This window comes from Pagrus pagrus, assembly GCF_965226575.1.
Source record: "Pagrus pagrus genome assembly, chromosome: 17".
NCBI classification, from domain to species: Eukaryota; Metazoa; Chordata; class Actinopteri; order Spariformes; family Sparidae; genus Pagrus; species Pagrus pagrus.
The window spans coordinates 8,192,413-8,303,198 of NC_140201.1; the positions used below are offsets into that span (position 1 = coordinate 8,192,413).

The 110,786-nt window shown below is 43.2% G+C and overlaps 4 protein-coding genes across 9 annotated transcripts in view; 3 read left to right on the top strand and 1 right to left on the bottom strand.

The window, feature by feature from the left end:
• The window catches only part of LOC311272833 (mediator of RNA polymerase II transcription subunit 30), a 4,741-nt gene extending 2,403 nt beyond the window's left edge, over positions 1–2,338 (top strand). The window contains exons 4-5 of the mRNA XM_084379533.1: positions 419–508; positions 1,341–2,338. Coding sequence (XP_084235659.1) covers positions 419–508; positions 1,341–1,436 — 186 coding nt within the window. The 3' untranslated portion in view covers positions 1,437–2,338. The remainder of the gene's footprint in view (positions 1–418; positions 509–1,340) is intronic.
• A 1,592-nt stretch (positions 2,339–3,930) lies between these two features.
• On the bottom strand, positions 3,931–94,735 carry ext1c (exostoses (multiple) 1c). Of its 2 annotated transcripts, none has more exons than XM_084380255.1 (12): positions 94,256–94,735; positions 81,079–82,490; positions 19,318–19,411; positions 15,791–15,898; positions 12,892–13,011; positions 9,938–10,070; positions 9,201–9,319; positions 8,875–8,970; positions 8,332–8,418; positions 8,058–8,218; positions 4,803–4,974; positions 3,931–4,718 (listed from the first exon to the last, which is right to left on the bottom strand). In XM_084380255.1, the coding sequence occupies exons 2-12, from the start codon at positions 82,023–82,025 to the stop codon at positions 4,533–4,535; spliced, it is 2,223 nt and encodes a 740-aa protein (XP_084236381.1). In that variant the 5' UTR covers positions 82,026–82,490; positions 94,256–94,735; the 3' UTR covers positions 3,931–4,532. The 2 variants fall into 2 exon arrangements, with proteins under 2 accessions (XP_084236381.1, XP_084236382.1); XM_084380256.1 differs by lacking the exon at positions 94,256–94,735 and adding an exon at positions 93,220–93,987.
• Positions 94,736–96,811: 2,076 nt separating this feature from the next.
• LOC311272497 (putative thiopurine S-methyltransferase) lies at positions 96,812–100,496 on the top strand. Of its 5 annotated transcripts, none has more exons than XM_084378947.1 (9): positions 96,812–96,914; positions 97,501–97,626; positions 97,732–97,824; positions 97,926–98,058; positions 99,113–99,165; positions 99,256–99,330; positions 99,853–99,938; positions 100,076–100,120; positions 100,217–100,496. In XM_084378947.1, the coding sequence occupies exons 2-9, from the start codon at positions 97,529–97,531 to the stop codon at positions 100,333–100,335; spliced, it is 702 nt and encodes a 233-aa protein (XP_084235073.1). In that variant the 5' UTR covers positions 96,812–96,914; positions 97,501–97,528; the 3' UTR covers positions 100,336–100,496. The 5 variants fall into 5 exon arrangements, with proteins under 5 accessions (XP_084235073.1, XP_084235074.1, XP_084235070.1 ...); XM_084378948.1 differs by having other exon boundaries at positions 97,504–97,626; XM_084378944.1 differs by having other exon boundaries at positions 96,906–97,003.
• An 810-nt stretch (positions 100,497–101,306) lies between these two features.
• ppp1r36 (protein phosphatase 1 regulatory subunit 36) lies at positions 101,307–108,547 on the top strand. The gene is made up of 11 exons (XM_084380411.1): positions 101,307–101,404; positions 101,631–101,695; positions 102,760–102,843; positions 103,015–103,151; positions 103,336–103,405; positions 103,488–103,586; positions 103,746–103,886; positions 104,070–104,112; positions 104,774–105,003; positions 106,561–106,761; positions 108,013–108,547. Exons 1-11 carry the CDS (start codon positions 101,375–101,377, stop codon positions 108,278–108,280), a joined length of 1,368 nt encoding a protein of 455 aa, XP_084236537.1. The 5' UTR covers positions 101,307–101,374; the 3' UTR covers positions 108,281–108,547.
• Positions 108,548–110,786: the final 2,239 nt, after the last annotated feature.

Here is a 110,786-nt window from a genome sequence, read left to right on the forward strand (position 1 = left end):
GTATTTTACTGTTAGGCTGTAGTTTGAGAAAGTTTTGTGTGACCAGGCCACAGTTTTTGTTCCTGCTTAAAAACGTGACCAAGAGCCACCCCAACATGCACGTGCCAGTCGTCACAGATTTCTGATTGGTTCTAGGTCTTGTGTCATTGTTCTGATTGGTTAGGGCTAATCCAATTGCATCCAGAGGCATTTCATTGTGCACAGGTTGGAAATCAAAAATGAATTGATTGGGTCAATGCCAGGCTAGCTTGAAACACCTGTAATACAACACTAACAAGAAGTTTCACCCTTTCTGTATTTGCAAAACTGGAGTGCATACTTCTCTTACACTCTTCTTTCAGTGTTGAACACAAACGCATTCACAGACAGGACTGGGGGAAAAAAACAAATCTTTTTTGTATGTATTTTGCGTCCTCAGCTTCTGCCATATGTTGGGGAGGAGCTGGTGTCTGTCAGAGTGGAGCCCTGCAGTCCTGCTGTCAACCAGGAGAGAAAAGAGGTTCTAGAGGTATGTACCTGTTTTCTTTTAGTCACAATTAATAATTCACATTTAGTTATTTTCTGCATTAGAGCAGTGAGTGAAGATGGCTGCTTCTCCCTTTGCTGCTGTCAGATTATAATGCAGTTAGTAGTTTTCCTGTAGTAAGCCATGCAGTGATGCATAAGATATATGACGAAAGTAATTACAAATTGGTGGAATATGCCTCATTTTAAGCAACACTGTTGCTTCAATAAAGCCTACTTAGGCAACACAATATTACTACCAAGCTACTCAGGCTACTATTTATTTCTATTGTTTGCTTTTAAAAATTAAAGTAGGCTTCCCATTAGGCTTTGAAAGAACACAAAGCAAGACTAAATATTTAGCTTTAAGTAAGCAAGCCCCCTGCAAATGCCTCTAGGTGGCAGTGATGACACAGATCAAGGGTATGGATGACATGCAGAAACATAAAAAGCATCATGTGCAGCTTAAGTAAATGTTAAGAGACAGGGTGTTGTTTTATAAACATTAAAGCCAATATTCCAGCGAGATGAAGATTTCTGGTAGGTTTTATAAGGTGCCGCCAGGCAGCCGGTGGCAAAATTGTAGAAGATGTTGGCTCGAGGTTGTAAGCTTGTTTGATTACTCAACAATATTAGCAAACCAGTTAAAAATAATCTTTTCTACTCTCAAAATCCTCCAGCAGGTATAATCCTAATAAGCCTCAATTATTGATTCATGTCTACACAGAGTAAACTAGGTTCTTTCCTGGTTTGTTAAGATTGTAAGGATGGTAAATGCTAAAGCTGTGGTGCTTTTCAGATGTTTTACTAATGGATGTCCTGTGGTTAACCTGCAGAAGGTCCGTCAGAAGAACCAGGAGATGAAGGTTCTGATGGATCAGATGAGGAACCTGCTGTGGGATGTCAACGCCATGCTGACGCTCAGGAAATGATCGTTCCACTAGATCCTATCAGAGAGAGCGTTCCTGCATGATGGCAAAGACCAGGTGAAATAAGGGAATTTCTGTTGGATTTGAACACGGGACCTTCCACTTCCACACCACCTTTTCGCTGGCACTTCTTCACTGAAACTCACAATTCACTCGTGGTTCACCTAAGAACTTCTGCTGTTTACTATGTATTATATCGAAGTTGTTGAGGGGGGGAAAAAAAATGAGAAAGGATGAAAGAAGCTTGTGTCAGCCTGATACACTCCAGCTCCAGGAATCATTTTCTATTCGTACGAGGCAGCTGACAGCCCAATTTTTGTTTTCCAAGAGAAAGCTGTTATTTTGTCACTCTGTGTTTATTCAAATAAGTTACAGACTCCTGTTTTCATACTATTTAGATAATGAGTAGAAAACCTGTAATGCCTCAGGTGAAAACACAAGTTCTCTTAAAACACTGTATTCATGGTGTTTTGCCCCTGGGTGCTGACTTGACACCAAACAGACTTGAATTCATTGCAGGTAATTGCAGAAAGCACAGAAGCTGATCTTGCGACTGTGTTTACAATAGGAACAATTGCCCTTATTAAGCTCTGTCAGTTGTAAAAACACTATGGGTTCAGCATTCAAATTAGCCCCTTGGCAGCTCTGTATCTCAGGTGCTTTGTACAAAAGTGTGTGTGTGTGTGTGTGTGTGTGTGTGTGTGTGTCTGTGTGTCTGTGCGCGCATGTGCTTAACGAGATTAGCTTCCTGAGTGCTAGACAGCACACCTGTTTACCCCGAGGGTGCTGAGACGTGTTTGCCTGTGAATTTATTTTTGTAAACTGTTGGACGAAAGATAAACCCACTGGGTCATTTCTGTTTTGTATAAAATAAACTTTTTTAAATAAAACATTTTGAGCATATATTTTAAAGTCCTGCTTCTGAATTCGGGATTGGCTGGCTCAGACTGCGGTACGAGCTCCATTGTTTCAGTTCCAACCCTTAAGGGCCGACGTGGGACTGTATGATCTCCTTCACAATGGAGATGACGTATAAATACATCAAGGCGTATCCACCAACACATAATGATGCACATTCTGACCCCGACCCGTGTATTTATCCTTCCTTTACATACCAACGGCTCATCAGTGTAGTGCTCCCACACTACAACACGGCATCAAAGACAATCCCAGAGTTACAAAAGCACAGGGGACGTGTGAGTGAGCTTTGCTTTTGATTGGTGTAATTGTATCTGTAATCATTTAACAGCTAATTCAATCTGCCCAAAAGGGTTATTCCATTTAAGTCCGTGCTCAAAAAATAAAATCCCAGGATTTCTTCTGTGTAAGCAAGGACATGCTACTCACCACAAGTTATCAGTGTACCCATTGGATAGGAAAATGTGCTTGCCTCAGTGTATATGAGCTGCATATGTTTACACAATATGAAGTGGGCTCCTGGTAATTTTCTATGAATTGTGAAAATAGAAAGTAGGAGTATGCTTAGTCGGGAGTAAAATTGAAACGATTAGTCAATCAGCGGAAAATTAGATTTGCAAACATTTTGATAACTGATATGTTGTCTAAGTCATTATTACCCACTTTCCAGCACCTCCTGGGGGAACCCAAAGTGTTCCTTCGCCGGATGAGATATGTAATCCCTCTAGCGAGTTCTGGGTCTGTCTTAGGGTCTCTTGCCAATTGGTCATGCCTAGAAAACCCACAAGGAATAATGGCACTTGGGCAGTCCACTCCTGTTTGCCAGATCTGAAGGCCATAGCATGAACACATGTCAGCCAAGAGCAAACCGAATAAACCAGAACTCACCCAAATCTGGGCCACAGTTCATTCTATTCTGGTGGGCTAGATCTGGCCCAGACCCAAGTGCCATCATTCCACACGGTATGTTGACCCAATTTGGGTGTCTGGTACAATTTGCTACCTGGGAAAAGGAGGCGCCCAGAGCTCCACGTCGCTAGGAACAGTCTGCGATGGCAGGGGTCAGGACGCCCACGTCCCCGCCTTCGTCTGCCACCTGGCACACATTGCACCTGACACCATTTCCTGTCCTTGCTGGTGGTAGTGGGCCCACAGTGTGGCAGCTCCATGTTGTTTTGTTGGCCTGGGCCGGGCCAAGCCCCATGGAATAAGACTTGGCTAGCCACATATTAGCTGGCCCGCTCCCCTCCCGGCTCCAGAAAGGGGCCGCAGTTGGTTGGCCTAAAGCAATATGAAAAAGTCACCTTGGTGATGGGCATAGGTGCAGAACTAGTTCCAACTGATGGACCTGTTGAAGGATGTTCAATGCACAGGACATTCATTTATATACAGGACTAGTACGAAGTAAAGTAAAATGAGTGATAATCTCATTCTTGGCAAGCTAAAATTGGCCTCACTGATATGCCTCATGAGGCGGTGTGCTTCTTTAATCTCTGATGAAAATATATACATCCTGGACTTCTTTGAAAAGAGGGTATGTGCCAAGTAGGTGGAAGAAATGTAGCACCGTGAGTTTGCATTTATAAATCATTTTATTGGTTTTACAGTTAGAATTTTGATGTGAAATGATCTGTTTCCACGGCAACAGTCCCTGCGCAGTAACGCTGGGACACACATTGACAGCTGGTGGAGTGCATGGCACCGACGCAAGTCCCTTGGGTGCTTCTGGCGTGACATAGCCATTCCCTTCTCATTGTCACGCCAATAGCACCGTCATCTGCAGTGTTCACACGCGTTCCTTTTTTTTTTTGTTGCTGTCCAATATAGATTGTCCTTTCTCAATAAAAGGCCCAATCACAGAGACTCTTTCAAGGCCCCTAAATGTCGTCCTCTGTTGTCTCACCAGACTCATGGAGGAAGGAGAATCATGTGAAACCCCTGGAACTTTTATAGGCCTCTTTCTCTTCATATTAATATGTATAAGTCCAGAACAGTCCGCCAGGGTCTGTCTGATGATTGTATTTTGTCCTTTTCACAAATGGACCACACTGCCACTTTGTCCACATCCCAGACAGTCTTGACTGTTCCATCTTGACTGTCTACCATTGATTGGTCCATTTGACTGTCCAAAAGGCCACTAGACCAGACCTCCATGCTTCCCAGCCTTTCTATCCGTCACTTTCACGCCCTCTCCAGGTCTTTGTACTTCTTGCGCAGGACAGACACTTGATCTTTGAAGAGCACGGGGTCCAGGCGAAACTGAGAGTGGACCAGAGGCATGTAGCCAAACCAGTTGGCGAAGGTGTTGACACACTCCTGCCGCTGGTTGAAGTGCTCCGGGTTGGCCCAGGGGACAGTCTTTGTACCCTAGGAGGTAGAACAAGATACAGTCAGTCACCATCCAGTGGTAGTGACCTAGACACAAATAAAAAAAGACTAATGGCTGCTTACCTGTGGACTGGGCAACTCTTTGTACTGCTTCCTTTGGGCCACTTTGATTGGCGGCAGGTGGGTTACAGCAGAGACCAGGAAGTTCATGAGGATGTCCTCACAGTTGGAGGTGCGATCCACCAGAGTCCGCAGAGACTGGGGTAGGTAGTGGGAGAACAGGTAGTGGTAGTACCTGTAGGTAAGTCAAAGTGTGTTACACAGGAATGTGTTATATGTTATTAGAATATTAAAAAAAGATGATACCTTGGGACATAAGCATTCAGGTTATTCTTGGTATCAGTGAAAATACAGCCAAAACCAGTGTTGTAGTCATGACCACATAAACCCGAGTGTATCGAGACCCAGACAAAACCAAGACCTTGAGAAGTTGAGACAAAGTCAAGACCGATGCACGTCCCACACCGCATGACACACTTACAACAAAATGTGGAACATGCAAACCATAGGCACTCCTAGAATTGATCTGAAAGATCCACATTTGCATAAGACCACCCACAAAAGACAAAATTTCCCTTCATTCACCTCTTTTATATATATGTATGTGAATGTCTAAGCATACCATAAAAAAATGTCCCAATAAAGTAATCAAAAAGCATCGCAGAAAATACAAAAAAAAATTACAAACACTAAGGTCCTGAAATCAACTTAAACTTCTACCTAATGCAATCCATTTTTTTGTGCAAGCATGAGGTTTTCTGGGTGACTCTTGTCCCATAGGACCACAATTATGTATAGTATGTATCAAACAATTACTCAATACAGTGCTATCACTGCAGTTGTCGTCTTGACTGGTTTCAGAGTCTTTTTTGTCTGAGACTAAAACAAGACCGCAAAACAATGCGGTCAATTCCAAGACAAAACCAAGACCTTCAAGTAGTGGTCTTGAGACCAAGACCAATCTCAGGTACTACAACACTTTAAGGAACGTAAGGTTTCGTACGTAAGTTACAAATGTGAAATTGTCTTCTTATTGCTATCTTATAGCAATCTTATTGCTATCGGCCATGAGAAGCAGGTAATTATCGGTGTTGGCTGAAAAAAATCAGTGTCGTGCATCCTTAAGTAAAAAAAATACAATTTATTCTCTGTTATGTATAAACAGTTGATAAAGAAAGCAATTTTCACTTGACATGAGTATGAGTGATTTTGCTGCAGACGTTTTTCACCCTTCATCTTTCTGTTTGACAACAAGAGAAAAACAACTGCTGAAAATGTATTATGTGTAAATGTATTTAGCTTTAAAAAGACTAAATACCGCTGAATTAAAAAAGTAATTCACTAAAGGATCATTATTTCACCTTTCAGTCATGTACCAGTCATCCACGGGTATCCTTATGTAAAGAAGAGGAGTAATTAAAGAGATGAGAAAAAGGTTATATTTCAAGAAAAAAAAAATCTTTGTTATTTTCACACCTCGCACCAAACACATTGCTTCATTATTCCTCTTGCAGGAATATTTTGTCACATCTGTCAACAGTGTGCAAAACCTGATGTTCTCTCTCACAATTATTCGTCTCTAATCAAAATTCCAGCCTCTTGTACAATAAATCTCTTTACATAACAAGACAAAAAATTTTAAAAAATATACAGCATAAACGCAATTTATCTGAGGTGGAGGCCAGGCGACCAGCAACTGTATGGTTAAGAGGTATGGGAACATCTACAGAAGAGTAGATGGTGTGCTGTATGTTGATGATATGTATCTGGGACGAGTTAACCATTTCACCGCCGGTGGGATTTGATATTTATAGTGCACAACAAACTGAATCCCTGTGGTTCAATGCATATGCTCTCCATTCTTTCCGTTTTGGAGATTTAAGTGCAGCGCTTTCTATTCAGCTCATTCTGTTTGTCAGACTCGGCACCTCTCACTGTCTTCTTTTAAATATGTTTTATGCTTGGTAAAGAAAAATTAACCACAATTAACTTTATGTCAGTTGTATTTTGTCATATTTAATGGGGATTTTTTTTTGCAAAGCAGCCCCATTGTGAAAAAGCCATTTGTCACATCAATTTACTAATACAATGTAGAGTAAGTAGTCAGATAATTTGCATTTAAAAGACTCAATTGAGGGTTCTCACAATGAGAAAGGCAGGTTTAAACTGACTGCTCATTGTCATTTTTCTGTGTAAGTGGTGAAACAAGCATTTGAGCTAATGCAGATGGGCCTAGCAAATATCAGTGGGTCGAACCAATGGGGCTGTAAAAGATTCAAATTAGCATGACAAGGAGGTGTTTTCATAGAAACCGCTGACAAAAAATGGCCACTTTGTCTGAAAATGTCACAAGGTTTCGGCAGCTTCTAAAGTACCCGGTATGTGAGGTAATTACATTCACACTGTGCAAAGACTCGCATGTCTTTGCCATTGCACATATCGAATTCAGGCATTATCAAATTAATCAAACTGCTTGAAGTAATCCCTGAATTTACACCTACACATATCCTTGATACTGCTTAATCTGTTTGATTGTCATTTATTGCTTTTCGTGTTCGGATCCGTGTCATTGTGCTGGCCACCGCTGCAATTCATGAACTCGTCCCTTGTTTTTAGCTGTTGATCTCAGTTGCATAACCAGTGTGCACAGTAAATGTACGCCTGTTTTAAGGTTATAATGCAAACATATCTGAGGGACTAATCCTTAAAAAAATAAGAGCATATGTAGCTCAAAATGGCCTTTGCTGTTCTTAGCTGAAGCGAGCAATATGGCTACAGCGATGGCAACATTGGTCAGACGGTCAGTTCACGACTTTGGTGGGTTGCTGTTGAATACTGTACAGACATTCATGGGTCTCAGAGGATGAACCCTACAACCCCAAAAGACAAGGGATGAGGTTGGGGTGGTCGGGAAGGTCATACACGGGATTGACACACATGAGACTGGGGATTGTTTCCTGTGTTCAACAAGTTATTTTAACCAAAACCAGCACATATTTCTCTTTTTCACCATTCTTAAATATCCAGTTATAGCCAGAAGAAATGGCATGTAATATAAATGTAATACAAATCCCCCAAGTGTAGAATTAATCAATATTTTGCTAATGAGGTACATTTAATATGTTGTGGCCCTGGAACACGTCTACAACCATAGCTCCATTCAGCTCAAAGCATCACTACATGGCAGTAGACATTTTTTATTTGTTTTAAGATAACAATTAAAACATAATAAGAGGTAAAATATATATTAAAAAAACAAAGAATAAGTAGCCCTGAATGCCATTTTTCCATGTAGCTCGCTACTGTCTGTCAGCGTACCTGTGGTAGAAGGCAGCTCCAGTCAGGACGATGGAGTAGTCGTTGGTCCATTTAGAGGTGTAGCCCCAGGCACGCTTCAGGGGATCCCAGAAGTGGCTCCTGGGAGGGTAGCCCACGATCCGCTCAGGGAAGCTCCTCCACACCAAGAAGGCAAAGTTCACCTGCAAGTGCAGAAATGGGGCACTCAGACGTTGCTGCAACTTTTTCAGGAGTATTGATTTCTATATGAGTGCAGTTCAGCTGTATGTTTATATAACACGTGTTACATACGCACCTCACTGGTCAGCAGGACTGTATCCTCGTCCAGACTCAGCACTGCTTCTGTCTCTATGGCAACATGAGGTAGGAACCGACTGGTGGTCTGAGAGAGAAATACAGTAGTAAAGCTTATTTCTGGTACTGTAGTCGGCTGTGTGTTGTCTGGCCCGTGCTTGGGAAGATTATGAGAATGAGTAAGAGATGATCGTGTTACAGTAAATCATGTTGAGTAACTGAGATGAATGAATCACTATAGATTTTGCCTCAGGAGTCCAAAAAAAAAGACAAGACAGTGAGAGAGAGGCAGAGGAGGAATGTGGGTGAGTGACATTTGTGAAAGCGAACGCCACACGGATCGGTGGACATGTCAGATATACATGGATAGCGAGCGAGACAGAAATATATATCAAGGAGAAGGACCAAAGAAATGGAGTAACAGAGATGGAGAGTAAGAGAGAGAGAGATGCATAAAGCGACTGAGCAACTGACAGTTTGTCATGCTGTCAGTCAGACGTCAGAGCTGGCACCAGCGTGAGGTGTGAGTTGCATCGTTCCTCACCTTCCTCCTGCCGTCTGTCACAGTGAGGGGGACGGGCATGGGAGGCCATTTGCTCCGACCAGGAGGCGGCTTCTCGCTGTTCCAGAGAATGATGATCTGGAGAAGCAGGGGAAGGGAATTTTACGTTCAACGCAGATAGACTGATAAGAAATGGCTGCCGACATGAATACCAGTAGGGCTAAATACACTTTCCCTATTAAAATATCATGGTAAGCTAATTGATAAAGCTTCACTTTAGGTGTGGAAGATTGTACGTGTGTTGACATGTTTTAAAAGTTACCATTTGCATTATTATATTGTCATCTCACAAAGTTTGTCTTGCTTACCTGTGAGCAGTATTTTGACTTTGAGACCACCTGAAGCAGCTTCATGATTGGCTGAGACTGGGAGACCAATGGGGACACAGCATGGATGACAGCAGTGAACTCTTGACCTGGACTGACCCCTGAACACGGTCACGACAAAAAAAATGATGAGATTGTGTAACCTGTTTGAATATACAGGTGGTATTCTATACAAGAAAGAAATTAGTGCAATTTAAAGGTGCAATATGAACACATTTTTGTTTAAAACATAAAAAAAAAGAGATTATAAACAGTATGTGAAGAAGTAACAGTTCTGACATTATGTCGAAGGCATCTATGTGTTGTGTTGTAGAGGTATCTGCTGAAGTTAGCATGCTAACCAGCTAGCCCCAGCCTGTCCTGTCTCGTAATACACTCCAAGCTCCCAGTCTGGACCGCTAGCTGCACGGCTGACTGAGCTAACTAGCTAACGGCAGCTTCAGTTCTGGCCAATTCTTACATATTGCACCTTTTTAAAATGTGGCTTTGAATAGTCTGAAATAACAACAAGCCTTATTTGTAACGTGACATTCAAGCATGATTGCAAAATTAAAACTAATACAGACAAGGACTTCACTAAATATTTGATTATGATTTCCTGGTCGAGTGTTGATTACTCGTCGCTACCTCCGCAGCCCTGACATAATAGTCCCGCCACCATCCTGCGCAATCAAGATTTACATGTTGTGCAGACTAATTTGAATGAAGTGTCTGTTTACCTAATCCCAGGTAGTAGAAAGGGAAATGTGCGAGGTGAGTGGAGTACTCCGGCAGGACCAGCAGACCTCCAGGCAGGGAGTTCCACATGTACTTGTTCCTCGATATGTGGGAGAACACGCGGTCCTTTATGATCTGAGGGCAAAGAAAAGGTACGACCGGCTGTCAGAGGCAGAGTGAACGGGTTCGCTTGCATTGTGAAGTGGCTGTATGCTCATCTTGCATAAGCCTGCACCACATTTAGTTGTTTTCCTTTAAGCCGCTGGATGAGTGTCTTGGAGCTTAAATGTAAACTCCACTGCAACTTGAGACCTGACACACTTGCATATTCCAGCAATCCCTCATGATATGCTCCCTGTACTTCCTATTATACACCAACAGGAGGTGTCCACGTAGCAGCAACACCGGCATCCGCTCCGAAGGCCTCTGCCTGACTGACCTCAGGCTGACTGCACAGCTGTCTCCCATGGGGAGAGGTTCCCCTCTGCATGCTGTATGTATATAAGCAGCTTATCACCAACCTCCAGAACCTCTCTTTTATTATCTCTAGCATAAATCCCCAGCACTACGGGGCTGCCAGACTTGCCTTTATAAACATCAGAGTCCAGAGCCTCGGCGCTCGCTGTGTGATTTCTTCAGGTTTCAGAGGGGTTAAATCTGTTGTTTCCCCACATTCTTTATGTGCTAAAATTGACACCGGCAGCGTGAGCAAAAAAAAAGGCTCATATATGGAGATTTCTCTTTCATGCATCGTCTCACCCTTGGGCTAACCTTCAAATGACTTTGTCTTAGCTGGAGCAACTACCTTTGAAGTACATTTCTTCTCAGCTTACTCAAAGACAAAAGACGGACAGAGAATGGATGCTAAAACAGTGGAAAAATAGGTAGAATAATCCAAGCGGCTCTTTGTTTCTTATGTATAATGCAATAACTCTTTCAAAGATGAAACTTTTTCTCAAGTGTTGGAAAAGAAATACTTTTTACAGTTTGATCACAGCAAGCAAGCGAGGCAGAAACTAGCAGGTTGAGACTGATATGTGCAACATGCTATGTAATTTCTATACATTAGGGGATTTCTCTGAGACTTCAGGGGGGGATCAGATGTGAACTGCTTTGAAATGTTCCCTGGGCCTCCAACACAACACAGAGCAGAGATAGTAAAAGGAGTAGAAATGTAAAGCATGGGCCAGGATCCAACCCCGTAATCATAATGATAGAAGGGTAGTTTGATTCAAATGTGAAAACCTCTGTTGGACAGGCTTTTCTGAGAGAGGGCTGATGATAGCACACGGGCAGTAAACCACAGAGAGGTAGCAACTAAGGCTGTGTGTTGAACAGAAAACCGGTGTTTACAGCAGTGGCTTCTTTTTGTAGATGTTTTCACTGGATGCTGCTGCACATTCCTGAACAGAATTGCATGGTAGGAGTTATCAAACATTTCAATTAGTTTTCGAGCCAATTGTCTGCAGCCAAGAGCAACATTATCCACAAGTGTTTGTGATAGAGAGACACAGGCATGGAGGTCGGAGCTAAGACTCAATGTGATACAGCCAAACGGAGCAGGATAATTTAAAAACCGCTACATTTTCCAGTTAAATTGATTCATTCCAGTGGAATTTCTTGCAATAAGTTCAGTTTTGGTTCACTTTGACAGGCCTGTGTTTGACCAGCAAACCATCTTAACAGTGCTGACCTTAATGGGGAACCGAGGAATGGAAAAATCTGAAACTGGAGGAAGCTATCACGGTTTATTGAACCTCCATTTAACCCTCCTCAACTGAAGTATACACTGCTGCACCAAAGAAAAACAGGAGTTAATGGGACATTTATGACTTTTGAATACCCGACCTGACCTTATTGTACCGTTAGCGACAGAGCTTACTAGCTTGCTAACTGTCAGTTTTAAACAATCAGGGCTTTTTTTCTTCCCTTCTCCAGTAAAACCTTAACAAATAAAATGATACAGGCTACAGTCCTAGGAGTTCGGTGAGCTTGTGTGACTAGCACTAGCATGCTCTTGGCTTGCTTGCATGTTGGCACTTAGCTACAGTAATTCACCAATTAGCCCAATGCTACATTCATGAAATGTTGGAACGGTGAGAACAACAGTATTGCAAGAAGTGTCTGCCATTTTTTAAACTTCACACATTATTGAAAGATGGTTAGCTTTACTGCTAGCCTCAATTTGCATGCACATTTAAACAGCTTAATGTAGCAATTTGCAGGGTGTGAGAGTGTGAAAATGAATACAGACAAACCTGACCAGCTCCTTTTAAATTAGCCTGTGTAAACTCATTGTCCTGTTAGCAACAAAGATAAGCATGCTAACTGGCAGCTTGTTTGTTTAGGGAGCGTACCTATGTTCCCCAGGTCCTATGTTCCCCGTTTTTCCCAAAAAAGGTCCTATGTTACCCGGTTTGTTCATCAACCGGGAACAGCAGGGAACATAGGACCCTTTAGGTGAACAGTGGGGAACATGGGACCCTTTTTTTAGAAAAAGGGTCCTATGTTCCCCGGTCACATACAAAGCGGGGAACATAGGACCCTTTAGGTGAACAGTGGGGAACATGGGACCCTTTTTTTAGAAAAAGGGTCCTATGTTCCCCGGTCACATACAAAGCGGGGAACATAGGACCCGGGGAACATAGGGATGATCCCGTTTTTTTGCTAACTAAAAGCAAATTTAAATGAAATAATGGAGAATAATCCTAAGAACAAAATGCTCGGAGGGAAACATGGCACATGCCATCTGAAGCTCAGGAGGCTATGTTGTGTCTGACTAGCGCTAGCATGTTCCCAGCTAGCTCGCGTTAGAAGTTAGCTCACCAGCCACGGTAGTTTGCAGCTAGCCCCATGAGTAGGTTAGCCACTCATCAAGCTTCTCAAACCATACCAGCAAGAAATGTGGGTTAATTTCATTATACTTTATGTCGAGTGTGTTAAGGCTGGGGCTGACCTCCAGTGTGGTGAGGACTATCTTGTCCACTGAAGAAAAATAGGCCTCCCACAACATCTGGGTCCTCTGTCTGAGGGCCAGCACTCTCTCATTTCCTACCGCTCTCACCGTCGATGGCACCTGAGGACAAAAGATGAGAGCAGTTATGGATCCAGACAGTGGAATTGAAAGAGAAGAAGTTAAAATGAACACAGAAAATAAAGCTTCAGAGAGCTCCACTTGTGTTTTAAGGCCAAGTCTCTTAAAATAGACTGGGTGAAAAAGAAGAAGGAGGAAATGGCATTTAAGAGATCAAAAACTGAGTAAACTGCATCGAACGGCTGCTTAATTTGGCCCCCCAAAAAACACATTTGACAGAGAGCTGATTTAGGATCTATTGTTCAGACAATTAGACCTTAATTAGTGAGGACTACATTGGGGGTTTCGAGTAAATCACCAAAATTGATTTAATCACTTAGAGAGTTAAGCTCGGCGGCTCAATCAAAGTGGAAGAAAGCCATGTTTAACTGAGAAAAGTGTGAGCAGTTGACTCCTTTAAACCCTTTTCTCTTTGCACAGCACTCACATCTTCTAATGAGCGCCAGTCAAGGAATCTGGGAGGCCGCTAAATCTCTTTCTCATCTATTTTTTTTCCATCATTCTTGTCCTTGATCTTTCACACTATGTTTTTTCTGTACATACCTCCCTTCCCCTTCACTTCTTAACCTTGCTCCCTCTTTTCTAAACTCCCTAACCTTTCTACTTTCGTCTTTTCTTTCCTCCGAGTACATCTGAAGGACAGTTTCACAATCCTCCGTTTGACTGAAGTGCCTTTCCTCACACAACCACCCGTGTAAAAGCTTCACACTCCTTAACCTCAGGTCGTGGACGGTGTGAATGTGTGTGTTATATGCGCGTTTCCACGTGAGAGCTGCGCAGGTGTGCAGAACCGCCACTGATGAGGTCGGCTCATTCAATCCAATCCTGCCGTAGTTTGAAAACGTCTCCGCTCTGAGCTCTCGAGGGGGGGCGGGCTTCTCCTCGTTCATTAGCTGAATGCCAATTTGTGTCCTCTATCAACCCGAGATCGAAGTGGATCAATGCAGAGGAGACATGATGCAATTTGCGTGATGGAGGCGGATAAAGGTTGTAGCTGAGAGTGAGCCGGACGCTTTGCTTTCTCTCTGTGATTATTCGTGTGGATGCGTGCGAGAAGAGACGCAGAGGATGAGCGAGTGAGCGCTTTTGAACTGAAGCTGGATTAAGGCCTCGGTGGGTGTCTAATCTCAGAGGGGCCCCGACCTGTAACCACACCGTTTGATACAGGTAGAGAACCGAAGTCATGCCACGTCTGGCCTCCGTAACTGCATTTCTTTCATCTATCTTTCTAAAAGATCTAGCAAAAAACAACTGCTTATATTTTAACAAAGTTTAAGCTCTGGTCTAAAGTCATTTTTCAACTTTATAGTTGTAATCTGTCTAAAAACTTTTGATTTCATGAGCTCAACTCATTTGGCCTGCAAACGTCTACGAGTTTATCGGAAATGATGTTTGTTAAAAGTAGCCACAACGAAGAACAAACTACCAAAAACCTACCTTTCTTATCTAAACACATTAAGTGAGCTGCAAATCATACTACCTTGATTTTATGTGAAATGACCCCAGTGATAGGATCATTATCATGCTTTTTGGTTTTTCTGATTATTTTGACTGTTGAGAAACATGAAAATGATGATTTGAAATAATTACAATGTTAAAGAGACTCGCAACTCCCCCGATGGCTTTAACAGTTTACACAGTGTAACAAAAACAGCACATTAGCAGCACAGCAGCTTCACTCCTCAGTCAGCGTCTACACAGGATGCATTCAGGCGCTGCGCTGAGTGTAGGTCACCTGTGTTTTGGCATAACTCGGAGCCAAATGAGGGCACGACTACCGCGGGACGAGCGTAGACGGACTCTGTGTTTACATAATTGATGCTCTGAATTCACACGTCGAAGGAGCGTGGATCGACAATGTTGACGTGAAGGTGGCGACCATATTATCACCATCTTGTTTGCTGCTGTTTACATTCAGCCAGACACAAACCGAAAAAATGCACTTGTTTATGTATATAAATAGCTGCATATATGATCTGTGTTTCTGCAGCATGAAGGAGTTTACACGCCTCCATTTGGTTATGCAACCCTGACAAATAAATTACTTTGAACCTTGTCATCACTGTAGTTGTGCACAGAGGGAAACAGACGGCTGTGTAGATAACCGCACACTGTTTTGATAGACGGGCGTCTAAAATACGCTTGAAACGCCTCCTTTGTTGACGAGCCTTTGAGTGTGACTCACTCCATCTCTGGTAGCTTCATTTTTAATTGATCCTTTCAATTTACTTTAATTAAACTGGTGCAACTCATTTGAATGTACTGTCCATTTCTTTTTCTGCCTGGAAGCATCTTCTGAGGTTTGCTCTACACGAGATGACCTCACTTTGTAACGCAGCTGAAGCACAACGACTTTTGTGCATCCGCCAAAATAAAACATAAACTGAAAATTGCTCGGTCTTCCTTTAATATATATTTCAATACGTATGATGCGGCACTGTAACAATAAAAACTGTAAAAAAAATAATAAACATTGAGCCTTACCAAGGGAAACCTGCTGTTATGAATGCCCAAAACAATCAATAAACCACTTATTTTTTTTAAATACACAATTAAATATGTGTTTCATTGTGGTCGCTCTGTGCTGTTGGATTGCTGTGCGTACCACCTGCTGGTGATGGCGCGTTCCCAATCGATTTTTTATTTTTGAAAGTACAGTAATGGCCCAGTGCCACGCTGAGGCCCTGGATACTATAATGGTACATTTCGTGTCTAATTTAGTGCCTTTGTGCAAGTGTGCGTAAATGCCTCTGTTTGTTACCTGTAGTAGTAATCTCTCATCCCCCTCGATGACCGCCTGGTTCCACTGTATGACATCGGAGAACGGCAGCTCCCAGCCGTTACTCAGCAGCACTGGGATGCAGGCGGCCTGGACACACGTACACATATCAAAGAATTAAGAGACTCTTCAGGGGACAGAGATTTCTGATAAACCAGCTGATATAATAGAGAGGACACTAAAAATTCCATATATATCATTTTAATTGTGACCAGCTGCAGTCTGACTGGGATCCTCCCTCGCTGCCGGCTCCTCTCTGCCAGTAAACAACATAACATGACATACTGCAGCTGCATGAATCTAATACAATCTGTAGGAGTTCAGTCCCAGCTGCTTGGGCGCTGTGATATCGCAGGCTGGGCAGATAATATGATCAATGCGTGTGTGTAAGACCCCTATATGGCTGGAATGAGTAAGTCGCATCTCGTCTTTTCCCAGGGACACCTAAAGGTTTGTTAGAGACTGTCACTCAGGCAGATGTGGCTGACGGTGCCGACTCTTTGTGTACTAATTAGGTACAGCCACTAAGGGGACGAATGCAGGGAAGGCGGTAAAACTGAGGGAAAGAAGCAAGGGATGAGAAGATGGGAGGAGAATGAGGAGGAAGCTGTTTCAACGTGGAGGCATCATGCTTTATTGAGGTGGATATTTGATGTTGCCGTATCCCCCCATTTACTGACAGGTTTTTGATGTTGTTCCACTTTTTGCTTTGGTCTCCCCCCTCTCTCGCTCTCTCGGTTTCTCCCTCTGTACTCCTTTTTTACCATTCCTCTTGGCTGCACTCTCATCCCATCATCCTCTCTTCCTCTCTCTACTCGCTGTGGTCTGGAGTGTTGATAGGTCTGGGTGTTATTCCCCCCCCCCCCCCCACTTTTTTTTTTTTTTCTAATTAAACCACCAGAGAACAGCAGCCGCCGAAAATGGTGGAGATCAAACGCTCTCTCCGGCCCACCGGGGGCTTCCGATGCTCCTGCATTTCATCTGAGAATAGACCTGCTGAAGGACACTCCGGCAAATAGGACGACTCGTCTGTGTGTGTACGTGTCAGAATCAGCCGCGGGTTACATCGAGGTCACATAAAGACTCCCAGAGTGATAATCCAAGGCCTCCAAATTTGAAATGCAGCCCGAGGCTCGCCTGAGTCCTCTCCCTGAGAGATGAGGCACTCTGAGGCTGAGTTTCAAACATGTCAAGCCCTCCCTGCCTGGAGGTAGGGCAATATGAAATCCTATATGTGCTGCGCAGTTGTTTTTGGTTTGTTTGCATTGGGAGATGAAAACAGGGGAGGCTTTGAGTAAATGTGTATGTGGGGAAGTGTGTAAATGTGAGCCTGTGTGTATACTGGAAAGCTGGCAGGAGGTTTTCTTACCACACTGGTAATTGCCAGGTCTTTTGTGGGCTTGGCTGGCACCAAATAAAAAAAAAAAAAAAATACACAACCTAAATTCTTGAAAAGTTCCTCGAATGGAAAAGAGAGAAGACGACAAGACCGAGTGGGGACAAAGAAAGAAGACAGGAGGAGAAGGGGACCATGACTGCTGCCAAGCCAAGTGGGTTGTGTGTGGATTTGTCCATTCAGCAGACATCAGCGGTGGGGCAGCCTGCCACTCCTATGGATGCTTCCGGACCATTCAAGCACACACACACACACATGCACACACACACAGCCCCAGAGAGCAGTGTGGCCAGGGAACATTGTAGCAGCCAGAGAGTTCAGTGTTTGGCGAATCTAAAAACAGCCACTACAGCTTCCTGCACTGGTGTGAGACGTCGACTTGGGTGGCAGAAGGAGAACTGCAGCAGGGCCGACTGGTTTAAATTGTTCTATCACTCCATCGCCTGCGGTTCATTGTTTGTGTACTCGCGCATTTCACTGATGGACTTAAATGAACGACAACAGTGTTTGCATAAGTGCGCTCGTGTGCGTCAGCGTGTGTTAATGGACCCATTTTGGTTTAAAAGGCAGAGCAAATAGCAAATAAAGCCTTTATGGCGAGATCTGCAGTCGACACAACACAACGGTCGAGGGAAAACACTTGCAGATGTGAACATTAAGGTGTCAATAACCAGAGGACTACATAAACCACGGGCTGTGGAACATAAACATTCTGCATCCTGTGCACTTCCTTGTTGACTGAGCTGTATATGAGCTGCAGCTCATTGAATCGGAGCTGTTTCCTGTGAGGGTGTAATTTGGTCACTCTCTGTTATGCAGAGCGAAAAGCTGCAGCTAATGATTTGATGATTGCTGTGTTGGCATGTTGTGTCTAGCAGGTTTTAGATGTTTGTTTATGTGGGCCTCAGAGAAATCGGAGAAAGATGCACGCAGGACGGACAGTTTTACAAAGGATATACATCAACATTACTTGTCAGTTTTATGTTGCTGTATTTGACACAGGGAGCATATTTGTACGTGAACGATTTATACTTGTCAACGCAAACAGCTTTTGTAGAATATCAATGATCTTGTGAAGTGGAGTTTTGCAGGATAACATTAAATAAAGACGAATCCCTGCACATTTATACTGACAGTGGAAGCAGAGATGTTTTGGTTAATTGCAGTTGGCAGCCGCCGCCTCGGACAGATGAGGGTAACGTGTCCAAGATTCTCATTCTCAAAGCACTAGTCTGAAATTAGTTATGGACACAAACTTTGGGGAAAAAATAACGTTCCACTTCTGTCCGAGGTTTACAGTTTGAATGTTAAAGCACTGTTCAAAGTTACGTTGGCTACAACACAGCCAAGTAGCAGATGCACTTGCGCTCAGCTGTGCATCCATGGGGCGTGTAGGTCTGAAAATGAGGCAGCAGAACGTGATTGTGACAGACCATCAAAGAAAAGCTGGTCCAAAGTCAATGGCACAGTACAGTATATTCAGGCTGCTTTCTGTCCTTTTAAATGTTTCCACTGCAGCAAATATTGTGGCACATTTAAACTTGTAAACTTGACAGGACAGAGGAAACTCTTCAGAGGAAACAGAATTACATTTTTAGCTTCTGAAGTTAATATTTTCAGACAGCTCTGATGGAGCTCGGGATTTACAAGAGGAGGGCTGTTTCGCTGTATGAACCTGCTGTGTGCGACCACAGAACATTAATTAACATTAGATCCAAACCGATCCTGTCAGTGTGTCGGGACATTTAAATAATAAATGAAGTTGGGCTGCTGTGCCTTGTGAGTAAATTTGTCTACTTAGTTACTAAGAGCTTAACCGTCATAAATGCAGGTGATCTGCTTCATCAGGACGGATTTGGTTTGATCAGATTTGATTGTCAGTGCTGAAACATAGCAAACAACCTCCCAACTGTTATCACACTATCACACAATGTGGCTAAAACCCTGATTGTTGCATTTTTCCAACTGGGCCAAGCCCACATGAAACTAGTGTAGCGAGAAGAGCACATACAGAAACACAAATAGAGCAATCTCTTGTGTACATGCTAGAGTTGAATAATGAATATTGTCCATGGTGTGTATTGCCTTGAATAATATGCACATTTTTTTATACCTGTAGCGACTCCAGGAAGCGAAAGGAGCCCAGACGACGACCTCGAGGCACCAAACAGAAGGTGGAGTTGTGGAGGAGCTCCTGGTAATCAAACCTAATGGAGAGGGGAACAATTGTAACACATAAATATTCATGTTTCATTTCATTTTAGCTTCAAAACAGAACAACAAGAGCACAAGTTAAAAGCGAATACTCAATAAAAAGAATACAGGACTTGTGTGTAAAGATGCCGGAGTATCCAGGGAAAAAGTTTAAGATGGATCTTTTGAACTCGACTAGACAGAATAAAAGTTTGTTCGATAAGTTCTAGGAGGAGAATCGGACTCTGTAACTTCATGAAAATATGTATTAGAAACAGCGTGTGAGATACAGTATGACCTGATCTGACTGTTAAGTTTTCTCTTCAGCTCTCTCTGAGTTAAGTCAAAAAGTTTTTTGCGAGTCTCTGCTCGGCCAAAACTATGGATAGAGACGCAGACTTAAGTTTTCTGGGAGAATGGAAATACATACTTTCTATACTCCTTTGATTTATTGTCTGAAAAGTGCTGACGGGACTTGACAAACATTTGATACGTCAACTATCAATATATTGATCTGTGGAAGACGGCGACAGAACAGCACGAAACACCAACTTGTGAAACATCTCAGCGATGGCAAACAAATCTAATAAGTCTCCTGCCAGTGCGGGGACACACACTTCGGTTTGATATATGATATTCAACATCTGTCACACATAAAGTAAACCAGGATTTTTGTGGCTTTTCAATTCTGATGTTTAGTCATAATGACTCCGTTTATGTGCAGTCATAAATCTTCACAGGTTTCTTTCCCCCCTTGCACAGACATCTTGGCACCACTACAGATAGCTACTGTACGTTGGAAAATATATATCCATCACCGAGCTCATGAGCAAATATGCCCTAATCGCTGCTCTCCATTGATTTGTGCTGTAGACAAGAGGGCCTGAACTCGAGCCAAAGTAAGAAATTTTGAGTGCGCTACTCCCACTGGCTGCTGCCACGCGTCGCCCTCGTGAGCTCCACCACTTCATGCTCATATTTCACGCCAGCGCTATGAAAAAGAAGCCGCATGGAAACCTCTGCATCAATGCTCGCCTTCATCTGCTAAGTGGAACGCCAACGGACGAGTGGTCTGACCCGGTCTCGCACTACAGAACTCAGTGGAGTAAACAGATTGAGAGACAAACAGGCTCTTATGAGAGAGTTTCCCCCTCAGTCGGCTCCTCCGCATCTCATCACTGATACTTTTGTGTTTCAGTAGTTGTTTTGTGTCTCTTATTGATACCTTTGTGTCTCTGTAACTGTTTTGGCTCTTAGTAGTCATTTTGTGTCTCTCTGTGGTACTTTTGTTTCTCCAAAGTACTTTTGTGTCTCCATAGTACTTTTGTGTCTCTTTGTGGTAATTTTGTGTCTCTTTGTGGTACTTTTGAGTCTCTGTAGTTGTTTTGTCTCTTTGTGGTTCTTTTGTGTCTCTTTGCGGTACTTCTGATTCTCTGTTGTCGTTTCCTGTCTCTTCGTGGTCCCTTTTTGTGTCTGTATTCTTTATTTTTTTGCCTACTTGTGGTCATTTTGTGTCTCATTGTGTTCTTTTGTGGTACTTTAATGTCCCTGTAGCTGTTTTGTTTCTCTCTGTGGTACCTTTGTGTCTCTTTGTTGTCCTTCTGTTGTTGTTTTTCTGTCTCTTTATAGACTTCCAAAGAAATCTCAATAGTCTCTTCAGATAGAAGGTCTGGCCCAGTAGGTCCATGCCCACCACTCCTCCTCCCTTCTCTTCTCATCCTGCCCTCTCCTCTCCCGCCTTCCCAACGTTTTTTGCATTCAGCTCTCTGCTTGTTTATTTGCAGAAGGAGCGTCAGCGCGAAATATGCCTGCCATTAATCTCCTCGCCCGCCGAGTCATTTATTTAACCCTCCATGAGCGACGAGACGCAGGCCTCTTGCTCCCTGGATGAGAAAATTGGGATTTCATTGCTGATGTTGGCATCATTTAACACTGCTACACTCAGCCCTGGACATCGAGATCTGAATGAGTGTTGGTGTGTGAGCGTGTGTGTTGAATACACTTACACAAACACCGGTGTCACTGAAAGGCGGCCTTGTTTGGCGTTAGCTACGGTTCCGTTGCGATATTCTCCCACCTGTTGATAGAGCTTTGCCATCGCCGCTGCTGTACATGTACACGTGTGCGTGGGTGTGTGATGGATCTGTGTGAATCTGCAGTGAAATAAATCTCCCGGTTGGACCGTCGATGTACATTTGAAATCAATCTCTTGAGCTAAAATATCCGTCACGACGGTTAAAGAGATTTACACGACGTATTACTGAGGGATTTTGTGTCCAAATCTTGTTCTGAGCTCGGGGTTTTTGAATGTAAACACCTTCATTTAGCTATGCTATGAGTTAATGAATTTGTAGACTGCATCTGTTATGATGCACAACTCCTCTGTGAATTCATGTGTTTGGGCGAGGGGAGTAAATAAATGGGTAAATGGGGGTGTGTGTGTTGCATTCAAAAATATGTGTATTTACTTCCCCTCGAGTAAATATTGTGTTTGGGGGTGTTGGCGCGGGAATACATTAATATTTTCCTGCTTATGTGTGTGTGTGTGAGTGCAAGTGCTGTATATGCATGTGTGTGTGCATGTGTAGTATCTGATATGAGACAGTGGGACCTCTTGTATGCTGCAAATTTAGTGAGACTGATCTGGTTAGTCTGACCCAGTTCTCTCCGTGTTCCTGCTGTTTGTGTGCGTTTCGTGCATCTGCGTGTGTCGGACAATGCATCGCTAGGTGCCAGCCTGTGCGTGCTGTCGTGTACGTCTGCGCATAAGTTGGCCCGTCTGTGATCCAGCAGTCTAGTCGGGCAGTCTGCCGGCTGCTGTTCTTTAATGAGGGACCGTACCGAAATGCAGGGAACAAGTAAATCATTTAAGAGCACTTTGTTTCCAACAACAAACGACCAGGCCTGCTGTGCCTCTCCTTCACTCTCCTCCTCCCCTCCCCTCCCTCCTCTCTCCTCTTTTTGTCTGCCCTTTGTCTCAGCATCTTTCCCTTAAGTGTGCATGTGTTTGTTGCCGTCCTCTGTCACTTAGATTCTGACTGGGAAAAATACAAACAGTTGCAGTGTAGGTTTGTGTCCTGCATTATCACACTATGTGCCAAACGACCCGTGTAAACACGTGGCTGCATTTATGTGCGTAATAGGAAGCATCTGGGAGATTTACCTGTTTAGAAAATACCATTAAAAATAAAAGTAGTAGTAGGTAGCAGTTTTATCCGCCTTCGGTTTGAAATATCCATCTGCGAAAATTCCTGCTGTCATGTCAAAACATTTAAGGCAGATAAAATGCTGGTGGTGCTTTGAAAAACTACATCAAAAAAGATTGACTCAACAGGAAAATCCCCTCAAGGAACAGTGTCTGTCTTCTTTGGATATTCTACAGGGCTAACTTCAAACAGGTTTTTTTTTTCAGGACTGTTTCCTCAGTAGAAGGCACTAATTATTTTTTTAAGACATGGATATCCATATATTTATTTTAGTTCGTCTGTGCCATTTATCCGCCAAAGCAGTGTACAATTCAAGCTACAAGTGATCAAGGAAAAACCTGCGCCGGCTCAGGGGTAGAGCCAGTGTCCTCAGGCAAGATACTGAACCCCCAAACTGCTCCTGATGTGCTGGTCGGCACCTTGCATGGCAGCCACCGCCACCAGTGTATGAATGTATGTAGGAATTACTGTAAGTAGCTTGGATAAAAGCTAAATGCCAAGCCATCTAGAAGCCGTGCCACAAGGTTGCATATCTCCGTGCAGATAAAGTGCATTTTCTGTAAAATTAATTGCCAGTCAACAGTTCACGGATGCCTGTTTTGAGCGACTCCAGTGTGAAAGTGAAAGTCAAGGATCGACATCGCATTCATGGAAATTCACACAACAATACTATATTTACAAAAAGCAGTCCTGCTTATTGATTTGCAACCTTGCCAACATTAGCCTCACACACCCACGGATGTTAAAGGTAACGCTAAATCCTCCTAACGGCTGAAACATTTCTACAATTTCGTGTACATGTTCGACCCAAAATGGGTTTTATAATTTGGGTTACCCGACCCCTTTTGAAATACCTCCTCTTCGTATCCTACAGACTCTAAAAACTGAGCATTTGCATGAGCGAGTAAGTGAGTCGCTGTGTCTGACTGGGGGCTGGTAGGTAACCCTGGCTAAATAACAATGACTCACTGTGTATTCATGTGAATGTGATTGCGTGCATGACATTTCATATTGTGCGTGGCACGGAATGTACAGCACTAGACCCCCTTCATGTTAATGTGGGAAAGCATGCATGCAGTATGTGTACTGTAACGTACACGTATAGACCTGCACTCGCAGTGTAATACGGAGGGTTCAGACGGATGCCGTGTGCGCTGGACGGCAGTTTGCATGATTGTTATCTGGAAGCCCACGCTGTGAATACGGTCTGATCTGCTGTGTGTCGACGTGGATTACATTAGATGACATTACAAAACAGGTTTACAATGAGATTATTGTCGTTGAGTCAAATGCATATTTGAATGAAGGGATTTATGGTGTATGTATAGCAATATACTGTTTACTGTGCAACTCACATCTGTGTGAAAATGCCCTTCACAACATCTTTAGGTTACACTTTATAATAACCATCATTGATAAATGGTACATTTATAGTAAATTAAACTTTAGTTCATAGTTTTTTTAAACTGTTATCAAACAATGAAATACTTTTAAAACCATCTATTAAGCAATCGGAACGGTTTAAGAACATGAAATGCAATGATGCTTATTATAACGTGTTAACTATCTTTAAAGTGGATTAGAGCTGGGCAACATGGCCTTAAATTAATATTGCAATATTTTCAGGCTATGCTGCAATACAAAATATGTATCTTGATATTTTAAATTCTCCTCAAAAGGCCTAGGACTGGGCGAAAAAATCAAATATCATAATATATTTTACCAAATACTTCAACATTGATATTGTAGGGATGACTCTTGGTACTTTGACAACACAGGATTTTTGGAAAATAGGGTAAAGGTAAGTATTAGGACAGTCTGGTAAGTTCAGAAAATGACATCACGTTACTGTAGTCTTTAAAACCAGGAAAAGAATCCATATCTGATGTGTGGATATCCAAAATGTATTATGATTAATAGTCTCATATAACGATATAATATCAATAAATAGCCCTAAATCAGATGATTTTGTTACATTTGCTCGTTTGTTTGTTGGCTGGTTGGTTGGATTTCCATGATACTTGGATGGAGGATGTGTCTCAGCCCAGAATAGACTGTAAACTTTTGGTACAGATCCGGATAAAGGGACGGATCCAGGATTGTTTCCTCACTTTCTTATACATTATGAGATTGGTCACTTTTCAACACTTTGGTTTAGTGTTGTTTCTCTGGGAATAGTGCATGGATCTTGTGGTGACTGAGGACTGTTGGGCCTCGGTGCTCCACTGAGTGCCATTCTAGTTTTGTTTGTGTGTTTTTTGTAATATTGCTCGACGTCTGCTGGTGATCAAATATGTCAATGTTTACATCTTGTATCTGCCGCCTCCAAACCCATAGAACTAACATATATTTAGCAATTTTGCTTCACAAAAGGCTTTAATGGAGAAGTGATTATCAATCAGCTGCTCAATTAGTTGACTAATTCCTGCGCTTGTGTACGATCTGCAGGAACACGGCGCGCTTCATGTTTTGACGGAGTGTTGTCTGAACACATTTTCATCTCATTTGTATGCTCTTGATTGCACATCGAGTGTGTTTGTTGATGAAAGATTCTGATGGCGCGTACACTTACACCAGGAGGAGTCAACACTGCTCAGTGTTTGTGTGTATATGTTGGTGTGTGTGTGTGTGTCTATGCACATGCTGCCACCTCCCACCTTTTTCCAATCCCCGGGCCTCCCGGGAGGACAGATATAGTTAAATATTAAACATCCAATATGGAGCCAATCTATGTAGAAGGATAAGAGGGGTTGATTTTGTAGTCAGGACACACACACAAACACAAACACAAACACACAGAGATTTAGGTCTGATGTCTTCATATTGCTATCCTTTTTAGTATTTTTGTCTCAGATAGCCGGTCTCACGCAGAGACATAAATAGAGACGCAGGCCACAGTTTCTAACACCCACCCATGTCTTACACACACACACACAATCTGCAGCACACACACACACACACACATACTGCAGCAAGCTCTCTCTCATGTCAAGGCACTGGGCTCACAGTGACAACACTATCATCAAAGCTGTGTTTACTAAGACGGCAGCATTCCGAGCCGTGTGTGTGTGCGTGTGTTTGTGTGTGTGCGCGCGTTTTGTGTTGTTTTGTGTGATAAGCAAATCTGCTCCTCCTCCACCCTATCATCTCCCGATCCCTTTCTCTCACTCACAGACCCATCAGCCATCAGCTTCGCCCTCCACAACTTGATTCTCCCCCACATTTCTTCTCACCGTCCTTTTTTTTTGTGTGTGTGTGTGTTGTTTTTATTTATCCCTCCTGTCTGCCTCAACCCATCCTCATGCACTCTCATTCCTCATGTGTGCTAAACACTGACTTTTTAATGAATATTGACTGAGCGAAAGTGGAGAGGCGAGGGATGGAGGGAAGCAGGAGAGGGAGGGTGGATGCTCCTTGATTGACAGCAGCTTCTGGTCAGTTGATCTCCGCTCCGCTTCCTGTAAAGGTCAGGTGTCAGCAGAGCGTGCATGCTTCAGTTTGTGTGTGTGTGCGCGCGCGGGTTTGTCCCCGTGCGCGAACACAAGCGTGCGGTAGACCAAGGTTATGGATTAGCCGCCAACGCGCTAACAGGCTACTGTCAATACTTTTCATTCTCATGTGCACCCCGTCGAGCACAACAAGAGCTGAGTGACAGAAGTGACTGTCTCGGTAATGTCAGCACTCGCACGTCGAAGCAATAAGCCTCACTAACAACATCGGCGCAAGTGTACAGTGAACTGGACCATAATGTTTATTTTTACAGCTTTTAAAGTGCAAAAATAGGAGTGTACACCCACATCCAAACTTAAAAAGGGCAGGTGCCGGGTCAAAAATGAGCAAAACGGAAAACAAAAAGACGCATCGTACACGGCAGAGCTCCGATATGCGTTAAATAAGTTGATGTCGGAGCCGTCTTTTCGTTTCAAGCCTTAAAAAATGCACAAGTTAAAGATTACAATGGGGAAAAAAGACGATAAAATTAAAAAGCAGGGCTCGTTGTAGCCTAGTAGTTAAGACGCATACCATATACAGTAGTGTGATCGCAACGTCCCCCAGTTGAATTCTGGGCCCATTTTCATGCATTGGTTTATGGACTACCATTTTGAAGCCTTGAGTTTGGCATTACGGCCGTTGCCAGCTCGTTTTTTTGGGAGCCAGAAGTGACCATATTTAGACTAGAGGGAAGATGTCTCGATTGGATCTGACTGAGAGCCTGAGGACGAGCCGTGGGTGGGTAGCATGTCCTAAATCTTACCCCGCTTTGTTGTCTTTTTTCTCTAAATACTGTAGGTCCGTAATTTACAAAATAAACATCACGCTGTGTTGAAGACGACTTCAAACTAGCATTTGAGACCATCAAGTCACCAGGGAACTGTTTACTGAGGTAATAAATCGGATGAGAAGTAGGTTCATTTTCTCGTAAGCTTACATACAGTCTCACTTTCTTTTCTCCACCTCTTAGACCCGCGAACATCCATTTTTTATGCAGTCAGTGTTCTCTGCCCTCATCTACTGTCACCTCTCGACATTTGTATACTAGAAAGCTTGTTGTTGAACCTTTTTAGTGCGTCCAGAAGCTTTTTTTTGGCTGAAACCACACCAGAATTCATGTTTGTTCTTTCTCAGTCCCAAGTGGAAAGAAATACACCTCTCATTCCAACACTATGCTAACCACACATCACAAAACCTGCCCTTTCCCTGCGAGAAAAATGTAGCCCGTCTCCACTCATCCCTGTCCTCCTCTGCTGCTGAAATTATGATCCATGCCCCAATTGCGTTCTGACTCGACTACTGCAATTGCACATATATTTTACAATGTCCTTAAAAATCTTGAGCGTATTCAGAGCTCTGCTGCTTTCCCTTTGTCACTGTCACAATCCCTCCTGCAGGCGCCGCTCCTCCTGTCCCTGCCACACAGGACCAAGGATGCTGCAAACTCGCCTCTTTAAAACTCAGTGTTTCATTTTCATATACTGCTCCACTGAACTATTCTACATTTTTGATGAATTGATGTACCTAATCTACAGGTAGACATCCGAAGTTAGTCTATGAAAGAAGTCTTAAAAACTTACATTTTTAGCCACAATAATTTTGGATGTCTAAATAGATTAACTCTCTTGGTATTGAAATTTGACGTTTTTCGATACTCGACAGTATCGAGGCAAATCGGTCAGAAGTATTGAGGTTTGACGCTGCAACAATCGTTCATTCTGGCTCCTCGGTGGACGACAGAGACGTTGAAATGGCGTCTCCTGGATGTGTTCTGCTCACTGGGTTGGGTACGGTTTCTTTCAAGTATGTCAAGTAGGTCAATGCATTTCGTCTAATTACCACACACGGGAGAAAACTAAAACGGGAAAGCGATCCTTATGCAAACTGACTCATATAGGCTGCTTGACTCACTTTCCCTTCTTCATTTGTACATTAATGATATTTGCCTGGAACTGCATCCAGAGAAACTTACGATGCGTCAGTAATACGATGCCGCATGTCTACTGTATGATATGAGCCACATACTTATGCACGTTCCTCCTCTGCAACCAAATGAAAGACCTGCACTGTGTATGAACCGACAATATGACTGCAGCTGCCAAGGTTTCACCGGACAAACGGTGGGAGGAGGGTGTCTGGATGTGTGACACAGACTGACACAAAGAGAGAGAAGGAGATGAGAGGGTGAACGATGGAGGGATGAGGAGGAGGAAATGTGTGTTTTTTAGCCAGCTGCTGCAGCCTCTGGGAGGAAGGAGGGGAGGGAGGAAGGAGGGGAGGGAGAGAGGGATGGGTGGGGGAGAGAAAAAGTCACCAAACTGCAGCTCTGTCTGCAGGCTGTGGGTCAGGCGCTGGGCTGCAACCCACACTAAACATGCCATCTGACAGAAGCAGAAGCAGGGGAGGTGAAAAGGAAACATGTTATTGCCGCTGTGAGAAAAGGCACAAGTGAAAAATGTGAAGGGAAATTGCGGAGATTAGAGAGAAAGGGGAAAGATGCAGAGGAAAAGGGAAAAGAGGCAGCGAGCTAAATAGACAGTTCAGGTTTCACTGTGCAGAGGAATGAGGTCTTCCAGTCTCCACTTACATTAAACATAGAGAGAAACCGAAAGAGGGAGGGAGAGGCGAGGAGCTCGTCTCTGTGCGGGGGATGTCTCGGTGATATCAGCGGCCGTAATCTTCGCTTTTCTTCATCCTTTCCGCTCATTTCTGTAATCTCCACGTCAGGAGAGAACCGGCGTTTGCATGCGTTCTCATAGGAGAAAGAGAAGGTGTATCCAGATGTTAAATCCCTTCCTGCAGCTGTTGCACGTACCAGTAAAGAACAAAGACAGTTATATATCCCAGCCTCCTTGACTGTTTGAATGGCAGATGGACAGATAAGCCATGTACTTCAATCACTCCTGATTCGTCTTCTCATCTTCCGCTCTCTTCTTCTCCTTGTTCTCGTCTTCACTAAGGTTGGGAGGGCAATTGATTCTTGGACGCCCTGTGATCCCCGCTCGAAAGACTCTGTCCAGATGCTGAAAATGTCAATATTCAGAAATTTAAAACGAACACGCGCGTCATGTTAACGGGTGAGCATGAGCACAGATACTGGAAATACATTCATCTGTTTATTATCATTAATACGCTTTGTTTTAAAAGTAGCAAGTTGTTGCATGTGGCGAATTTTGGTGCATCGGGACCGCATCAATAATCCGTTTATAATCGCATCACGGACCTCAGATGGGATTTGAATCTTGAGATGCGTACAGAGATTCCCTTCCCTAATCTTTCAGCACCTCGATGGCAATCTACTGTAACAACAACTAAAAATACTCAACAAAGCCGAGATGACATCTCACGAGGGTGCCGAGGAGCCACCGTGAAAATCTGAAAACCTTCAGAATCCTAATAACTGTATTTTCTAACAGGATCTTTTTTATATTTTCTATAGCTATTAAGAAACTCGACAGTGTGGTGGAAGGAGCTTGTTTGCTGAGAGGTTGAAGGCCCTTAAAACTCATTATCAGCACCTTGCTGAGTGATGGGATCCTACGGTACTTCAGAGGATTTCCACGTTTGAAGTGGGTGTAGTTTTTATCGTGTCAAGCTCTTTATAAAAACATACCTACAGATGTTTTCTTTACTTTTATCGTTGCTTTTTTTTGTCATAAATATTTAATGTTACGGGGAAATACTTCATTTTTTTTGCTTTGAGGTGCAGACAATCGAGTATAACGGTAACATCCCTGCACGTGCTCCCCAATCTGTCTCTTTCCTCTGATTTACTGTCAGCTCACTACTGTCTGCTCTAAAGCAGAGAAATAATTCATGGCGAAAAGTTTACAGCAACTATTCACATCAAAAGTTTCTTTGTTTTCAACCAGGCCGGGCCCAGCTCATGAAAAATAAAAGATGCAACACATTTATATTTGAAGCTAAAAGGACACTGGGGCTGCTCGCATTTGGTATTAACATCTGTCCGGAGTGATCCGATCACACGTGGATAGCTTCACGCCCGTCGGATCACACCTGGTGATTGGATCTCACTTCCCCGCTCTAGGTGGGAATAAACTCACACATCACTGGAACAAACGGCTACGAAAGAAATACCTTCATGTATAACATTTGCCGAATTAACAAGGAGGCCCGAACTGTTAAGAATTTGCTGTAGGCAGCATTTCAGAAAGTTTATAAAGTTGCTCCTCACGCAACAACTCGCAAAAATGAGTAATATCTTAAGGGAGTCTGGGAACTTTCTTCATGGACATCAAGAAGCTGCCGATATTTTGGCACCTATAGAACAGACGCAGCTCAAAATGCCATTTTCAGCCAAGGACTGAAATTTCCTGGTAGTCCTGTCAACATTCAGGTAAAGTAGTCCAATCCCAAAATCTCAACCATCTCCTTCCTTGCGTCCCTTACACTTAGAGACGTGCCCTGACCCAAACACGCACCTCGGCTCCACAGGAGTGTTTCAGACGTTAGTCACCCGCCCCGGTTCAGACACGGGGGATAACTCCTGCCAGCCTCCTCAGACTCTCGGAGGGAAAAAAGGACAGGGCGGTTATTTCTGACGCCTCCAGTGCAGTCGGCCTCGCCGTATCAAAAGCCACCATTCCTCTGTGTCTCTTTGCTATCTGGCAGCAGACTCGCTAATGGATTTTCTGCCACGCAGTTTTGTCTTCCTCAGTTACCAAGAGTCATTACTGTTGAGGGCTCGAGTGCAGGGCTAAAAAGGAGCACTTTTTTTTTTTTCTTCTCGCTGTGCATTTAGATACGACTGCTTTCCCTATGTGACAGCGCCTTGAGTGAGTCATTGTTTCCCGTGGCGGTGACAATTAAACTCTATAATAATGATGAATCTTTAAGTATTTCCTTTACTCATTTGCACATTTTCCGACCCCTGTGGCCTGAAGACGTGTTAAAAACTTAACTCTAACCTAAACAAGCAGAGAGAAGGGTTACGTTAATGCCTCCCCCCTCCCTCCACATGTGACTGCGTGCTTTAGTATCAGTCAGTTAACGGCGTTGTTTACACTGGCATCAGCTCACATTTTCACCTTTTAAATTTACACTCATTAACACATAACCCTCACAGCAGAAAACGGCGACACAATCACCTGATGCACTCCTGCTCGCACAGACTGGGGCTCAACTCCTGTCACAGTAACGCTCGTCAAACGTGTTTTCCCTCCATAACTCACCAACCAGATCGACATGTCGTCGAGTAGGCCCCGTGGGAGGTGGAGGACAAATCTCAGGGGTCACAGGACGATGACAAGTATAGAAAAGAAGAAGAAAGAACTATTTCTGCTGGACAAAAGAGAAATGTACTCTTTATTATGAAATAACCATCTTTTATATAAGTAAGTTTTCTCAGGTATTGAAATGGTTTTACCTCTTTGGTGAAACTTTGTTATTGAACATAAGTGTGTATAGAAAACTGTACAGTATTGTGAAATGTGACATTGAATGCTTTTGTCTGATTCTTATTCTGAATTCATATTATTACTTATTCCATTACTTTTTAAAATGTATTTTTGTTCCGGTAAGTTGCCTTGAGAAACTGTTTGGAAACTTTCAAAAAAGTACGACTTGGACAAACCATCTGTCACAGGCTCACAGCAGCCAATCAGATCGACGGTAGGACTAACAGAATAACATCTTTTCCGTTGAGAAAACCCTTCAGCGCCCTCTTCTTCTACGCTTTTGACAACCAGCGAAAGAAGTAACAACAATGGCGGCTTTCAAAAGGGTTAGCATAGACGCACCTAAAGCATTAGTTGTATATTTCACTGAAAGAAGAAGAGCAAAGAATAAACGTTAGCTAAGTTTATTTCTGCCATCTTTATGTTGAAACCTAACATTTGTTTAGGTTCAGTTTTCTCTCTCTAGTCTTCAATTTTCACGACACGCTTGGCCATGGTTACGAAAACATCGCTGCTTGGCTTGAAATACTACTTTGGGTTGTACCAAGGTCTCCTTCAAAAAACCTTATTATATTTTTTCATGTTTCTTTTATATCCGGTCTTGAAGCCTACTATGTTTTATATACAGCACTTTGAAGGCCTGTTCAAGGCCAAGATATTCTACTCTATCAATAAACTCTTCTTGTTATAACCACATATAATTTTTCTTTCTTCTTTCAGTTACATCGGCTTAGTAAAGGAACTTTACTCATCATAGTTTTTGTGTGTACTTGAAACTACGTTGTGCAACTGTTTGTGTTGAGCAGTGTTTAAAGTACCCAAAAGTCACACTGGAGTAAAAGTAAAGATGTCGTGTAAAAATGTAACTTTGCTTAAAGTGAAAGTCATCAGTACGAATAATACTTATAATACATTTTCTGGCAATAAATGTACTTAAGTATTAAAAGTACAAGCAAATAATACACGTTTTTACACGTATGTGCGCTGCTTTGGCTCCGATGCAGCATGCAATGTGCAGTAAATGTGGAGTTTTGGGACATAAAAATTGGAAACCAAATGTGTTTTTCTGCCTTAATGCAGATTTTTATGTCTGCTGCACCTCATGCGGCTGCATTCCTGCCGTCCTGCAGTCACTCTCCCTGTTGACATTATAGAGGTCCTGAACTCTGCTCGACAAACCACAAATCCCGTCCGACCCTTTTATATCCTATCTGTTGTTGGTTCTGGACTCGCTGCTCGGCTGCACACACGCTCATCGTGTACACAAATACACTGACCACCAGGCACCCTGTCATTACGCACAATCCCTCCTCTGCTGAGTGCGTTCCTGTGTGCGCGCCGGCTTCTTTTAATACCACTCTGCATGTGCACTTACTCCGCTCTTCGCCTCTTTGTCTTTATCTGCTTCTTGCCCCCCGTCTCGTTAATTACGCAGAGACGGAAGGACTTAAGCTCTCTAATCTGAGAGAATACGACCCCACCACCGGCTGATCCCTTAACACTGTTACTTATACCTCGATCCGCCACTCCAACACACACACACAAACTCACACACACTCATACACGGCATGTAAATATAAAAAATACATAATAATGTTCATTTCACTGCGCAAAAATGAGGGGAAGATAGAGCGATGGTGTCGTAACAGGGTTAGAAATTGTGTTTCTTAACTCTCAAGGTTTGTAAATGTCCCTGAATACAAGGACACTATAAGTGTTTCAGAGAAAAGAGACGTTGTTTTTCCTTTAAGGAGGACAGGCTGCTGCAATTTCAGACTGAAAGGGCTTTTTTGTGTGTGTGTTCTGCATCCATTTAATACAAAAATTGTGGTTTTATGCAGATTAAAGCGACATTAAATACCGTATTTTAAGTAGTCCTAGCGAGGCTTATCAGAGTGCTTTTCACTAAATCTATTTAATGTAGCTATATTTGTACATAAAGCCACATTTTTGATGTTTGGCTGGAAACGATTACATAAAAAGCGGCACAAAAAAGTGCAGGTTTTTAGCAAGAAAGCCTCTGAAAAATTAGCACAAAAAGGATTGAAGATTAAATTTTGTGTATTTCGGCGCTACAGCCCCACAGTATACGAGCGCACACACTCACACACACTCGTACAGCACTTCCTTGGGCATTAGCACATTGGTCAGTTACACGAAGTGCCCTGTGAGAGGGTGTGACAGACTTCATCATGTGGGGTTGTTAGTTATATATAGAAATGGGAGCACAGCTGTCTGTCCATTAGGCTAAAAGCACAGCAGCAGCAGCAGCAGCAGCACAGGAACATGAAGTCAACGTCCCGCTTGACGAGGAGGAGAAAGGAGGAGGAGATGGACAGAGATCTCAGTGTAGCTGCTAAGAGAGGTTAGAAAAGGGAGGGAGGACGGAGAAAAGGATAGCAGACAGAGCTGGGATCGTAGACATCTGTGTAACATGCCTAACATCAGACTGACTTTGCAGGATCAAACGAAAAGGGAAGTTAAAGATGGATATTCATCTTCTGTTCTGGCAAGTTGGTAAACGATCGTTTGATGTTTGCCAAGACGGGAGCCTCAACTAACGCGATGCGCCGCAGAAAAACAAGTCTGGATTAGCATTCAGGCAAAGTGGGCAACCGCCTCGGGGACCGGATTCCTTCAGGCCCCAAAAAAAGCCACACTTTCACTGCATGTCAACTGGTTTTCAGGTCATTTGATTAATTGCACAGCTTTTAAGAGAAGCTGCACCATTAAAGTCCGGTCACATTTATTTCTGTAGCACATGTAAAACAACACGAGCTGACCAGAGTGCATGACAAAAATAGGCAAAAGAAAACAAGGTCGACAGAGCAGGCAACTAAACTCATGCCTATGCCCAGGCAGAGATGAAGATGGTAATAATGAGTGATGTAAAAGCTGATAAAACATCCATTTATGTATCAATTAAGGCCACTTTATCTAGAAACCCTGTTACAAGTGTGGACCTGTGTCACCTGTGTTACTTATAAAGAGACAGTTTACCTATGTCCACATTTTATTTGCTTTCTTGATACCAGTAATCATGTCTATACAGTAAATATGCAGGTAATTAGCCCAGCTTAGCACTACCCTATTTTTCTAGAGACAGAGCCAGGCTTGCTGTTTCTAGTCTTTATGCTAAGCTAAGCTAACAGGCTACTGGCGGCAGATATTAAAAAAACAGAATTAATTTAGAATTCCTGTTTTCAGGACTAAACTTGTCAAAATATTTTATTTTAAAGGAAAATGCATTTGCTTTTTTTTTTTTTTTACCAAGAATCAGTTTGAATTGATACTCTTCATGTCTATACATTAAATATGAAGCTAAGCTAGTGGGTCGTTAGCTTAGTTCAACACTTTTTTATGCATTAATCATGCAAGATATATTATCTTAACTAATGAGCTCGAGAGACATTGTTGGGGGATTTTACAACCTACGGACAGGATTTCCAGTCTTTAAGCTAAGCTAAGCTAAAAGCCTAGCATGTCCTCAGTTTAGCTTAGCTCTTTTTAATGCATTAATCATAGAAGATATATTATGTTAATTAATGAACATGAGAGGCGTTCATTGGGGAGATTTTGCAACCTAATGACAAAGCCGGGTTAGCTTTAATTTCCAGTCTTTATGCTAAGCTAAGCTAAAAGCCTAGCAAGTCCTTAGTTTACCTTAGCTCTTTTGAAGGCATTCATCATACAGGATATATTATGTTAAGCTTGAGAGGCATTCGCTGGTGGATTTGCTACCTAAGGACAGAGTCAGGCTAGCTTTAATTCCCAGTCTTTATGCTAAGCTAAGCTAAGCAGGCTACTTGATGTAGGTATGAAAGTGGTATATAAAACAGAAATAGGTTGTAAGTTGCTCAGTTATTTTTGTCCCTAGCCGAAAAGGCATCTTTTGTGAATGCTGTGCAAGAAGCAATTTTATTTCACAGATATGAGCTTCACTGAGTATCAGACATCGCTGCGCTATGATCAAAAAATGCCTCTTGATTCAACAAACTTTCAGGTTGAAATGATCTCACCACGCTGGCAGATCTTTTTTTTTTTTTTTTTTCAAGAAAAGGAGACTTTTAAACAGCCGACAAAATAACTTGATAGGTTTCTGTGGTTTGAAGAAAGTGCACTTTCTCCGTGTTTGCTGGGGAATATCAATAGAGCTGGAGGTAAATAAGGATGGAAACAGAGAGCGAGACAGCAAAGGTATAGAGACAGAAAATAAAACACAGCATGCACTCTTTGCAAGAGCAGATAGAAAGAAAGAAGTAGAGAAAGCTCACTGTCTGCCTGCATGCCTGCGTCCCCCGGCGTGCAGTAGGTGTCTGCTGCAAGTCTAGCGTGACTGATCTGAAATCAGGTTTTCTGCCTATAAATATAGAGCCGAGCAAGACGGGGACTCTTCCACTTCTCCTGTTTTTCACGCAGCGCGGGTGCGTAGGCCACAACCCCGCTTTCATTTTCCATTACAGCTGCTGGATTCTTTATCCAGTACGCCCATCAAAGTGAGGACGGATGACGGAGGGTCTCAGAAAACACAGAAAATGAGAGTCTTTCATTACTCTAGCTTCATAAGTAATGATGTTAGGAGGGGATGGATACAGGAAGGGAGGGGAGAGAGGGAGATAGGCGTGAGCTGAAAAGCAGCGAGCAGCGTCGAGATGGTCTTTTGGGGTGAGACGAGAGAGGAATTATTTATGGTGAATTTACACATCAATGACAGTTTCCTCCCCCTTATGATTTCTCTGCCGCGCGCTGCAAGCATAATGTGACGGCAACTGGCACGGACGGTCGCGAACGCCGCGTCTGTGGGCCTGCGCGTGCAAACAGAGCGCGTGTTCACGTGTCATTGTGTGCATTTAATTGTTAAACCTCAGCCAAGAAATCTTGTGTTTTTTTCCTGCCTGACTGAGAATTTGCCAGATTTGGTCCTCGCGTTGATGACACAAGCCAACTGGCAGCTCGCTGGGTAATCTATTAACAACAAAACACACACATTCAGGATCACACACACACACACACAGACAGCAAGACAAATCCCATCGACTGCACCCCTAGCCATAGCTGGACCACCTATGGGCCTTTAAGCCCCAACACACAACAACAGACATTACATCAGTGACAATAGGAGCTGCTTTTGAGAAGACGGTGTCAAGCGCTCTGCCATTAAAGCTATTTTAGGTCTGAACAAATACCGCCACATATAGACGAGCAGCTGTACTAATAGCGGTGGTTGGAACGCCCATACACAGGTGGGGCCACAATAGGTACGGCTGTCATGTGGCGGCTCCTTTTGAAGTCAGACGAGAGAAGAGGTGAGAGGGAAAGTTTGCAGGATCATTAGTGTGTGTGTGTGTGTGTGGCCATCAGTCATACATATAAAAGCCTCCTTTCATGTCATCACAAAGCCCCGAATAGCTCCTATGTGAACATAAAGGCCACAGCACTGTATGTTCTCTGCCCTGGAGTTACATGCAGGATGTTAAAACAAACGCACAAGTTTCCAGGCTCAGGTTAAACAGTACTCCTGCGTGTTTTCTACCTTAATGAACATTATGTCACCGAGATTAACTGCACATCCTGCAGAAGTCGAGAATGAATCTCATTGTGGGACTTCAAACGGCGCTGACCTTAGGTTTTATGTCGAAACATAAAACAGTGGACGGCTGCTTGTTTTATGGAGCCGTCTCTAAATAGAGCCGCCATTCATAAAGTCGGAGCCGTTTATCATAAACCTTCACGGTCACATAAGTGGGATTGACTCTTCCAAGTGGGGCTGGCTAAACTTGCGATTGAATGACTATCAACTCGTCTAAGAAGGTTTTGTTTTCCACAGAAAGCTGCGTGTGTCGTTCTGGTACTTTCCTCCTATAAACCAAAAACGGGAGGTTTTTATTTCAATCCATTGCAGTTACATTGAAAAAAAAAAAAAACACGATTAAAGCTGCTCTAATTGAAAAAATGATGCATAAAGAATGGATTGTAATGTAAAATGGGTTGCTCCCATTGATGACTCTCTGGAGAGTTATCATCCAGCCACAGTTTGCCTCTGCTCCATGGAGCATTACAGCGTCTTTCAGCTTATTGCTTTGATTTTATCGACCAAAACTCACTGCTATCATCAGCAGGGCAGCTGTTGCCGGCACAATCCCTCTGGTAAACTCCAATATATGCTGCTTGTGTGGCACCGAATGGCACACAGGAAAAACTAGCTAAAAACTGCTGAACATAGTGTAGCATTTAGCTTCATGTAGATATTATTCCAAAGAGGTGGAAACCAAAACAGAGCTAAAAGGAGAGTTAAAACTGGACTTTAAACAAGATAAAATAATCAGCATACACATTTATAAAGTGATAATATGTTAGCATCAGGTTTATACCCTAACACCCAAAAACATTAACTAACGTAACATTTTGGGAAATACGCTTTTTGGTGTAAGTGCAAAGAAAAGATCAAGACCACTCTCTTGTCTGTAGGATAAGTGGTAGCCAGCAGCTGGTTAGCTTAGCTAGGCACAAAAAGTTTTGAGCAGGGTTATGTGTGAACTCCAAAAAATGGCACCACATGTAAACCTTCGTAAAACCACAAATTAGCTTTTACTAATAAACAAACAAGCTATAGTGTGTTAATTACTAAGCTTTAGAGGTGCAGCCAGCAGGTTTTCTTACATTTTGACGCAGCTAGGCTAACAGTTAGCCCCCCGTTTCCAGTCTTTGTTTGGTAACCTAAGCTAATTTACAGCTGACTGTAGTTTTATAGTAATCTTAAAGACATGCTAATGGTGTCTAAATGCTAAAATGTCTGAATACATTTAAAGGTGCAACATGTAAGACTTGGCCACCTGTTGCACTCATACTCCAAACAACTCCAAACGTAGCCGCTAGCTGCTGCTAACTGTAGCTGCCATTAGCTGGTAAGCTCGGGTAGCCATGCAGCTAGCGGTTGTATTAGCTGACTCTGCATGTTGGTGTCAATTACTATCGGACTATAGCATCTTCAGGTACAAAATGGCTAGGGGCTAGCTGGTTAGCATGCCAACTTCAATAGTTATCTCTGCAAAACAATACATAGATTTTGATTCATTTTATATTGCACAGCTATGAAGGAACTGTAAGATGTAAAAATATCCCTCAAGAATGGAAGTTATGTGTTTCTTTGAACGCATGTATATGGATGGAAACCTCTCCATGCATCTCTTTCATATTCATCCTCTGTGATCGGCTGCAAAAACACCAAAACGAAACATATGCACTGTAATTGCATGATATTAACCCAGATTGTTGTCGTGGCGTTGGGGGATGTACCGCATTGTTGAGGGGGGACTACTAAAGACCGTGGAGGAAAACTCTCCGCCGAGACTCCCTGCTGTGAACATAATCTGTCTCCGTGATATTTCGTCTTCTATTAATAGTCACACGGTTTAGAGGGTTTTGCATATTTCCGGGAGCCGCACCGAAAATCATTGAGAAAAAAAAAAAAGAAACTCTGAGTCATGATCAAGCCTGGCTTAACAGCGATCTGTCTGTGTGGACTGCATTCTGTCTGACTAATGCACAAGTCTGGACATAAAGGCAGAAAATAACAACACAATCTGTAACTATTCCACGTCTCCCCCAGCGAAAATAGACATTACAGCCACACAAAAACACATTTCTGTTGCACAAATTCGACAATTTTCTGCCTGACAGTTTGCACCTGTGGAAAATATACGCTAGACACACACAGCCCTTATTTTGGAGAAGGGTTTAGAGGATATTGGAGCTCGGGGTGACCCTTTCACCTGTGAAGGATATTGAATGGACAAAAGACAGTCTGAGGCGGCTTCACTGCAGACGTGTGCAGACAAGTGGAGCAGGGAGGAAGAAGGGAAGACCACAACGGGGGGAAGCAGACAGCATGGGGATGGGCAGAGAACAGATGTGTTCCTTCGTAAGGGTCGTAAACATGAGTCATTCAACTCTGAAGATGGCCGAAGGGCACAGAGACGCGTGGAGAAAAGTGTGAAGACGGGATGTATGGGGAAAAATCCAGGGAGGACAGCGAATGCAGAAGACAAATAAAGAGTTACGTGATGGAGGAAGAGAGGGAGCAAGGTAGAAGTGGAAGAATTAAGAGAGCGGGGAGGGAAAAAGAAAAAGCGGTCGGGAGACTAAATGGTCTGTTTTCAGCAGCAAATGTGCTCTCGGTGAAATCCATCACCGGCGGAACGGCTGGCAGCTCATCTACACTGCAGCCTTTGTTTTATGGCGTTGACACCGCCACCGCCGCTGTGTTTTCATCAGTCAGGGCCCTGACACCACCCTGGGGAGTCGCACATGAACAGGCACACGTGTGGGCGAGGACATCTGCATATCTGTGTGTGTGTGAGGTCACGCTTGTTTGTTTCTACCTGTATGTCCCATCGTAGTGACTCATCTTACAGATTAGTGAGCCAGACGCGACTGTGGAGGGGTGGGGGGAAATGAGACGCTGCAGCGTTGTCGGCCCCTGATTAAATCCTTAAAATACTGAAGTAATCTACATAGGAGCCTCGGTGCGAGGCAGCCCTGGATATTCTTTTTTCTCTTCTCCTAGTGTGGCGGATTATATTTTTCTTTGTGGCGCAGGGCTTGCAGCTCCCAGCAGTTTGTATTTCAAACACTAATTCTTCATGCTCTGAGGACAGCAGCAATATTTCCCAAAGAAACTCCCAGGGGTGTTTATTTAGGCCACAAACACAAGTGGTGGGACCGTGTTCAGCAGTTACAAAACCGCAGAGTTAGAGTCGAGAAGAAATTGCCTTTCTAGTGAGCGTTTGTGAAGACAAAATGTGGCAACTTTTAATTCTCTGCGTGACCGTGAACTCCTTTGTCCTGAAAATAGTCTCTTTCGTATACTTTATGTAGTTGATGCATGTGTGTCTTAAGCCCCGCGCTCTCCAGAAACTCTTCAACAGGCAGACACATCATGAAATATAGATCTAAAAACGCCCGACTCCTGTAAGCTGCTGGATGTGCTCTGAATCAATAGAAAACAAACCTAACATTAAATTTGTATGAAGGCCACCGATCAAAGTGCCAGTGTCATGACAGAACTTTCACCCTCTTCAGCCTCAGTCTCCAGTCTCCCTGTATGTATAATGGATCATTGTTGTGTCCCAAATCCATACTAAGTACTTGTTAGAGACAGTATATAATCCAAACTCCAGTTTGTACTAGCAGGACACATCAAACATAAAGACAGACGTAAGTCAGTCTGAGACACTGGAACTGGACTGGCTTTAAGATTTAATGATTATCTTACTTTTTTGGCTGTTGCAGTTGGAAGTAACCCCTTCATTTTCTTTGTGCATTGCATTATGGGAGAACAGTGCACATGAACCAAGGAAACCAACTGTCTTTTACTATGCATACCGTATGGGTACACCCACAGTTAAAACACTATGAAATGAGAATCAATTCATCGGTTTGAGTCAATTTTTAAGGGAAAAAAAGTCAACTGTCTCTCCCAGCTTGTTAAATGATGATGACATGATTGATCGACAAAGTAATATTTGATCACAATATCTTTAATTTTACTCAAGTATGACTTTCGGATTCTTTTTACAACACTCTTCAGTGTGGCTACTAAAGCCTTGAATGAGTTAGGCTGAATTGTGTAATTCAAAAATCTTTGTGAACGCGATTAACAAGCCAGAAAATGGTAATAAGTTACTTCTCAATGTCTGCCAGCCATCTTTAAACTCTTCCTGCCTCATCTCATCGCCCGCTGTCCCTCATTTCCTCTTTCAGGTCCGATGTAGACTGCATACAATCCACTTCTGCTTCTACCAGCCACATAGTTAATGCACAGTCTCTGCATCGATCACCTTGGGATCAGAGGGTTACAGTAGCCACCAAAAATGTCATCGATGCAGCTGAGAAAGTTGCTCTGGATCAAGAGGGGCGATCCATGGTGTAGCGCGCTAATTGGACACGAGTTGGGGACAGATCCCCCCCCTGGCTAGGTCGCCCAAGTGACGATGTCTGATGATCAAAGACCCGTAACACCCTATGACCCTGGGTTCATCACTGAAGATGGGTCCACGTTGCACCGCATTGTGTTTGAGAAAATAGCCCAATCACCAGAATAAATGTCGGCACTGTATCTTTCTGCAAAACACTGATACGTTTCTTTGATCTGGTTAGGTTTAGGCACATAAACCGCTTGGACGAGATCATGTTTTTGCTTAAAATACATGTCTTGGTCGCTATAAACGTGGTTGTAGATGTCCCATGGTCTCCTTAAAAATATCTGGTGGTGTCACATTTGCAAATTACAATTTTGAAACGCAGTCTTGAACTGTGATCATTGGCTCGGCTGCCTCCTCACCTGTACCTCCACCATCTCCTTCACCTCCAGATATGACAGTCAACTCCCAACCTGCTATCCTTGCCGCTAGGCTGCACCACAGTCCTGAACCCTGACTTATAAATCCTAAAACCTGTCTTCTCGTCTCCTACCGTCTCACAGCCTGTACATAAAGCCTTTTATTCAACGAGCTCTGCCTGAGTTTTTGCATTAAAAGGTCTTCTTGCCTTTTGCAATGTTCCTCAACTGTGACAGCCCTTCACATTTGCCTCCGACTGTGTTCGCTCAATCTGACACTCCAGCAATGTTAAGCAGCAAAATGAGCGAAAATAAATAATTCAAGAGCCTATGTGCGCATGAACACGGGTCCATGCGTGCGTCTTTCAGATCCAGACAGCAGGTTAGGAGGTGATTACCTGTGGTCCTCGGGGGATGAAGAGGCCACGGCCTTTAAGAAGCGGCTCAGCGTGAGGTGAGGGGAGCTCGCTGACCAGCAAGCTTTTTAATTACGCTGACTGCTACCCGTGGATGTGTGAGGTGTGTGGTAGACCTCCAGTGATGAATACTGTTCTATCTTTGCATGCATTTGTCAAGCAAAGAGCTATTTTTCTGTGTGAAAAGATAAGTATTTTTGTAGGATAACATTTTTTCTACTTTCCTGTCCTGGTATGTGACCCTCCTGAATTATCTTGTGGCCTGCTGTAGGGGTCACGATCCTGCGTTTATCTTAATGCGTGTTTGTCTCAGTGACTTTAGGGCATTTTGGGGGAATGAGTGGGCGTGTGTGTGTTAGTGTGTGAGTGTGTGTGTGTGTGTTTATAAGCATGTGTCTACGTATACATGTGAAAATGGCCATATGGAGTCCTTGCGACTGTGTACGTGACACCTGCGTAAACACAGGTCAGCTCAGATAAATAGCAGACACACGAGGTCGTGCTCATGGAGCCAGTTGCATTTTATGAGTGTGTGTGTGTGTGTGTGTGTGTGTGTGTGTGTGTGTGTGTGTGCTGGAGGGCAACAGTGACAGGTATGTGCACGTGTCCAATGGCATTCCCGCTCACTCAGACAGTTTTACGGCTTCCAGACACAAACACTATCGACTACCGAGTCTTCCGGAGTCGCCATCTTATCTGGATCGCAGCAAAACACGCACAAGCTCAAAACAGCGTGACCAAACAACACGCACGCACACACACACACACATGCACGCACACACGTTATGAAGTAAACTAGGAAGCATATGACCTCAATTGAGCTGGACACAGTCCGACTCTGTGACCTCACTTGTTTCGAAATGACCCAAGCATATATCACTAGCTTCTCCACACACATACACACACACGCACACACACACACATTTCCATGTGAGGCATTTAAGGAATGTGGGGCATTTGCCTGCACTTGGCATTTCTGTTGGATCTCACCTCTGCGAGTGTGTGCGTGAGTTTGGTGCATTGTCTTCCCTGTGTATGGGCTTGTGTAATTTATGTGTGTGTGTGTGTGTGTGTGTGTGTGTAAAGGCTTAGTCATGTCTCGTCTTTACTCTGTTGTGATTTACGGCTCTGTTAATAAAGATCTTATGTAACGGTTTGTCGAGTGTTTCTTCCACGGAGAGAGATCCTAGTAAAGACTGCAGACGTTTTTAGAGGGATAGTGTGGCATATCGGGAAGTATCTCTTTGCTTTCCGAGAACTAGATGAGAAGATTGATGCCATTCTTGTGTCTGTGTGGTAAAATTGAAGCTGGAGCCAGGAGATGGTGATGATTAGCTTAGCTTAGCATAAAGAGTGGAAGTAGGGGAAACAGCTAGCCTTGCTCTGTCCAAGGGGGTTGAAAAATAAGTGAAATTACTTTTACAGTTTGGTTTTTGTACAAATTTAACAAGCGTGATATGAAGTGTTAATCAGTGAGCTTTAGAGGTGATGCTAGGTGGATTTAGCTACTTTACCACAGAGCCAGGCCGGTGGTGTACCCCCAATCTTCTAGTCTTCAAGCTAAGCTAAGGTCCTGAGCCAACGCAAGCCCCCAGAAAGAGCGCCAGGCTTTGAAGCCAACTTTCATAATGGCCAAACAGTGTAATTACAACTGGGGCCCCAAAAATACTTTTTCCCATTAGCTGACATTGGTAAGGAGCAGCTTTAAAATGGTGGATGTGTTTTTTTTAACATCACAACCCCCCTCGAAAATGACTCATTTTCACTATTACAATTTTGATAGTCTAGAATAGATGCAAAATTGAATATTGAATTATTCCCATTTAAGCTGGTCGGTCGCTAAACTGGAAGTTCACCCGCTTGGTCCGTAGAAGTTTCCTGTGCACATGCTTTTTACGTCCCCACAACGGATGAAGAAGTTAACCAGGAGTTTGCTAAGCTAAGCTAACGCCTGGTGCCAGTTTCATAATAAATGCACAGAGATGAGTCTGGTAGCAATTTTCACATCTAACTCTCAGAGAGAGAACAAATGAGTGTGCAGCATTTTCCAAAATGTTGGATATTGTTTTCTTGTCCAAAGCGGTGTTGTGTTTCCTTCTGTTTTAAAAAAAGCAGCGTACGTATCAGCCAAATAATGGTGATTTACAAAACTGAAAAGAAGTTTTAAAAAATTACAATACTTCAGAAGGGAAGTTTTACCTCGAATTTGACCTACTTAGGTCACTTAAAATACCCAGATAATCAATTTTTAAACAATGACTCTCAAGAAGACATTTTATTTATTAACATAGGTCAAATGCCATAAAGGTTGGCAACCACCACCTGAAGCATTACCCTTCCTGCTTCCACCTATCCCAAATAATCTTCATCCAGTCCTTAATGGGTCCGCTCAGATAACGCACTGAAGCGTTTTGATATGCGTGCTATTTCCAGTAAAATCAACTTAGGGTCGCCCTCTGCCACCTGACACGACCTTTGCTCCGGGGTCGAGCGTCAAACTGCCATGTGTGTGTCTGTCCCTCGACAAAGAGCAGAATCCCTCCCAAATGAACCCTCCGTGATCAAACGTATCTTAATGTCGGACTTTCTCCTTAAGAGACACCGTCAGCGTCACCGGTCCACGAGAAGAGGCAAAGGTTAGCAAATGTTAACCAGCTCCCCGGTGCGACATTATCAGTCCGCCTTTGAAGTTTTGTCCGAGCATGTTGTCTCCTGGAGGACGGCGAAAGGTCAGCTCCCCGGACATACGCTGAGCCTGGTGCTAACACAACCATATGCTCCCATTTCCACCTCTGAGAGCAGCAAAGTACACAGGTTCCTTTTGCTGCACTTATGCTATTGGTTTACTTTTTCATTACAGTTGCGTTCAGTTGGATACATTTCAAGTTTAATTTCAAAATGATCGACAGTTAATGTTTTAAAGACGAGATTGAGGGACACATCCGGAGCCAAGACTCACCAGGCAGTTGTTTTTGGATCCAAATCAAATCAACTCTTTTCTACCTTTGCAGGGTTTGTGTATATTTGTTGTCATCCCTGACATGGATAACCTCAAGAAAAGCTCTGTTGTTGTAAAACAAATGGTAATTTTCACTCAACAGATGTAATTTTAGGGGGGGAAAAAAAGTATTTTCTCATATCACAGCCGTTGTTTTCACCTTCCCTCGAAGCCTCTCTTCATGCAAAACATCAGCGCTCTGTCACTGCAGGCTCAGACAGGGTCAGCCAGTCCCTGCTAAATATTCAGGAATCCACATTTTGCCAAAAACAACTCCCTACTCATCTGGTTACCTCTAACAAACAATTCCTCTTCCAAAAATATTTTAACCCTTAAGTTCAACTACTCTTGAAGGCAGCGGCGTCTGTGAAAACAATGCGGTGTCGAGGGGCCTCTTGTCGCAGATTATGGCTGCAGCGTGGTTATATATACACTTACATACATACAGCAGTTTTACCTAAAAGTTGTTTCATCTGTATGACTTTAAGAGGTCTGGAGCAGCAAAAGTATGAACTATTTCATAAAATATGAAACAAAACAGGGGCACCCTAGTGGCACAGAGGTTTAAAGATATAATATAGAAGAATTCTGCATTAAAATGTCTTAAAAAGACTTGACATTTGTTACATATTTTGTTGAGATGTTACAGTATCCCCAGGTAATGGTGCGTGTCAGTCGGGTGCCTGTCGCTATAACTTCCAGGATATGAGGAAGTGAATAAAGCCAAAACATTTGCATATCCATGAACATTTGAGCCTGAGTCACGTCAGATGGATTTTTATGAGCGACGGTGGCTGTTTAATGTTGTTCACCACAAGCGAAGTGAGTTTGAACGCGGGGCCGCTTGTGTTTATTTGTGTTATTGTCGACTGTCTGTGTGTTTGCATTCGGGTCAATTACTGAGCTCAGCACTCACTGGAGACCAGTTCTCTCTCTTTGTTCCCCTCTCCTGTCCTTGACCTTACATTCATTAAGTAAAGGTCATTACCCTTCTAGCTCCAGTCATCCAGGGGTCAACATTACAGAGCGGGACGTCGGCGGTCACCTGCTGCAGTCAGGTTGTTAAACAGGAATGAGGATGAATCCACTTTTAGCCTCCAAACGATCCAAAGTAATCTCTGAGCTCTCCTCCCGTCTGTAAACAGAATCCGACGCCACTCTGGGTGTTTATTCCTCCAGAAGGTCCGGCTCTGTCCCCCACTCTGTCCGGCCCTCCCCACACACACACACACACACACACACACACACACACACACACACAAACACCTGGCAAACGTCTCACCCCTGGTAGAAATTACATCTTGTGCTTTTAGCTAATTCACAAGAAAAAACAAAACAGGGGCACCCTAGTGGTCGAGAGGATTAGAGGTCCAGTGTGTAGGATTTAGGGGATCTATTGGCGGAAATAGAATATAATATTCATAATTCTGTTTTCATTAGTGTTTAATCAAATTAAACTATGAAAGATTACGTCCACAGAGGGGGTGAGTCCTCTTCCAGAGTCTGCCATGTTGCTACAGTAGCCCGGAAAGGACAAACACTGACTCTAAAGAGGGCCATCAGTGTTTTTAGTGGCCACTTCAGCAGAGGCTGAGATGAGGGGTTTGCTGCACACTGCCACTACATCCAACACACCGCACCGTCAAAGCAAAACCGGAGCATCTGAAGACATGTTCCTCGGCGAACAAGCAAAGCGAGCACAACCTTGTGACCAGCGGTTTCCCAAGCGGTTACACACATCCGTGCACACACTCTCAGGCTTCCTCCTTGGCCGTGCCATCTTCGCCTTGTGCAGCTCTCAGCGCAGTGAGACGAGGAGACAGTGGGTGTAGTGTGGAGAGACTGGCCTCGCTCCAGAGACTCTCCAGAACATTCCATTGAGAGACCGCTGGCTGGCAGGCTGGACGGTTGCTGGTAAACACGCCAAACAACAAACAACAACACCGGCTCGACATAATTCCTACAGAGAGGGAGGGAAAAAAAAAACATCCATTCTGAATGGGGATTAACCCCTGTCATATTATTCCTGTGCTCTCTGACAATCTGGGAATACAAAAAAAAAAGAAAGGCTCGATTATGCTATCAGTGGAGAGCTGCTCGGCTCCTTCTATTACAGTATTTGGGATCATTTTACAGGGATAAGCGCTCGTTTTACAGCTACTGACCTTAATGAACGTTATGCTCGTTTTAATTTTAAAACTCCTCGATCTTACGGGTGGATTTTTTAACGTTTGCGGCGAGATGCTCTGAGATGCAGGACTCGTTGCACAGCTGAATTCCTGTCAGAAGAAGGCCGCTCAATGCAGCAACTAACAGAATAAATTAGCAGTGTGTTCCACCAACGCCAGCTGTCGACTAGACGGCATCTGACTCTTTTCCGGTCCGCCTCGTCTTTAATAGTAATTTTTTTGTTTTTAAAGACGAGCGATTCCTGTGAGTCTGTCTGATAACTCGGTGACATGGCAGCATGGGTTTACGTTCCTGTTGCGAGGTGCTCGGGGTGCACAGTCGTGACAGCTTTGAGCATTAAGAGGACATAATGAACGCCACGGTATGCACAGATGATATATTTGCTTTACAGAATAACTAAAGTAATGGCTTGTTATCGCTGTGCAGTCAGCAGACTTTTCTCAGAATCTCAATAAATTAAACTAATCGGGAAACCAGACGACCCCGAGAGACCGAGACTCCACCATTCATTTTCTAGTTCAGCTGACGTGCGCGCGATTGACAGCATCTGACTGACTGGAGCTCCGAACCACCCGCTGCAAGTCCACACACATCAATCATGTCATTATGTGCTGAAACAGCACTGAGTGGGTGGAGAGTGCCGACAGTCATTTCAACCTGGAAAAATAATGCGGCTTAATAGCCTGTGCACTTAAGTAACAAGCATGTGGGCAGCAATTTGGTTTCTGCGACGGACAGATCCATTTTATGTTGACTGCGGGGTCACACGGGGTCACTTTATAGGCGGTATCTCAGACATCTGTATTTGAGGAATATTTCAAAATCTTAGGTGATAAACTAAAGACAGGAAAGGGTGGAGGAAAAGAGAGGGGATGCCCACCAGCACCTCTAAAGCATGTTTTATCTAGATGGTTCAAGGGATTATGGGAAATGGAGTTCGTTAAAGTCTCGTTTGTTAAAAAATTTCAATGGGATTTTGAATTTAGATGCTGTTACGTCCGAGCCAGGCTAGCTGTTTCCAGTGTTCATGCTAAGCTATCCCATCAGGGTGCCAACAAGCGTTAGCGATCGCCACATCACAGTCAATTCTCAGCTTATTTCTCATGTTTGTAACTAATTTTGTTATTTTAAAGCCTACAAATCAAACAATATTTAAAGATCTCCTCCACTCATGTATTAAGACACATAAAAATACTCCAATGTGTGTCTGACATGGTTTTTGCAGGAAATAAGTATAATTAAATCATAAAAAACCTTGGCACCTACTCCTTCTCCCTCATTAAAACATTCCAGCATTTATGATTTATGTGCAAATATTTTTTCATTTCACAAGATTAGCTGCCGGACACAAGATGTCTCCTGCTTCACTGTAAAGTCCACCCTCAGTTTATGTGCAGTGGGAGCTATTTGTCACAAATCACGCTCGTAGGCTCGCCTCTTACAATCCGATTTTCAGCGAGCAAAGAGAAAGAGTACGCTTTCGCAGATGAATGTGAAAACAGCCTTCTGCACATACATCATTCGACACTGTGAAGCTCAGACACTAAACTGTAGGAACAAGAAGACGAACATATTTTTGACTGGAGGGGGACCTAAATAATGACAATACACAGAAAGCGTCGGTAAACACTTAACTGTGCAGCGTGGGCGGAGAAGAATGCATGCAGCTATGACAGACTGCTTCTTAATGTGTTATTTTTTTTATTGACTTGAGCGTACAGCTGGGATGTCGGGCTGTAACGCTGCTGCACAGCTGCGGCAGACACATCCTGTACAGGCTGCAGAAAACCTGCAGAAAAGAGTCGACACCGACTTAAAGTAAGGAGCGATTGAATCTTACCTTTATTGATTCACCGGCTAACGAGCAAGAGGAGCGCGGGAGGCGGCCGCGTATGCATACACATTGAAACCATGCTGATTTATTTAACTGTGGTGTTTATAGAGTGAGTTTCTTTTTTCGTGACTTCTGCGTGTTTTTCCATATGTGTCTAATTGTGTGAGTGCGCGTGTAAAAGTGCGTGTGTGTCTTATCAATACGAGCACGCTGCGGTGGTGTCGGTGTGTGGCAGACTCGGGGTTTGTAGGTGCGCTGTGAATTCAAAGTGGACGTGTGATTAATGAGTAAATACAACAGTGACAACAGGAGGCCCTCCAGAATGATCGAACCCCACCGAGTTTGCTGTTGTTAATATAAAGTGTGTGTGTGTGTGTGTGTGTGTGTGTGTGTCTCAGTATTACTCGGGACATAATCCCACTCAGCGTGATCCCTCTATCGACAGACCTCCCGCTCACACTGTGCGGCCCACAACCTGCGCACACACACACGCACTCACAAATCCACACACTCAATGCAATTAACACGTAAACACTTCCTCCTCGTTACAGTCGCCTCTCATCCAACATCTTCGCTGTGTGATGCCTGACGGTTGAGCTGTGACCCTTGAGTACGCACACAGTCGGATAATGCTGGTCTCATAAGACTTTGCTTCTGCGGTCTTTGTGCTCACCGAGTTAATTGCGGAGGTTCTGACATGTTTGATGGAGTAAGAAACAAGACCACAGGCCCCGAACAGCCATCACAGTTTACAAACTGATGCTCTGGTACAACTTTGTTATCCCATATTGTGCTGTGTACTCTGTAATCTGCCTGATTAACATAAAATGAGTTCAGATCCTACCTACTGACCAGTCCTACCCAGTTCAGATTTCGACATGTAAAGAGCGACAGATACAAACCCCTCATTTTGTTTGTTTACATATTGTTGAGTTGATCATGGATACCAGACCTGAACCCGTCGAGACCTGTTGGCCGACTGACCGGGCTTCGTTCGCTACAGTCAAACAAATCTACAGTCCAGCAGCATTAAAAAACTCAAACACATCGTTCACAGCGTTGTACAGACAACCGAGAGAGATGGGGAAGTCTCATTTTTCATGTCACGTTAGAATCTGCTCACATGACCAATCAGAAAGGATGAATATTGGATCCTATAATCAGCCAATAATCGGTCAATCTTTACTATAAATTAAAATATCTAACCTAATAAATAAAGTAGTTCAAAACAGAAATATTCAAAGAAGTACTTTTACTTTAAGCACATTTGCTGTTAACACTTGAGTTGCAGAACTTTAACTCGCGTCAGAGTGTTTTTACAAAATGTACTGCAATTTCTTGGAAAATATAAAAAGATCCGAGCACTTCTTCCACCACTGTAGGGGGTTGTAATAAACCTGAATTGCCCTTTTCAAAAGCAAGGCACGCACATCTGACGCACACTCACACACACACACACACACACACACAGAGCGATGATAACAGCTTTCAGCGGTGCTCCTCTGTAACTTCACTTTGAGATCCACGTCAACAAAAATAACAACCCCCCCCCTCCCAATTCTCTCTGAACCCAGACGATCACACACTCGTCACAGCTCTCCCGCTCCATTTTCTGCTGAATCCTCCGCCTCCCACCTTCTGCGGCAATACCAGGCCAATATTACAGTCTCCTTTTAAATATTTCACGTTCATTTTAAATAATTCGCTCTCATTTTTAGCACCGGCAAAAGCCACAATGCGCAGCCGAGCCCACACACGCGCGCTACACAAACACACACGAAATGAGCCGTAAAGTTAATTAGACATGGAGCTGAGAGAGAGCCTCTTCCTGCTGTGACACAATCATCTGCACAGCACCTCTGGGGGGGAAAAGAGGGGCTGCGAGTATGTTTGTGTGTTTGCGCCTTTATATACACACAAATACACCCACACGCGAGCTTATATACGTCTAAACACACATCTAGATGCATGCAGAATAAGCAAATAAAAATTAGTATACACTCAGATAGAGAAAACAAACAGTGATTCAGAGTCTCAGTCTCTGTTCACCGCTGTGAAAGTGCCTAAATTACACCAACACACCGAGCCAAATCATTATCAGACTCCATAAACTGCTCTCAGATGATGCATAAACATTGCAGCAAATATATTCCACCAGGTGCTTTTCTCTGCCTCTTCATCTCCAACCTGTTATGATTTCCTTTTGGATCAAGGTGGAAGTGAAACCACAGCAAGTTTGTCCGACAACTTCCTGGTTAGTTCTCAAGCATTAACACGCCGCCCCAAGTGTGATCCGGCGATCCCCCCGTGTCTGCCCCGCTCTCTCCCAGCTGAGTGCAGCCCGCGCTCGATCGCACTTTGGATGCAGAGCAGCTTCTTTTTCGTCCACATGCCCCACAACCCCTTTGTGTGTCTGTCTATGTCCTCATTGTGAAAGAGTAAGATAGGGAAAAAGGGTGGTTTGAAGTTCGTCTCAGAGATTTCTGCCTCCAACCCAATACGTTGGCGGTGATGATTTGTGCCGCACAAAGGTTTGGAAAATTACATTTAAAATATTGAAAGGCGACATATCTTTCCCTAACATGTTCCGGTTTGCTCAGGAAGTCCTTGTAATCAATTTCTAATGGAAATCGTGCGACAACTTTAAATTAAAAAAGTTAACAGTGGGCTCGGTGAACTTACTCCAAAGTAACATTGTTGCTGTTAACTTTTTTAAAGTGATTTTTCAGTGTAATGTAATGCACGGTTAGGTACAGCTAATAATTACCTCTTTTAATTACTTAAGTATTTTTTAGCCTAAACCTAACCAAGTATTTTTTTAACCTAAACCTAACCAAGTATTTTGTGCCTAAACCTAACCAAGTATTTTTTAGCCTAAACCTAACCAAGTATTTTTTAGCCTAAATCTAACCAAGTATTTTTGTGCCTAAACCTAACCAAGTATTTTTTAGCCTAAACCTAACCAAGTATTTTTTAGCCTAAACCTAACCAAGTATTTTTGTGCCTAAACCTAACCAAGTATTTTTTAGCCTAAACCTAACCAAGTATTTTTTTGCCTGAACCTAACCAAGTATTTTTTAGCCTAAACCTAACCAAGTATTTTTTAGCCTAAACCTAACCAAGTATTTTTTTTGCCTAAACCTAACCTAGTATTTTTTAGCCTAAACCTAACCAAGTATTTTTTTGCCTAAACCTAACCAAGTATTTTTTTAGCCTTAACCTAACCAAGTATTTTGGGCCTAAACCTAACCAAGTATTTTTTTGCCTAAACCTAACCAATTATTTTTGGGCCTAAACCTAACCAAGTATTTTTTAGCCTAAACCTAACCAAAGCACAGCTGTTTGACAAAAGCAATCACAGTCCAAAAGTCATAATATGTCACACTATGTGAACTGTTTGTCAGCAGTTTTTTTTACTTTGAAAGTATAACTTAATGTTGCATATTAAGCATTATTACTAACTTGACCGCGGAGACCTTCACTTGCAAAAACTAATGCTAGAGGGGTTGGCAGAGTGTCAGTTTGAAGCTTAAGCCATTGAACAAGCTGCTGTATTTGATAAGTTGGGAGTGAGAACATTTCGAGTTATTGCTTTGTTATCTCGAAACTTTATCATCCGTTTCTTCTTTAAAATCCCTCTTTTCCTTTTAATCCCATACATACTGTCCTGCTGCCATAAATACTCAGGAGGGAACCAGATGTGTGTTAATCCACAGCTGAAAATAGTCTCCAGCAACTGTACTTGCTCCAGTTTGAGTAATGTTTGCTTAAAAAAAAACTATGATGCCCTGCAGTGTAAGTAAACTACTTTGGATTTTTTGAAGAAATGGTGTTTTTTTTTAAAGATATTCCCTTCGGTTCGACTGAATAGGCTTATAGGGCCACAGACAGGCTGATGAAGTTGGAAAGTATTGAGAGATGGGCTATAAAGTTGCTGGTTTCGGTCTTTTCATGGGATTTGCTGACAGTAAGAAAAATAAAGAATAACACCGGCCTTATCGTTTAAATTTCACAGGCATCTGACAAACTGTCTCACTGAAGACAAAAGGAGGGCTTTATGTAGTTTTAAAACACCCCAGATCAGTGAAAAAAAAGACAAAAACACCTTACGAGGCATCAGATGCCATCTGCTCCTGAGACACAGTTTCTGCTGATAAATCTCTCCTTTAATCCCTCTGTCTCCTGCTTTACTCCCTCTCTCTCTCAAAACTCTCCTCCTATGCTAAACTGCCTTTTTTTTTTTCTGCTTCATTTTTGTCTCTTTCAACTGTCCAAGCTTATTTCTACGCAGCTCTTTTTGTCTCACGCTCAGATGCTCAGGGTCACCGGGAACACAGATTATAATGGAGAAAGAAACGCTCGTGTTGTCCTTGTGTGAGGAGAAAAAAGATGGAAGGGAAAAAAGAATAGAGAAACAGGGGAGGGGCTCAGGAGGGAGATGTCCAAATGTTTGTTTATGCCTAATTGGGCCACGGATGAGCCAGCGGCCATCTCAGATAACAGTCTGTCCAGGAGGAAGGAGAAGACGGAGGACGAAGAAAGGGAAGGAGACGGGGAATATTCTGCAGAGGTGAAATGAGGAGCAGCGGTGGGGTTTTCAAAGAAGAACAGATAGAGGAAGTAAAGACAGAGGAAGCTGGTGAGGGCGTCTGGCTGTGAGGAGAGAATATCGAGGATAGCGGCGAGGACGAGGGGATGAAAGGAGCGAGCAGGAGTGAGAAATTAAAGGAGTGGCGGTGGGACCTCGGGGGAAGTGCTATCCAGTAATTAAACAACAAGAATCGTGCAGCATGTGTGGCCGCACTACAAAAGTCCTTACTGCTCCCCACTGAGCACATTCAAAACGGCACTTTGCATCTAATTAGAGAAACATATTGGAGCTAACGTTCTCACTGAACTTGCCTAGTGGGCTCATAGAGGTGCAAGTAATGTAAAAGCATACATAAAAGGGCATATCCAACAAATATGCAAATATGTCCCACTGCATTGGAGCAGCGAATACCCCCCAAAGCTAGAGGACTGATGCGAACGCCGAGATCAAAGTTGGTGACGACGAAAAAAGAAGGGATTTTTTAAAAAAAGGGAGCTCACAAGCGAAATGAACTCGAACACATAACGATTGTAGTGGAAACAAACTGAAGGCTACACTCATCGCTGTGTACAGTAAACAGAGGCTGTGGGAATGTTTCACTCTCAATGTGACCTCCTCAAATCAGTGCAAGTGCTGATGACCGTCAGCCTGTGGCCTGATCTGAGAGGCGCCCCGCTGTCCCGGTGACGTCAGCGTGACAAAGACCATGTGAGCGTATAATTAGTTTGCAACTGAAACAGACAAAGCAGCACATGCACCATATTCCTGATTTGGTCTGGATTGTGACCATTTGGACCCTAAACGAGGAAAAGATGTGACGTGTGATGTGGAAAACACCTTAAAGCTGCAGTCATCACTGTTTTTTATACTGACAATGGATGAAATAGCTGCGTGTCACGTGAACGGGGTCGCTCAGAGTGACAAATCTTAAAAGAAGTATCAATTAACTGCCGTTTTTCTCAGGTCTATGGAGCATTTTACTGTCTCTCAGCTCATTGTTTTTGTTTTCAGTTAATGTTTAGGTGTTGCTATTCTGAGACACAAAGGTGGTAAACAAAATGTAGCCAGCCAAAAGAGCCACATATTTTCCTTAGGAGTTGGTGGAGACCAAAAACAGAGCTAAACAAAGAGAGGCCCTGTCTGCTGAATATGTCAATAGGAAAAACTGTTGGCTAACACACTTTCGTTAGGGTTGGGCCAATTTCAACATTTTCAAACCGGTTTGTTATGAGGTTTAATACTGGCAGGACCGGTAATGCAGAACGTCAACTCCAGGTCACACGCGACTCAGCTGCTCCCATGAGGAACATAATTAGAGCCCATGAATGACAGCAGCAAAACAGTCCATCATGTCAACTGTGACACAAACCTACCCAACCTGACTACCTGTGACACATTTAATAAAAGGTTAGAATATGTGCACATTGTGCTGGGAGCTTGTTCCACTGCCCACAGGCAGCAATAAAACAAACAATATATTAATACTTTAATTATCATTATGAGGGAAGTGTCCTTGTCCTTGAAACTAACCTTATACATCAGTGTTTGAGTCATTTAGCTGATAAACCCTCTGATACAGCCAAGGACTTGGAAAAATCAAGCCCAACCAAAGTTTGAAAGGTTTGTACAACTTGGAGCAATTTCCTTTGATGACCTAAGACATAAATTGTAATGTGGAGCTATTCTTCAGCTTTTTCTTAAAATGACAGGACAGCATGCAGGGACACGAGGTTCAACCCCTGTCTGACTGATTCTTTTAAAATCCACAGCCGACAGAAGGTAAAAAAAGACATCGAGTGTCCTCTCCATCATCCGTATGGATCCCTCTGGACGGAGATTCAAAGGCCCATTCTGTCACTGTGAGAAAGTCTTTTATCTCTCACACCATCAAACTGTTAAATGCTCATCATTTGTCTTTCATATATAATAAGTGGGTTGTGATGGCAAAGTCATTTTCACCACTTTATGAGAAGTTAAATGATGATGGCTGACTCCACTCCATTAAACCTTAAGATACACCTTTTTATCCTGGCTTTTACTTAATGTGGCCCATCATTTTCATCGAGTCTTTGTACTTTTCTATACCTGTCTTTATTTCTTAATGACTTGTCCTTTTTCTTTTGTTTACATTTTTTCGTTTTTGTTGCTGTTTTTTTAAGTCTTGCACACTGTTGTCTGCTATAGTTTTTACCTTTTTGTCTGCGCTGTTTAAGTCTTGCTTTGTATGAAGGGTGTTGTACAAAATAAAGTTTATGAGTACTAGGTTTTAAGACTGATGAAGACAAATTTCCCCACAGGGATTGCGCTGAATCTCAGCCAACATCGTCCTTAGTCTGAGAGCAACACAGAAATACTGCTGCAACGGCATTTAGTCAGCAAAAATATTGTCTTTTAGTTGGTGGAAAATCAGAAAAAGAAAAAAAAACCCTCAAAGGAGAAAAATACATATCAGTTACACTTATCTGTGCCAAATTTGCCAATAGAAACTTGAAGTGGAGAAAGAGGAAAATCAAGGTTTCAGATTGCAGATGATGTGTTGACTACCTCTCCTGCCTCTGTAACAAACGCTGACACAAATATCCCTCCTCCCCCCCGACCATCATTCCTACTGAGAAGAATTCATTACATTCCTCTCCAGCTGTCCATCAACCACTCCCTCCTGGAAAGGGTGACTTGTTTTGCATTTTTTTTTTTTCTTCCCGTTACTGAGAAATTACAGTGTCATTTCACTCCCTCCAAACCAGCTTTCAATTTCCTGTGGGTGGCTGACGTCTGCTGGCTGTCGAAGCGGGGTGACACCAGGTATTTGATGTCGGCTGGTTTTAGAGGGGTGGGCTGGGGTTTTTTTCTTGTGTGTGTGTGTGTGTGGGGGGGTGCGCTCTCTACAGGGACCCTAAAGCTCTTGGGAAAAAGTACAGAGAAGAGCGGGAGATTGAAGTCACTCCAGCTCCCGCCTCAGAAGCTGACAGCTGAGAGATTAGTGGTTAATTAAGTCAGGCGAGTTGACTGGCGTGCGGGGAGCAGCCCTCGAGCCAATCAGAGTTTTTCGTTCAGTTGGAAAACAAGAGCAGAACTACCGCAGCCTCTGGGGAGAGCTCACTGGAAGACACTAGATTGTAGCCAAAAGCAGCACAAATACTTCCCGACTCCCTGGTTCCTCATCCCTCTCGCACATCTGGGGAGGCTAGATAAGGAACATGTAATGAAAAACAAAACGGTGATTGACACCGAGCTCGCTGTGTGCACATTTAAAGCCACGTAAATTTACATTTTTCAGGTGCGGAAGGATGCAAAGAGGAGAGGAGGAGGAAATGAAGATACAGTGTGTGTCACTTGAGGAAAACTGAATGAAAAAGAGGGAGAGGAAAGACACACTGAGAGGGAAAAGAGATTTGCATGGAGCATTTTTTAAATGTCACGCCCCAGTAGGACCATAAACACCATTCTCTGACCTCGCCACGCGGCCAGCACACACGCACCTCAGAGAAAGACGAGGTCCAGCCGCTTCACAGAAAAACACTACAGCTTTTCCCTTTGATAGCTCCATCAAAGAGAACTGTTTTGCTTATGAAGGACATGTAAATAGCCCTCCAATAACATCAAACAGGTCATGGAAATCGCATAAAAAGCACGGGCGAGCTGAAGGAGCGAGGTCACAGCGCACTCAAGCTGTTTTCCAGTTGTTGTGTTCGGTCCAATTATGTTGCACTCCAAAAAACAATTAGAGATATTCCAACTTTTTATGTTCAGTCAAAGGTTTTGTTTTAGGAATATTTGGATATTTTGGTGAATATGCAAATGTCTTTTCTTGAGTTGTGTTCAAATGTTAAAATGTCATGTTTACCGTGTTCCTATTGTGGTATTCACGACCTCCGTGAGCCTACATGTTTGTGACGTCTTCGCTGACATTTTTCAGGGATGGTGGAGGCCATATAAGGTAATTTTTTGGTCGATGGTAAGTTCATATATTGTAATTTTAGCTAATTTTATGTATGTTTTGTTGCTCCGCGCTGCGTTAAAGTAAAAAGTCAAGATCTGTCGGAAAGGAGCACAGAATGACAAGAGAACGACAAGAAGTTTTTTCAGTGTTTTAGTGTTCATGTTGCCTTCGCCTAGCCAGGGTGCGCACAACTTACTACGTTGCAACCACAAGCTCATGAGGTCCATTTGAAGTTGCAAAGATACTTCTACATCGTTTAGCATGACGTAGCATGAAACAGGTTAATAGCTAGCCTGGCTCTGTTCAAACATATCGGCGTCTGCCCTTACACTTCAGATTTTGTGTGGTATAAACAAAATAATAAACCTTCTGACAGGGCAAGGCTATGGTCTATGTGCTAAGCTAAGCTAAGCTAAGCTAGCTGTCTCCTGGCTATAGCTTCACATCCTGTGCACACATGTAAGAGTGGTATCAATCTTCTCATCTCTCTCTCGATAATGAAGCAAATAATTTCCCAAAACGTGGAACTGTTTCATAAATGTGTCTCTCAGTTAAACTGCCAAAGTAGTTTTTATTTCTCTCTGAAGTTTATGAAATATGATTTACGACAGAGTATCAGTGCAGCTGGAGAAAATATTATGAATTTTCAGGCTATTATTTACGACATTGATGCACACAAGATAGACCTTGTGCTTTATACTGAATAATTCCAGCAGAAATGGTTATTGATTCGACCCGTACTCCCTGTACTTTGTGCGCACAACTGAATTTCTCTCAAAAGCAAATAGCAACGCGTCCTCAAGGTTTTCGGATCGACAGAATCACTTCCTTCAACTTGTGATTCCCAAAAAAGCTGTGCGTTTCAATAAAAGCCTGAAAACCGGCATTTCAAGTGTGAGCTCCTTTTTTTTTTTGAAGCCTCTGCCCTTGGCCAAGTTACCACAGGCACTATTCTAATGGGTTTTGTTTAATTGTAGCCACTGTGCTTCAGAGGTTCCCCCACCTGGCATTCAGATGATGGATGAGGGGAGGGAATGAGCATCCTTTTGTTGTATAGTGAGGGAGAAAAGCAACAGGAGACATCTGAGAGGGTGAGGAAGCATTGAGGAGTACGGCTTTTATGTATTAAAGAGAACTCATTGCAGAAAACTACACATACAAACCAGAAAACTAATACACACATTTTGTCCCTCTCTATATCATTATATCCTTTCTTTTATCTATGCAGTGTATTATTTTCCATTGTTACTAATCCTTCACACATCTAGTTGTTGTCTAGTTGGTTTCCATTTTCCTCCGACTTTCTGGCGTCAAATTAACTTTGCAATAATAACATCCATTCTCTATTCCCGTACATTTTTATGATTTGCTGCATCAATCAGAGCTTTGTTGCAGCTGACGGAATCTAATCAAGAGCTACCTATGACTTAATGAGCAGCTTCAGGATTGAACCCAAACCTCATTTGAGATTCACACACTTATATGATTCCCTGGATGAAAGCGCCAAAGAATGAGGAGGAGAATAAAAAAAAGTTCGGAGTCATCGTTAAATTTAATTTGTCTGTGCTGTATCATTTCTGAGAGTTTAACTGCTGCAGAAGTTTTCCCCACAACTTTCACACAGCTAGGAGCGCTGCTCATCAAATCATCGCTTCTACCAACTCAGTTCACTTGGCACTTGTACTCTGGCGCTGTCATCATTAGCGCCACTCGCTGCAGAGACGAGTCTGCCTCGCCATTAGCCGACAGCCACCCTGCAGCGCGGGAAGGCTGAAGGGTTAAACTTGTCCGGTTGGGACGCTGGTTAAAGCTGAGGGAAGCCGAGAGAAAGGGAACATTAGGGATGAACTAGTGCAATCAGCCCGAGGCAGAGCAGAGGCCGAGCAGGGTTCAGTGAATTAGCGATATCTTTTCCCAGCATAGATCAATGGAGCATTACCGTAAGAAAGAAGGGGGAGATGGAAAGAGGGAGGGATGGTGGAACAGGAGGAGGAAAAAAGACAAAGAAAGAGAGAGAGACAGTAACAAACTAATAATTTGTCTCAGCCTCCAGCTTACTTTCCGTCTCTCTGTGGATCCCTCGCTCTCAAATCCAACCAGTGGAGAATATCTCCAATCAAATAGGGGTGATCACGGACCCAGGATGGCAGGTTTCCAACCGATAATCACTGAGTAAGATCGTTTCAATACGAATGACGGCCTGATTATAGGCTTAATGAATTAAGAGCCCACCAGTGGCTAATAGCACTTTTGTACGCCCAAGGTTGAGCGGCCCACGCACACACACACACAAAATCAAATGTGATCTTACACAATTGCAGCCTAATTTCCAATGAAATCCGCACATTTTGTGTCGTAACTGTGACCAAACTCCTCTCAGGATGATACTGCTGTTCTTCGGCTAGGTTGTCGTACCGGCCGGGGCTAGAAATGATCAAGAGTGTGAGCACAGTGGTTCGGACAGCACCTCCTTTCTACTGTCCAGCTTTTCTTCAACAAGCATTAAAGTTGAACACCTCATTATTTCCGAACAAGAGGCCTTTGATTTCCACAAACATTAAAATTGCCCACGCTTGATATTTGACTACACAGGATTTAGTCTTGTTATAGTTTCTATTTTGATAGTAATTCCACTGCACCTGGGTCGGGAGTTTTCATATCAGCGAGCAAATGACATTACACTCATTGTTCACAGTTATGGTCAGGACAGCTATGGGAAACTACCGAACCACCATCATCGAGACACTAACACATCTACTGCAGACATCTGACTAAAAATGTCATCTCTGGTGTGCTGATGCTGAACTTGTGAACTTGGCAATGCATGTATTTTTTTTAGCCATTAAAATAATTTGATTTCTTTGTGAACAATCACTGAACTAGCTAAATTATGCTTTGTCTAGTTTCACCCATCTCGTGTTTCAGTCATAATATACACAATAATACGCACATGTCTCGTTTCTATTTGATTTATTAAACCTGATACATTGAGACAGACACTAGGTGGTCACAAGAACCAGATGCCAACAACACATTATGGTACTGTAAATCCCCAGTTCCAGTATAGACAGGACATTCTAGACGAAATATTTTACAGGGTTTTTCCCTGTTGCTGGGGATCTTAACTCCAGAATAAGAAAATTCAAAAACATCTACACCCCCTGGCTGTCGAAGCTGTCTTTGATAAAGTGCTTTGCTTGCAGAGTATCCCATACTAAAAAAGAGCAAAAATCACATTACAATATCGACAATATTATTATTGTTGAGCAGTTTTTTAAATCAGGGCAGCACAGCGGTGCAGTGGTTAGCGCTGTTGCCCCACAGAGTTTGCATGTTCACCCAGTGTCTGCGTGGGTTTTCTCCAGGTACTCCAGCTTCCTCCCACAGTCCAAAGACATGCAAAAAAGTTAAATTAATCGGTTTCTCTAAATTGTCTGCAGGTGTGAATGTGAGCGTGAATGGTTGTTTGTCCCAATATGTCAGCCCTGTGATACCCCGCCGTCAGCCAATGTCACCTAATGTTTCAGATAATGAAACCACAATCAGTAATGCATCCCTGCCAGCCTGGACCCTCACCAGTATGCTTTCAGAACCAACGGATCCACAGAGGCTGCCATATCCACTGCCCTCCACTCAGTCTTCATACACCTCGAAAATAACAACATCTACACCAGAAAGCTGTTTGTTAACTTCAGCTCAGCATTCAACACAATCTCACCCATGAAGCTGATTGGAAAACTTCACACTCCGGGCTCGAGCACCACGCCTCCTCTATGACAAACCCACGACTGCACTTCCAGACATCAAGCGGATGTTCATATCAGGAGGAAATCAAGGATCTTGCAGAGAACAATCTATTGCTCAACGTCAGCAAAACCAAGGATCTGATTGTTCACTTTAGAGAAAAAGCGCCAAGGACAAACCCCTTTCTACATCAGTTATCTGTAAAACAAACAGAAGTCCAGGGTGGTGGAGTGATCACTGCTGGGACCGCGTTGAAGTGACACTGACTAACCAGCTGGGACACCTGTCCTGTGGCTCTTCCTGACCTCTGAGTGAAGAGAATTTTTCTACAGGGATCGATAAAACCCCCACGTTTAATCATCATTGCATTAACCTAAGAGGCGACGTGGCAGCGAGGGGCGCTCTCATGGGAAGTTGCGTTTTATGGGACACTAACATTGTTACTCCCTCCGTCTCACCTGCTGCAGTCGCCCCGTGGAAACCTGATAGCCGCAACGCTGAGAAAACAGAGGCTCATTACCTAATCCATTCTCTCTTTTTCTCTCTCTGACTGTGTTGCTTTCACTTAGCGGCTCCCTGTTACGCACAGGGCTGCTAATGCATGCGCACACACGCACCAAATCTCCACCAAACCACTGGACCCCGACACACAAAGACACGCAAATAAAAAATGACCACATTCAGACACTCAGCCTACACAGAAACCAGTCCGTGCCCCGTGGAGTATGGATTGCATTTAAGGCAGGGTGCCTCAATAGATCACAGTACATTTATTGGCTCCATGGATTCCCTTGAGTTCATCAGGCTCCAGAGGAGGAGGAGGAAGTGCAGAGACTGAATATAGATTCACTCTACCACTGTCTGCTGAGCAGGCCCGGCTGGTCCATCAGCCCATAGCCTATTAGAGGCCATGATGGAGTGTGACAGAGTGTGTTTAAGTGCTCGCATGTGCATAGTAAGTGAGCAGAGGCTGAGCGGGGAAAGGAAGCCTAATGCACATACAAAATATTAGAGGCAACTTCACGCAGCAACCACTTTTGATCTGAATTGTCTAAAACGCCTCTTCATATCATCCACACTTTCTCTACTCCTCTTATTGCGATGAGGAAATCAATACAGCAGCTTTTATACCGTAAATCACCCTCGGTATCACGAAAAGATAAGAGTGGATGATTTTTGAACTTGTGATTGTGAGGCACATTTTTTGCAAAAAAACAACAATATACAATTTATGAGGGCTGTTGTCATCTCCCTATGGTTGATATTATCATCAACAACCATAACCAACAGAAGCTAAGTTATAACTGGGTGTCAGAACAGCTCACTCTATGTTCAAACTTAGGCTACCTAGCAATTTGCTTACCCAACTGGACTCCACTGTAGTGATGGGCTGTAAATCTTTCGCAATAAAGTTGCCTGTGACTTTCTGCTGAGTCATTTTCTCAGCGATAAAGACTGATTTGAAGTTGGATGTCCGACCGCTCTCCACAAATGAGGCAGAAGCTGCTGACTGATTGACGTTGTCTATGGTTATGTTTAGGAACATAAATTATAAATGCTTAAAACCGATGATCACCGTGTCCCGAGTTAAGAATTACTGACTTTACTGACTCCCATTAGCATCGGAGCCAGGAGGGTGCACTGAGGAGGCGACGTTAGCTGCAGCAGCCGCTTTGCTAACGCATTCAAAAAAGCACAAAGTTGCACTTTGTGTTTCATGAGGTTGCTTGTGTCATCGTCTTTACATGCAGCTGCCGTTTTACAAGCGAGCCCACACTTCTGAATGCTTTGTCCTGTCAGCCATGACTGCAAAGACTGTGAACACGCAGGTAGGTAGCTCCGTCGTCATTACGAGACAGTTAGGATAAATAAACAACGCCAGGTACGGTATGTTAGAATGAATTAATGTTAAATAACGGCAATAGCAGCAGCAATAATCCCGGATCCTATCAATATTTTGCTGCTGACCAATTAGGAACCCACACATCCCCACTTGTGACCCCTACTTAAAAAATCAGTTTGTAAATTTGGTCATGTTTCAGATGTTGTTTTTATCTCAACCAAAAAAAAATCAATGAAAATCAAAGATTAAAAGAAATCTCGCCTATCAATCATCTCACAACTCTGCAGATTTTATCTTATGAGCCCCTGGGGGGCCACTAACCCCTAGATCAGGAACCACCAAACTAAAGTATCTTACTGTCTGCTCCACCTCGACCGGCTAAGACAGTGAAATGCAACTTTATACGTATGCAAATATCAAATATCAACAGACATTTTATCTGCAGAATGAGTACCTCTAATGTTGACATTCTGCTGATACCAGTAGGATTTCGAATGCAATACTTTTATTTGTAATTACGCTTTTATTTAGTAGTGCTTGCACTTTACTGCTTCCACCACTTAACCCCTTTCCTCCAGCAATGGAGAGATTAAGGAGAGGGGAGATAATTACATGAGGAAAAGAGGGAAAAAAGGAAGAAGAAAGAGACATAATCTACTTTTTGAAGTGAATGTAAGCAGAATCGTTCACACACACTGCACCTGATCACATTACATCCTTATAGGCGGAAAGGCAAAGGGGGGGATGGGGGTGAGCAACCGAATGAAAGACAACAGTGGAGCGAAAGAATGGATTCTGGAAATAAAAGCAAAGCAGGCAGAAACCGTAAATGTCTTTTCCTGGAGGATGTTAAACAGAAATAGAGAAGACGAGACAACAAGGAGAGGGTAGAGTATGTGAAGACCTGTCTTACAGTGAGAGAGGGAAGGTCACCACATGGAGGAACAGACAGAGACAGAGACAGAGACAGAGTGCTCTGGTTTCTGGCAGCCAGTGGACAGAGAGACAGAGAGAGTGATAACCAGGGGACAGCTGGAAACACAGGAGCGCGGCCGAGCGGGCAGGGCACCGCCGGCTGGGCACACAGCGAGAAACATGAGCAGGGGCGTGTGTGCCTACATGCATCTTGTGTTGAGAGGGCGATCAAGGGAAAGAACGAAAGAGCAGCGGCAAAGACAGGAAGGAGAGGAAGAGCATGTGAGGCCATAGAGGCGTATGTATGTGTGTTATCTGGTGCTTGGCACTGGGTGAAAGGTTGGGAGTGACACTGAATGCCACCGCCGGACTGTTAGAGGTCATTATAGTAGATGCCAACAGCAAGCTAATAGTAGTATTGGTATAAGGATATCACAGCAGGCAATAAATACACCGGGCTAAAGATGAACGGCTCCAGGAAAAGTGGTGGAGTGTGAGTTACAGCCCGGAGGAACACATATCATTTTGATTCAGTTTCGTTTTTAGTGGCTTGACTCTAGGAAGGGAAATATGGGTCTGTTGGTCAGTCGGTCTATAACTTTGGTCCGGACTGAAATATCTCAAAAGTTATATGGATCGCATGAAATTTTAAACAGACATTCATGGTCCCCAAAGGATGAATCCATGTGACTTGAGGGACCCCCCTGACTTTATATCTTGCACCACCAATAAGTACGATTTTGCTAAGCCAGTGAAATGTTTCGAGGTCTTTTGAATAGATTTGGACAAACTTTGGTATCAACATTCGTGGTTCCCAGAAGATGCATCTTATCAACTCTGGTGATACCCCAATCACAGAACCCACAACACGACAGTTTAGCCTCTGGAGGCAACGGTCAATGTTTTGGGGCTTTTGCTGTTGCCTGCAAAAAAAAAGCTAAATCCTCATCAGACAATAGCTGATTGGTTCCAAGATTGCATTTCGGCCAATGCGCTCTGCAACTTTTGCTCTCCACACCGATTGTTAACCTTTTTGCAATCTGAGCCAACTTAAACATGATTGGTCGATACTACTCAGACAACAAATGAACTACAAACAGAAACCCAAATGCTTGTACCACGATGCTAGTGTCGTCATTTGAGCATGTTAGCACGCTGGTGTTAGCATTCAGCTCAAGGCACCGGTATGCCTCACAGAGCCGCAGCACGGCTTTGTTTATTTGCTAAATTCAATTTATCAAATCACATAAAAATCCTCGCATTAGTCAATGCCGTCTTTTCCCTAACCTGCCCTGACGCACCTGCCTGCTGAGGAATGGAGACGCACACAGATGTCTTTATCACTAAATGCATGGGACGGCGCAATGGCAGGCATTGAACTTAATATGCTTAATGGTGTGTATAATGTAAAGGAAATGAGGACTGAAATGAGCGGCAGGATAGGAGTGAGTCCGGGCCTGCTGTAGTGTGAAGGAGCTTGGCGTGCCGAGGTTTTAATCTAGAGTGGAGACTTTTAGGTTGTGAAGGCGGCGGCGGCAACACAAAGCCCATTTTTCACGAGACACGCAGACCTGACAAAGTGTGTGTATACTGGGTGCCATTTGGAGGGTGGCTGTTTTGTAGCGTGCTGTAGGTGAGTGTTCAGTGTAGTAGGCCATCTGACAAGGAAGTGCAGCAGGCCATACATCACACGCTCTGAGGTGCGACTGCGGCTCGTAGGGTTTGTGTCTATGGTGCACTTTCTGCGAGATTACAGCGCAAACGACATTTTGAGAGCAGCTGAGGGGAAGTTTTGACTCCCTCTCTTGCTCTCTCCACTTGTTTCACATTCATCAAAGGTGATGAGGGGGGAGACAGGCGAGCGGTACAGAGCGGTCCCAGCACGGCTATCATTAAATAAGAGTTCAACACCAGAGCTCATGAGTAATTCATGATCTTCTATACTTTCTTTATTTGCTAGGTAGGACTATAAAAGCCCTTATCTGGGGCGCTTGTACTGTATTGTCTGCTCTAAGGCTTGGCAACGCATGCAAACACACACTGATGCACGCTCTTTCCAACTCGTGATGAAGGGATTACATTGCAAAAGAAGCAAGAAAGCAGGTGATGCTCCTGGAAAGCTTCAATATCGTTCTTATTCTCTTGTGCACGGTGGTGAAACGACAAGAGGGAATAAATATAAAAGGGATTTTATCAGGTGTTGTGTCCAGTTCGTGCTGTTTGGGCAGTGGTTACCACCCTTGACAAAGAGGTGTTGGCTAAAGAGCACAACGTGGGAGTACAGTAGGTCAGATTTCAAAACCTTTCTCACGCTGAACGAGTCAAGAGGTTAAGAGGAACTAATGCACAAGCTGCTACAAAAACTGCCCTTTCTCAGCTGCTTACTTATTAATTCATAAAGTATCCAGTGTACTCCTTTAATAAAGCACAAGAAGCACGGTAAGTACTCCGGAGATAACGGAGTGAAACGCAGGTCAGGTCAACCTCCGAATAAACTATTATCCTCTCTGAATGCCATTTCAGACATCTAAAGTGATGATGAATTGAAACTATTTGCTGTGAGGAAGCGGATGACAGCCTGTACGTGAGCTGTCAATCCCTGACAGATTCAGAAGGAGGACACTATGAACTGAGAAGAGACGTCAAGCTTTGAAAAAGGCTCGCACATTAGGAAAAAAACCACACATTTAAAGGCCTATAATGCTGTCTCATTTCTTTCCTTTCCTTCAACGTTTTGTATATTCAGTACTCTTGCATGTGCATGTAAAAGACCCTGAAAGTTAAAAGAAGCTCCTCTCTCCCACAGAAAACGCTGCTCCTGAAACGCCTCGTCAGTAGTCTCGCCTTTAAAGGGGCACGGTGTAGGTTTGGAGAAGAAATTCAAACTCAGAATTCTAATATTTACGATACTAATGAGGTCATAATACAAACTCAGAAATATTTTTTTTTCCCATAACTGAAATAAGGTCCCCAGAACAGTGTTTGGAGCTAGAAAGGTGGCAGGGTCCGCCAAATATAAACAAAGTAAAACAGTCTGAAAAGTGTTCTTTAAAGTCAGTTTGTCTATTTAGTTTATTCAGTAGAGAAAACAAAGACAGTTTGTTTATTTAGTTTGTTTAGGTAGAAAAAAAATCACTCAATGTCAATCTTTCTCTTTCATCCCAAAACTACATAGTGCACCTTTAATTCTGTGACTTTGTGACATCACAGTAGGTCACATAGTCACACATTTGCATAATTTATGTCTGCTGGCATATTTGGCACCTAAGATTGATTGATTCAACACAGCTACTCTGTTGTTGTTGTTAGCGGTGCTGGCTCAGGCGTGTGTGAGCTGACCAATCAGAGGAGTGGGTGTCCAGGAGGGGGAGCCTTAAAGAGACAGGAGCAAAAACAGAGAGTTTCAGACAGTTTTCTCACAGTATGAGAAAACCAATGTGTTTTTTGAGCACTGAAGCGTGTAAACCTATTCTAGCAGTAACCCAAAAAGAAAATTAGGAACCTGAAAAATGAACATGTCTCCTTTAATAAACAAGCACTGCTACTAACACTCCAATAAAGGATGATGCATGGATGAAATAATTAAGCAATGTACACAGAGGGCTATGAAAGAGTTTGCATTAAAAATACTGGAGGTTGCACTGACACGCTCTCACCCAAATCCCAGTTTAACCCTAATACCCCACTGCGTTATTAAAAAAAAAACTGGGGTACATAGATCATTTTAATGCTGATAGTGCAGCATACATTAGAGAGTCCTTTGAACCCTCCAGTGGTCGGGATTATCACTATGTATCAGTCATTCATCTCAAGCCCCGGCCAATCGGAGCACTTCGTACGACATCAAAGTGAGTAAGAAAAAAAAAAAAAGACGTTATTAAAAAGCCTTTTCATCTTATTGCAAACTTACACTACACAATATTTTTCTGACCTAATTTTACACCATATATCTCAGGCAATTTGGGGGTCCTTGGAGAGAGCGCTTGGAATAAAAAAAAGTCTTGGGAGTGTGTTTGGGACGGCCTAATTGAGGCAAAATCTGGTCTACATGCCGTGTGTCTGTAAGTAATGATTTGGCTGCTGGCTTCTTCTGCACATGAATGGCTCGAACTTCTAAAGCGTGACACTTCCCGCATATCTTTCTGCAGTAACTTTCTTTTTAACAAATTTCTATAGCTTATTAACACAAGCAAACGTGTCTGTGTCTAACTTGATATTACAGAATTCCCCCGATCATCAGAGGACACAGAGGTACCACTAATCTGGCATCTTCCTCACCTCTTAGTGCAAGACCGCATGTGGTGGTGAGGTCAGAGGTCAAATAGATGCGATCAAAAACCAGTAAACAAGTAAAATTCAGGCCAAACAGCGGAGCCTCGGCTCCTTAACTGCACAAGGAGTGAAAAATGGTCTCCCTCCACGTCTCTCGCTCTTTCTCTCCCCCAACTGCATTGTCATTGTCAAAGCTTTTACGCTCCAGTTGGCCTGGACAAAAGCGAGCAAGGTCGCCAGAGGCTTTTCCTGCTATGATCGCTGTAGTGTTAGCCGGGGTTGATAAAGGGCCCATTAGGGCACTGAATGGGCACCCATTAAGAGGACACCCATACTAGTGAGGGAGCCCCGGGGCCAAACGGCTTTCCTTAAGAAACCTGATAGGCACCTGACAGACTGTAGCCGCCCACTCGATGCACGGCGGAGTTAAAAACAAAGCCCGAGTTGAGGTGATTGAGAAATGAGGAGGTGATGGTGAAAAACGCCTTGCTCTGCCAGCGTGAAACTTGTGTGTTACTCACAGGCAGTGGCAGCATTTATCTCAGGCTCGGTTATTCACTTGCAGTTCGAAAATAGAAAAGAGGGCTTGGGAGAGAAGTTGACATCCTCCACACTCTTGGCCAATCGCTGCGTGAGGTGGGTGTCGGGTTGTCGGTTTTGGATAAGCAACAAAGCAGCCCCCCCCCCCCCCCCCCCCGCCACACCGATTCCGTTACCAGAAGGTTGGGCCTTGAGTCTGGTCCAGCCTGATTCATTACAGACCAAGCCCAGCCTGGGCCTGACAGAAAACAAAATGTCCAAGCCTAAAACCGGCTGGAAGGCTATTTTTCCACTTCGAAAACAACCATAACAATCAAACCATCAGAACTGACTCATCACTTTGCACCGATGTGACAAGAACACACTGACACGAAGCAATATCGCAAAATGTTCCCTTAAATCATCACAAAGCAGATAAAGAGCAGAACGTCCAGACCCGGATAAACTTTATTATAAGTTCTCCTTAGTCTGCTTTCTTTTTATTCTCTGTAAACCTGCACCTGGGAATGTGCCCAAATCCTACCCAAAGATGCCAAGCCTGTCAGACTGGGTCAGGTGGCAGTAGTCACTTTGGAGGGTGCTGTAGGAATCAGTCCTAGAACCCAGAAGAAGTTAGCATTTTTACTCTTGCAGTTCCCTCGTCTCAACAGGTATTTTGAATGTTGTTAACACAAACTTAAGAAACTTTCGTGTTTCGTTCTACGACATAAAATGCATCTGTAAATACCCCACTCATGAAATTATATATCGCATTACAAGTGGTTGCAGGTAAGTGGCTGAATGAGACAACAAAGGTTGTCGACTCATCCAGTCATTATTCCACCACGGGTGATCTTTACTTCCAGGCTAATCCAACGAAAAACAATCAATGTTCCATTGCCTTTTGTTGAGGGAACAAGGGTGAGGCTAACTTCAACCCACATCCGAACCACTTAAACTCCTCTTTGAGTCGACCGCTACTGTATGTATCAATTCCTTCTTCTGCATGTTTCTTTACATTTGGCTTTGGTTACCCGTCCACTCTGCACTGTTTCTAATGAAAAATGCACATACTGCCATAACTACTCTCATAACTTTGAGCCTAATCTCCCACATTATCAGCGAGACACAGAAACCCTACTGTAACTGCACAGCACCATTTATACAGTTGCCCTGGATTAGATAGATCTTAAAATCTTTTGAAATAAATTGAGGTTAAGCCTGTCAGGATTTGCCAGGAGAACAGTATTTTTAAACGATCGTTGTTTTCACATGTGTCCGTAATAAGTGAACACAGCGAGGTCAACCGACAGACAGCGGATATTACAGGTAAGGTGATCTCCTTTGAAGCAGCTGGACTGTATTAGCTGCACAGTGTGACTAGATTGTATTATTTGTTGGATGCTCGGTGAAGTGAACGAACGATGGCAGGGCTGGTGTGTCATCCAGAAATTAAATAGCATCCATTAGTAGAAATTGTTGGGTTTACTTTTAGCAGTGAAGTAGCACAGAAGATGCAGTTTTGTTTGAATTTATGGTTACACATTCTAATAAGGCTCCCTTTATAAAAGGCGGTAACATTTTATAATAACAATTATTAATTAATTGAACATTTATAGTCAATTAAACTTAAGTTAATACGTTTTTCCCTGTTAACAAGCAATGAAATGCTTTATAAACCATTTATTAAGCGTTTATTATAAAATTGCAACTGATGTTTATAAAACTTTACAACTGCATGGTTAAAAAAAGCATTTCATTGTTTATTAACAGCAAATATTAATATTTCACTTCACTTCATTTTCTGCATGTGTCATAGGCTGCGTGTTGCACAATACGTGTCATTTCACGTTCACATTAAATGTCTGGAGGTGGAGGGGATGGGGGATGCTTCTGACCGGGACCGCGGTGTTTCAACATTTGTAAATGTGACACCACTGGATATTCTTAAGGAGAACTCGGGACACTTTCTAGCCGTGTTTGTGTTAACAAAAAAAAATGTCGATTTTCGCCGGGAAGTCGGGCCATCTGCAGACAACACTTTTGTTCTGAGCTAACTTTCTTGAGTCTCCACTGGTTTGCTGGGCAATTGTGCAAAGCCAAGAAATAGTCCAGTTAATATCAAGCTATTCCTCTAAAGCATATATTACCGGACTGCCAATGAGACCAGCAAAATCCCTTTGGTTGGTGTGCGTCCAATAATGTATCTATAAATGTGTTGGTAACCCGTTAAAAAAATAGTTGAGTTGTTAAGAAATATATTTTTTGGCCAGATCTCCCGCAGCTCATTCCAGATGGTCCGATCAGTCAGAAGTATTTTCACAAAAGAAAAGTTGCCAATTTTAATGGATTATAACTGATCTATAAAAGTTTAGAAGATGCCTTGGGTAAACAAATTATGGTTAAGAAATCAGTCCATGACTATGCGGTGTAGGGACTGCATCAAGAGTGCAGGTAATCAGCTGTAACCCTTACAACACGCTCGAGCACAAACCAGTATAGACTCTTTATTTGTCGCTTCTTACAGAGCGGATTAAATGAAACCTCGTTTGACGCTCTGCGGCTCATATGCTGTAATTCCTTTCCTCTCCTGACCTTTTGATGCTGTCCGGCTCATCCGAACATGCATTAAGGGTGAGCGTCCGGGGGGGAGGGGAGGGTGGGTGGGAAGCATGTTGTCAGGGCAGGAATGCACAGATTAGCAAACGAGCGCAAAGAAGGGACTGTTTGTCAGAGTTTGTGAGCATGCATAGGTGCATTCATGTGCATGTAACCAACACAATGGCGTGCGAGACAATTGTGTGCAACACCGCAGACATCTGTGCTGTCAAAAAAAGTTTGCCTTCACGCAGGAGCTGGCTGCGTTGATAAATTATGCATACTCGGGCTAAGAAATATGGTAGGAGGCTCGCAGTCAACTGTAGGAGGACTTTGCGAAGTGTGGAGAAAAAAGTGAGGGAGGAGGAGGACAAGATGTTAGGAGAAAAGTTATGGCGGTGTGCAGAGGATACTCTTTACTAAGAAGGTGTGAAACGGAGTCAGAGAAAGAATTATTATGAGCTGCAAAGTCCTTACAAGTGCACGTATGTGTGCAGACATGCCTCGTTGTGTTAATCAGGGCAATTAGATGCTTTGCAGGCGTTTTTAATAGGGATTAAAACTAAGACTTCTCCAATGTAGGTAAAGCCTGGGTGTGGCAGACATGTCCAGCAGGCATCTTTCTGATCTTGTTTCAATATGAAAAAAAAAAACCCGTTTGAGTCTTCACAAAGCCGCTGAGACCTTGATTGTCTCGTGGTTGTGTGGTTCCTGTGCCACTGGTTTTGCCAGTGTCACTTGTAAACAACAAGCTTTTGTCAAGCTGAATGCCCTCAGACTAGACGGGTAAATTATAAGTTATTCTGAAAAACGGAGGAGCGAGACAGACGAGAAACTCGAAACTGAAATAGCAGCGTTTAGGAAATGGGCGGATACCAATATGACTCAAGTCCTCGAACACTGAGAGAACAATAAGGGAACGAAAACTTGACCTCAGACAATTAATGAGAAATGACAAGCAGGTTGTGACTTGCTTGTCATTTGACCAAGAATACAACATTTTGTTGCTGCAAGACTGAGGAATGAAAGCTGTGGTCGCTCTGCCTTTTCAGATGGGCGGCTCGCATAGAGGAGAAAGCCGCCAACAATGAGCACTCTTCCAAGTCAATATTGCAGCCAAAGACATCATTCCTATCAGATGAAGTGATGTTAAATTGATTTTGTGACCTTGTGAACGTGCCTTTTGGATTCGAATCGAGAGTCTCCGTCTCTCATTGTTGCGGCTTAAACATAATAATCATCTAAATCTTGGAATTTCAGATAAGGTCAAACCCAAGACCTAACAAATGATTCACTGGCCTGAGTATTATCCGTCATCTGTCATGATAACTTGGAGAAATAAATGCACAAAGGCTTGGCAACATGAAACTGAGGTCTGGATGTGATTAACTGATACGAATTTACTCCCAAATCAACCTCATCACTATTGGTACAGATTATAAAATGCAATTAGTTCTATTCCATTAACTCTTGCGATGACATTTAACCTGTGACTGCTGTGATATTTATTAGTTTCAACCAATTAAAAATTCTATTAAATAAATGCAGATTAAATCACAGTCGATGACAGATTTTCTTTTTGCCAGTGACAGACAAAAGGTGACCAGAAGAAGAAGCTTTTTCATCGTTTGACTCGACTCTGGATTCACAGATAGAAACTGTGAACACAACATTCAGAAATAAGTTGATATGATGAACTTGATGATATACTGTTGTCTATTAGCCTTCGAAAAACATGGAGCAACCGTCAACTAGCATTGATTTAGAGTCGTGTTCCTGGCCACCTGAAGAACGTCCAATATTTACTTTTGTGTTTGCTCCGTTTTTGGTCTCCACCACCTACGTCTACCATCTATCTGCTCACTTCGTCCTTTTATATGTAAATCAATAATTGCTATATGAATAAATATACTTTGTGCATGTTTTGGTGTGTAAATGATACTGTTTAAAGGTTTTGGATCCGGCCCAGTAGATCGCCTGAGTTGGCAGCCATAACACAGCTGCAATGGCTGCAATGTGATCCTCTGGGGCAACTATGACCGTCACTAAAAGTGCTGCATTATGCCACTGATCCGCTGAGGTTGTGACTGCCAACATTACAGACATGATTCCTAAGGAGAAATACCTTTTTGTTATATAACATGATCCTTTTTGTAACCAAAAACAAGTCATTTTCAAGGAGAAGCCTTCCTGCAATAACTCGTGTCTCATGAGAGCTCAGTGCAAGACTTCTGTGTTTCTGGTTACAAAACAGATCACGTTATTTAACAAAAAGGTCTATCTCCGCAGGAATCATCTCTGTAATGTTGTCAGACACATATCAACCTCGGCCTGTCGGTGGCAAAAACAAGTGGCTGTCATCGACATAACTTTGACAGTCGGAGTTGCCCCAAAGGATTACGTTGCTGCCGTGTTGTGGCTGCCAGCTGAGGCGATCTGCTGGACCGATTCCAAAACTTTAAAATTATATAAAGTTTTATAACTATAACAATTATACAAAAGTAGTCAGTCTTCATGCTGATGGTCTCGTATGCTTATGCAGGTCGTATAGCTTCATCAGCATTAAATTGGGACTGTTTCATAACCAGTTAAGCGTTACTTACTTATTCTGTGTTTAAATTTCTGAGTTGACTTCAGCAACAATGAGCTGAAAGATGCTGAAGCACGATAAAACACTGATCGAAGCAGCTTTAAAGAACCTTTGCTGCCCCGTAAAAGAACTCTGCGACTTTATAAATATATTTGACCAGACTTCACAACAGCACAGCGCAGGAGGAAGACTGATGTGTGGGATCAGAAAAAGACACAAGCTGGAGAGGAGGAAAAAAAATGAAAACGAAAACGGAGGACGGAGTGAACAAGTGCCAGAGAATCATAAGGCCGCCTCTCGCTTCCAAGTATTCTAAACAGAGACAGCAGAGACGGACCACACAAACCGCACGCGCATACACACACACTCAGACCACAGCATCTTCAGAGGTACAATTTCACAGGCTCTAATTACAGTGGGCTGCAGCAGCTCTTATTTGGTTTGCCAAAATCTCAAGTCGCACACACACTCTGGTACGGCGTTCACACACAACCGTGCATGCACACACACCCACATATTAATTTAAAATCGTGCATGCACAGAGGTAGTCGCTTTTTTTTTTTTTTTATGTTTCCTGACTGATAACAATGACACTTCCTTCAGTTTTCACGCACCACATTGAAATCCTTTTATAAGATGGCGTTTAAGTCTGCAAATTTCCTGTTCAAATTACATATGCATGAGAGCACTTCCAAAGCATTTCCTTCTTACTTTCACCGTAGCCAATATACGATTAAATCGTTTCTCTCTTCGCAGTCCTGCAGTTGTGTTTTGTCTGATTAGTATGCTGCATTCAACCTGAACCCCCTACCCAGGTTTTAAAGTCTGATCGCCTCACTCTTTCTCTCTCAACCTTGAGTCCCTTCAAGGAGGGTCATGAATAATGACCCGCCGGGTTTCAAGCATCACACAGAGGCCGAGGCCAGTTAAGACAAACAGAGAGGAACAGCGTTTTGCCATTACACATCCTCCCCGTCACTTTAATCTCTCCCTCTCCCATCCCGTCCATCTCCGTCGAAGCCCTGCTTCACCGTCACAATCGCTCGGCCCGAAAGGAACCTGAGAACTTTGTGTTTTCTGGCGTACCTTTTGTATCTCCTGAATATCCCTCCCTTTCTTCCTCCCCTCCCTGTTTTTCACACTCTCGCTCATTTACATTCACTGTACAATGCACGTTTTCGCTTCCCTTTCTTCGAGAATTCTCTAAAGTGAGGGGAAACTAGGCCATTAGGCTGCAGCACAGCTTCTCCCTCGCTTCAAGTATCCCCTCTCTTCCAACTCCCCTCTTTCTCTCCCACTTTGTCACCCTCCTTCCTGCCCCGTGTCGCTTTCTTGCTTTTTTTCCCTCAAGTCGCCTGCGGTATCCCACTGTCTTCTCCCCCGATTTTTTGTAGTCTTTATCACATGACATTCTCCTTTTTATTCCTTTCTGTCTTGCTGCTCTTCTCGCCTTGGGTACCGCTGTGTCCTACCTCCAACTTGTCTCTTTGCTACTCCGTTCTGTTTTCTCGCTTATCATCTATAATCCATGCACACACACACACACACACGCACACACACACTTATACTTCACACACCAATTCAATAGAGCAGAAAAGTATTTCCAGGCACATTCTGTTCCTATTCAGATTTCTTTTTCCCTATGGCAGATTTTAATGGGATTTTTGGACACCATTTACCGATCATTCTGCGCTTTAAAAAGGGTAAAATTACATTAATGGACGTGGTGGGGCCAAATGTGCTCAAACGTAATCTGTTTTAAAAACTATTTTGCTAACAACCATGGTGGTATTATCTTTGTTTCACACAGCAATCCAGTCCTGCAGGAAAAAAAAAGCCAAAAAAAAAAAGCCAAAAAACATATGTAACATCAATATTTCAGGAGAGCAGGACAGCTTCATACTGCTGCCTTTAGCAGTGAGTGACACAGTTTAAACCTGCAGTAGCAGCCAGTCTAAATGGGTAAATGTGTGTCTTTCTAGACTATTCTGTTTGGGTGAATGGGCGCCTTTGTTAGGGATGACTCAGACCCTATGAACGGTTTTCATTAAGCTTTTTTTTTTTTTTCACGCAGAGAAATATGCACTATGAAACCTGTTGACAGAACGGTCTGTGGATCAGAGCAACCGGGATGCTGCTGCTGTTTTCGATGCTGTGAGGACCGCAAATGAGATTAATTCCCCTCCATTGTGTTGGACTGGAAAAGAGGCAGACGTCTCAGGTGTGAGATACCTCAAGACCAGTATTCGGGCAGACAGTCTGAGTCATTGATCCATAAGTCTGACGTGTTTATCAGACATCATAACACTGCACAGCTGAAGCCTTTCTCAGTACAAAGTAATCTAATTTGATATTTGATTGGCTGAAGGAGCATCTTTCGAGATGATGTTGCATTTGTAACGTGGCAAAAGTTGAGCCAGCTTCAATTTTTTTGCTGAACTCAGTAGCCTCAGTGGTTTTATTGCTTAGAGCATTTGATTTATTTATTTTAATCGTGACACTGTTTTTTTTTCTTTTTCTTGAATTTATCTTTTTTTTTTTAATGGGGTAGGGGGGGCTGCTCCAAAGGGTTAACATGGTAGCATTCAAAACAAATTGTTTGTTATTATTATTAATATTATTATTTTTATTGATATTAATATTATTATTGTGCATTTTTCGTAGCATTTTATTGTGTAAAAAAAAATACTAAAAACTAACAAACATAAATAATTAAACGTTCACTGTAAACAGATTACAAATACAGTTCCCTGGAGGCAATCACATCACTTTGACGGCCTTTTCATTATCTCATTTGTCTAAGATGGGGGTGGGGGGGTGTTCAGAAAATGATGTCATGACAGTCTATTGATCTTTTCTCCGAGTCCTCCCTCCCTCCGCCTCCCTCTCTCCCTCTTCGTGCCCTTTGTCCGTCGGTTGCCGTCTTGTCCAGGTCCCTCAGGGCTAATCTGCTGGTGCACCAGATGCATGCGCTCATTAACCTGATACCACCTTCTAAGAGCCTCACTGACTGTGACACAGTCTCACACACACACACACACTCACGATCTCATGTTTATATAGCAGTGACATGTGCTCGCTTGGTGACATGGGCTATTATTTTTAGTACACAGGGTTTTTTTAGGTGCAGGATTTTTGGGCAAAAACAAGAAGAGAGAGGAGTGAAAGAAACGAGAGAGGGGAAATGTATCAGAGCAGCAGACAGATGGAGAGGTGAAGGTGATTCTCTACCTGGCCCCAGCTTGGATTCACACAGAAACCTAACTCATGGTTTGTTTATTGTCCTCGCTTCGTGTTGTTTCCTTCATTTGGATGCCGCGGTCTGCGCTGTTCGCATGCTCTCCCCTCTGAAAACCCATTTCTTCTCTCCCCCAAAGGGAGATCCAAAGGATGCAAAAAGAAAAATGGATCCCTCATCTTCCCTCCCTTCCTTCTCCCCTTCCACATCCCTCCTTCACACCTCTCTCTCTCTCTCTCTCGGGCTAAAAGGCTTGTGTTTCCAGAGAAAGAGACTTCATACAAAAGGGGAACGAGGGAGGAAAAAAAAAAAAAATCATCCAGCTTTTTGTGTTTTTCTTCCAAACGGCAGCTGTCTCTCACATTTCTTCCCCCATTCACACCCTTACACCCTCAGAGCCGTCGCCGTGTCCAAATCCACCGCAAAATACCACACGGGACAACCCCCCCTCCTCCACTATACTCCTCCACAAACCCCCTGCCCACCCGGGTGTCTGAGTAGCGGGCTGTGTGGAATAAATGAGCTCATTCATACAGCGTTGAGCGGCTCCATCCCTTTGCTGCCCGGGCCCAATGTAAACAAGCCTAAGGTAGCTAGTTATAGGCCACAGCAGCAAGGATCGCGCTTGGATCAGAACCACCTCCAAACTGCTGATCCCGGGGTACATGGTGAAGAGTTATATTGTATAATTTAAAAATATTCGCTTTGAGCATTCATCTGATAGCACATGAAACCAACTGCCACCTTCCAGAGGCTTTGGATCTAAACTGGAAGTTTAGCAGTTGGCTTTCTCTTGTGCCAGAAAAAAGGTTTGGTCGGTCCAACAAAGGAAAAGCTTCAGAGACGCAAATGCTGTTAAAAAATAGTACAAGGCTCAATGAAAACGGTGTGATCTTTTATCGTGAATGTAATGTTTTTTAATTCATTTCAAGTACCGACAAGACCTTTGAGAAATCGCTACCGCCGCGAGCTCTGAGAACCAGCTTATTCACAAGAACCCGTGGACGAACTTATCTGGGCCAAGTTTCAGAATAAACAACAGACAACGGTGCTGTTTCATCTGAGACCTAGTACATTTTTAAAGCTTTTCATAAAAAACTGTCGCTGGAGTTTATTCTGTTTCTGTTTGTCCGAGTATGAATCACACAAGGGATTGAGGGATTGAATAACGACAGCGTTGGTAGTTCTTTGAAATTGCGTTTGAGTCTTTGCTGATGAGTGGTCCACCATGTACGGCGAACTTTATTAACGTCTTGGTGCGACTCCAACTCGTTATTCTCATTCTTTCTTTATTCTTTCTTCCGCTGAAATCCATCTCCTCCTGTCTACCGATGTTCTGCACCATCAGACTTCCCTGTTCTTGGTGTATGAATGGACAGCCGCAGACTTTATAACGAGGAGCTCTGTCAGCACTTCAGCTTCAGAGACTTTTATTGCAAAGTGTCAGTTAAGCAAGCAGGAGTGAAACAGAGGGGCTGTGTTACACGGCGGCACGGTTCCTCAATATCAACTGTGTAATTACGACTTTATTGAGTAAGAGAAGATAATGACTTTGCGTGAAACATAAAGGACCTCCACCCCTCGACTCTCGGAGCTCTGCCCTCACGGGTTCATCAGCTCGCAGACGACAAACCCTCGTCAGCTCAGTCAACACATCCGAGGCAGTCGCCGCAGTTTTCACCGCACCGCTTTTGCAATTAAAACAACAATCTACAATTGCAATTAGAAAACAATGGAGGCCTTTATTTTACCTCGAACATGAATTCCCAGAGCATACGGATGGCAATTTTTACAAAATAAATTCCTTTCGTGGGTTTTGAGCACAAGCATCTATTTCCATCTGTTGTAGGAGTTGGAGAAAAGAACTCAGAGGATGAGACATGTTTACCAAGCTGCTGCCTCAACATGTATTGTTGGCAGATGGGTGTTTCCTGAAGCTTTTATTAACTCTACAATGGTGCTGGCACACTTGAAAACCACACTGGCTCGTACAGCGCACAGGGCGGAAGAGAAAATACATATTGTATAACACAAACAGTTTTCAAACCCCGGCAAAGGTCGTATGCTAAAACTAATTGGTTTTAATTATAAATCATTGCTATAAGTATTGCAGATGTTGCTGGAAAACCAATTTCCCGATGTCTTGTATCCACTCCACCCACCATCCAATTAGTGAGCTCCAAATTATCATTTAAATGAAAGTGGAAATGGCAAGTTTATCTGCCATGCAACAGCAACAGGAAGAAAACCCCCTTCAGGAAAATGTACAGACTGGTTAAAGGTGCAATACGCACAAATGTGGGTTCAAAACGTGAAAACGACTCAAATTCTCAACAGAATGTGACGAAACATTATGTCAAAGACACAGTTAGTGTCACGTTTCTGTTTGTGATCCTGCGATTTCCTGTTTTGTGTCGTGCGTTGCTTTTCATTACCTCCCTTTGTGTGAGTTTCCCGCCCTTTGTCTGTGTTCACCTGTGTCTTGTTTGTCAATCAGCACTGTGTGTAGAAGACTTTGTCAGTTCGTCCTGTGCTATCCACCTGTGTCATTCACCTGTGTCATTCCCCTGAGCCTCTTGCAGTGTCTTCCTGTGTCACCCCGTGGTATGTTTTCCCTCCTAAACAGCAAGCCCTAACCTGTCCTGTCTTGTAGTACCACCCCAGGCTCCCAGTCTGGACCGCTACCTGCACGGCTAACTGAGCTAACTAGCTAACGGCAGCTACAATTAGCAGCAATTACTCTGGTGAAAAGCTGCACCTGTTTGTTTAGAGTGCTTCCACAGCCGGACAATTCTTACATATTGCATTTTCAAGAGAATAATAATTATTTAGCACTCACACCCAACAGCGATGTATTCACAGAGGAAAGCCACTCTTTGTGCTGACCTTTGCTTTGGCTCATTACACAGTTTAGTCTCTGTTATGATCAATTAGCTTTAACTGTATATTTTGTTTTAAACACCCAAACACAAAATAGGAATAACTGCAAGTGCACTTTTTTTCACAATTTTGTGGAATGCTCTTCTTTGTTTGTCTACCACACTGTAGCATGTATTTACACTCTGAACAACAGTGTATTAGTAACAACAACAATTGCTTAACTGTACTTTCAACGGCACTAATGCAAGAATAAGAGAATTTTCTGTAAATAGTGACCTGAATCTAAATTTCCAGAGACTTGAGTCTGCGTCTCAAGTCTTTGATCTCGAATGCAACTGCCAAACATCATAAACCTAAATAGTCAAAAATTGTTGCAGCCATAAAAGAGAGACAGAAATAAACCAGTGGGACCCAGAAGCTACCACTGACACTGCTTGTAGAAAATCACTGACATCAAAAGACCAATAAAACAGCATGTACGGTTCAAATAAGAAGGCAAACGGAACAACACCGCTGTGGATTTCCTCATAAAAAAATTATACTTGACATTCTGTTTCATATAAATCCCTGTACAGCTCCGCACTGACTCACACCTCGCTCAGCGTTTTAACATCGCCTCATTACTGCCCTCCCCACAGGCCACGTGACCCCCATCTTACCTCTCGTATTCGAGGTTGTCGTGGTCGCAGCGGGCGTCTTTGTGCTTCTCCCAATCCTTCCCGTGGCGGCACGTCGTCAGCGACACAATGTCCTTCCCATTGTGGATGTGATGAAGTGCGTTTCTGGTGTCTGACCCAATGCCTGTCAGATAACGCTTCCCTTTGAACATCAGTAAGTACTTTCTCCGTGGCGGGATGGTGTTCCTCACCAGCCAGCCCCGCTCTCCACCCTTCTGCGGGTGATCCTTTGAGAATAGCGGGATGGAGACGTCAAAGCCTGGCCTGAAATGTTCCGTGTTGAGGCTGGCTTTGGCTAAGATGGCCTGGCCGATGTTGAAGCCCAGGTCCTCTGTGTAGTTAGGCCAGGTGCCTGAGTACAGGTTGAAGATCAGGTGGTTGCGCCCGTCGTTCCAAAGCGGGTAACCACGGATACGTTCATCCACATTGGGCACAAACTGTCCTGATAGCTGGTCCCGATCTAAGGTGTCTATCCCAAGCACGAACAGACATGCTTCCCGGGGGTCTGACGTGTAGTACCGTGACTCACCTATAGACGTCAGGATCTTCCTGTAGCTCTCCGACACGCGATCATTTTTCTCCGATGGATATATATACACCCTGAACCCCTCCCTTCCTCTGCGGCGACACCGCGAGAAGTCAAAACAAGTCTCCATGCGGCAGCGACTGTCCTTATAAATGGCGGACCACGCCTGACGCCGCTGCCGGGGCGACTCCGCCGTCCCGGGGTCCGTCTGAAGCTCGTCCAGGTGGGCATAACGGGGCAGGAAGGCCCGGTCGGTCCAGTTGGGCCAGGGGCGCACCACCTCACCCCGGTGCCGTGTCAGCAGCCGGAGCAGACGCAGCTGGACTCCTCCGCCCCAGTAAAAGAGGACCAGCCAGCAGCACGCACACAAGCCCAGCAGAACATACTTCTTACGCGCCTGCATGGGGGCCTGTCACAGTCTCTATTTTCTTCTCTGTCTCTCTCTCGTCCTCTGTTTTTTTTTCTTCTCCTCTGCCCCTCAGCTCCGAAGCCTCACAGGGGCGGGGGACTGATTTGTGATTACTAACAAGGAGCCTCTAACGGAGGACAATGTGTTAACAAGGACATCGCTGCCTCTGAGTGTGGCCCAGTCCACTTTGCCATTTAGGATGACGCAATCTGAGTAACTGACTGCCCTCGCTCAGTCTCTTTCTGCCTTCCCCATTTGCTCTCCCCTGTACTTCTCAGATGCGAGTGTTAGCCCGTCTCTGCTGTGGCATGCGCTGCTTCTGCTGCTGCTGCTGCTTCTGTGTGCATTTCTTCCGCTGCCCAGCCTGGTTGAGAGTGATGAAGGGTGAATTCTCCACTCGCTCAGGCCAAGCTTGCTGCCTCATGGTGCCTGGCGCGACTCCTGTCTGCAGGGCCTCTCCTGGGGAGAAGTAAACAAACAAGAATACAGATCAGTACACAGACCGAGTGGCCATTCTGCAACCGACACAAGAGACATACAGTGTGATTAGTCGGGAAAATGCTGTCTCAAGAGAGGCCCGAGCTCGCACTTTTATGTGCTTTTCAGTTTGGGCAGACGTGTGTAATCTGCAACTCCAACCAAACACACATACAGTGTAATCAAATAGCAGCAAAGTAGCCCAGCTGGGTAATGGTTCACAGAAGAGGGTTTTAAACTGTCAAAGTCCCTCTTCAACTCGAGCTAGGAAGAGAAAATTGGGAAAAATACAACTCAAAAAGGCATCCAGGCCTGATTAGCCACACATCAGAACAATCTCTCAATGAACCCCACCTTCCCTCTATCTCCGTCCCTCTCTGGCCTCCACATTCCTGCGAGAAAGATTGATATTTGCAGTCTCACAAGCGCTGCGATGTGTGCAGACTCCTTCCGATAGTACGTCAAAACCTGGAGCGGCAGACAGAACTAGATATTATCATGCTCTTCAAGCTCCAGTTGAACCGAGCCAGATACAGTTGAGGTGAAGTGGAGGAGAAAATAAGAGCGCGTTTAGCATCTTGAAATGGAGATTTGGAAAATGATGCAGAAGGAAAACAGAGCTGCGTTATGGCTCTGAAACGTCCGTTCACCCTGGATTGAAGGCCTTTTTTGTTACACTCGCGAACCTGCAACGGTTTTTCGGCCTCGTAATTTTTTGCCCAACATCCCCCTCCAGTACTCCACAACATGTACCGTACACTTGAGTGTGTGTCTGTGTGTGGAGAACACTTTACAGTGAAGGGCAGTGTTCGAACTGCCAGCTGCCACACAAAGGCAGCTTTCAGGTCTCACCTGGCCGCTCTCTCTCTGCCTCTCACTCACATTCCCTCGTTCCTGCCTCCGCTCCAGCCAAGCAGAAGTGATGCCTGCCTTCTCCGCTTGGGATAAAACAAACAGCACAGTGGCGATGCCAAAATCATAATGCATAATGCATCCTCTGATTTCTCCACCTCAAACGGATAGAGGAAGTCAGGATTTGGGTGTGAATGGAATTGCTTTTACTCCGTGTCACTCTCAGTCCATGAATCAGAAAGAAATACCGAAGCTTGAGAGTTTTAAAGCAAGAAATGCAAATATGTTCTCTTTACTTTTATGTCGTTTTCGCAGTTTTTTGGGATCAGTCGACTGCATTCAAGATTCATCAAAAAACGGAATACGCAGATTAATCAGTAAAGAAAAGCCTACATGCAGAGGGCTGTCACTTTTTATTAACAATGCAGACAAGTGTTTGAACGTGCTCAAAAATCAAATATTCAATCTGTTGTGATCTATTGAAATTCAATATTCCCAGCGTACAACAAGCTGAGCCTTGTTCTCCAACAGGGGGGCCTTTCCTAAAATGTAGTGTCACTCTGATCTGTTGTCCTCTTTGCTAACGTGACATGACACTGAACCCGGTTGTGTCGTGTTGGTGGAGTGTAGCTGCTTCTTACTCTTTTCTGTTTCATTGATACTGCAGATACGTCTAAGTGCACGTAGCACTGATATCAATGCAGTCATTATGGAGAACTCCTCCTCGTCCTCCTGCAAGTTCTACCCATGCGCTTAAACCTCGCCTAAACCAAACACTGTCCAGAGTTCCTTCGAGACAATGGCTTGATTGAGACTGATTAGGTGTTCATGGTCAAAGGTCAAAGGTTAAGGTCACTGTGACCTCACATCCATCCATCCATCCCATATACTCCTGAGCACAACATCTCAGGAACGCCTAGAGGGATTTTCTTCACATTTAGCATAGACGTCCGCTTGGACTCAAGTGTGAACTGATGGGAATTTAGCGGTCAGGGGTCAAAGTTCAAGGCCACTGTGACCTCACATCACACAACTCAATAATTCATATGCTCATCATGACAAACTTCAACGCTGTCAACTTCACTATGACGTCATAATGTTCTGCAGAAATATTTCTCTGGCCGTTTTTTAACCATAACTCATAGACAGAAGGGGAGACTGTGAACATTATCTCACATTTGGTCAGATACTGAATTAGTGAGACGAACTGGCACTTGGGTGTCCACCTTGAAACTGTTATGACTGTATAGACCTTCTGTGCTGCCATGTAACTGATTCATGTTTAAGAATTTTTAGCTCCTTTGCAGCAACATCCATATTTGAAGCATGTTAGGCTCATGGGTTTTGCTGATATTGAGCTTCAGGTGATGTTCAGCGTGTTTCTCACTGGAGCTACACATGTCCATATTCTGACTTTAGACTACACTTTTTACCTTTTTCAAATTCCCTCAGTCTTCACTAGTGTGTGTCTGGACTGACATGAAATCAAGCTGCATCTTCACTGGTGCATACAACCGCGAGGCTGTAATTCTAGCTTGAAAAGGTGACAGCCAGCCCTTGTATTTGGCTGCATAGCTTCACCGTGGCAAGAGCATCTGGACACATGAGCCTTTGTGGAAATGCATTCTGACTGTACCAGCGTGTGAACAGCCGGTGGTGTCAGCCAAACTGCACCGGATAATTCAGGCTAGCTAATCTGCCTGTGGATGTTTGTGGGTGGTTTTTTGGCACCTTCCTTGTTTTTACTTCTCCAGCTGCGACTGTAAAGCAGCCCGAGCAGCAAGCCGTCCGAGTTGGGGTAAGAAATAGACACTTGGGATCCCATTACATGCTGCTCATCAATAATTCACCTGCTCCTTTAGTTAAGGCATTGATTTTGCCTTCTTTATTTATTTCTTTTTAGTGCTTTATATCCCCTGCCACCAACGCGCACAATTACACCTCAATCTTCGTCAGGACTGTACGAGCTCTGTCCTGGTGATTTGCGGTTGTGGGGATAATTGATAGTGATGGCGGGAAGGTGTAGCAGGAGAGTGATGGAGGGTATCATTACGATGATGGTAATGAGGATGGGCATGATGAATTTATTCCATTGCCATATCTAATCTAATGCCACTGGACACCACTGTTCACCACTTTGTGGAAATAACAGTCTAGTAAGGATATTCATATTGACTCAAGCCCACCGAGGTGTCTCTATCGCTGTTGGATTAACAACAGGAGTTTTCATCACAGTCTTAATTTGTCATTTCACAGGAAGATAAAAAAAAAAAAAACCTTCACTTGACAATTTTTATTCATCAAACTTATCAAATAACAGCAACTGAAAGCTCAAATCTGAATCGATTTCAAAATTACAACTCTCGGAGAAACGTATTACAGGTTCAGTGGAGGAGGGAAGATAAAATGTGAATTGAGCATAATCACAGAGATAATGTTTCAGAATATTAGGACATGAAACTACCCATTTTTCAATAACGAACACCCCAAAAAAAATCCATTCCGTCCAGGCGTGTGAAAGCCCCTGTTGAGCACCGTTGCGTTGATCGCTACCATCCCACTTCCCTGTGCAAGGACAAACCAAACCACAGCAGTGAGCGGCCATTAACTGGGAGCAATAATGATGAATGTAAGCCGGTGAAACTCTGGGGCATGCCCGGGCCTGACCGAGCCTGACAACATCCTTGGAGGGGCGTATCAGCGAGACGACGCACACACACACATAAGTGGCTTTAAGTGGTGAGAGAAGTCCCTCTGTCATGGATCAATGATGGATCCTCATGGTTGGGTGACTAGCACTGGAAAAAGCCACAAGGCTCATTGAGTAGAGGGGCCCGAAGGTGGAAGGACAGGGTTCAAGGAGAGGTGAGAGCAGGTTTCAGAGCCCTACAATTCAACCTGTCATCATTCGTTCCCCATCTATACGGTCTTTCCTCAATTCCTACCAGTCACGCCCCCTATATTCTCCTCTCCTTTACGACCCTAAGTCGACTAGAGGGTCTCACGTCAAAACAATACAATTTTTCCGCCGTTTTTCCTTTTTCAATTATTCCTGCTTAGTTCTCAAAAGAGGGCTGCGGGAGGCGGGATGAAGCAGGGGGCACAAAACACTTAATCACAGACATGAGGAGTACACTCTGTAAGGCCAACAACTCTTTGATCATTTGCTCGCCTTGAGTGCAAACAAACGTCGAGGAAGGTTCATTTAGAGTGTACCGAGCACGCAGCGAAATTGTGTCAACACTGCAAAGAGGAAAAAAAAACACAAATTAAAAATGCACACCGCATTACAGTCAGCTAATATAAAGTGGCGGGTGGATCATACGCACTCGGAGCAGGACGAACCAGCTTTTTCTCCACGATGTTTCTCTGTACTCTCAAGTTGTTTCCCCACTTTACAGCTCTAAAATGCTTCAGTTTTGAAGTCATCTCCTGCTGAATACAGTCTGATTTAAAGTTATAATCGTATTTACATTATGTAATCAGCTATTTAAATAGTAGCTGTCATGTCGAGCGGCGGACCCACCATCCCCGCAATGGATTCACACACAGGAAAACGATGTTTACAATTAATAGTAATCAAGGTGACTGATAATTGATATTTGAAACCAATATCCACAAATTTCCTGGACAGGTCACTTATAAGCGTTAGCTAAGTAGGCTTAACAATAATAACAGTGTTAGTAGTATACACTCGATGAAGTCGCTAACCTGGAATGAATGATCGGCTGTACCAACTCCTTTAAGAACAAGAATTAGCTTCATGTTAGCATAGTAATGCTACTTCCAGAAGAGTCACGTCCATAATTCACGCAAGGTATCATGGGGGCTAGGAACATGTTGGGTACATTTGTAGTAAAAATGAAAAAATCCATACTTTACGTACTGTTTTACTCATTTTAGAGGCGAATATTGAACTTTTAACTCCGCTAGATTATTTCTAACTTTAATTACTTGTGACTTTACAGAATCAGACTAGTAATATACAATAAAAATCGACTAATAAATCGATTAACTTCACTTTTGCAAAGTAGTGACTGACTACAGACAGAGCGAGGCGACAAAAAGCAGCATAACTTTTAATTATTGTTTTCGGCAATCGCACAAAAACAACAACAACAACAAAAACCCACGATAATCCTGATATCAGGTCTGAAAGTCATCCAGGCAGCTAATTAGTCGATCTCGAGTGTAATCAGAGTCACTGTTTTCTGTTCACTCCCATACAGCCTTATTAAGTTGCAGCTAATGACACTGCCATTACTTCACCCTGCCCTGTTGATGTACCAAGAACTACAACGCTGAACATGACTGTGTCTGGCTGAGGTTTGCTCTCGTATTAAATTGCACTTGTTCATACCACCGGTAACCACAGGCGTGGCCGTATCAATCATGACTGAAGTGTTAAGGATTACTGCTTCAAAGGGCTGAACTTCTTCACTGAGCGTAATGCATATTTACCTTGGCGGAGGTAAATATATCCAGCTGCAGCCGGAGCACGAATAGAGGGAAGCTGTGGGAAAGAGGCTGGTTGGGTCACAGAAGAGACCAAAAGGGACATTTTGATGTTCGTAAATATTGTAGCCCAGGGTTATACTTCTGAAGATAATAAAATAGTAGCAAGAGGCCCCGTAGTCTGAGTCAAGACGGCAAACTTTTATTCCACTCATATATCATCTGTCTGACAGACTCCCTGCATTGCCTTCACAATAAAAGCCCTAGACGTAGAGGTATATACAGCGTATCTGCTTATCAGGGAGGAACTCAATGTCACTCTGATCATTTATTTTTCATCTGCTGGTTTATTGTACAGCACGGTTTGTAGGGTCTGCAAGGCTGCAGCTGGACCCTCCTGCCACACTGTAGGACACGGGAAGGTCAGTATTTAAAAGGACAGGAGTGGAACAAGTGAAGCGGGATACAAGGTGAGGATGAAGGACATTACGTGGCACTGAAAAGGAGAATGACAAAGACGAGAGGGACTTAATGATCGATATTTCATGGATGACAGCTGGACATAGTACTTCCAGCCGTCGATCTCTGCCTCTCTGCAGAGGCTTGAAGGGCTTCCCTTGACTATTTCTACCTGCCGCTGAACTACACTATTAAGTCATTCACGGAAATGGAATTGAAATTTGTCATCCCATCTGTCTCCCTTGAATTGTGTTTACACAGCAGCTTATTCAAGCGAGGTGATGCAGGCTCTGATAGAAAATGAAAACCGACATGCTCTGAAATGGATGTCACCGATGATGGCCTTCTCGCCAAAAAATCAGCATTTGTCAATTTGTGTGTTTTTTTCCCATCAATTGGGACATTTTTTATTTTTTTGTATAGAGTTCTGCCTTTCGGGGACGGCTTGGCTTCCCCTTTATTTGTTCAATTTGCCTTTTTTCTGGCCACAACACCAGTGCTGAGCACAAGTGACATCGTAAACGCTCAAAATGAAATCCACTACCATTACCGTCCTTCTCGGGGTAGTGCAGTCATTGCCGGTGTTAGAGAAGCAGCAGCGGTGGCATTATTATGCCTGAAATGATTTGGGTAGTGACACAGAGCAGGCTGTAAATTGGCACTGGATGGGCCAAATGTCTGGTAAAATGAGATTTCCATTCTTACCCAAATGATGCTGTTAGCTTGTAAACACAGACCACCTGAAGGATGGGAACCTACCCCTCCGCTGACACAAATCCCGGGTGACTGCACTGTACAAACGCCTGCAGGCCTTTCGGTGACTTTTTGTGGCTGCGTGTGCACGCGTGTGTCTGAACTATACTTAAACACACATCTGGCATGTGTGTTTTGCCGGGCCTGAAGCTGGCGATATATTAGTTCAGCATAAATGAAGTGTTCTGGAGAAAACACAAATCTTGTGGTCGGTGAAAGGCTCGGTCGAGCTAAAATTAACCCCCGGACTCTGTCATTACAGGACCAGAAGAAAGCCACGCTGCGTTGTTTGTGTTTTTTCACTGGTTCCAAATCTTTTTCACTCCTTACCTCTTAAAAAATAAGGCTGTGTCTACGTGTGACCCCTCAAAACAGGTTGCATATGTCAGATCCTTAAAATTTAAATCCTGCTCGACTCACTGATGGTAACCATGATAAAACAGTGCAGTTTTATAGAACAGATTCCACAATAATAGGAGTAAACCCTCCTTGAGCTGCGACTCCATCAGAAATACTACAGAGTAGCTTTTGTATCCGCTGCTTATTCCCTTGCAAGAGGATGTGATGAAACTAATCTGCAGCCAAAGAAATGAAGAAGCATCCCACAAATACCCTTCGATTTTGTATTCGTTCTCCAATCTAGAATAGCCTAAGTGACCTGAGATCGTTATTGAACCACAGCGGTGCAATAAGCCTCTAAATATTTTGGGAGGCCATTTTTCTTGGGGGCCCTCAGCAGTCTATGCGGCGGTTAGATTAAACTGTGTTATGTCAGGCCATTGCATATTCATCTGATATTCTGTGATCCGACTAACCTCCTCTTTCGATTTTGAAGTTGTAATAGCAACAACTCCAGCTCGGTGCGGGGGGTTACTGTGCACTTGACACTGAGGCACGAACCTATTTGTACTTAAACCCGCACAGATTTTGATGCTATACCTGCAATTTCTGCTCTTTCAGTTGAACCATTGTACAGTGTGTTTTTCTCCCTCGTATAAAACTTGACTTCTGTTGCGAACATTTCACACAAAATAAAATCTATTTGTAAAGGGGACTTTCTGCAACCTTAACGCATGAAGGACCATTCAAAGAAATACAGTAGACCTCACAGCCTTCTACTGAATCGGGCTTTTGTGGCGGGTGATACCATCTTTTAAACAGCAGTGTATAGTCTGTTTTTGTCCCTCGTGAACTTGGGGGGGGGGAGTTTAGGCACCAGTGGCTCAATCCCATTTCCAGTTTATACCCCTACCCCTCATTTTCGAATGCCCCCTTGCCCCTCAGAACAGAGTTAGGTAAGAGGTGGTGGTTGAGATCTTCCCCATTGAAATGAGACAATCCTTTAAGACCCTCATACGTCACCAGAAGGCGAAGGCTTTTATGTCAACAGACGCAACCGGATAGTTCCAATATGTCATCATCTGTGGTGGTCTCTCGTGCAGTTTGCCATTTATCGAACCGCGATTGGAAAAGCCTGGACGCTTGCACCTGGCCATTAGCCGTGCTTTAGGCTACATTAGCAACATTAGCAACCTGTGCTCCCACCTCTGGACTTTAGTTAAATTTCAGGCTACGTACTGTACCCCATCAAAAGGAGGGCCTGTGCTGCACAAATCAGCAATATCAGTGTAACGTTAACGACATCGGCAAACTAGTAGCGATTGTTTTAACCCTAGCCCTCTATCCTTACAAGGGTCGGGACGCCCAACCTCTGGGCGTGAACATGCAAAATGGAGGGCTAATTGGTAGGGGCGAGGGGTGTGTTGGGATTGGGAGTCCGGTCGAGCCAGGAAGGAGTTTGTGTGCTCATCAATGACTGTGTGTTGAGTTTCAATGGCTGCATCATAGCGTGGGTGCAATTCTCTGTTTTCCTGACTGTGTACGACGCGAGCAGGAGTCACTTAGTGTGTGAGGTTTGTCTGTAGTCGTTTCAGTCAGTCTGTGGTGAGCCACAGAAAAACGCTGCTGCAGTAAAAAAGGCCGAGGCTGTCTCCACTGACAGACCTGCATTAAAGGCTTACAACCGGGATGTGATCCACGTTCTATTTTCTGTCCTCACCTACCAGTTGCCCTTTGAAATCGAGGTGCTCTTCACACTCCCACACACCATATGCATATATAAGCAGACGCATACACACACGGATGTGTGCATTTCTGCTCTATGCAGAACAAATGGCTCCCTTTTAAAACATAATCTCTCTTTCTGTCTGCAGGCAGCTACCCGAGAGTTTTTCCATTAGCTCGACCACCTCTGAACAATAATGACCATTAACTTAATCAAGCGCTGGTTCCTTTTACAAGCCAATTTTCATAAAAATGTAGAACCGCACATTCTCCTTCTCCACCTTCATAAAAAGCATACCCGCTCCACGTGGGCTGAGGGACTCTGACACGGTTAATAAGATGTTCACCCCAAGCTGAACGCCCTGCAAACCAAACCAGCCTCCCAACCGCGCTCACATTCCAAACCCAGCATAATTACAAGCCGGGTTGATTAATTATGTCTCAACAATATGCTGCACTCCAACGCCACAAGGGCTAATTAACAGAATGAACGAGATGGGTAGGAACAGTTATTAGGAGGTTCGAGCTCGCACTCTGAATCTGGCAAAGCTGTTTACGGTCCAGGAAAACGTGGACACAAAAAACGGATTCAGGCTGTAACACACAGAGATCAGAGGTAACTCACAGCTCCGAGCATATAGAGTGGAGGAGCCTAGTGAGGTCACTGATACAGCGAGTGCACCGCTCTGTGATCGGGGCGCCTGTGTCGGCGCACCTGACAACACACACAGCGTGTAGTGCAATCCATCTGCCTTATTATATGGTCCTGCTCGCAGTGCATCCAACCTGCGACTCATCTTATCTGTGCAGCTTCGGGGGCCCAGAGGCATTCCTATCGCAGGGCTCAGATCAGATCAGCCTATAAACAATCTGACCTTGACAACGCAAGGGATGATATATGATCTGACCCTGGGATGAGGAAGATGGGGCTCATTCCAGACAGGGGTTCAATTAGTGGAGTGTCCCTCACATCTGAGATAAAAGCGGTAGTGTTTTTTTGCAGAATACTAATGATTTCCCTCCTAATTGTCCTTAAAACACCTTACTTTACAACAATAATGCATTCCTTTACTCTGAAACCTGATTCTGATTGCAGATTTTCCCCCAAAAGTCCACGAGAATACAAAATGCACAGTGACCCCTCAGGGTTAATAGCTCTGAAAGGGCGCACACTGATATTTTCCACCCCTCTAATGAATGCCTTGATTTACACCTCTGGAATATGAATACTGTCTGTGTTGGCCGATGCTTCGGCAAGACAGGATTTGAGCTTCTCTTAATCACCGGGGAGGGTATTATAGAACCGCCGTGAATGCAAAATCCCATTAAGAGGAGGGGGTTGCCATTAGAATAAAGTCATTTCATGAATCAGATGAAATCCGTGTGCAGGATCCAACCCCTCCCCGGAGAGCCCTTTTCTGCTCGTCGCGTGATAATGACAGGCCTTTTTACTTTGGGATCACCGAAGTCGCCATCTTTCCTCATCAGAAGAAGATAACCCTGAGAGTTGTAATTAATCGCTGCAGTGAACTCGGGCAGCCGTTGTTTGTTTCTTCGGGATTCATTGTGGAGCACTTTGTAGTATATGAATATATATGAATGACTGAGTCTTGACTGCTAGAAGAGGCAGACGGCAGAACAAAGCGTTGTTTATTTGGACTGCATCTATAAGACACAGCCCAGCGGTGCGTTTTCTTGTTTTTAACGTGAAACTAAGGTGTTAGACAGTGAGATGGAAATTCCCCCACAGCTCTGAGGGAATATTTAACATCCTCAGAATCTGATTTAGTTGCCTTGGCTGACTCAGGACTTTAAGGGAGTCATGTCCTCCATCTCCATCAGCAAAAGTAAATTCAGACTTTAAATTCAGCGCGTTTCTTTCAGATTAAAGTGAATCGCAGAGTGACAGCAGAGCCGGTGGCAACATTATTTAATATTCTTGGATGGTGGCAGAGTCATGTGCAAAACCAGCAGCCCCATCTGTCCAGCGGGAGAAGCAGATCATCTGCCAAAAGACCTCAGCCGAAAGCTCACAGAGTTGATCTAAGAAAAGGCATCATTATCTGCAACAACCTGAGAATAACAGGTGATCACTTCACTGTCAAAACATGCCACCTCCTCAGCCTACCTGTCACAGAACGATACAGAGATCCGTTGCAGGTGGCGGCGGCAGCAGGTTCTTCCTGTTCTGAGCCGGGAGCTCCAGACCCTCTGGTCTCCCCCTCCCCGCCCCCCGAAGCGGAATCAGCACAGTTTTTACGCACTGAACTGTTGAGCGTCCTGCCCGCTGCTCAGTCCGCCGCTGACACCAGCTGCAGGGGCTCAAAACACCAACTTCTCCTCGATTTGTGCCGAGCCCATGCGATGTGATTAAGTTACCAGGCTGGCCATGGCGCAAACACACGCACCGTCCGGGCGCGTCCGTGCAGGAGAATCTGAGGCGGAGTGTCCCGCCGCCCCCTCGCGTCTGTCCTCCAAATTTTTTCCCAGATCCGCTCCTTTATCATCCAGCATGCACCTCTCTCATGGACCGCACATCATCGCTCCCCGCTGCTCCCTGAGACAGGCTGTCTGTCAAACAGGCTACATGATAATCCACCGGTACATTAAGGCGCCCCTGTTGCTCTCACTCTGAGTTCAGCTCGCAGTGACCTTCCGCTCAAAGATCGCCACAATACAACAACAGCTCCTCTAGTTTAGCTGTTTCTCTTTATCCCCCCTGTCTGATCGGGAGATCTGCTTGCAACACTTGGCTCCGATCTGAGCATCTGACTAGCCTGGGTGACAAAGGTGCGCTGCCGAGCGCCGTGAACACACCAGGAGCGGGTAGTTAAAACATACCCCTAGTTTTTACAATCGCCACCTGCGCTGTCACAACACACCAGGAGGCGATTGGACGCCTGCTTGCATTGGTAAGAGCTTGTGATGGTAACTGATGCCTTCAGAGCAGAGGATGATCTGTGAGCCACATGGAGAATAATCTACAACTCTGATTAGAGAGAAACGTAACCTGTGAGCTCACCGGAAACATCGGTGCGTCTGTGATTACTCAGATGGATCAACAATGAGCGCATCGTCCAAACCTAGACAGCAGAAATCACCCAGCACGATCCCCGCTGCGCTCCGACTCCCCCCCTCACCCACGACAGAGAGCTCGCCCTTACCGGGTGGCGGTGCCACGCTCTTCCCCTCGCTTGTGATTTTCCTCTTCACGCCACGGCCGGGCATTTGCGAATCAATTCAGCGTGCGAGCGCAGGTCCCCCCGTCGGGATACGAGTGATGAATGTGCGTGTTAAATTGTCCATTTTCCATATCCACAACAGTCCACACACGACCCGCCCCCGGGCGGTAGCGATTGGTTCAGAGGCTCCTCGACGTCTTCGTCGCGCCGTAAAGAAAAACACACACATCTGGATGGGACCCAGCGCAACTGGAGCGCGTTGGAAACACCGAGTTACGCACAGTAATTGAACCGGCTTGGAGGCGCGTCACGTCTCCCAGGGCCTCTTTAAATGTGGTCTACTTGTTTGTCGTGGTGAAAGATAGCGATCTGGTCACCTTTGCGGAAAATGATGGTTGCAGACTCATCACTGTAAACACTGACCGCCATGCAAAGGCGCCCTAATGGTGGCTCTGGTGATGATTCAGTATCAGGGACTACCACACCGGGCTGGGAGGGTTTCTGTTGTTTCAGCAGGTTGAATAAGACAAGAGGAATCAGTGATGATAGTCTGTGTGAGGCATCGTTACCCAAAACTGAATCATAATGAAGTGACAAACATAAAAGCTCTACATGTTTGGGATCAGCATGAGGATCGAGGCCCACACAGCCAATCAGATGCTGATTCAATAGCAGGTTGATTTAAAACACACATCGCAGCATTAGTTTTTTTTGTTTTTTTTTATCACATACACTTATTATGGTTGATGTAGTGTCTTGTGAACGTCTAATAACCACCGTATTTGCACGTTTAATGTGTTACAGCGTGATAATATCACGGGGAACAGAGCTGAGAGTGATGGAGCGCCTTATTTCCAAAGGGGGACCCGGGATATCTGGGACTCTCGCGCCGCCTACTGTCCAGATTAAACTATCCTCCTTCCTCTCCCCTCTGATTTCACGTTGTCTTGCTTTGGGGGGGAGATCTCTTGTCTCCTGGCTCCAGCGGAGCGCTGAGCCGAACCAAGTGTGGAGAGAGGCGAGGCGAGCTGGGCAGGCGAGACTAATCAGAGGGCGACAGAGCGGAGGCTTTCTGAGGATTAGTGACAGCTGTCACAGTCTGAATGCGGCTTCAGTGAGCTGTCTCAGGAAAAGGAAAGGAAGAGTATTTATGTTGAGAATAGAAATGCTGCAATTGTTGAAATAAATAAATAAATTAGATCCTCATAATTGAAATTCTTCTTCATATTATTATTATTATTGTTGTTGTTGCTATAATTATTATTATTATTATTATTATTATTATTATTATTATTATTATTATTAGGCTATTATTAATGACTGCCTGGAAAACTTAAATGATGAATCTATTTTTAAAGTAACTGTGGGGACTGAGTGGTTGAAAGCTCCGTAGTCACATCAAGCAAGTTGTTGGTTATTAGCCTACTAACCACGTCATTTTGAAGTAATGCAGCCTGTGTTAAAAAAAAAAAAAGCTTTGTGGGAAAAGATGTAACACTGTTGTACAGGAATTAAATTAGCTCTATTTTTTTCTTTTTTGCTTGGAAACAACTCTAGCACCTCTTCACGGACCGTTGCTCGTCCTCACAGAGAAGAACACAGCAAGTAAAAGCCAATTTAGGTTATTGGGCCCACTGAGCAGAAGAGGGTGTTGTTTTCATACATGGTTGAGGTGATGTGTATGATATAATATAAAATAATCATTGGTTATACCAGGGTTAGGCTGTTAAAAGTGTAGGCACCGTTTTTAAGTAGGATTCTGGAATCTCCGACATTCTCCACGTAATTGAATGCACCATCAGGCTCCTCCCAAACCAGAAGTAAAACCTGGTGTTGTGGAGCATTTCTCCCAGAGTTTAGCCTGTCAGGCAAAGCTTTGTTAAACGTCCTGCCAGTTTTTCTTTTTACAAAACCACTTATTGAGAATTTACAAACGTACAAAACAATTAACAAACATTCACATTTTATGAATATAGGAAACCACAAAATTGCTCAAGGGAACAACAGTATGGTAATTAAATAGGACTATAAACATCTTATAGGCTATTTCAAGGACTGATAGTTGAATTCCAGTTATATGATGAGAGAAATTTGATATTAAATCAAATGAAAAAAAAAAAAAAAGATTTTATTTAACTTACTTAACAGAAGGGAATTCTAGCAACATGAACATTATATGAATATAATAAAATACAAAATTGATAAAAGGAACAACAGTGTGGTAAATAAATCGTATATTACAAAGATTCATAATTTAATTACAGTTATTTTATTGAGAGAAATGTAATAATAGATATAAAAGAAACAAAACACAAAGAAAAAAATAATGAATAACTTAACATACAGGGAGACATGTCATGAGTATCATTGAACTTGTTAGCTATTATGCCATTGGCTTGTTGAGATTTTGGGTACAATTTAAAATAATTCATGAAAAAACTGAATTGGGAAACTGGGGTGTGTCCTGCCAGTTTGTCAGACAAACCACTTGTAGATAAAGTAACGGATCGCCTGACAGACTGAACTCAGGGCAAAAAACTCCCACTCCCACTGCCGGGTATTGACTGAAGCGGTTGCATGATCGAGGCTGCTGCCGTGCTGCTGCTGCTGATCACACATTAGTTGTCTTCGTTCCAGAAAGGTACGCGCTCCGATTGAGTTAGCAAACATGCGAGGTTCAGGTTTTCTCTTGAAGGTTCTGGGGCTGGTTTTGTGCCAGGCTGCTGCCAGGTGAGCATGGACCTCTGACACTGTCCTTTCATTAGAGGAGGCATCTCATGTTATGCAAGCAGTTTGGTAAGTCATCCCTGACGTCACAGGTGGTTGATTAAGGTGGTGAATGCCTCACTATTCAAGCACCTGGACCAGGTATTTCAGGTTTGGAACATTTTAAAGCTAAAAGCTGAAACTTTTGCCTCTTATGCATTAGAAGACAGTGTGTGTTTGCATGGACGTGACCTTTGCTCTGCCCCCACTTCTGTCTATTCTGGCTTCAGCTGATTCTCCTTTAATTATCTACCAGTTGAACTTCTCTAGGGTCAACATCCATGATGATTTTGTAACCCCACAAGCTTGTTAACTGCTCTCTAAAGGCTTGTTAACACACTCTCACAGTGCAGCTGTTGTTTATGTGCAGGGACGTGTGACTGTGTGCATCATGTGTACTCACCCCTGGTCCCCGTACACAGATATGAATGCTATTTTCCCACTTCTTTGTCATCCGCCAGCAGCCGGGCTCAGGCAAACATCACCAGCATGCTGGCACCGCAGTCGAACCGGGTCATGGTGCTTGGCGAATGGGAGGAACGCTGGCAGGAGAACAGGATCGGCTTCCATCAGCCTGTAGTGCACAAGTAAAGGCTCCGCTTTCATCTGCCTCGTCTGTGGGATGAAGTAAAATGAAAGTTTTCCCGGTCCACGTGTGATTTTTAAAAGGTTTTCTTATTTTTCTTCAACAGAATGCTGGAGAGCAACATTGATAAAGTTCTTGCCGGACGGACGGGAGTTCGCTTCTTCTTCCCTCTTTGTGGGAAAGCTGTTGATATGAAGTGGTATGAAAAAGAAGATTAAAGAAGCTCACACCTATTTTCAGTTTATGTCTCTATGTATGGACGCCATGTATTCCCTCTCTCTTTGTCTGTGTGGATCCCAGGCTGGCAGACCAGGGCCATTCAGTGGTCGGGGTGGAGATCTCTGAAATGGCTATCAAGCAGTTCTTTGAGGAGAACAACATGACATACAGCGAGGAGCCTGTCCCTGCCATACCAGGAGCAAAGGTTTACAAGGTATGTGAGCTGTACACGGTTGTAGAGACATTTTTGTGCTCGTAACATCTGGAATGGAGGTCATAACTATGCTTAGTTGGGGGCACATTCAAATTATACAAATGTTTTACACGCGGCAAACACATTATGCATACTTATGTATCTTTAAAGTTATAATCTTGATGATTTTCAACACATCAGAACCAGTTTTTGACACTTTTTATGGTTGGTTATTTTCAACATTTACATGAAGTGATGCTACTGCCTCTAACGTTATCTCACTGACATCAGCCTCTCTGTTTTACTCACTGTATCAGAGCTGTTTTAAGTTTTCTGCATGTCTAAAAGGAAACAGTTCTCTACGGCTTCACGTTCAATGTATGCAAATGTCTGAGCAGGGGGTGGCTTCACACAGCATCACAAACCACCACCGTTTTTCAAACATGCACAACCAGATGAGCGAGTAACACAACGCTTTGTCAGATTTTTGTCTTTGACTAGCTACGTAAAGGACCATACTAGTGTCTTCTCATGTTAGCTTATGTATTCACAAATCACATTTCTACACAAAACCCCCGTGGATACATATCCTGCGAGAAAAACGGTGTAGCTGTGAAACAATGTAAGGGAGAAATTGACTTCATTACAGCGCCTGTTTATATAGATGTAAAACGTCATCATGCTGTACGTCATGTCTTCTTTTTTTGTCACTGTATTTAATTTTCATCATACAGACAGAACGTAATGACGACTAATGACGTTCCCTAACCCGTCTAGAAAAAACAAGGAGTGCAGGCAGGATTTCATGCCTTCAGAGACCACCGTGCCTTCTTAAATTGTTTTAAAAGTTACATTAGGTTAATTGACCGAGGTCTTCGCTGCATTACCGCACAGAACAAACGTAACTTTGTCAAAAAATAAAAGCGTACAGAATGTTTTCTGTCACCCAGCTCAAGCAACACAAAAGTAACTAAAACAATGTGGTATGCTACCGAAGGGACAGTGGTGGTGAGTATAGTGTGTGATCTGTAAAGGGACGAAAAAATATTCATCCACACTGTCTTTGATTCCACAGAGCTCAGAGAAAAATATCTCCTTGTATCAATGTGACCTGTACAACTTCTCCAAGTAAGTAAACTGTATGTGTTTTGGTCCCTTTTTTAAAATGTTAATGTAAAAGATAATGTTTAACAGAAACTCTGTTTTTCCATGTCACAGTTCCACTGACGGTCAGTTCGGGGCGATTTGGGACAGGGGCTCTCTGGTGGCCATCAACCCACAAGACAGAGACAAGTAAGATGAGATTTAAAGGTGCACTGTGTTGTTTTGGGAAAGAAATGTTAATCAGAAGAGAAAGATCTTTATTGACTGATTTAAAAAAAAAAAAAAAATGTTATGGATAAACAAACTGTCTTTGTTTGCATGATTGAATAAACAAACTAGCCTTAAAGGACAACATGATTTCATATTGTTTTACTTTGTTTATATGTGGCGGACCCTGCCACCTTTCTAGCTTCAAACAGTGTTCTGGGGTCCTTTTCCCCTGAGAACAGCTTGTTTATTCACTTCTGGAAAAAAATAATATTTCTGAGGTTGTATTATTACCTCATTAATATTGTAAATATAAAAATTAAAACTACATATTGCCCCTTTAACCCCTCCACCTAAACATCCTAAAATGAAATGAACATTTCTTTAAAACAATTTAAATGTGTCATTTTAATATAATAGTTATTTATTAGATATGACACAGAGAAACCACACATACCGTACGCTCCACGATGTCTCACTACATTCTCTCACACATCACCACAGGTATGCTGCTCTCATCGTTTCTCTCATGGCCAAAGACTGCAGATACCTTTTGGACACTTTGTTGTACAATCCTGAATTATATCCAGGTAAGTGCCCATATTGAGTGTGAAGCAGCAGACACTGTCTAGAGAGTCAAATACACCCCTCGGCTAAAAATACCCGCAGTGTGTTTGTGTGAGTTCAGTGGTAACAAAATATATTTGAGACTGGATTTGTCTTTCAGGTCCTCCCTTTTTTGTGCCTGATGAGCAAGTACAAAGCCTGTTCGGTGAGTGTTTGGAACAATCACGGCTCAGTGTCTTTCCATTCTTGAAACAGGCTACGATGAATTTGCAGTTTTTAATGGTGCGTTTCCTTTCCTCAGGGGAGAGCTGCGATATAGAACTGCTGCAGTCGGTGGATGCCCTGACAGACAGACACCGAGGCTGGGGGCTGGACTACCTGACTGAAAATGTGCACCTCATCTCTCCAAAGAGCGTTTGAAAAACTAACTTGCAAGTTCAGAGAGCTTAGAGAAGTAGATGCTGGGCATTTTATCACACACACAGGATGAAGAAAACTTTTGCCTATGCTTGTTTTTTTAATGCTTAGACATCATATATAGTTTTGAATGCTTGACAAATTAAAACGTTTTTATTACAAGATGTCTGTGGTTTTATTGAAACCAGTTGTTGTTTATTTGTGGCAATATAACTGTTTATAAAATAAAACTTAAGAAACAGAATTTACAACTATAATAGACAGAAAACAGAATATAAGCTCTATACTTATATTTCATTAATATTATTATTATTATTATTATTACATTCCAGGGTAAGACTGATAGTAAGGGTTTGATTCACTTAAATGTGTTTTCGGTGGATTTGAGAATATGTTGATTGCATTGAACTACATTCAATTTAATTAGCTCATGCTTTTATCTCCAATTAATTATTTCATCTTAACCCTTATGAACCAACTGCTATAATCTCCAGTATAATAATAAAGTCATTTGTCATTTTCTGTAGAGGAAATGTTTACAAGCACTCTCACTGACTGAATTGTGCACATTTCAGTGGTTCTTTTGCAGATTTTAAGTTCATATATTTCAGGGATTTACAATGCGGTCTGAATTCATTGTAAAAAGCATTGAAAATGGTTCTGATTTTCATAAATTTGGCTTTGTGTATGTACATTTTCATGTTTCTCGTTCATAACCGGTCCATACATTACATCCACATGTGATTTCAATGCAACAGATACATTTTTTTTTTTTTTTTTACCATTCTTCCAATTGCTTCCGAAACAGCTGGGAATGGCTGCAAGTGGAGAAAAAAAATACTCTGTGGTTTAAATATGAAATTGCAAAATGAACATTACTTCCAAACATTGGACCCAAACAGTGTTTCTCTTGCAATGCGGAAGTGTCCTGTGAGCGTCCTCCTCATTGGCTGTTGCCTGGATACAGTGTCCAACATTAGCAGCGGAGAGGAGGAAGGAGCAGGAGCTAACCAGGGACCTGTTGAAGGTTTTATTCACGCAAATGCCAAAATATCCAGAGAAGCCGAGAAATGTAGGTTGCTACACTGAGACAGACGAATGTAAAAGTTTTCAGTGACCAGTTACGTGGCTAGAAACGTTAAATACCGCCATTATTTAACCGGTAACAAGTGGTACAGGCGTTTGTCTTTAACCATGAAAAAGTCCAAGTGTCTAGTTTATTCACAGTTCATGCTAACAGTTAGGGACACATTTAAATGTCTGGTTGATATATGAGGAATAATAACGCTATCTTTCAGGTTAGTGCGCCACCTTCAGGCCGCTGGGTCTGGAATGATGAAGCCCGGGGTGTGGAGTTTGTCAGGTGAGCCTACTAGCTAGCATACCGAACATGCTAACAGTCATTAAGGCACATTAAACCATAATGCACTACTCAAATAAGTCAGGGATTTGGGGATATGTGTGCATATATGCATGAACTGAAAATACATGAAATGAAATATATTCATAAAACACAGTAAAAATTCAGATATGTCAAAGAATAAACAATATAATATCCCAATATCTCGGACTATTTTTGAGTCGTGTATAATTAGCACCCTACCTCTTTTTTTAAATATAATGAACATGGTTGTGTAACTGTCCTTTCATCTAGATGTTTCTGGATCTTCCTCATTCAAGGGGGAGAAAGCATGAAAAAAAATGTCTATAACAAGTTGAAGGAAGTGTCGATTATAAGTGAACTAGGCAAAAAGTAGGCCCATGCAAGAATATAAAGCATCTTTAAAAACAGCGTTGACAGGTGCTTCGACAAACAATCAAAAGCAGGAAACTCAGGAAGTCGATATTATAGAATAAACAGTCAACAGTCAAGCCAAACACAAGTAAGACTCGTCTTACGTGAGTTAAAACAAGAAGGCAGAACAGAAAATGTAAAAACACAGAAAGTCAACATGAGGCATTACGAGTAAAAGGAATAAAAGCCATAAAACAGGCAAGATCACAAAAAAGAAAGAGAGTTATGCAAAAAAAGAGATAAATAAAAGAATAAAAATCAATAAAGGACGATAAGAAGACGACGACAACACATAAGAGGAATTTAATAACAAACAAAAAGGGTGACTTCACATGAAAGCAAGTCTATAAAAGTCAAGATAAGATTGGAAATAACATTCTCTATGGCAAACAACTTTTAGTTATTCTGGGGAAAATTCCATATTCATGAACAAATGTTCATAATCCAAACCAACACCACGTTATCATGTAACATTTTTAGTTAGCATGACCTTTTTAAAGGTATTAAATAAATTGAGTACAATGCATATAACATGAAATCTAGCATTGTAAAACGGGAATGTATCTACGTTTGTATCTTTGTATTTAAACATGTGTACAATAAAGACGGAAATAAAACTCCCCCTTTTCTAGTTCTGGTCCAGCAGAGGAGGCTGTTTTGAAGGAAAGGAGGCAATCCAACGCCAATTTCAAGGATCTTCAGCAGCGATCAGAGTGGTAGGCCTGCGTGAACCAGCAGCATTCAAAAGTCTTTTCCTTTAAATGTTTATACATGTTATTTAGCTGTGATTGTAATTATTTGAAAGGCAAAACAAATGTTGTGAATTGCAGTTACTCATTACTTCATTTGAGACCAACGTGCACACGTTCATCATGATGTTTCCCCAGGTTGGCTGCCATCTGTATGTTGAACCATAGAGGGCGCCAAAGCATTAGAAAGAGCCTGAGCCCTGCTCACCTGAGTGCTTACAGGTCCTCGTTGATGAAGAGGCGAGGAGACCAAATTACCATCGATGATGTCAAACGTAAGTGTCGATCTGTTGTTGAACTCAGCAACACTAATACTGCATGACTTAAATCAGCTGATCCTCTTTTTGTCTGGTAGTTGGTGAAAAAAATAGGAGTTTGCTGAGTGTGAACATTAAAGAGTACCTTCATATCTAATCCCAGTGCTGGATGACCTTTGACCCTCTTCTCTCTGTGTCGTAGATGTGGCTGTCGGTTTGCTGCAGGAGAATTATTCACTTCCCATTCCGCTTTGCTTCATGACCGTATTGAAGTGAGGAATGAAAAGACATGTTTTCATCCAAACATACACACAGTTTGGCTTTGCTGTTTATTCTGTTCTATTCTCTGTGCAGGAGTAAAGAGCTTGATGACGTCCTGGCTGCCCTTCTCCTTTACCTGTCGTGTTTCTTCGAACACAAGTCTCTAGAGAATAAACCCAAGTCTTTAATGGCGTAAGTATGCTCAGAACAAAAGAGTGTGTGTCCGCCTTCAATGTAATGCAGTGGTAATTTAGTGGTATTTTTTTGTATCACAGTTACTAAATGTGTTTCTTCCCCTCTTCTCTGTCTTGTATTTCTACACACTCACTCTCTTTCTAACAATCCTCCCAGTGTAGACGTCATCACAGAGCACCGGGTGATGGCGGAGGCTTTGGCCAAAAAGGAGATTGCTCAAAAGAAGCTGGCTGTCTGCTACTTCGGTCTAATCATGGGCCTGGAGATAGAGCAGCACCAACACGCATCGTATCACAAGTGAGTGTCTGTTCACATTCAGAACAGGTGTTAGAGAAAGAAAGAAAGTGTGATTCTCTCTGTAATAATTTCACTCGATTGTCTGGCTCCCGGGGAACCATTGTATAGCTGTTATGAATGTCTACAAACATTCGTAGTGCATCACTGTTATCTGTATTACAAGTTCTCATGTGTTTTTTCCAGGGGCCGGATGTCATCAAACCGTACAGAATGGCTTCTACATGCGGTATGTGCAATAAGAATCCTATAATGTGCTCCAATAAAATGTTTCAAAGCTTATTAAGACTTTTAGGAACCCTTTAGGAAATGGATACCGTCTCCTAACCAATTCCCACTGTTTAAAAGACTTGATAAATCTGACCCGTAACTGACCTGAAAGTTCTTTCCCTGCAAATGCAGCATGTTGAAACATTCAAAACTACATATATTGCCTCATCTGCACAGAGAAAAACTGAACCTTCAGCTGTCAGAGTGAAGGCCAGTTCACCATCTGTGAATACAGACGGCAGTGAGCAGAACAGAACGACATTGAGTGCTGGTTATGCCTGGTGGCCTTAATGAATTAGTTAGTGGTAGGGGATGTTGACTCAACACAGGTGCTTTGCTTTGACAGGCTCTCCCCAGTATTTAGCCAGGTGGGTGGAAGGGGGAGAAATATCACGCTAAGAGCAGCAGCTTGTTGTCTGCTCTATATGTGACCTGTTCTTGACAGAAATAGCTGTTGTGACCTTTTAAAAATACAGAATAAGTGGCTGCCTGGGTTTTTAGGTAGAATTAAGGATTGAATTAAAAAAAACAAATGAATGAATGTCTAACTCAAATAAATTAGGAGTTCACACTCTTCCCTCTCTTCGCATCCTTCTGTGTCCTCACCCTCTTGTTTCTAGTGTTTGTACAGCTTCTTCTGTTTTGTGGCCTGGGTGACATTTGGCAGAAAGGACCTGAGAGACATCCAAGAGGAGGTGGGGAGACTTTTGTACTCTGACACCTTCAACTTGGCACTCAGGAACAGCACCGACGGGGACTCGGGTATGACCTTCTCCGCTGTTAATGGTTCAGTGAAGACGGAAGAGGCTGACCCCAAGGAGACGGGACGTGGTGGCACATTCAGGCACAGGTACGTCGAAGCGAAGGAAAGGCTGGGTAGAGGTGGCATGTGATACCATCAGTGTCGGTATGTACTTTTTAAGAGTAGAAGACAACCTCGTCAATTATTTATTATGTGTATTTTGCTACTATGTTTGCCTTGGTGTTAGTAAAGTCCCAACTAGGGATACATAGAAATTCTCTCTTGAAAGACGATGTCTCGATGAAGAAAAGTCAATAATCGGTTATAAAATGATAAAACCTGTTTCTTGACATTATGATTGGCTGTTAACCTTGCATTCTGCCGGGCTGTACGTTCCCTACGGCTGAACCAACTGGATGGTGAAACACAACAGATGAACATAACTGATGTAAACATGTGCATCATGTTTTTGTTCTAAGCTGGGCTACATCTCGAGTTTTGAGGTGTGGATGGCTGAGTGTAACGAAGAAGGAAGTAATTTCATCTGTTTCATTTAATTGTGTATCATAACAAAGATGTTTTGTTTTTAAAGTAGCCAGTAGTCATACAGTGAGAAGAAATTAATCCTGTGTGAAAATCAAAAAGTTTGGATGCATCGATAAATATATTATCGTATATATAATATATATTTCGGTAATAATGCTCTGTGACTTCATCACTACCAGCAAAAACTTTCACATAGAAGTAGACATGTGATCCATTGTTAATATAAAGATATTCATTATAACTGCTTGAACAGATTTGTTCTGTCATCTTACCATCAGTATGTGTTACCAGCCTCACTCTGATTTGATCTATTAGAGTAAATAACTTAATAGCTCCGGCAGTAATGTCGTCTGTGTTTGATGGACGTCACGTCAGACCTCTGACTGGAACATGATTGATGTAGACAGATTCATAGCTTTGTCCGATAGCAGGGACTGTCTGACAGACCGTTTTATGTTGCATTGCCGTGTCTGACACAAGATTGGCAGTTGTGTAAGCTGTCAGGGGCCTCGGAGCTCTTTCCTGCTGTCAGGTTGAGACCAAACAATCAAAAGCTGGGCCTGAAGCTCGCTCTCCTCCTGAGGGTGGATGTACATGACATGATTTGTACGAGCTCCAGCAGTTTCCAACTGTCTGGCAGACACTAAAAAGATTGTAAAAAAAAGAAAAATCCATTTGATTATATATATTTTTTGTACTTGTTCTGGAATAAGCACCTGGATCTTGAGGGTTTAGCTCCCATAGCAGCTTTCCTGATTAATTAGTTCTGGAGATTTAAGTTTCCACCATGAGCACTATAGGTATGTATGACAAAATGGAACATGTGAGGAATGTCTGCTTTTCAAAATGCTTATACAGCTGTTGTCTGTGCATGACTGAGCTTTTATATAAACAGATCTTCAATATTATAATATTTGGTTTAATTACTAAGTTTCTCTTCTACTTTTGTTCTCTCAGTTGAGTAAGTAAAATGTATCAGAGAGAGAAATTTGTACACACTCGTTGCCCTCAGTGCCTCTTTCACACATTTGCATGTTTGCCTGTGGTGTTTTTTTATATATATACACTAAATTCATAACACTTTCTGTCCCTGCTCCTTGTCCTGACTTTTTTCCAAAGAAAGTCCCAGCGGCGTCCCGCCCTCAGCACTGTAGTTAACCAGCGATCCCCACTGATGGTGTCTCTGCTGCCCTCATCCAAAGAACAGTCACCCCATCTGTTCGTCCGCGGCCCAGCCAGGAGGCAGAGCCCTCTGCAGGCCGAGCTCTGCGACATCAAGGCTCTGACGGAGGAGCTCAACCAGCAGCTGGCCAGCGTCAGGTGGTGAAAAACACGACAGAATATGCCACTGATAATATTAAGAGGGTGGGATTTGTTTGATCATTGATATGATTTTTCTGTGTCTCTGCTGCTGCTATGTGCGCAGTGATTTATGGTTAGAAAGTGACGTGGGAGCACTGAGGTAGCAGAAATATTTCAGACAAACTAACAGTGATGGAATTCAACTGAGTACATTTACTCAAGTACGATACTAGAGTACAGTTTTGGGGTAGTCTTTAATTGAGTATTTCCATTTCCTGCCACTTTATACTTCCACTCCCCTACATTTTGGAGGCAAATATTGTACTTTTGATTCTTAAATGCATTTATTGCCAGGAAATTAATTTTAAAACATTTAAAATTAGATACTCAGATACTTAAGTACTGCTTATGTTTTGAGTATGTATGTGGTAAAAATCGACCATAACATCTAACATCCACGTGAGGCTGAAAAAGCCAAAACCAGAAGCTCAAAGCTGCATAACGCTGCAGAGTGAAGTGGTAACTTCAGTGGATAAAGTGTCACAGTTGATTGTGATTCAATGTAAAAACAAACAAAAAAACCCTCCTGCCTGTTTTGTTTGACTTCTTGAAAATAAGCAACGAGTACAAAAAAAACTGAGCACTATTGTGATTATGTGCAGTCAAACCCACCCACTCTACATGATGAGCATAATGCAATAAAGAATGCTTTGTCTGGCTTTAACTGAATAACAGTGGATTTCATATGTAGCAAAATCTTAATCGTCATCTAACCAGATCAGCTGACAGAGTAGAATGATTCATTGTCTAATTCTTCCTACATAAATACAAACATTGTGTATATTTAATGTGTGATTTTTGTGCCAACATAGCAAAAAGTACAGATGTGTTCATCTTTTTTTCATTTTGTACCTTTTATTTAAACAGGAAGTCTCCTGGGATTAAAATCCCTTTTTGAGGGAGACCTGTCCAAGATAGCTAACATTACAAAGTTAAAGAAATGATCAAATAGAGCATGTCAACAACGGACATAAAGGAGTTTAAGGAATAAAAATAATAAAAGGAACGAAAGATACAGAGTAGAAATTGCTCTTTTCGAAATCAGGGAGAAAAAATCTTTAAGCTGTAGTGTGTTCTGAAGGTTATTCCATGACCAGGGGGGAAAAATTGGAAAAAAGATGCTCCTGACTTGGGTTGTGAAAAACAAACAAAAATGAATCCGTCTCACTCCATGTATTCTCTCTCTCTTCATTTCTTTTATTAAATCAGCTTTGGGATTCTTGGCATGCCATTGAGACAATTCAGTCCCAGTACCCTGATACCCTATGAAGAAGAGAAAAACAACAGAGACGAGGAAGAACCAGAGAGTGACGTTAATAACAACAGCGAGGATCATCCTGGCGTCCGTGTTCGAGGCGGCAGCGCGTCCTTCGTGGGATCCAAGTCGACAGGTCTTGCCAGATATGGCAGCACCACCCACAAGAACGCTAGACTCTCAGCAGCCACCATTCAGGCAGTGACCTCAGACGCTGAATAACTTGCAGGTGAAAGTTTGCATTTTTATTGGCATAATGCAGACATTGCATGTGCGAATGCATTCCTCAGCACAGCCAGAAACACAGGGTCAGAAAGAGAGAACAGAAAGTAGCAGGTTTTCCTTCTGCCCTGCTCATGTGGGGCTCATTTTCAAAAGCACCTCCCTGGACTGTCATCACACACACCGTATTTGCTCCTGAATTTAAATCACTGTCTTATTTGCCAGCTGGTGGTGCTGTTGAATAAAATATAATGAAATCCGGAACAACTTTGAAGGTCTGCACTTTCTATAGAGCCTGAAAAATATTCAGTTCACATATGAAAATGAAGGAAGTCTAGCACGTTGCATGCATAATTCACACTGGATTACATGTTTTGGGGGAAATCAAACGACGCGGCCTTGACAGAGTTTGTCATCTCGACAAGTTCACCTTTCTTTTCATTTACATCATTGAAGGCTTCCCTTTAGACCACTGAGTCATCCTGTGTCCCGGCCTCACAACAGGCCATCAATAATATGACCTCATGCCACACATGCGCACACACACACACACACATTCTCACACACCGCTCTCTAGCTAGGATTGGTAGCAGAAGGGGCTTTGGCTTCACCCTAATTGGCTGCATAATCTGGGACACCAGGAGTGGAGCTAAGCCCTCTGAGGAGGAGGAGGAGGAGGCCTGGGAAGCCTGTGCATTAGATTGGGGGATGGGTGACACGATTTATTTTAAATTAGTTTAAAAGAATTAAAGTGCTCTGGTGTAAATTTAAACTGTTTCACACCAGGAACGATTAACTCAAGCTCTTCCTCTGTTTTTTTTTTTCTCTGAATTGTTCAGAATGATTCAAATCAAACGGGACCTGCTTCTTTCTCCCCTCTTCTTCTGCTGTCGTGTCGTCGTCCCCCGACAGCTACTTTCACCTGTTCTCCGCTGCAGTGTTGCTAATACCAGCCAAGCAGTCAGATACTTGACACAGTGAAACCTTCTTTGTCAGTGAAAACGTCCTTTTCCCTGGACTGACTGAATAATCAAAGAGGTGCTACAGTGGCAGTGGAGCAGAAACTGTGTAATCAATATAAGTGAAAGGAAAAGATTGGCTGTATTCTCGACTACCATCTTAAAGAAGTAGTTCCAAGTTGTTGGAAGTAACACTTTTTTGCTTTCTTGCTGAGAATTAGGGGACATCGATACTAGTCCCAAGTTTGTGTGGAAAATATCTAGCTTGAGCCAGATATCTTAGCTTAGCATAAAGAATGGGGGTAGCTAGCCTCGGTCTGTCCAAAGGTTATGAACAAGATAGGTGCTGAGCTTTAAAATGCAAGGATTTGGCAGAGCCAGGCTAGCTGTTCCCCCTTTTTTCAGCCTTTATGCTGAAGCTACGATACCGGAGACATTATAAGAGATGTCTCTGTGACCAGTAAAAGTGAAGATCTGGCTCTCTCCCCATTCATTTAGATAGGGGCGTGGGCTTGTTAGCCCAAAATAACTGCCTGGCATTGCCAAAATGGCGGCCGAGTGGCTAGACTTGCCTGTAAGGATTTTGACGATACCTACAACATAAGCTAACAGCTACACAAGCTTACAGCTACATAAGCTAACACTTACATATTTGTGCTGCATATCTTGCGAGCAAATTTAAGAGTAGAATCTGTCTTCTCATCTAAATCTCATCAAGAAAGCCAATATGCACATTTCCCAAAATCACCTTTTGTGTATTTAAAATAATTTGTGTGACGTTTAGTTGAATCATCTCCAATCACCAGTGGTGTAAAGAGTTACCTGTTGAATAGATAATACTATATATTCTCTGCTTCATCACTACATACAGTAGGATTTAAACCCAGTAAACTCTGAACTTCAACTTGAACTACCACTGGATTTTGTGTAACTTAAATGTTGGCTTGTGTTATCATCCATTCACTGCACTCCTCGTTGAGTAAGAATCACAATTGAACACCAGTGAAGTCTCCTCATGAAAGCTGCACAATGATGATTCGCTTCAGAGATAGAAATATTCTTGTTCATCAGCTGGCAGAGCGATTCAAGTTGCCTTTCAACATTCCTCAAAGTTTGTCTTTTTTCCAAATGAGAGAGCCAGCAGTGGCACTAATTAGCAAAGCTTTATCATTCAGCTGTGAATCTCTTCACGGGGTAATTGGTTAAAACGTGTCAAGGGTGTGATATCATGTCGTTGAGCTCAGCAGCGTATGCAGATACCACAGCGTGTACTTACCTCTAGCACCAAGGCGAGTGGAGCACATTCACATTTCAGCGATATTATTATGGATACATGTCCAGTTTTTGGGGTAGACCACCTGCGGCATGTCTGTTTCAGTCTGTGTTACACATCCTCTGCATCTGAAGGAAGTCAACTTGTATCTGCACAACAGAATTGGCCTGTGAGTGGCAAAGATGGTGCCTAAGGAATTTGATTTGGTGGTACTTGTGACCGGGAGAGTTGTGGGGTTTACTGTGGGTTGGAAGATTGTGCTTGATGGCTGCTA

What these genes read in the sequence shown, in the direction of transcription:
- LOC311272497 (XM_084378944.1), top strand. Translation starts at nt 96,942, where the DNA reads ATGCGAGGTTCAGGTTTTCTCTTGAAGGTTCTGGGGCTGGTTTTGTGC. An exon ending in CATCAGCCTGTAGTGCACAA is followed by an intron (nt 97,627 to 97,731) that starts GTAAAGGCTCCG and finishes TTTCTTCAACAG; the next exon opens with AATGCTGGAGAGCAACATTG. An exon ending in AAAGCTGTTGATATGAAGTG is followed by an intron (nt 97,825 to 97,925) that starts GTATGAAAAAGA and finishes TGTGGATCCCAG; the next exon opens with GCTGGCAGACCAGGGCCATT.
- ppp1r36 (XM_084380411.1), top strand. Translation starts at nt 101,375, where the DNA reads ATGCCAAAATATCCAGAGAAGCCGAGAAAT. An exon ending in TACCATCGATGATGTCAAAC is followed by an intron (nt 103,152 to 103,335) that starts GTAAGTGTCGAT and finishes TCTGTGTCGTAG; the next exon opens with ATGTGGCTGTCGGTTTGCTG. An exon ending in CAGCAGCTGGCCAGCGTCAG is followed by an intron (nt 106,762 to 108,012) that starts GTGGTGAAAAAC and finishes TTATTAAATCAG; the next exon opens with CTTTGGGATTCTTGGCATGC.
- ext1c (XM_084380255.1), bottom strand. Translation starts at nt 82,025, where the DNA reads ATGCAGGCGCGTAAGAAGTATGTTCTGCTGGGCTTGTGTGCGTGCTGC. An exon ending in GCTTCCTGGAGTCGCTACAG is followed by an intron (nt 15,899 to 19,317) that starts GTATAAAAAAAT and finishes ACGTGTGTCCAG; the next exon opens with GCCGCCTGCATCCCAGTGCT. An exon ending in TGACAGACGGCAGGAGGAAG is followed by an intron (nt 8,419 to 8,874) that starts GTGAGGAACGAT and finishes TTTCTCTCTCAG; the next exon opens with ACCACCAGTCGGTTCCTACC.